This window comes from Maylandia zebra, linkage group LG16 (genome assembly GCF_041146795.1).
Source record: "Maylandia zebra isolate NMK-2024a linkage group LG16, Mzebra_GT3a, whole genome shotgun sequence".
Lineage (NCBI taxonomy): Eukaryota > Metazoa > Chordata > Actinopteri > Cichliformes > Cichlidae > Maylandia > Maylandia zebra.
In genome coordinates, this window is record NC_135182.1 from 31,961,925 (window position 1) to 32,095,210 (window position 133,286).

Genomic DNA, 133,286 nt, shown 5'->3' on the forward strand with positions numbered 1-133,286 from the left:
CATAAAGTTTTAGTGGATCAGTCAGTTATGGAACAATGACAATTTACTTTTTGCTTCCTGCTTTCTAAACACTAATGTAATTCAGTTGATCAACTGCAAAATTTACAACACATATTTGTCTAAAAGCCCAACTCTCTAGTCAAGCCTTTGGGTAGTATGAAGTGTTTATGGTTGTAGCATTCAAGTAAATGTCTCCTATGCACAGATTAGTCATTAACACCAGTTTCTCAGGCTTCAGTATTTTCACAAACCATTTCCTTGTTAACAGTTTCCTGAAAGAAAAGCCAGAGAAAGAGTCATGCTGAATCACCTGAGCTCTACATTTGTTCTTTCAGCGATTCAAACTCATTGGTCAGACTTCTGTTCTGATCAAAATCACACCAGTTGCCACCACATTTAAAATAACAGAGTATGTTTTGTCAGTGTTCATGTTTCATGGCATGTTTGAACCTGAATCACAATCATTTCCTGAACCTAATCTAAATAGTTTTACAGTGTAAACCTCACCTGAAAAACAACTGGTGCCTAAACATCCAACGAAAAGCAAGAGTAAGGGGGGGGGGAAATCAGTGAATCAAAAAGTCACAACAAAGCAAAATAAAAAAGCAAACATAAAACTCATAAACAGGACACAAAGTGTAATCTCCTGGCTGACAAATACACTCTGCTGTCACCTCTCTGTCAACCCTAATGTGGATTTTATCACCTCTTTAGAGAAGACCATTTCTCTGTAACCAGTATCGCCATGAGTGGTGCATTAAGACACCAATACCAAAGAACACCTTGTGCTTATCTATAATGGCCCTGAGGGTGTAAACTATAACAACAAAAAGGAAAAACATAATAGCATTCCAGAAAACACCAAGACATAAAAACACAACATTATTCACTTTACTTGAGAATTAGTTAAAAAAAATAAAAAATTCTTGTTTTTGGCTATTTCTGTTCCTGTGCTACTCTGAGCTATGCCCTGTGAAAGGATGGAAGAGTAAAGGGAATATTTTAACAAAAGACATTAAACAAACTAATGTCTGCAGAAAAAATATTTTTAAACCTGAAAAGAATATTCCATAGCTTAAAAGAAATGTTTCCAGTTTACAGCAGATGAGATGTGGTGTGCAGCAGAGTTCGACTCTCCTTTTGGCCCGAGCCTTTCTGTGTGGGGTTTGTGTGTTCTCCCTGTGTTTGTGTGGGTTCTCTCTGAGGACTCCGGCTTCCTCCCACAGTCCAAAGACATGCTAGACACATGTCAACGTGTTAACTGGTGATTTTAAATTGGGCATAAGTGTGAATGGTTGCCTGTCTCTCTGCGTTAGTTGTACAGTACAGTGCTGTACTGTCTCCCTATAGTAGCTGGGATACGCTCCAGCCCCCCTGCAACCCTGATAAGGATAAGCTGAAGAGAATGGATGGATCCTAAAACAACATAGCATCTTAAGTGTTCACAGCACGGGGCAAACACCTTTAATCTCTGACAGATAAAGAACATCTCCACCAAAGTGTTCTATGTGACAGTCAAAGCACTGATTTTTTATTGTTGTTGACCCCCCAACTGTGACTCAAATCCTCAGCCTTGGCAGCAGTGCAGCCACCTGCATTTAACAAAGTGTGCTTTGTACATAAATCCACTGGGGTATTTAATGCAGTGTAATGAATCCATCCAAGTTATGAACATTTGTGGGGAAAAGAGGCTTGCAGACTGTAATTTCAGGCTATATGATCCAACTCAAAGCTCAATTACAGCTTGTGTCACCAGAAGAGGCCTGGAGGCGCTGGAAAAAGAAGTGTTTCAGAATCTTTCCAAAGGCTCAGGTACACATTTTCTGCATGAAGCAGACAGCTGAGGCTCTGTAATGCACTTCAGATGAAAATTTCTCATCACAGGGAGATGAATATGTGTCGCATCTTTGCAGCCCTTGAGGAGCTGCAAAGATGCAACCGGCTTGATGCAAGTTCATGATTCCCGAGCGTGTGTGTGAGAGATGGATTTTCTCCCGCTGTAAAGTTTCTGGCCAACCCTCTTATTACTCTTGTTATGATTACATTTATGTAACATTATTTACTTGAAAAACATGATAAGAGACATAATCAAATATTCCCATCTTCATACAATCCATTTCAATTCTTTGTAAGTGTTATGAGTCAGAGTTTATTCCCTTCTATCGCTATATCCCAGGAAATTATTGGGAGTTTCAGTGACGTAGGCAGTGTCTACGGTCTCAGTGTTATCAAACGGAAGTACTCACCCTCCCATACACGTGCACAATCGTGAGCGCGCGCTACAGCACTTCAACTTGTTGAAGTTTCCCCCTGAACTTTACATTCCGCGCGGACCTGCCCCCCGTTCAGCAGCATGCCTCTCTCCAACAAGTGGTGGATTTTGTGCGCAGTTTTGCTCTCCTGCCTGGTCCGTTTTGGGTCTTGCAGAAAAGGTAAGACGAATAAGACAAAGTTTGTATGTGTATATGCATGCGGGTTCTTTTTTAAACTGGCTTTAGTTAGTTCGCAACTTGTTTTTGTTGCTATACGACCGTGCTTTAGGAGAAAGTTCTCCTCGCGAACCTCGTGCGTAAAATACGACTACGCTCAGGGTTTATACATATTCACTTTCTTATATTTATCACTTAAGTTTTATTCCTGTTGAAATACTGCATGGATGTGTTAGGCATTAATGCGTGTTATTGTGTACAGCAGTACAGTCCTGTCCTATATTCATATATTCGTAAAGATTGCAACAAAAAACATTTTAGAAATTACGCGTAAATGTTCAAATGTACTCAATAGAAACTATTGTCATTTTTTATTTATTTACTTTTTTGCTTAAGAAGTATTACGTGTAAAAATCCAGAAAATGTTGAGACGTGACCCCATACTTTAATCAATGTCTTTACTGAGGTCCTGGCAACAACGTTTGTTTTGCTGTGTGTGACCTTTTAAAGTCGAGATGTGGCGTCTGGAGAGGCCAAAGTCCAGAACAAATGCAGTTCTCATACTGGCCACGACCCACACCTGAACCGCTTGGCACCTCCTCTCGTTCTGTCACGTCGCAACAACAGCCTTGCGAGCTGTAATGAGACCGATGGGATTGGATGTCAGATACCCAACAAGCTGTGAAAGGTCTGAGTTGTGGCAGGTCTGGTCCAAAGTGGTGAAGAAAATGTAGCCTAATATTCTGCTTTCACTTCTCCTTTCCTGAAAGCAAATACCGGTTTGGGTGAACTGTAACATTCACTGTATATCTTTAATGTCAGTGTCTGCTTTCTTCCTATCTCTCAAAGACACACAGCTCCTTTTTGCATCATTTCCAAGCATGGAAGGGACATTTTAAAGCTACAGTTAGAATTTGTAAGCCAGACACTTTGTTATGTTGACAAACTTGATATTTCCCCTGATAAATACACGTGTACATTTAATATCCAAGCATTTTCCTGGCTTCTTGTAAGATTTACATTTTAGTGAAACCCATGGAACAGTTTGAAGATGAGGGACTGCCAGCAAAGTTGATAGACCTTAATTGCAAATAGACTACGATAAAATTTTTCTTTGTAAAGATTGAATAACAACAAACTTAAAAACTGCTCTTAATGGGTGGCAACTTTCTAGTCCTTTGTCCAGAGGTGATTCAAAGGACTAGAAAGTTGCCACTTAAAATGCACATACATGGAAGAATGCATTGTTCTATTCCGTAACCAGAAACTAAGTCCTATTCCTGCAATATAGTTTATTAACTTACACTCAATGTTGGTATTATAAAAAGCCCTGTACACTCTCAAGACTGTATTCATGAGATGTGCTGTAATCTGTGAAAAATACTTTGTTATTGAGGCTGATGAATATGTAGTGGGTCTGTAGCTCGACTACAAATAATTACAAAACAAACTGAGGAAGGAGAAAATTTGGACTGACTGGACTTTATTTAGTTGGAAATGTGTTAAAGCCCAGTAATTTATTTTGTCAGCCTTCAATTTTTTAGGTCTGTGGGATATAGAGTGGAACTCGGTTGCCACTCCCTGTGGGTTTGAATGAGAAATACAGTCATGTATCATCTGCATATAAATGGAAAACAACTTTAAATTACATTGCAGAGGGGCAGATTTAGACACGTTTTAAAACTCCAGAGTTGACAAAACACCAGAATCATAACCTCTGTAATGATATAATCAGAGCAAAACACCACTGATATGTTCCCGAGTGACCCAAAACATAATCTTTGCAATATAAGCTGCGAGAGAATACATTTCCCTCCAATGGTAATTGAGAAACTAATTTCACTTGTACAGAAGAATATTGTGGAAGCAAGACTTCTTATTTTTCAGATATACTTTTGACATTTTAGCGTTTACTGGACTGGATAGTAAAGAAAGTTTTCAGAAAAACGGGGAGAGAGTGTTTGGCATTGCCACAAAGGAAATGGTCTTGGGTTGGCTCAAACCAGTCACTCCAGTAGCTTTCAGCATATAGGTCACCTGCTTATCCAAGCGTCCTATATCAGTACCCATGACTTTTTTTTTTTAAGCATCTAAGAGACATTATTTTCCCTAAACCATCATTTTCTATTTATTGATGATTAACATTGTAAACATACAGGTCTTTTTAACCTTAAGGCAAAAACTTTAAAAATACTAAATGTTTTCTTAAAGCCATACAGATATTGTTATAGCAAACACGACCAGGGGCATTTTTATTTTTTAGCCACCCAGTAGTATGAGAAAGAAAATCTTCAGTAAATACAGAGAGACAATTTGTGTCTATTGCCCTATAGTGGCCTTCAATGTTTTGCTCACAGAAGAACGTTAGCTTTTACTATTTGCATATCATTTAGGTGCTCTTGAGAGGTAATGCAATAAGGGATTCACTGAGCCAGTTTGGGACTAAACATCGGTATCATTGGAGCACAGTTCTGGTCGTATCACTAATCGTCTCATGAAGGCGTAAACACTGTCTCATTAATTTGTGGAGGAATTTAATTAGAAGCTCGCTAGCTGTTTGAAGTGGCCCTTTTATTAGAGAGCCTCAGGCCATAGAAAGAAAACACTGTAGCATGTGCCATCTTAATTAGCGTCTGCAGTAAGGAGCAGACTTGAGAAAACTACGAGCCTTAGAATGTCACTAAAAACATTTTACCACAAGATCATTTCACCTATAACTGGAAAGTCTTCTCTGCACTGACTATTATTAGCTACAGACTAATGTTTCATGCTGGCAGTTTCTTTAATAAGGAATGTTAGTTTTGTCTCGACATGAAGCTCACCAAAAAGTGGCTCCACTGCAACATAACCAGCAGCCTTTCCTCAGGGTCATATAAGCATTAAAATGCAAGAGGCACGAAATCTCTCTCAGTGACGTAATTCATTGTTCTGCCTCTGTTCTCCATTTGTGGATGTACCAACTCCTAGTTTTTCAAACTTTATACTTTCGAGAGAGAATTTTTTGTTCTGTTTTTTTATGCCTAACTTTTATGTAATTTCACTTTGCCATGCAGACTTCGTTATTTCTTCTTCATAACTGACCCTTGTGGTCTTCAATGTCCCCACATACCAAATGCGTAATGGAAAAAGTAAACAAACTTACAAATTTTCTGCATCTGAACTTGCCGTGTACTGTATGTGCACACTGTATGTGTTGTATTTTTGCAGGAAATTTGGCCTCAAAAAACACACTGTGAAAAGAAAAAAGTGAAGTTGGCATCAAGACATGATTAGCTGGTCCTGTAAGAACGTGAGATTCTGGGTACATTCAGTTCTCATGAGAAAGCAGCAGCAGGAAGAATTTCATGGTTTGATCCATGTTGAAGCTGTATCACGACCACTTTTATACGTTTTCAGAATGTCAGTCAAGCAATTTGAGGTCTTGTTGGCAGATTTGGGAGCAGATCTTAGGAGGTAGAAAAATGATTTCAGAGAGCCAGTTGACCCGGAGCATGGTCTAGCTTTGTGTTTGAGGTAAAACATTATTGTTTTACTATTTCCAAATCACTGTATATTTAGTACTGGTGTGCGATTTGAGTTACGAATGTGCTTGATGCCAAATGTAGTGGTCTGATTGGTTAGATCTTTTTGTGCAGATCCAAAAAAATCAACCGTGTTTCTAAAAATTCTAAAATGCCGCAAATTCGTCCAGTGAAATTATGTGGTTGGTATGTGTGGCTGCATTAAGAAAGGTGAGTCTGAAAAATGTTTTTAATGCACAAATTATTCACACAGGTTTTAGATGTTTTTACAGATGTAACTGAAGCCAAAAAGTGAAAATCCTAAAGGGAACATTTCTTGTAGACCTGCAGGTAGTGAAGAAAGGCATTGCAAACTTTTGTTAACTTGGAAATTGCTGCAAGGCATGAATATTTAATAACATAAATGGGACTTTAAGAACATCTAAATTGCCTCCTAAAAACATGGAACTGCATCACCAACAGAAAAAAAAAAAGATAGAGCTTAAAAGTTCAGATTTGGAAAGCTTAGCACTCTGAGGATGCACTGTAAAAACTTTATGGAAGGACATTTATATAGCACTTTTCCAGGCTTACTGATAACCTAAAGGCACATTCTATAATAGAGCCAAGTCTCCGTAAAGATGTGGGCACAACAGACTCTGATTTCCTGTGTCTGGGTCTTATTTCATCCATTTTATTTTCCTGTGATGTTTCCTGTAGGCTGGGCAGAGGAACAGCTTTAGGTCCAAGCTGACTTAGCTTAATTCTTATCCCTTTCTTTCTGGGTTGATCACACTGCCTGCAGGGATTTTTGGACTGCATCCTCTGCCTGGCTGGTCAGATGATAAAGAGGTCAGCGATGGGCTCAAAGTCTCTTAATCCAGTCTCTGAGGAAAATTTTCAGGTATCTAGTGCATTGACTGTATCTACGTTTTGTTGAGTTCGTAACTTTAGTGATACCTACACAACACTACAAAAGACACCCAGTACTGCTGTTTTAAAGCCTTTTCATCATTGAGAGGGAGTATTAGGCTCTTAAACTGAAAAACATTCACGATTGTACTCTGTCCTGACCTGACATGGATTTACTTTCTATAACACAATTTGAACGTCATGTAAAAGACCTTTGGATGGAGTTGAACTAGTCTAAAGACCTGAAACTTTCTCTTGAACATGCTTTGAGATATGACTGCAGCCTGAGACTTCTTTCAGTTGCTCCTGTTAGGCATCACGGCGGCGGGTCATTTGCCTCCATCTCAGCTTATCCCGAGCATCCTCCTCTGTCACACCAACCCGTTACATGTCCTCCTTCACTACATCTGTTCAGTTCAAGTCAGTTTGATTGATATAGCGTCAAATACAAACAACAATCGCCTCAAGGTGGTTTTTACTATAAGGTAATAGTAGCCCTACAATACACAGAGTAACAATCATACAATCAGACAGCCCCCTATGAGCAAGAAGAGTTGGGAAGAGTTAATCTCTCCTTTAGTATTCTTAGCCCCTAGATTTAAAGTCCCCGCTCTCACTTCCATTGTCTTACTTTTCCCTCATTCTTGCTGCCTCTAAACATGCCTTCCTCTTTCTACTTCCTCTGGCTTTGCCCAACAACTTTAACCATCAAACTGATGGTCAACATCAGGAGGATGCATTCATCCAGATCATCAATTTTATGCAAAAGTTATGCACAACAATTTTACACCAAATGTCCTTTCTGATGGGAGCCTCTCCATTTATCCCATCTTGAGACCAGCAGTAGTGCATTGGTGTGTGACCCCCTGTGGCTGGGTTCTAAAAGACCTGCTACAAGGCTTGAAAATGAGCCAAAAGATTTAAATCAGCTACAACTTGAATTTCTTGAAGACAGGGTTGAGGCATGTTGTCTGCCATATTTCCATAACACATTAAATTGTTCCAGCACATCTGTTATTGTGGTAAAATATTTAAATAAATTTGCTTTTGTGGTGCTTTCTGTAGGGCGTGTGGTTTAAATAATAATGGTCATTAGTGGAATAAGCTGTGTGAGTCATAATAACTGGAAGTTGTGCTGTAACAAGATAATTTCGAGCCCATTATTCGCAGCCCTTGAGTGTCTTTCCGGTTTTGTTACTTCAGCTTTCTGAGCGTTGCTGCCCTGTGCGACACCAAAAACATAAATATGTGACAATGTTCTGAAGTGGAAGCATATTTAATTAAATACGATTGTTTTATGTGGCCTACATTTTCAGCTTTCGCCCACCACAGTATCACTTTAAGTTAGAGTGTTAAAATTCTGTTTGAGGTAATGCCTCTAGCTTTGCTGGTTGACTAATTAAAATGTGTGCCTCATCTTTTTCTGTGAATATACAGTGCATATCGCTAAGAAATATAGCATGTGTAATTGTAGCCTACACACCTGCTTGAGCGGGAACCATAAACTCATTGTGATACACAGTTACATAATTTAATTGGCTGGGAACAGCTTCTTATTTTATTTGACCTCATGAACTTTAGAAAGTCAGAAATTTCAGAGTTCAAAGGTCCTTGCTGATTCATCTGCTGCAGAATATAAAACACCTCAGCCTACATCAGAGCAGCAGGAACGCTAGTCGAGAGCCTATATAACACCCGCTTAATCTCTGAGCTTATTTTATATCTATGTGACAAACACCTTAATGAACACTTAAGGTTGGGTTACTTAGGCCTTGATCTATAAAAAATGAGGACACAATGAGACAACTCAGTCACTGAGGAAGATTTCATATATCCATGCAATTTATTATTTTTGAACAATCGTTTGAATTTTTGTATTGATGTACTTGTCTTGATTTCATCTGTGCAGGTGTTCCACACACTAACTCCTCTGACTGTAATGCTATGATATTTTACATTTGTACTTACTACTGGCTTGCTGAACATAAGGATTCCTCTCAGGTCATGAGTATTTGGTCTTATTTGGAACAAGTTCTGGATGTTGTGGGGCAAAGATTTATTCGCAGCCTTGTACATTGTTCGCGCAGTTCTGAGGTCAACCAAATCTTTAAATTTGAGAATATTTAATTTGATAAAAAGTGGTTTTGATGGTTCTCTTGAAGTAGCTTTATTTAAACACCGAACTCCAATAAATTTTCCGTACACTAAGAGTAAGTAACAGTAACACAACATTTCCACTTTTGATTTATGATGTGCAAAATACAGATACTTGGAAACCCAGAAACATTCCAGTGCAAAGTTGTTCTGGGCATCAGATCTTTGTGCCGCTATTACCCTATTTTCAGATAAAAAGCTGACTGCAGTGCGTTTGGTGAATATACGTGTCCTTTGAGAGAAAATACCTGTCCACTCCAGTTTGACAGAGCTGGGGGGAGATGATAAATGTACTCTAAGGAGCATCCAGCGCAGGTTAATCGGTGAGTCCTGTGCACTGTCACCTGTAGAAGCTGGCAAACTACACTACCTTGGCTCTGTATTTAGAGGGAAGATGCTGTCTCTATAATCATTTCTCAACTCACCTGACAATATTTTGCTAGTGTGTTCTTTCACAGCTACAGAGGCATAGCCAGAACATTTGGAAATGCATGTACCAATTGCTCAATAGGAGGAAAAAGTGGCTCACCAAGGGATAGAAACATTACTTTCAGTGTACTAGCTTCCCATTATAGGCGTCAGTGAACACATGGATGTACTTTTTATTTAAAACTGTGTTGTTAAGTAATTTTAGGGCCACCCAGAAAAGGTTTGTAAAGAGACTCAAAGTCAGAAGGTCTTTTTTCCATTACTGAATATTCACTACCTGAAAAAAGGAATTCGTAATGTCTTTATGGTAAACAACAAGCAAAAATTTAGGTCTTAAATTGACTCTGAAGACTGGGATAATATTCTCAACCTGGGTCAGATTCCTTAAAAAAAGACCTGTTGCTATTCATAATTTTCAGTGACTGGCACAGAGACATGAAGGGAAAAATGTGTGCAAAAGTACAGATATTTATCTGGAACATGGACTTGGTTATACTAATAATTTTGTAGTTTTGGGATGTGAAAGACAAAAAAAGGATATTAATATTTTAATAATATATTAATAATAATTTTAAAAAAAGAGCGTCCTAATTAGCTAACCTTACTTAGGGTCGCTGTACTCAGTAGGTTGATGACGTGAATTTGAATCAAAACAAATAATTTCAGTCGAAATGATCAAAACTGACTGTCTGCTATTATTTGTGAACAGACAGAGTAGCAAGTTGTTACTGGCCTGGATTTAACAACCATCTGGCAAACCTGATAAAAATAACTGGAACACGTTGGAGAAAAAGCTTTGTTTTGTCCTCCTGGCTGACGCTCCTATAATGACGTGACGTAACATCACAGCTCCGAATTCCACTGGTGTCACTCTGATGAATAAAGACCATCTGTAGTTACGTAGGTTGTTAAAAGAGGCCCATTTGTGCCTTTTTTTTTTTTTTTTAACAAGACATGTTTAATTTCTGCCTTTTGTGTTGTTGATGGTGTTGTGTCATTCCAGGTACAAAACCAAACAAAGCTGGCCTTTTGTTCAAAGCTTTTCGTCCCTTTATCTGTCCCTCTATCTTGAAGGAGTCTGCGGCTGATGGAGCTTCCTGCAAGCAGTAGCAACATTATTAACGTTGCTGTAGCTTGCAGGAAGCTTTAATCTCGCAAATGTTGAGTCATAATTGCCATTTTGCACAGGGGGTGAATGACACCGACATGGGAACTAATTAGGTCTGTAGCCTTATGCCTTCGTGAATGACTCACATTTGTTTGCTGAAAAAGATAGTGCTATCCTTTTTCCTTGACTCTGGAAAGTTTTTGTAGCCGAGCTCAACTGGCTGTCTGCAAGTGGATAAGGCTATGGTAGCATTTCCTGTTGGTGGAACTGACAATAAATGTAAGGTTTGTTTAAGGGGGAGTGTTTCAGGAAGTTATGCATCTCACAGGATGCTGAACTTGTGGGAGATAATGGAAGTGGAAATATGGCTTGAGATATGGGAATGGTGGTAAATAACTTGTGCTATTGCATTATGGTAAATGGCCTGTATTTATATAGCGCTTTACTAGTCCCTAAGGACCCCAAAGCGCTTTACATATCCAGTCATCCACCCATTCACACACAGGTGAGGGCAAGCTACATTGTAGCCACAGCCACCCTGGGGCGCACTGACAGAGGCAAGGCTGCCGGACACTGGCGCCACCGGGCCCTCTGACCACCATCAGTAGGCAATGGGTGAAGTGTCTTGCCCAAGGACACAACGACTGAGACTGTCCAAGCCGGGGCTCGAACCGGCAACCTTCCGATTACAAGGCGAACTCTTAACTCTTGAGCCATGATCGCTTGCATTATTTCGTTTTATATATAAATGCTGTATTTGTGTATGTTGGATTTATGTTGCTGGGGGAAAAAAGAAAAAAGAAGAAGAATCTCTTTTCTTAAGAAGGTGTGCTGACTTAACTGTGCTCTAGCATAGCAGCAAATATCAGCAGAGTGGACAAAAGGTTTGGGGAATAAAAGACAGAGGTGAACCAAGTCTGAACCTGTTGGAGGAGCAGTCAAGCAGAATGTCTGATGAAAGGCCAATCACTTCTTCTGGTTTGTACCAGTTCAGACAAGGCACATGTGGATGATGGGTTTCTTGTTTTTGACTGCTTGAGGTTGATAGTCACTGAAATTGAGCTTACGCCTCTTTCGCAGTCCCATGCTGCTCAGACTGATCTGATCTACTGAAACAACTCAAATGAAAGACCCGAATGAAATGTGAAAAACAACAGAGTGAGGTTGAGCTTATACCAACGTTTAAGGCAAACGAAGGCGTCAGCTGTCCGGGCTCCGGGCTGCAGTTGGGTCTGTTTTTGTTTACCTTCAGCCGTGCAACCTTTAACTTAAATATTGCACACATATCAACACGCAGAGCAGTGTCAGGTTCAGAGCAAGTCCGTCAAATGCAAGTCCATCACAAAAATGAAAACACAGCACACTCTGCACGAGTACACCGTCTTTAAATGCCACCTGCGATCTTGGCTTTGCCCCAGTGGTACTTTCAAATCAAGTGCAAAATCTTTACACAAAAACACAAGCAAACTGTAACAAATCTCGATACTGCTACTCGTTGATATTTCAAACATTGTTGAATGTATGAACTGGGAGAGTTAAAAACATGCAATAAAAGGCAATGTTTTATTATGAGAAATGTGGTATTTATAACTCCACACTGAGATTTGTGAATATGTGCTCAGATGAACAGCAGGATATTGGTATTTCTGGGCTTCTGAGCATATTGAAATATAACAAATAATAAATTATCAAGTTGTATCTGAACACACTGTTTCTTAAGCCTCCCACTGTGTCTTTCTGTCTGCCATTTCTCTAAAAAATGAGTTTTCCATTTTACGCATAGTGCAAAGTCAGACACAATCAGTTTTTCCTTTGTATTTGTAACACCTCTGACTTATTCCCTACAGCTTCTTTCTTTTCCATGCACTGTAATGTGAACAGATTGGTACTGCTCAATTTTGAGGAACAAAACATTGTTTATTTCTCTTGTTTGTGGTTTTGTTATCCGGTTTTAGTCATGGCAAAGCCATGACCGGGTCAGCCTGCTGGGCGCTCCGGACTGAAACATTTCATTGTCGTCTTGGTTGTTCCCACGATTGCATTATTTATTTATTTTTCCACCCGCAGTCTCACCATTGTTTTGAGTTTTGATTTTCTAGTTGATTTTGTGAGTAAATTATTTGCAAACAAAACTGAATTATTGTGGTTTAACAATGATGCAAATACATAAATAGTCATTTCAACTGATGAAAACTCCACTAGGTTTAGAAATCATTGAACAGTCACAGCTGACAAAGCATCATAGCCACAGATTAAACATGTAAAAGTGACTAGCATCACTGGCACTGCGCAGGGGTTCGAGGCAAAACAGCACCAGAAAATGTTCAGTGAGCTACATTTTCATTCAATTTGTGTCTTTGGTGGACTTTTTCATGTCTTGCATCATATTTATGGCGAATTCTTGCAGCTGTAATGATGTTTAGAGATAATAATACTTGAATAGGAAAAAAAATACTTTATACGTTAACTATGGTGACAACTATGAAAGTCCATTTCCACCACCAAAAGAAAAAAAAACAATTATCCATAACTCGAAATTTCGAGTTAGTGCTGCCAATCAGTTATCTATGTGAATGACATCATTTCCTTGTTACCCAGAAGTAGAAGTTACCCTCCGCTACAATTGCTACAGCTAACCAGTATTACAGCCAGTCATGAATGCACAAATTGCTGAGTATTTTCAGCATGGCTTCACAAATGACGAAATCCTTGTGTTATTAGCTGAATCGTTACTATCGTGGCGTTACTATCAGCAAATGTACTTTCAAAAGCGCCAAATTGTTGCCAACCCGGTTTTGAGTGCGCATTCCTCTGCGCCATATCCTTCCGGGTAACAAGAAAATGACGTCATTATCGTAGATTACTGATTAGCAGAGCTAACTTGAAATTTCGAGTTACTTTTCTCAAAATTTTGAGTTAATAGGTCGAAATTTCGAGAAAGATAATGAGTTATGGATTGTGGTGGTTTTTTTTTGTTTGTTTTTTTGTTTTTTTCCTTAGTGGCGTAAACAGACTTCCATGCAAAACAGTACCGTGCTAAGTAGCTTGCAATGCTGTATAATCTCAAGGTGTGTTCACATAGAAACTGAAGTTAAATTGAATTCGCTGTAATGTTTGTATTGTGTTGCCCTTGAAAGTCATAAAGCTGATTCATTGGAGCCTAACTGTCACAGGGTGAGAGGCTAGTTACACCCTGGACAGGTCATCAGCCTGTCACAGGGCGAACACGGAGACATGCAACCATTGCTCACATTCACACTCATTGTAATTATAGAATAACCAGTTATCCTAACCTTATGCACTCAGTTCGCTGTATTCAACATATTTGAATAAAAAAAGAAATTCTGTCACAGTTTTTTCTGTGGAGCTTTAAAAAGACATCATGTCATTTGTTAACCTCCAGGTCATTTCAGCCACCTGCTAACCAAGCATGTGTTAATTTTGATTACTGTTAGAGAGACTTAACCAAACCCAAATCATGTAATGCAGCAGTCCCCAACCCCCGGGCCTCGGACCGGTACCGGTCAATGAGTCGTTTGGTACCGGGCCGCGAGAGTTGAGGCTCAGGTGTGAAATGTGTGGTTTTCAGGGTTTTTATTGGTTTTCAGCGTTATTTTGTTATCGTTTTTATCGTTAACTCTGTTTTCCTGGGTCTTTTCCCGTGTGTTATGAATAAATCTTCTTTTTTTTCAGTACCGGTACTAGTTTTATTTTGTCCGCAACACCTTAAAGGCCGGTCCGTGAAAATCTTGTCGGGCATAAACCGGTCCGTGGCGCAAAAAAGGTTGGGGACCGCTGATGTAATGGAATAATAGTGTTTCACAAAGGGGACAGTTTGGATAGATGTGAACCTAAACATACAGGTCAATGGAGACCAGCTGGCTGTGAAGAGATTAAAAAATAAATTAGTAAATGATCTCATTTTTCAAGCTTAAAATGTCTCTTTGTACTGGTTATATTTTATTTTCTATAAAACTGGTCTGCCCATGCTGCCATCCATCTTGCTAATCTTTTCAGTTGATAACATAATGGCGGTGACCATGAAACCGTGGATTGAAATGGTTGCTGCTGATGTGAACAAAGTGGAAATAAAACAAAAGTGAACTTTCAGTGCCATTCGGCTGCGTTATCCTCAGGTGTCAGTGCAGGAGCAGCAGGCATAATCCTTCATATGAGAGCATGCTTTCAAACTTAACTTTTAGTCTCACTTTGGCTCTCCAATCAGCAATAGAAGAAGGACTTCCTTTTCTCTCATCTGTTTGTCTGAATTATAACCTGCACTGTAGAAAAAGGCTGCTGTATTGATCTCCTAATCTAATGAGTGTATCTACTGTACAATCGGTTGAGGATGGCATTTGCACAGATGGGGAATGAGCCACTTTCTCTCTGACCCATTGATTCAGCTGCACCATCACAACCACATCAAAGCCAAAAACATTAATGACCGTAGTCCTTAGAATCCTTCAGGTTCTTTTCAGTGCTTCATTGTACCTGGAATATTGATGCATCTGGAAAAAAACAAAACAAAAACTTTTAGCTAAGTTACTTAAAACAGCCAGTATAGCAAACTGTGAACCTGTGTCATGATTGTGATGTGCAGGCCAGCATTGTTTTTCTTCAGTCATTTACACCTTCAGCAGCTATGGGTTGTCCTTTCTAAATTATGAGCTGTTTTTATCTTTCTTTAGAACAATAAATCCTCATATTAAAAAATGTAAATATTTCACTTGTACCAAATATGACATTTATGAAATTTTACCTTCTTGAATGATGGATGTGAGCGTGATCAGGGCTTATAGCTATGAACCAACAAATCCTGTAGCGAAGCCTCTGTACCTCTTTTTCTCTTTAACCTATGTTAGAGTCATCTGATGTTGCCTCTGGTTCAGCTTTGATATTAGCAAAGACATCTGCATTTGGGGGCTCTTGATGCACTGACACTACCCTGTAAAATATGCCTGGCTTTCATTGTACGCACTCTGAGATAATCAGGTGTGTTTTTTTTTTTTTTTTTTTTTTTTTTTTTTTTTGTGTTACCCTGAAATAAATAAATGAACTGATTTATTCAGATATATAGTTCTAATTGGTTAAAGACAGCAGTTACAAGTTTTAATCCAATCCGAATGTGTTATATCAGCGTGCCTTGTAATGAAAGTTTTCCATTACTGGTCTCAACGCTGCCATTTCTGAGAATGATTTGGTTGTCATTGCCAGTGATGTGATGAATAATTGTGAGTCTTTTTGTAGCTGGGACTTCCTCACTATGGCAGATGGTGCTGTTGTATTTTCTCCCCCAGCGGCTTTTGCAACTTATGTCGAACTTATGCCTGCATCGTCTGCCATATGCTCCTTCTGGACTGAGAAGTCACAGTCTTCTCTCGAATTAAAGGGACCAGACTATAATTTTGCTCGTACCGATGTAAACTTAATTTCTTGCAGTGGCACACACAGGTGTGCAGATAACTGTCACTAACCTGCGGTTCAGCTAATCACACACATCCTATTAAAGTGGCATCCAGGAAACCTGGTTTGTCCGGTTGATTGGCTGAGGACCGGCTGAACCAGACTCTAATTGGCACTGAGTGGGATTTTTTTGGGGTCGGCAGTGTTTTGGCTTTGCAAATGTCACAGCACGGAATTGGAAGAATCACTGAAGCGAGAGGGATTTGTGGTTCCCACTATTGTTTTATTATCAAGACCAAGTGGGAAACAGGTAGAGGCTCAACTTAGATATTGCCAGGAATAGATAATGCCTTTGCAACGTGGAGTGATTTCCACCACTGAACTGAAATAGGAGAAAAAGTCTCTTCAGGTTTGCAAGATATATGAAAAAGAGTTAAAATCATAAAGAAAAGGCAGACAAAGTTTTTGGGTTTATCTCACCAGGCTCTCAGAGAAAGAGAAGAACAAGCTAACAAAGAAAAAGTGGCCCTGGGTTAAAAAAAAACAACAAAAAAACAAGGTAAGTGGAGATAAGTGTTAAATCTGGCTTGGCATGGACAAATGAGTCCACAAAAGCTATCGAGTTGTGGAGCAACAATTATCTTGCTCATTTCATCTCTCCTCCCTCCCCACCTGCCACGCCATTACAGAGGTTCTGATTAAAAATGCATGGATCCCACAAGCCTTTTGGATAATTAAGCAGGTTTTCTTGCAGCCTAAAGCAAAGCTCTGTTGCAATCTTTTTTAGCAACACCAGATAAAACATACTATACACCGAGATAAACAGAGCTCTGCATGATAACTTTGGTGTAAGTTTGGCGGTTTTGTAAGTTTTAACTTGGGTATCTCCAGCAGCAGTCAAGCCACCAGTTGTGGCAGGGTTTTGTCTATTCTCTGTGAACTGAGCGATACAGGGACCCAACCCATGGCTGCCCAAACATGAACTGGTTCACTACTCACTCTGGCTTCAGGGTAGCCCCCGGTTTGTTTCCCGACCACACAACCTGAACTTTCAAAGCTTTTATTGTTTGTAGAAATGGCAACACATTTGCCCTGGAGGCATGAACGTGTCAGTGTTTCAGGGGGATTCCTTTGATCTGCTGGCGAAAATACTTTAAAAGGTGCTTGAGGCCATCTTTGATCTCTCAGCATGAAGAGCCATTGGAGGAACTTCCTCCTGCTTCCACGATTGATGCAGGAATCAGGTCATCTTTCTGTGGCAAAGACCCAGGTCTGTTGCTTTAATGAGCTGAATGTGGAATGATGTGCAGGATGATTTTTCCTGTGCAACCCTCTTTTTTTTTTTTTTTTTTGCTGACCCACCCAGTATCCTGCCGTTTGTAGCCTCAACCACACTAAGCATTAATTGTGTACACTTGCTAAAGTGAGCTCTGCTCTGTTAATAGATTAACCGAAAACAATGGTTCAAACCTGTTTGTGAGAGTGTAATTCAAAATGACATCATCTGCAGAACCACCAAATCCACCAGTTTGAGTCTGCAAAAAAAGCAATGCGGGTGTGTGTCAACTAGATGTCCTTCCCTGATTTGTCCCTTTTTGCCAGAGCTGACAAAGACTGTTAAAGACCTTGTGTGTTAATGCAAAAGCATTCAGGGAGCAGAGATGTATCCTTCTGTGCTCTAAAAAGAGAACGAAACTCTCCTGAAACCAAGTTACAAAACAAATGCATGTTTGGAAGTGTGTATGTACGTGCGCACACACAGAGGCAGAAACGCATACGCAGTGAGGGTGGCCTTATTTGCTCTGAGGTCAGCTGTAAAATCTTGGGACACACTGTGACTCACTGACTCGCCCTCAGCCCTTTGTCCACTGGCCTCAGGGCAGGGCTCTGATAAACACACAGCATTTCTTAAGTCTCGGGCCTATCTACACTGGCACGCTGATGCATCCTTTTGATTTCTTCATAAATGTTTAAGCATATTGACCCAAGTGTTGCAATCCAATATCAGTTTTATTTATTGGAATTTGCACTTGTTAAATATTTACTGAGACGAGTTAGTAAAGAAATGAATTTTCCATAAGCAGCTTTTTCAAGCAATGTTCACCATTTTTTTCCTGTCTTAAATAAACTCACCAACTAAGTAATGATTATTTTATCTCATCAAGCCTTAAAGGAATGGACATAAAAAAAAAACCTCCTTTAAACTCGTGGATCATGTCACTGATTGCAGATTGGGTCCTCGGGCAGTGAACAGAGACATGAGTGAATCTGTAGTTTGTCAGGCTTTCTATGAAGACTGTCAGGGATGTTTCCTAAATCATTACTTCCACAGTTTGACGTACTGTTTTGAGTGCATAAGTAAGTAAACACATGGAGTACTCTATGAATACCTGAACTGTGTGCACACAGTTGTCAAATAGCTGAGCGTGGATTAGTGCAGACGTCTTGCACTCGTGCGTGAAATAAGATAAAGAACTTAAAACATATAGACTGAGCACGATGTTGGCTACATAGGAATATGAAAGCCTCTTCAGCCAGTAGAAGGCGGACTCTTTATCAGCACGCGCCATGATGTCAGTGCTACTTAGCTTGGCACTAATAAAATCAGACATTGTGTTGTTTAGTATATGTGCCTGATAAGTGTTGTTTTCAGTGCACTGGAGGCATTTCATATTGTGTTGATACTGTGGTCATTTATTCAGATTAGTGAGTAAATGTTCTCTTTCTGCTGTTTCTTTTCAAATCTCAACGCATGGGGAAATGTTAAAACCAGACTATTTCCCTTCCTGCAGCGAACATTCATACAGTTGATGCTATAGATGACAAATGCACTGGGAGCTGTCAAAACTGTGGCATTACTCTGCTCTTTATCTTTGTTTTCCATCTTTATTTGTCTCACTTTCCCAAGCTTGTCTTTTAGCACATCATGTTTAACTGTCATCCTGATGATGGTGCGTGCTCTTTCGTATTTTCTCTTCGACTCTTTCATGGGTTGCCTGTTCTTGTTTGCTGCTTTGTGGTAATTCAATCCTCTTTGCAAAGGGCCCTAGAAATGAAGACACGGGATAATCTTCTGTTACACCGAACAAGCTGGGACTGGGTTTCAATCAGACTCAACCTGCCCAGGGAATTACAGAGGTGCTCAGCACAGCGCACATGTTGAGCAACTCAGATCTTTATAAGATAAGATAGAACTTTATTAATCCCTCGGGTGGGTTCCTCTGGGAAATTCGACTTTATCCGTCCATATGTGTACGTACAAATCTTGGCCAAGCTGAACTTGTCAGCAGTATTCAGAAGAGTAGCCATCAATAGAAATCTGACGTGCCTGAAATCTGCTTCCTGATTCATTACGCTCCATATTTCATATTTCAAGAAGCATGCTAATAGGTCCAAGGATTTTTCTGATGCCTTTTGTGAACAATATTTACTTACCCTCTGTTCAACTCTGTAGAGGATTCCTGATGACAGATCCAGAGCTTTGGATGGATTTGTAGATTGCTCAGGGGTGTGTGTGTGTGTGTGTGTGTGTGTGTGTGTGTGTGTGTGTGTGTGTGTGTGTGTGAAAGTGTGTGTTTTTTTTTTTTTATTGAATTTTACCCCGGCATACTTTAAAGATTTAATTTTAGTTTGCAAATTGCATCATGTAAAATACAGCTTATGGCTTTTTACATACATTTATTAATTTTTTGATCATAATATATAATTTTCCACCAAGAAAAACAGCTTGGGATTGACAAAAATAAAAACAATATTATTGCTGTTCATTCAGAATTATTTAATGTTGAATCTCTTTGGCATTTAGCTGCAGTTCTATGATGCTGCTCAAGAAAACCTGAGCTGGAATGAGGGTGACTAGAAGATTGCTCATGTCACGCCAACCACTCAAAAACTCTCAGCATTTCTTTCTTTAATGCCATCTATGTAATTAATTTCAGCCTTTTCTTCTTTGCGGCGCTCCTGATTGTACTTGATTGCACTGATGGGTTTTCCATTAAAAGGGTGCATAAAAAAATAAAGGAGGACTTCTTACTTGTAAAATACTGGAGGCAGTGGCAAATTTCATTTATGCTAGCCTACCATTGTTCAGAGGAAAAGCTACTGGGAATACCTGACATGACTCATTATCTGCATCCATAAAAGGAATGCTTTGGAAATGATCTTTATTCTAACTTTATTCTGAACCTATCAAGAAAAAAATCTGATCGTTGCAGGTCTGGTCATTTTTTCCAATTTAAAAAAAACAAAACAAAAAAAAAACAACAAAACAAAACAAAACAAAACAAAAAAACAAAACAAAACCAAAACATTAAATGAAAATGCAGGATTGGGCAGGGGTCAGGCTTCAAATCAAAGGAACCGCTGTTGGCTGGCATCTCATGTAAGGTTTAATTATTAGATTTATTTATAACAGTCACCTCAAGGTATAAGGTAAAGATGCTGCAATAATAGAGAGAAAACCCCAACAATCAGATGACCCACTCTGAGCAAGCACTTGTCAACAGTGGGAAGGAAGGCTCAGGGAGGGGTGGCCATCTGCTGCGATCAGTTTAGGGTGAGGGGAGGGAGATAGAAAAAAGACATGCTGTGGAAGAGAGCCAGAGATAAATAATTACTGATGAATAAATAGAAAATGGTGTATGAACACACAGAAAGGGAAATGAGGCACGTGAGGAAGAAACACTCATCATGGGAAGTCCCCAGCAGCCTAGGACAGTGTAATTACTTGAAGGTTCAGGGTCACCTGAAGCCGTAACTATTTGCTTTATCAAAAAGGAAAGCTTTAAGCCTGAAATTAAAAACAGAAGGTGTCTGTCTCCTGAATCCAAACAAATTCTTTAAAGGAAGTTTTGAGTCACCACATGGAAGTGGCTGGAATTTTTTGGTTTCCCTGCAGAGAAAATGTCTTCAGTTGTGTTTCTTTTACACTGCCTCCCAATGCTTCTGTCTGAATAATGAACATGAGTGATAGAAGAAAAGAGTCCTTATTGCTTTGGTCTGGCTTAGACAGGAGGAGCAGAAATCAATAGGAGGAACCTGTTTCCTTTCCGTCTCCTTGGAAAGTCAAATTCTGGCTTATTGACCATTCCTATTTGCAAGACACTGTGTAACACAAAGCCCAGTCTGCACCATGTCTGCACTTTTATTTTTAAAGAATTTTTTGTGCTGTAACCATGGTAGCCTGAGGCATTCGATCTCAAAGAAGAGAGCAAACAATTGTGACTTGCCATCTTTCTCTTTAAAGTTTGTTCAGTGTGTTTCAGCACTAAGGTGCGTCCACATAGGCTGTGTGGGGTACCAGACAGACTCACTTCACCTATGTCAATGTGAAATTCCTCCCTGTCTGCTACTGCTTATCAGCCTCGGCAAGAGGAGCATGAACAAAAATACCACAAGACTCTTCAGGGAAACTCTGCTGGCCTCACCACATGCATTAGTAGTAACACAGGTCGGCTGGAAAGAAGGAGATTGGGAATATCTGATTGGTATCCCCAATGGCTGGTTGCAAGCTAGAATTGGACAGGTAAAGGAGGAGGACAGGCTGAAAGGATGAGCTGCTGCCCTCATTACCTTTCCTGGCAGAGTGACTGTTTGTTGACTGCTGTGCTGATAGGAGAGGGGTTAGGGTAGGTCCCATTAGAGGACCTGTTTTGATGAAACTCTGTAGCTTTCAGAAAACAAACCTTGTTTTTTCATCCCAGCTGCAAAAATCTAAAGTGGGTGATTTTTAAAACATCAATATATATATTACTAGATACATTATATAGCCTTGAAATCTTGTTAATTCAGTTCTGTTCCTTGTGTATGCTGGTACGGTAATGCAGGAGTTAACAGTGTCACTTTACTGGAAGAAGGTTCCTGGTTTAAGCCCTCCAGCCAGGAGAGGCCTTTCTATAATTCCACTCTGATTCCACCCCCCCACCCCCCCACCCCCCCATTTGCTTGTTAAGTTATCTGGTGAATTTGTAGTTGTCTGACTGTGTTCTTCCTGTGATGGACCGGTGATCTATCCTGCTTCTACCATGCCTCTTTGTCTGCAGCCCGCAGGAGATGGCCCTCAGTTTGATAAGCTGTAAAACAAATTGATCTGTCTTGTGCATTTTTGGTTGTTTTAACACTTGTCTTCACTTTACTTAGGATTTCCTTTTGTCTTATTTTAAGTAAGCCATTAATACAGTGGTTGCCTTAAGCATCTGAGTAAATGGAGGAAGACTGGGACTTTACCCCAGAAGCAGAGGCAGAAGTGAAAATGGCATAGGCACTGGAAATTTTGAGTGCTCACATGCAGCTCCAGCAGGAAATAGTTTTGGGTTGCATTGCATGTGTGAAAATGTCTCTAGAGAGCTCAGAACTTAACCAGTATTCTTGGAATTTTTGCCTCACAATGTGACTTGCTAATCAGATCTAGGACAAGTCCTGAGAGTGACAGTGAAAATAACAAAGAGTGACAAACGTGGCTATATTTACCTCAGACCTTCTCTGCAGAATAGGCAGCATAGGTGGAAATTGTCATGCATTCTTTAAGAATCAGAATCAGAATCAGAAAGGGGTTTATTGCCAAATGTTGAGCAGGTTTACAACATTAGGAAATTGCTGCGGTGCTTCAGTGCAAACATACTGTCATAAATAGCACTTAAATAGACATGAAAAAATAAAAGTAGGGATAAGAATTAAAAGTGCTACGTAGAAAGATATGTGCATGAGCTATACATGAGATATATACATGAGAATAAGAATTAAGAGTGCTACGTTGAAAGATATATACATGAGTGCAGGTGGTGGTCAGTGCCAATCATGGAATGATGCAGTGAACACAGCGTACAAAAACAAAACAAAAGTAACGCACTGAAGCACCAGGGCGACCATACGCGGCGCCATCTTGGTTGAAGACAGTTGAGCACCACCACTTAATGGGGATCCATAGCAAAAGCAATCAATTTTTGTGTCCGTGTGCATTTGTGTTATTATATTTTTTTCATTGTGCAGGATTGCGCGAGTATTGATTCACACTCCCAGGTTTCAAAAGTCACTCCTCTCTGTGCTCGTACGTGAAAAAAGCAGGGAAGGTAGGAAACACTGAGTGAGAGATTGCAACACATCGATTTATTTATTACATTAGCATGCGCAGAATCCATAAAGACATTTTTAAATGCTGTGGTTCAAGCTCTGTAAACCCCTTTTGGACAGATATCCAACAAACCAAAGAGATCTCAGTGGGTTTTGAAGTAACTGCACTGCTGCAGGCGAGCATAACAGAGACCTGACCTAAAAACAGCAGGGATGAGGACATAGAAAGCTATTTCCCAGCAGCACACAGAGACAGTGATTTAACATTCGCAACGGTGGTTAGTAGAGCTCAGAGGGTTTCGTGTCACCTTTTTTTTTCATGGATCTGACAAAGCCAGCTTTTATAAATATTAATGACATTAGAGAACGCTGTCTGTGCAAAGCTCCATTGTCCACTGATCTTAAAAGTTGTGACCTCAACCGCCTAGTGATCAAGAAAGTTCACCTCAACAGGCCCGGTTATTTAACACTCTAATGATCCGGTCTCGCAGTTTGTGCAATAAATAATTTGATGTGCTGCAGTCCAAGCCATCGCTGTGTGCAGCATGCTGGGAAATTTGTGCTGCCTTCACTCAGTCTTTTCCTTCCAGCTGCCACCTACCTGGATCTGATCTGCTTTTATGTCGCAGGGGAGTTTTGCTGGTTGCTGGTGCTTCCTTATTTTCAGTGCAAGTCCAAAAAAGAAGTATGCCAAAAGTAGAAGTTTTCTTTTAAGTTATTGCATAAAAATAAAATATGTGAGTAGCTTTTCTGACTAAATATTTGCATATTTCTAATTATTTTGTCAGGTCACACGGCGTGCTGTTCTTGTGTCTAAAGTGTAAACGGCTGAAAGCTGACTGTCAGCCGTTTACACGAAAGTCTTTTAAAAATTATACTGCCATGCAACTTTACCTTATCTCAAAGCCTGAGGTTAGAGTTTGATGCTGTGACCTAATTTCTTTCCTCACAAAAAAAAAAAATCCATTTTACTGGATGCCAAAAGAAGCTGAGCACTAAAAGTTGTGTTCTTGTCCCACCACAGCACATGGAGTGCCAGCTGAACCCGTCATCTTCAGTGAGTTATGTGCCCTGAAGGACGAGCCGGGGCCGTGCAGGGCCATAAAGGACAGATACTTCTTCAATGTCGACTCCGGACGCTGTGAACTCTTCGAATATGGAGGCTGTGGGGGAAACCAGAACAATTTTGAGACTTTGGAAGAATGCGAGGAAACATGCCTCGTCTCGGGTGAGTCTAACTTTTTTGGCTGACTAAATGATTTTTTTTTTTACGTTTTTTTGAAAACTCACTTGAGCAGTGAACACATCAATCAATCAATCAAGGCTTTATTCACCACGTGCAGGTTGCCCTGCAGTGAAATGGGACCCCCACCCCTCCCCCGACCTTACACACACAACACAGACATCACATGGGGATACAGGTCGGAGATTGGTAGCGTTACAGAAAAACACTGAAATATACACTACAATGGGAAAGTACAAGAGGAAAAAAGAGACCTCTACTCATGCTGGGCTCCTGGGAGGACAGCATGAGAACAGGAAACAAAAAAACTCCTCTGCACAAAAAAGCACATAAATGTCCAAAGCACAACATTATGGAACACGTGACAAGCCACAGGGTTGGGTGGGGGGTGAGGAGTAATCTGAAGCAAACACAGCAGCCATCCTGCCCAGCGCTACCATTCCAGCACGGGCTCAGACCCGCCGTGTTCCCAGGAGGGAACAAGCATCGAAGGCGTTCGGAAAGGGAGGGGTGATGCGTGATCAGGGGTGAGGGGTGATCAGTGTATATGTATGTGTGTGCGTGTCCAGAGTTCAGCTGAGACAATGTCCTTCGCCCTGCTAGGCTAAGTAAACAGTCTTCCAGCCAACCTAGGTGGCCTTGCATGGAATTGGAAGGAACAGACTAGCCCATCGTTATCAGGGAGTTTTTGTTCGGCTCCAGCCTTGCGACCGCAGCTGGCACCGAAAGGGTATCCGCATGAAGTGATGGTGCTTTTTACTTTAGTGCGAACAGCTCATATAAATTTCAAAGCTGTTCTAACAGTCCAACACTGGTCTCTCAATCTCCCGTTGGAGAGCCGTGAGCTTCTCCATGATGTTATCAAACTTGCGCTCCGTGATGTTGTCATTCTTGTGCTCAAAGAGCCGATTCTGAGAACTCACGACCACAGTGAGCTGCTCCAAGATGTGATACAGTTTGCACTCAGAGGTCTTATTCTGAGTATTCATGGCAGCCGTGCGTTCTCCAAGATCTTCTCTGTGCTGCGCTCAATGAGCCCATTTTGAGAAACTCATACCTCGTCCCATCGTTTCAATCCCAGCGGGCAGCCTTGTGGGGGTTTGAACAGCCAGTTCCGCTTCCTTAATTCTTCGATAAGTCAGGGCCAAGCCAGCTCCGATCAGCAAGAACCCCGTTATGTCTGTGAAGGTTCTCAGTCATCCAGGTCATCGTAGTCAAAGGAGCTTGCAAAGAAAAGCGTCTGGACTTCTTTAAGTTACTTGAAGACGTTTCACCTCTCATCCGAGAAGCTTCTTCAGTTCTAAGGTCAAATGGTGGAGAGTCCCAGATATAAACCTAGTGGGAGTATCCCCCCACAGAGGGACAAAAGGACCCCCTGATGATCCTCTAATCGCCTGAGCCAAGGTGTGAAACTGGGTGTGGGTCCCAATCAGCCAGAGTTTCGGGTGTGTTCATTGTGAAACCTGGCCCCACCTTATCATGCGAATTCCTGAGAACCCTGTTACCATGGTTCCGAATAGGTAGATATCTTCAGCACTCAGGCTCACCCAAGCCCAAACTTCTCATTGAGAAAAGGGTGTCAGTTGCATTTAGGGACCAGATGATCAAATCCATAATTCCTCTTTTAGGTTTTAGAGAACAGACTGTGAGAAAGTGTTCCAGGGAAAAGTAATATAAAAAACACGAGACTAGACAAGGACACAAGAGTCTAAGGAGGGAAGCTAAGGGAGAAGAGGAGGAGGAGAAAAGTGCGACCGCCTTCGTCAAGAGCAAGAGCAGAAAAAAAGGACACCTATGACACACAGATAATTTTTCATAGTGAGCACGCTCAGACCGAGGATCGTGGCACTGTTGTTGTTAGCAAAGGATCATTTTTGTTTTCAAGGACTGCTGTTCCTCATTAGGCTTTATTGCCTCCTCGGGCATAAAATCCTATTATAAAGTCATTCTGTTGTTATGTTGCTAACACGGAACATTGCCAGCACATTAATTCTGAACAGTTTTGCAGAAGCCATCTGCTTAATGTATAAAAGAAAACTTGGAAGTTTCTGGGTCATAATTATGTATAATTTGACCTTTTTTTAATGAAAACTACCCAGCTTGACCCTGAAAAGGTCACTTAAAAAATTCACAACTGTCACCTTTTTTACTAGAGGGTAAAGATCTTACAGATATTTGAGAGAAATCCCCAACAGTCAAATTACTATGGGTGACTGCTCGGGGATGGTGGGAAGGAAGAACTTCCTTTTAACAAGAAGAGACCTCCAGCAGAGCCAGGCTCAGGAAGGGCCTGAAGCCAGCTGGGAGGTCTTGGGAAAACATAAAATGTAATGACATTCAGAATTACTATATGAAGATACTGTTAATGCTGAAGTGTATAGAGGATGACCCAAATGCTGCACAAGCCTGCATACAAACTAGAAAAAATAAAACACAACAAAACAAGACTATTTGGGTGAATTTTAATAACAAACAATACCCAGCATAAACAAAGTATGGCTCAGTCCAAAAAACAAACAAAAAAACATTAAAAACATTTAGGAGGAGTAAAATAAGACCCGTAGACATGGCTGTTTATACACACTGGGGTTGATAAGGAAGGTGGAGACAGGTGGGGAATGAGGCATAACTAAGCGTAATCATGATCCAGGAACTAGTTATCCGAATAAATCAGAAAATCACCGACAACCATTATTGATAAAAACACTGTGACACACAGAGGTAGTGGAAAGATGTGATTTTAGTGGGTCATGGGAAGTCCAGCAAAGCAAAGTCTGTAGTAGCATAATCAAGGAGGGCTCAAAGTCACGTGGCCCAGCCCGAACTATAAGCTTTATCAAAAAGAACAGTTTTCAATTCAATTCAATTTTATTTATATAGCACCAAATCACAACAAAAGTCGCCTCAAGGCGCTTCATAGATACAGAGAAAAACCCAACAATCATATGACCCCCTATGAGCAAGCACTTTGGTGACAGTGGGAAGGAAAAACTCCCTTTTAACAGGAAGAAACCTCCGGCAGAACCAGACTCAGGGAGGGGCGGGGCCATCTGCTGCGACTGGTTGGGTTTTAAACCTAATCTTAAAAACAGGCGAGAGACTGAAGCCAAACAAGGAAACGGCTCCTTAGAAAATTTTAGCATGGTACACTGATATCCTCGTCAGATATGACATTTGAAATTGGTTGTAATTTTTAGGCAGGAGACAAAGCTACCTTGCAAGTAGCTTTTATCACTAAATGGTAATTACATTAATAACAGAAAATCAGGATTTTTTTTTTTTTTTTCCAAATTGAGAGAGCTGCAAAATATTAGTCAGTATGCATTTAATAACTCCAAATGTGCTATTATTCACATGCTGAAGCATGAATTTGCATCATTAGCCTGTCTATTGTGTGTAAAGGACATGAAAATGAAGGAGCAGCATTGTTCTTGGCTTTAGAAACTAAAAACTGTGCTTGTTTTTCCAAGGATTATAGCAAGAAACATGACTAGGATTAGCAAGGTATTTAGCTCCATGGGTGCTAAGGTATCGGTACTTGTGCCAGCCACAGAAATCTCTAAAGTATTCGTTATTATCAATGCTGAAATATATGTGCCATATTTCACTTTTGCATTCAGGATGTGATGCAAAAAATGTATTGAGGGAAAGCTAACAGAATATATAAGAATCTGTCTATCCTTCAAGCTCGGGTCCTCTACCCGAGGCCTGGGATCTTAAGGGTCCTGCGCAATATCTTAGCTGTTCCTAGGACTGCGCTCTTACCTTCACCCTCCACATCTTCTAAAGCTCTTCGCTGAGCCCTTGGTATTTCTCCAGCTTCTTGTGTTCCTTCTTCCTGATGTTGTTGCATATTGATTCTTTCAGTGCAAAATATTAGTGTTCAAAAACAACTCTCTGTCACACTAAACAGTTATTTCTATAAAAATAAATGCAGTGTATAATTTAACCTTAAGCTAGAAAGCAACATGGGAACACTCAAGTAAAGTACCTTTAAATTGTGCTCCTGAATAGTAAGTAAAAGTGTTTACTGACATTTCCTTATGAGACCACAAAAGGATCTTGTGGAATAAAATAGTGGCTTCCTGCTGTTGCAAGAAGCCACTTTTAGTTGTTTTAGTCTTGAATGGCCTGTGAGCCTGCAGGATAGCTGTTTGTCTTATGCTGGAGCTCGGGATTACCAGTTACCTGTAGACACAAAGCTAGTTAGTCCCCTATGCTGGTGTCACAAGTTTGCATTTCAACAGACAAACACCCATTTTTTTATCCTCTTTATATCCCTGCTGTCTGGAAATAATATTCCAGAGCCACACCTCTGAAATCTCTGGAGCACTTTAAAGCCTTACAGGCCTCGTGTACATAGTTAAGGTTTCTAAGCCCAAAAATAGTTTAATTCCCCAAACTGCCAAAGCTGTGTTCAACATCTAAAAGTGAAAGCAAACAGGAATCTGCTTACATCATGCAGTCACGCACCACAAACTGCCGGTAATAGGTTCGTCAGAGGCAATATAGTCATTTTAAATTGCATTTAGATTAGATAAAAACTATTACTGGGAAACGCATGCATCAACCATATACAGTGGGGCAAAAAAGTATTTAGTCAGCCACCGATTGTGCAAGTTCCCCCACTTAAAATAATGACAGAGGTCAGTAATTTGCACCAGAGGTACACTTCAACTGTGAGACACAGAATGTGAAAAAAAAAAATCCATGAATTCACATGGTAGGATTTGTAAAGAATTTATTCGTAAATTAGGGTGGAAAATAAGTATTTGGTCACCTCAAACATGGAAAATCTCTGGCTCTCACAGACCTGTAACATCTTCTGTAAGAAGCTTTTCTGTCCCCCACTCGTTACCTGTATGAATGGCACCTGTTTGAACTCATCATCTGTATAAAAGACACCTGTCCACAGCCTCAAACAGTCAGACTCCAAACTCCGCCATGGCCAAGACCAAAGAGCTTTCGAAGGACACCAGGAAAAGTATTGTAGACCTGCACCAGACTGGGAAGAGTGAATCTACAATAGGCAAGCAGCTTGGTGTGAATAAATCAACTGTGGGAGCAATCATCAGAAAATGGAAGACATACAAGACCACTGATAATCTCCCTCGATCTGGGGCTCCACGCAAGATCTCATCCCGTGGGGTCAAAATGATCATGAGAACGGTGAGCAAAGATCCCAGAACCACACGGGGGGACCTGGTGAATGACCTGCAGAGAGCTGGGACCAAAGTAACAAAGGTCACCATCAGTAACACACTACAACGGCAGGGAATCAAATCCCGCAGTGCCAGACGTGTTCCGCTGCTGAAGCCAGTGCATGTCCAGGCCCGTCTGAAGTTTGCCAGAGAGCACATGGATGATACAGCAGAGGATTGGGAGAATGTCATGTGGTCAGATGAAACCAAAGTAGAACTTTTTGGTATAAACTCAACTCGTCGTGTTTGGAGGAAGAAGAATACTGAGTTGCATCCCAAGAACACCATACCTACTGTGAAGCATGGGGGTGGAAACATCATGCTATGGGGCTGTTTTTCTGCCAAGGGGACAGGACGACTGATCCGTGTTAAGGACAGAATGAATGGGGCCATGTATCGTGAGATTTTGAGCCAAAACCTCCTTCCATCAGTGAGAACTTTGAAGATGAAACGAGGCTGGGTCTTCCAACATGACAATGATCCAAAACACACCGCCCGGGCAACAAAGGAGTGGCTCCGTAAGAAGCATTTGAAAGTCCTGGAGTGGCCTAGCCAGTCTCCAGACCTCAACCCCATAGAAAATCTGTGGCGGGAGTTGAAAGTCTGTGTTGCTCGGCGACAGCCCCAAAACATCACTGCTCTCGAGAAGATCTGCATGGAGGAATGGGCCAAAATACCAGCTACTGTGTGTGCAAACCTGGTAAAGACCTATAGTAAACGTTTGACCTCTGTTATTGCCAACAAAGGTTATGTTACAAAGTATTGAGTTGTATTTTTGTTATTGACCAAATACTTATTTTCCACCCTGATTTACGAATAAATTCTTTACAAATCCTACCATGTGGATTCATGGATTTTTTTTTTCACATTCTGTCTCTCACAGTTGAAGTGTACCTCTGGTGCAAATTACTGACCTCTGTCATCATTTTAGGTGGGGGAACTTGCACAATCGGTGGCTGACTAAATACTTTTTTGCCCCACTGTATACAGCAATCAAGATTGTACAGAAGGAAGAGGGCAAGAAGGAATGGCTTTTATAATTCAATTCAATTCAATTTTATTTATATAGCGCCAAATCACAACATAAGTCACCTCAAGGCAAGCAGTGTGCACATAGGCAGTGCTTGTTTATCTGTCTGAGTTGCTCGAATAATTTTAAGATGGGTACAGATTCACCTCCGTCTTGCCGTAAAAGATTTGGGATGACTTTTTCTGGCTCAATTAGAGTGAAATCAACAATCTAGCTAAAAATACTTTTTGTCCCACTGGGTTCTGACTAGGAGGGAAGATTTTCTCTATGGTAGCGTTCCCAGGTAAAATCAAAATGCAGATGTAAAATTGTGGATATTTATAACACTGCTGCGGCTATTTCTCTCTCACTCCTCCCTGAAACATTGTGTGAGATGCCTGCTGCATATAGAGAAGATTGCAGATACTTCTATAAATTCCCATTAGGCTGTTGATAGCATGCAATCAGTGTTGCCATAAAGCACACCTGCTATTGTGCGCCAACTGTCAGATTGCAAAACAGACAAGTCGAGATGAGTTGCTTTTTTTCAACTCCCTTTTTTCTTGATGAGATGGAAAATTTTATAATCTTCATTATTGCTAAACTTCGCTTAACCTCCACGCTGCAAGACGCAAGTTCAAACACGTTATGCGGTAGCTGTTTTTCTGTAGTGTGGCGTGACTGGGCTTAACGGATATACACACACGCACATACAAAAAAAGCTCAGAACTAAATCCTGAGTGTACTAAAAGTAAAGGTAGAAAGGCCACTCTGTGTGTGTGTGTGTGTGTGTGTGTGTGTGTGTGTGTGTGTGTGTGTGTGTGTGTGTGTGTGTGTGTGTGTGTGTGTGTGTGTGTGTGTGTGTGTGTGTGTGTGTGTGAGAAACTATGAGTAAAGATGGACTAAATAAAAGAAGTGACAGGACCCCTTCATTGATCCATGCTGTATCCTCCCAAATCAATTGGTGACGGTGAAAGCACCGTGACACCTGCTAAGTGCAGCCTTGACAGCACAGCAATACATCCTGCCACTCATTGCACTGCACTTAGCTTTTGTTAAGTGGGACGAGGGTAATATATCATAAAACTGTCGCACTTGAAAAGCAATCAAAGCCGCGATAATTGGACCCGTTCACAATTGGAAGTTCAATTTATCCACAGTCAGGTTGTGCCGCAGCGCCTCACTCCAGAAGCACTTCAGGTGAAATCTGAAGTATGTGTTGTGAAAAACACTTGAAGTCGACAAAAGCAAATTTGGGAATGGGTGAGGAGCAGTTTTGTCTCGGTTCTGGAGCTGCGTGCAGAATGTATAGCATATAAATAATACACTTTTAATACTGAAGCATGTCTGATCAACGTGGAATATGTTTCTCTCACAGTAAGAAACCTTTACTTTTAGCATGTTATGGGATGCTTAATGCAGTCAAACAAGAGGATCATGAATGGATTTGCATCCTCCAACTATTGTTACATACAGGAAATGCCTCCATTTGATCCACACTATTGCGTGAGGCCACAGGATAACTGGTCTGTGTCTAAAGTCTCACACAAGTTTGAAACTTGCAGCCTTTTGGTTATAAAGAAAATATCACTGCATTAAATGCAGCTATAAATGTAACTTATCTGTATGATGGCATTTAAAGGGCACTTCCAGGACGGCCTTTATTGGTTTTTGGTTGAACAAATAAAAACATGTTAGAGCGCACTACAAGCAAGGGACAGCGTGTAGTGGTGGCTTTTATCTAAATTGAATCGCACTTTCAGGAGTGTATCCTTTTTTCCAGCGCTGGGTGATGACTTTGGTTTAAACTCAAAGTCGAAACTACAATGAAAGGAAATGAGCCAACAAGTTCCTGTTTCATTTGTGTTGATTCACAGCAGGCTTTAAATGCTTACACACACAAATATAAAGGAATCTGGTGCGTGTATCATTCAAGAGCTTTAACTTGGTAACTATGTTAACTCAATACTTTTCACTTACGTATTTCTTTCACATACTGTATAGGTAAGATTGCTTTAAACAACTCAAGCCATTCATAACATAGTCAAAGGAGCTTGCAAAGAAAAGCGTCTGGACTTCTTTAAGTTGCTTGAAGACCTGAAAGACAAAACGCCAAAACACAAACTTAACAATGTGGTGTATGCTGTACAGTGCAGCGAGGAATGCCCAGACCTCTACATTGGAGAGACCAAACAGCCACTTCACAAGCGCATGGCACAACACAGAAGAGCCACCTCCACAGGACAAGACTCAGCAGTCCATCTGCATCTTAAGGATAAAGGACACTCTTTCGAGGATGCCAATGTTCACATTTTGGACAGAGAGGACAGATGGTTTGAAAGAGGAGTGAAAGAAGCCATCTATGTCCACTGTGAGCGACCATCTTTGAACAGAGGCGGGGGTTTACGACACAAACTCTCTGCCATCTATAATCCAGTTTTGAGATCCCTTCCCAGACGCCTTAACGCCCACTCACATCCTGGGCCATCTGACCTCAGGAATTCGCATGATAAGGTGGGGCCAGGTTTCACAATGAACACACCCGAAACTCTGGCTGATTGGGACCCACGCCCAGTTTTCCACCTTGGCTCAGACGATTAGAGGATCATCAGGGGGTCCTTTTGTCCCTCTGTGGGGGGTCACTCCCACTAGGTTTATATCTGGGACTCTCCACCATTTGACCTTAGAACTGAAGAAGCTTCTCGGATGAGAGGTGAAACGTCTTCAGGCAACTTAAAGAAGTCCAGACGCTTTTCTTTGCAAGCTCCTTTGACTACGATGACCTGGATGACTGAGAACCTTCACAGACATTCATAACATAATTAAGTTGCTTTCAGGTCCACATTAGTAAAACGAATATCACATTTGTGTTATTCAGTCTGATGGGTTTGTAAATTAATTTGAAATTAACCTAAATTAGCATCAAAATTTCATTAGCACTACCTGTTAGTGTGCTCTCCACTATCCAGTTGGCCTTTTACAGGATATGTTTGTTTGTATGATGGAACACATTAAATCCTTCACTCAGCGACTCTGTATGGTTTTGCCAACAGGAATACAAAGCTAGACTTTTTCACAATGAAACCTTGAAAATGTCATCACTAAATCTCAGGAATCAGATCTTTAAGATCCAATGTCTTCCTCTGTGTTTTGACTCATTCTGTGCAACAGGCCTGTCAAATCAGCAACTCTTTATTTCTCACAAACACTGCACACGGCAAAAAGTCTGCACACTCTGATTTGATTTATGCCACCTGTCCCTTCTAAACTTCGTTACACCAGATGACAAAGACATAGACAGCTTGTTGAGAATCTTCTTGTAAAGGTCAGAAACCGATGTGAGGAACATTGTGGCTTACCCCAAAAAATCACCAGGTCCAAAACTCTTCTTTTAGTTTGCTTTGCCTTTTATAGCTAAGCCCGCAGAGGTCAGGGAGACAAACAAGGGTTTCTCTGTCACTGATGTGCTTATTTGTACTTACCCCTTACATTCAGCGTGTGAGCACAGCTTTTTATACACCAAAGTGAAAAAAGAGATAGCAGCAAACCTGTAACTACACAAACGGTATTATATTGCTGGAGGTCTTTGAAATGTCAAATTTGTTAAGGGTGTGGAAAAGGCCTGTGTACTAAACAACATCATTATACAAGGGTAAGCTGTTTTTACATTGTTTTGCAGTGACTATTTGGGGACTGAATTATGTTTTGGAGGTGGTTAAGTAAACCAGTAAATAATCTTACCCCCGAAATCCATCATTTTTGTTGATTTGTTTATTCCTCATACTCCAGCGGTGTTTATGTATGAAATCTCAAAATCATAGAAATGTATTGTTTTTATTAATGTTTTACAAATATGTTGTGACATTATTATGCTAGATGAAAATTAGCAAAGGCAATGTTGTAATTTCCAGATTTGCCCTCTCACTGCTGCTGGACACAGTGGTACAGAGGTGTGTTATTTGGGCTGTGACATAATGATGTTTGACAGGTTAAAGGTTTAGTTCGTTTAGTAACAGCATTTTCTTAAAGGATTTTTATACCACCTCATCTGTACTGTACCTGAGGCTGTGGATAATTTGGAATTCAGTTATAGTTTATGTAATTTTGTGTCAGATGTTACATTTAAGAGCAGCAGAAAGCTATTTAGAGCACATATTAGGCAATATTTGCAATACTTTAAATCAGAATCAGGATACTTTATTGATCCCTGGGGGAAATTATTTTTTGTTACAGTGCTCCATTATAAACCAACATTAAGACAAGACAGACAATACGCTAACTAAGAATAGCACTATATATATATATATATATATATATATATATATATATATATATATATATATATATATATATATATATATATATATATATATATATATATATATATATATATATATATATATATATATATATATAAAAAAACACCCAGCACGCTCCTGCGGGCGGTTTATCCTTCAAGCTCGGGTCCTCTACCAGAGGCCTGGGAGCTTGAGGGTCCTGCGCAGTATCTTAGCTGTTCCCAGGACTGCGCTCTTCTGGACAGAGATCTCCGATGTTGTTCCCGGGATCTGCTGGAGCCACTCGCCTAGCTTGGGAGTCACCGCACCTAGTGCTCCGATTACCACGGGGACCACCTTTACCTTCACCCTCCACATCCTCTCGAGCTCTTCTCTGAGCCCTTGGTATTTCTCCAGCTTCTCGTGTTCCTTCTTCCTGATATTGCTGTCATTCGGAACCGCTACATCGATCACTACGGCCGTCTTCTTCTGTTTGTCTACCACCACTATGTCCGGTTGGTTAGCCACCACCATTTTGTCCGTCTGTATCTGGAAGTCCCACAGGATCTTAGCTCGGTCATTCTCCACCACCCTTGGGGGCATCTCCCATTTTGACCTCGGGACTTCCAGGTTATACTCGGCACAGATGTTCCTGTACACTATGCCGGCCACTTGGTTATGGCGTTCCATGTATGCCTTGCCTGCTAGCATCTTGCACCCTGCTGTTATGTGCTGGATTGTCTCTGGGGCATCTTTACACAGCCTGCACCTGGGGTCTTGCCTGGTGTGATAGACCCCAGCCTCTATGGATCTTGTACTCAGAGCTTGTTCTTGTGCTGCCATGATTAGTGTAGTGATTAGTATGTATGTATGTGTGTGTGTATGTATGTGTATATATATATATATGTATATGTATGTGTATATATATATATATATATATATATATATATATATATATATATATATATATATATATATATATATATATATATATATTTAAATGGCTGTAAAAGAAACATGTGTAGTTGTAGCAGTAAACAGTGTGTTAAGTGGATGCGTTGTACAGGGAGATGGCCACAGGCAGGAATGATTTCCTGTGTCGTTCAGTGGTGCTTTTCGGTAATCTCAGTCTCTCACTGAACGAGCTCCTGTGACTGACCAACATGTCATGGAGTGGGTGGGAGGTGTTATCCAACATTGTCTTTATCTTGGACAGCATCCGCCTCTCCGACACCACCTTGAGGGAGTCCAGCTCCATCCCCACAACATTGTTGGCCTTACGGATTAGTTTATTAAGAGTGTTGGCATCTGCGACCCTCAGCCTGCTCCCCCAGCATGCAACAGCATAGAGGATCGCACTGGCCACAACAGACTCATAGAAAATCCTCAGCATTTTCTGGCAGATGTTGAAGGACCTCAGTCGCCTCAAAAAATAGAGACGACTCTGGCCCTTCCTGTAAAGTGCTGTGGTGTTTTTAGCCCAGTCCAGTTTATTGTCAATGTGTACTCCAAGGTATTTATAGTCCCTCCACAATGTCAACACTGACCCCCTGGATTGAAACAGGGGTCGAGTGTTTCCTGGTCTTCCTGAAGTCCACGATCAGTTCCTTGGTTTTTGCCACGTTGAGCTGCAGATGATTCTGCTCACACCACGTGACAAAGGAGTCGACCACAGCCCGGTACTCTGTCTCATCATCCCTGCTGATGCATCCAACCACCGCAGAGTCATCAGAAAACTTCTGAAGATGACAGGTCTCTGTGCAGTGGCTGAAGTCTGTGGTGTAGAGGGTGAAGAGGAAGGGGGAGAGGACAGTCCCCTGTGGTGCCCCTGTGTTGCTGATCACCTTGTCAGACACACACTGTGGGAGACGTACATATTGTGGTCTTCCTGTCAGGTAATCAACAATCCAGGACACCAGAGAAGCATCCACCTGCATCGCTGCTAACTAATCACCCAGGAGGGTCGGCCTGATGGTATTGAAAGCACTAGAAAAGTCAAAAAACATGACCCTCACGGTGCTTGCCGGCTGGTCCAGATGGGTGTAGACACGATTGAGCAGGTAGATGATGGCGTCCTCAGTTCCGAGACGAGGCTGATAAGCGAACTGAAGGGGATCCAGGTGTGGTCTTACTATGGGTCGCAGCTGGTCCAGGATGAGCCTTTCCAGGGTCTTCATGATGTGGGAGGTCAGTGCCACGGGCCTGTAATCCTGGGGGCCACTGGGACGTGGCGTCTTTGGTACAGGGACGAGGCGTGATGTCTTCCACATCACTGGGACCCTCTGCAGACTCAGACTCAGCATAAACAGTTTATGAAAGACTCCACACAGCTGGGGGGCACAGGTCTTGAGGACGAGGGGACTCACTCCGTCTGGTCCAGCAGACTTGCCTGAGTGAAGTCTCCTCATTTGCATCTCAACCTGGTATTGAGTGAAGGTGATGGGTGGGGGAGGGGTGTCAGGAATCTCACAGGAGGCAACAGCGCCATGTGAAGAGAGAGGCTGGCACAGTGGTGTGGCTCTGGATTCCAGGCTGACTACAGGTGAGGTTGTGGGAGCATAAATGCAAAAGCACATCCAATTAGGTGGCCCAATAGATGTATGTAATATCAGTTTCATGTACTAGAGTTACATCAGCTGCCCTGATTCTGTACCTCTACAAGTAGTCTTTTGTTTTCCCTAATCTGAAGGGTTTCCAATGAACCAGTAACCACAACGATGAGCATGACTGTGATTAGTTCCCATCTAATTTGGGTTTCGTATGTTTCAATTAGAAGCTTCAATGTGGAGTTAAGGAAAATAAAACATATGCAGTAAGCAAAAATGCCAAACAATTTCTAGTTAGAGCTTCTTATTTAATTTCTTTATACCAGTGAATTAATATATTGAAGCAGCCCTACAGTTGGTGAGGGAAATTCCCCACTGAAATCCATCCATTTAGTCTTATGGGAAACTGTTATGAGCCTTTCCACTGTTCACTGAGTCGGTCGGCCTGAGTCACTGGCAGATGAATTGCTAATGAAAAGAAAATGTTTTCAATAATAATTAGTTGCATTCTTGCTTAACTAACAGGCATGTGCAATTTTAGAAAGTAATTCGGGCCTTCCAATTATTGAGTTTTTTGACATTCTTTTTTTCTGCTGAGATAAGACAGACACTCATATAATTTTCTTCTCCTCGCAGCTCAGCCTGCAAGTGCTGACCTTTATCAGTGCTTATAGGCTGGAAGCTGCATTTATTTATTACTTTTCAATCACAAAAATAGCATAATGACAATTTAATCAGAAGCATATCGCAATATATATTAAATGAAAAAGTTGCTGTTGAGATCTGTGTCTGTCATTATCAACTGGAATTCACAGGCTTCAATTATTTTTCCACCCTGAGTTTGTTTATTTTTCTTTATTTACTCTTCCATTACAGATCAGCTGTCTTTTCTTTCCACATGAGGCTTCACTGAGAATGTGTAAGCACAATAAAGACCTTTCAAAATACGGTGACGTGTACTGACAAAAAAAATATGAAGGAAGAAGCAGAAAGAAAGTAAATGAGCAAGCGAAGAGATAAAGAAGCGATGGGCTGATCTGAAAGGTAGTCTAAATATTCAGCTCGTCCCATCAAAAGAGTCATTGTACATTGTTCCAAAATCTCATCTGTCTCCTCGTTCTGCAGATAACATTTAGGCAAAATATGAAAACATACATGTTTTTCTTTTTTTCTCCACACGTAATCCAGCTCAGCCCTCAGAATCTTTCACGGCTATCTTAAATATTAAAGTGTGCTTTGCTGAATGATGGGATGCTCTGTATGATTCATACCCAGTATTTGAGAAAAAAAATAAAAATAAAAAGCTGACCGATAATTCTCAAAACACAAATCATCTCTGCCACCTTCACGGCTTTAATAGAGAATTGTGCATTTGAATTATTCATCGCCGCTTTGCTCTGGTGAGTACGCAAGCCTGGCCCTTTGGCACAACTCTTTGCCCAAGCTTTTAAGTCAAAGTCACCTCATGAAATGTATTTAGATGTTACAATGATAGCTTTTTAATCACAGTCAGCCTTCAGTGGAGAGTGATTATTCAAAGACTTAACAGATAAACCGAACAGACAGTGTGCGGCTTTAAGATATCACTTGGCAACCATATTAGTCCTCAGATGCTTGACCACAGTGACTTTAGACAGGTAGCAGCATTTATTTACGCACAGGTCAGAAGTCCCAGCAGAATTCTCATTTGGCTTCGAACAAGAGTGATTGATTTTGTGTTTTCTTGGCTTGTTAGCCAGTAAATCACACTCTCTGGGCGGCTAATTGTCGCAGTCTTGATGGAAACCAGTGATGGTTCAGTCTGTCCATTTAACTGTTGATGAGCTATTTCAAAGAGTGCTGAAGTTTTTAAGCTCAGACTGTGTGTTTTACTTTATCTGTGCAATTATGTTTCCACGCAGCTAAAATATCACTTGAAGTAAACATTTATAAGCATACAGCTGAATACTAATGGATCAGTAGTGTGCTGATGACATGGCGTGCTTCCACCGATATAACTGCTGATAACTTTATGGATTGGTCATCAGGGTGCTTGGTTAAGGTCAGGGAAAGACCAGAGGAGAAACAAACAATGCTCACGTTACTTGAGAAACAAAGTGTTATTTACTTTTGTTTAAAACCACAGTCCGTTCGTAACCTTAGCCAAAGTTGATTCTGTTCATCTGGACGTAGCGTGGGAAAAACGTTTCTCGTCTAAGAGACTTCTTCAGTCTCCAAAGTGTTTTCGTTGCCTAACCTGAACCATAGATTGGTATTGTGAGCTGAGTGACCACCATCCACTCAGACCACCTTGATGCAGTTCATCATTGCAACTTCATTATTAAAACAAACAAACATGTCTCTGCATACATGGATAAAATCTTGCCTGGTTATCTACTAGACTCACAGGAAGCAGGCAGGCTGATGGTTCCCAGATTGCACCAAACGTACTGGAAAAACAGTTTGATGTAAATTCTTAGAGATTGGATCGACTTGTTTTTGTAATTGAGGTTTACTAACTGAAACGAAAGTGCCACGATCAAATTTGTTTACAATCTTTTGCTGAAACATGTCATTTTTTTTGTCCATTCTTTAGACAGTGCAGTTACATTTCTGCTTTTGGATAAGCTTTGCACAGGGTTTTTTTAAAGTTAATAACAATATAATATAGTTTGCTTTTCACATATTCTAACCTATTAAAATCCTTCTCCAGGTTGTCGTGTTGTTATTCAAGTAACACGAACACAAAATCTGATCTGAACATCCTAGTGTGTGACTAAAGTACCATTCAAACAGTGTCTTCACCGGTCCATGTAATGAACACATTTGACTGTTTTGTGCATAATTTACTCAGAAAATTAGTCTGGCATATTAAGTATGTTTTTGGAGACTGTGAGATCTCCACTAGAATGTAAAACAATAATTTGTGGGTTTGATGACAGCAGATGTTTGCACTTATCAATCCACTGATGTGAGGCTTAAGATGTTTACTTAATTTCTTTCACTGCCTTAACAATCTTTGGAATAAATATTCATTGAATAAAATGCACCACAAGTGTCATTTTAGATGTGAGGATAAAGATAATGATTACACTTTGATGATTATGCTTTTGCACCACGACAGGCATTTAGAGGATCCCATTACAATTTGATGTAATTGCAGAAGTATTTTGATAAGTGAATCACACACACACACTGTGTGTCATGGACTGAATGACTGAGGGGGCTTAGAGGCACATGTTCTACTCTGTGAAGAGCCACGCTGATCAGTATATTGACAGCTTGTCGAGTTGCACCTGTATTAGTTGACAATGCCTGTCTAATGCAAGCAGTGCATTTCATAGTATAGCCATGATTGGATTTCAGACTGAAATCAAGCTTTAGTCTGTTGCTTGTAATGATTTGAAGTTTTGTGACGGCTCATTCAGTTAATCAGCAGGGTTCCCACATCCTCCCATCTCTGCAGTGGTCCATACTGCAGATGTTGGGAATTTCAGATTAAAGACATGGTGACTGCTGAGTGCATGCATAATCATCCTTAGCTGGATTACCGAGTAATAAGCTTTCAGTTAAAGGCATAAAGCATAAAACAAATCTGAGATACTGTGAGTAAAAAAAGACACACCGGAGCAGATTCAGAATTTAGATGAGCATCTAACTGTAGCTCAGAGGTGTAAGACCCTGGGCTCAGTACTCCGACACTCGAGGGTGATATTATACGCAACAAAAAGTGGAGAAGGGTAGAGCTGAAGTAAGAAGTAGAAAAGATATGATAGAAAAGAAAGCAGAGCCTTGGCAGGAGGAGGGAATGTGGGTCACCAGGGACAAGGGAACATAAGGAAGTTCTTGCTGGAAATGTTGACTCTTTGCCGTCTGTTGGATTGTATCTGAAACTTGACTGGAGAAGAAATGTCACTGTACCACTGGGGAGGCAAAAAGTGGGACAGACTGCCCGGTGATTGCAAAGTGCTTCATGGCATGCAGTCAATTTACTGCACCTTGTACCACGTACTGTTTTGAATAGGTTTATCTTCCCTCCCTGTGTCTTTGGTGTTGTGCCTGCTCCTTTTTTCTGTTTGGCAATTCTCATAAAGACATGTTTAATTGGATAGCACTGAACCTTTCTGCTCAAGGCATTGCTTCGTACGCATATAAGGAAAAAGCCATCACTGGCTTTATCGGATGGTATTGCATACTTTTGAAAATAATTTGCCACTCAGTTAAACTACATTCATAGCAAATGAAAACCCAACTGAAGCAGCAAAGTTAATTGTGTTTCTTTTTAGTTTCAGTTGGCTTTTTTTTTTTTTTTTTTTTTTTTTTTTTTTAAGGAAATCAATTTCAGAGTCATTGAAGCTTTATGTTCTGAATAAAAATGAAAGAAAGTGAAGTACCATTGATCCTACCAAACAAAGTGATGGTGGCTCTATATGTTGTGGAATACTGAACACAGTTTGGCTCTTCTTTGGGACTTTCTTTAATGAAGAATGAACGAATGAAGTTTCATTGTCATGCATTTTATATTTCAGATAGGAGTCAAATATGGAACAAAACTATGGACTTTCATGACTCAGAAAATGAACTGAAATGTCCAAAACCATTTTTAAGAGCTTGAAAAAAAAAGGTGTCTCACGTATTTAAACCCTAGTGGGGTTTGTCCGTCGAGAGGCGGTTGCTGACCTACTATTAATCATGTGTGCTGTCACATGATCCAAGGTGTGAAAAAAGGTGTATGTCGTTACACCAGAGGGTTTGGGTGAAACCTCTGTGACACCTTGCCTCACCCTATCATACGACATATTAAAGTCATATGCTATTATTATTACTATTTAGCAGCAAATTAATAATTACACGTTTCAAGAGAATTTATTGTAACTCTTCCCTCTTTTACTTTCTTAGATAAGAAGAACCCATGTCATTTACCCCAGGCTCCCGGTCCCTGTCGAGGGCTCGTGTCACGCTTCTTCTTTGACAGCTCGAGTCAGGAGTGCAAGCAGTTCTATTATGGAGGATGTTTTGGCAATGCCAACAATTTCAGGACCATGGCTGAGTGTCAGGCAAAGTGTCTAAATCCAGGTAGGGATGCACTTGCATTCACTAATGCAGTTCACTGACTGTTGTTTTGAAGCGTTCTCTGATTTCTTCCATAGTCATATCTGCTTTTGATGAAGTCCTACATGAGGACCCAAAGATCACAGCCTTTCATTACAGCTTAATGGTCTTTATCCTCTGTATACAGAGAGTTCTCTAATCTTTTCATAATGTTAGAATCTGTAAAATTGCATGTAAAGAAACATTATTTTTTCTCCCTCACAGAGTGGAGAATCCTTTATTTTCTTTGCTTACTTTATCAATCATTTTCTTTTGAAAGGTTCCGCTGGCATCAAATTGTATATCAGCATGTTATTTTAAGCATGTTATATGTTGTCTTTGTACTGATTTTGATTAAACACATGGTTTGAATAACTTGTAAATCATTTGGATTTTGTGTATATTTTACACACAATAGCTTTCTTTTATTGGAAACATGGCCAGTTGCTGTGCATCAACAGAAAACCCATTTCAGTGAGGTGACATAATCAAAATAATTCTACCTCTGAAAATTAACTTTGTGATGACTTTTAGCTGACCGTGAAATCACATTCCACCTTGATTTAGCATTTAAATGGTTTTAAAGTGACCAAAGCATACTCAATTATACCAGACTTTAGGCATAAGTCGTTTAAATATTGAAATTTTGAGGAAAATAACGAGCAAGTCGCTCGGCTGTGACCAGTTCTGCCAAAAGACCATGTTGTAGAGAGAATCGATTTTAATTCCACACAGACGAATGTTTAGTTTCATTTATAGACAAAATGTTTGCAAAACAACACCTTTTCCCAGCTGATGCTAATGTAATTAAACGTGCTTTAATTATGATTGATCAGGGGGATATACACTGAACAAAAATATAAACGCAACACTTTTGTTTTTGCTCCCATTCCCCATGGGATGGACGTAGAGACGTAAAATTCATTCCAGATACACAATATAACCATCCCTCCCAAACAGTGGTCACAAATCAGTCCAAATGTGTGGTAGTGGGCACATCTTCTATATTGAGATAATCCATCCCACCTCACAGGTGTGCCACATCAGGATGCTGATCTGACATCATGAGTAGTGCACAGGTGTACCTCAGACTGCCCACAACAAAAGGCCACCCTGGAATGTGCAGTTTTTTGCACTATTGGGGGTCTGGGGACCCAGAACCGGTCAGTATCTGGTGTGACCACCATTTGCCTCATGCAGTGCAACACATCGTCGCATGGAGTCTATCAGATTGTCAATTGTGGCCTGTGGAATGTTGGTCCACTCCACTTCAATGGCTGTGCGAGGTTGTTGGATATTCGTGGGAACTGGTACACGCTGTCGTATACGCCGGTCAAGCACATCCCGAACATGCTCAATGGGTGACATGTCCGGTGAGTATGCTGGCCATGCAAGAACTGGGACATTCTCAGCTGCCATCTGCCCTGAACAATGTGAACCATGATTCATCCGTGAAGCGCACACCTCTCCAACGTGCCAGACGCCATCGAATGTGAGCATTTGCCCACACAAGTCTGTTACGGCGACGAGCTGGAGTCAGGTCAAGACCCCGATGAGGACGACGGGCATGCAGTTGAGCGTCCCTGAGACGGTTTCTGACAGTTTGTGCAGAAATTGTTTGGTTGTGCAAACCAATTGTTCCAGCAGCTGTCTGGGTGGCTGGTCTCAGACGATCTTGGAGGTGAACCTGCTGGATGTGGAGGTCCTGGGCTGGTGTGGTTACACGAGGTCTGCGGTTGTGAGGCCGGTTGGATGTGCTGCCATATTTTCTGAAACGCCTGTGGAGACGGCTTATGGTTGAGAAATGAACATTCAATGCACGGGCGACAGATCTGGTTGACATTCCTGCTGTCAGCATGCCAATTGCACGCTCCCTCATTGCTTGTGGCATCTGTGGCATTTTGCTGTGAGACAAAACTGCACATTCCAGGGTGGCCTTTTGTTGTGGGCAGTCTGAGGTACACCTGTGCACTACTCATGATGTCAGATCAGCATCCTGATGTGACACACCTGTGAGGTGGGATGGATTATCTCAATATAGCAGATGTGCCCACTACCACACATTTGGACTGATTTGTGACCACTGTTTGGGAGGGATGGTTATATTGTGTATCTGGAATGAATTTTACGTCTCTACGTCCATCCCATGGGGAATGGGAGCAAAAACAAAAGTGTTGCGTTTATATTTTTGTTCAGTGTAATTAAATTTGTTCCAACTATAGTAGGTCTTGATGCTCAAACATCCAGGTAAAAAAAATCCCCAAAGGTTGATTCTGTTCATCTGGATGTAGCGTTTTCAGGAGGAGAAACATCATGTCCAGATGAACAGAATCAACTTTTCGAGATAAATACAGCAGGACTGATGTTCTGTGGATGGCAGTCGAGACACATGTTCTCAGATGTTGCTTTTCTCTTTTGTCCGTGTCAATATGGTGAACCCTACCACAGCACCAGAATCTCCTTCTCCAAGAAAAGACGATGTTCAGCCAATCATCGAGACTGGTAACGATGACTGTACACTGCACTCTGCCTATCTTCTTCTTCTTTCACCTGTTCCCTTTTAGTGTCATCACATCAGGTCATCTTCCTCCATCTCACCCTATCCCTAGCATCCTCCTCTGCCACACCAGCCTTCTGCATGTCCTCCTTTACCACATCCTTGAATCCTCTTTGTGGTCTTCCTCTTCTCCTCCTGCCTGGCAACTTCAGTATATCCACTATCTCCCACCTGCGCATATATTCAAACCATCTCAACATTGCCTTTCTCTGTAATATTCTGTGTCTTAAGTAACTGATAAATATAATTATTACTGATGGCATCATTCCCCTTGCAACTGGGATTAAAAAAAAAAGAAAAAGAAAACAGTAAAAACCAGAATGAGATGGGCGATTGATGGAGGCATTCAGCCTATGTTGGCATGACTGGAAGCAGAAGGAAACAACATGTCCAAAAATCAGTAAATACTGCACAGATGGACAAATTGCTATTTAGTAATAAGTAGTTACATATGCATGTCATTAGTTAATTAAAGCTTTAGAGTACCAATTTTTTAATTTCATAAAGACTAATTCCAGTCTTTATGTAATCACTTTCCTGTCGCAATTCTCTGTTTTATGCACAGGTGCAAAATTTGCATTAATGATCACAACTGAGTCTGACAAAGGAAGCAAATTTATTCACTGACTGATTGATGGCTTCCCATATTGTTGCATTTCAGGGGAACAAATTGCAGGGGAACAAATTGCAAATGCACCGTTGGTGCAAGGGAATGACACAAATCCAGAGACAAACGGTAAGAAAATTCCACATTTTCAAGGAGAACTCAATGAGAAATCTTGGATGTAGCATTTAGAATTAAGGCTAATTTGATTTTATTCATGCAAATTGGTTGTTAGGTTACTACTCTTCATAACTCCATAAACACAGAGGCTACATTTCTGAGAACAGCCAGGATTTCACTCAATGTTAGTCTCATAAAGCCAAGTAACACGAGTCAAGAATGTGATATCAATAAAATCAGCCGGCTGTGTAGCTGATTGATGAAGTAAACTTGATCAGTGAGAAAACTGTGAAAAGCTCTGCGACTAAGATACAGTCAGACAATGAAGCACAAAGCTAGAAGCAGTACACGTAGTTTTCATTTATTACACAGAGTATTAGACATGTGGGATAGATTAATGGTCACAAGGCATGATTAAATCACTCATCTTGTCCTCAGTCATTGTTAAATTCTGAAATATGCTCAGACCTGAAAGTAAGCAATTCCAAGCCATTTATTAACTAGAGCAGTTTGTGCTGCCAAAAACTTTTTTGTTATAAAAAGAAGAAAAGAAATTGTCAAGGTGCAGTGATGCATAGATGGTAGACAGCTTGCAGAATTGCTTTTGTTGTGAAAAGCAAAGGGCAGAAACGGAGTGCATCAGTGTCCTCTTCCCACAACTCGTTTGTTACTTTCCCACTCACTAATTTTCGGTGTATTCGCAGTGTGGGAGCATAAATCACAGCTGTCCTGTTGCAAGGCTGTTTTGTACAGCTTGCAGGAAAGAACTGGGAGACCCTGGCTCGTCTCCCATCGCCCTCAACTCATTCAAAGAGTTATAATTCTAAGAATTCAATTTCACTGTTGTCAAAAATATTGAGTAGAAGAGATTCAGGATAAGTTAGCCTCTGTAGTTCCACCATGGAATCAATCTTTTTCTTTTTGAGGGTAATTCTTTGATTAAAAAAAACAAAACAAAAAACCCAAAGAACTCGTTGATGTAATAAAGTGTCTCTGAGAAGTAAAGTTGGTATGAATGTTGATTTCAATTCATTAATCAGGTCTTTAAAAGACAGATTTAGAAAATAGGTTTTGGTGATATTTGATGTCACAGTTCACTACTATGATGAACCGAGTTTGACTCTCAAAGTTACAAAAGCCAGAAATGAGCATGAGAGAACGTGGTGTGCATGCTGACGTCTGTCTGCCAAGCAGATGTTGCCATGTTGAAATCAAAGAAATCAAATCAAAGACTGACATCTTGTGGCTGCTCAGTGAAGCACACACTTTGGCTCTGTGGATCTCAGACTTTTTCAGGCATGAAACAGTTCTGGGCAGCTCCTCCGCCCAGAAAGTCATTAAAATCATCTCATCAATAACAATAATAAAAAAGGGAATATAAACTTGAAATTTAGCTAAATAAAATAAAACACAATAGCATCATGAAAACCCTTTATATATTTGCCAGGTTGCCTGCACCCAGTTATGTGCTGTGACTAGTTATAGTTTCTCTGTTTTTGTAACACGGGACATGACAAGTAACAGAAGACCACAGTTTTTCCAGCAAAGCATGTTTATAAAAAGCAGCTGTAGAACTCACTGAATTATCTAATTAATTATTTTTATCAAAGAGAATTTGCAATGCAAACAGTGGCATGACTGGCATGAAACAACACTTTGGGCACCTCACAGCTGTGTATGAGAACTCAAAAGTCGGTCTGATGGGAGCTTAAATGAGCTTTAATCTGCCAGCTCCAGAATACAAAGTCTGTGTGATGTGTGTTTGTGCCCATCTGGACATATTGTTGCAGATAACGGATTCATAGGCAGTGCGGGGGTGTCATTTGTGCTGTGTTTTGCACACTCCCAGGAGCATCTTTTGTGTCCTACATGTGAGAAAGGACAATATGAACAATGCCCTGACCTGGTTCTACCAACATGATCTATTTATGTGTGAGAACTTGTCATACTATATTATGTTTGGAAGTTTAACACAGTGGTGGAATAATTCTTATATATTAACTGTTTGCCTAAAAGACTGAGGCTTTGTGGTGATTTAGGGGTTTGAATTCCTAGCCAGTATATCTGAGTTTGGGTTTCAGACCCAGTGTCAGAAGTTCTTATTGTTAGGCTGATTTCTTTATCAAATGAGTCATTTTTGAGTATTAGCTCTGATTATTATTATTTATTGTATAGAATTATTGCTTTTTCGTGTGTTTAATTCTCTCGGTGTAAGCAATTCCAGGCCATTCTTATCCTCTATCTTGTCTTTCTGTTTATTCCTTTGTCCTGTAGTGTTCTCCTATATCCATCTTCATGCATAATGTGAGTCTCATCTCTGTGTTTAGGATAGGTCTTTGAGGTTTAAAGGTTATTATTGTACGCTGAGATCATTTTAATTTTTGTCTTACCTGACCCTGGATTCTCACCTGTGTTAACTGTGTCACCTATGCCTTGTTCCCCACCTGTGTGTGTATAAATAGTCCTGCCCCTGTGTATATATTGTCCTATCGTCTTTTGTCATTGTTTCCTGCAAGCCCTCCTGTGCTCTCTTGTGCTTCTGCGGTTTAATTTCAGATTTTGGGCTTTGTTCATTTGCGATGTAGTTTCACCCTGAACAAAATCACTTTTTGTTGTTGATCCTGGATTTCTCTGCAGTGTGACATTATTTTTGGTGACCTTAGCTGAGCCTAGCAAGTTAAATACTGAGATAAATGCTGAACTGTTAAGGTCACTGTTTGTCAGTGAAAATAAGTGTGCATCAGTAGTGAAAAAGAGTCATTGCTCATGGGTCTCCAGTCAGAATATGGAATATGGCCCTACTCTCACCCAGCAGAAAACTACAGAAAAAAACAAAGAGGATGGCTTACACAGCAACTTCCACTCTCAGAATCTGTTACTCCAAGACTCAGCCTGAATATGCCGGTCAAAATCAGTTTCAGGTGGATGAAGCCTAATGCAACAGTACACAAACGGGAATCATTCATCTTCCTCACCTTCAGGCTTGTGGTATCTTCAGCTTATGTCTTAGCTCTCTAATAAAACTAACATAGATCTAATTTAATCAAAGAATTATGTAACATTTTAAGGATGAAATGAAATAAAGTTGGCTGTTTGCTGTTTCTTGTGATTAACAGACTTCACTCTTTCAGAGCTGTGCTTCAGACCTGTGGACAAGGGGACATGTAGTGGTTCAGAGAGCAGATATGCATACATTCCAGAAAAAAAGCGATGCCAGTCATTTTCCTACAGCGGCTGTGGAGGGAATGAAAACAACTTCATAACCCGGAGACACTGCTTCCACAAATGCATCAGAAAGGGTAGGATTATTTTAAGAGATTCACTTTAATCCAATTCTGTTCAGTTTAGTTGATTTATATACTGCCAAATCACAACAGCAGTCACCTGAAGGTACTTATGTTGGTAAAAAACCTACAATAATACAAAGAAAACCCCCAACAATCAAACATCCTCCTATGAGCAAGTACTTGGTGACAGTGGGAAGGAAAACCTCCCCTTTAACAGGAAGAAACCTCAAGCAGAACCAGGTTAAGACCCAGGATGACCCAAGGAAGACAGGACAATCTGGAACTGATCAGTTCCAAAGTTTGGCGTACCATGGCATGCTCATTCAGTTAATTTCTTTTTCATTTGTTGTCTTTAATTATTCCATTTTAAAAATCTAATATGAAGACATTTTGTGGTTTATGTTGCAGGTCATGGGAAGAGGATGATGATCCGAGTAAGGAGGAAAAACTTACACAACATTCTTAATTACTCAAGAAGAACACTCGACTCTGCGTGAGATTCTACTCTGCTGTCAGCTGTATTTATGCCAATATATGTTTTGTTTGGGCTTTTTTTTTTTTAGCTTTATGCATGTTTTTTTTTCTGCTCTGCAGCCAAGTCTGCCACAACCCCTTGACATCATTGCTCTGCCTCTGTGTTTATAGCAATATGATTTTCTTGACTTGTTGAAACATGTTTATTCATCTCAGGAATAATTTGAGCTTTATGTCATTTAAAAACTCTGTTAATTTTATTTTTGGTCAGACACATAAAAGTAATGCTGTGCTGCACTGTGCAGTTTGGAGTCATTGTTTAGAATCTGCATCTAAATGATGTTCATTAACTGAGATCGTTAGAAGAAAAGACTGCGGGATCCCCCTGTGGTCTAGATACTGGTGGCGGTAGAGGAGAATAAGCAGATGATGATGACGCTGATAGAGAATTTGGATCAAGCTCAAGGACAACCCACACTGGTGGACATGGGGAGGAGCAGGAGTAGATTACAATATGTTGTAATGGAACTAGAGGAGAAGCTGGAGATGGAGAAGCAAGGATATCAACAAGAGGAATGTCACAGATTGGCTCTTTCTTACTGAAATGAAACACATTTTGAAATAAGGGGGGGGGGTCACTTTTTGAAGGAAAAAGTGTGACAAATGAAGCTAAAAGTGACACCAAAGAGGGATGACGTCCTTTCGTCCTAGATGAAGGTGAAGAATAATGATTGGACCCTGAAAAGAAACAAATGAGGGCAGACATTTCAGAGGATTTATTTTTTGAAAAGAAAAAAGCTTCATAAAAACAAACAGAGTTAGCCACTGAGAAATATCATAAAGAGCCTTGTCCTGTTTGCTTGTCTGTGTGCGTCCCTTTGCCGCTCAGACTGCTGCTGCCATGACCTTTAATAAAGAGCTGCCATACATGAATGAAACATATACTGAACAGCTATAGCGTATACATGATGATCATGTCTTTATGTCTTTTCAATAATAACTTGCTCAGAAAAGGGCAAGCATAGTATCAAAGAATAATATTTCTGCCTTTCATTACAAAACATTAAAATTTATGACCTTAGCAACAGCCTGAGTGACATACAGAGACAGATGAGCTTTGATATCGCAGCAGGATAGTCGTGTTTTCGATTTACATCAGAATTTATGGAAAAAAATATAACATCGTACAAGCAGACTTTGAAATAATTGCTACACCGTGCTGCTGAGGACGGTGCTCTCTGTTGGTGTCGTTGTACGTCAGGCAGCATCTCATATTCTTCTGTAGCACACTTGGCTTGGGATAACAGATCTTGTGTAAAAATGATTTTTTAATTACATAAATTAGATTTTTAATGAATTAAACTTGTTATTCGCATTGTTTCTATCGCTTATTGACAAAAAACATTTGTTTGGCTGATGTTTATGCTCTGGGCACTAATGCTTTGCACTGCAGTTATTATATGTATACATATTTTATGTCTTTCTATTTTTACGATCAGATATTATCGTTTCGATATAAACTTCTCACTATAGCCTTAATGGGAATACATCTAATGCATATTTACTGTGTATGTACAGCAGCTGATGCTATTCTACTGTGGTATTGGCATAGTTTCTCTTCAGTGTGAACGGCAGCATTAAAGTTGTGCACAATTCTTCGTCCAGAATTGAATTTTTTTTAAGCAACTCCACAATCAAGAAACCATCACAGCTGTAAATCATTGTGAACAGGATAATGACTGTATTGTTGTTTGTTGTTGATTTTTTTTATGACTTTAAATCAATGTTTTCAAGCTTTGGAATGTTGTTGGTAAGAAAAGCCAGAAGGGGGCAGTGTTGTGTAAAGAAAGACGTTTGTGAGCAGCAGACGAACAGTGCTGTTTACTGTACATGGCTGTAATGGATGGGACTGAAAGTTTATATAATACATTTCAACAATCCTATTGTGTTTCGTGTTTATTTACTCTCTTTCCATCTCTTTTAGTTTGAGTGACAAGTCCAGAGTTTTACACTGGAAAACAAAGAATAGCAAAATGGCCTTCAGAACTCTAAATAAGACAACAGAAATCGTTTAGAGTTGCAAGAATTGTCAACTGAACTATCAGCTTTATAACAACATAAAGCTGACAATTTACACCCTGCACAACAGTCCGTTATTGTTGTGCAGGGTGGGGGTGAATTTTTTTAAGCATCCTTCTAGGTTACCTCTGTTGTAGGCTAGTGCAGAATCCACAGCCTGCATATTTTCAGTGGAATCTGGGTAATTTTCAAGACTTGAGCTCGGTTTTGTTATTGATTACTTTATTACGCTATTTTTATTCAAGTCTGTAGAAAATGCTTTCATAAAGCTGCACAAGACAATAATTTCAGAATGTCAAATCAATGCATCTCATGTGAAAGACATTCTCTATACTGACAAACCCACTGAGACGTATCACCTGATATAGTTCTAGTTTTATAGGATGGAACTTTCTCCTGTTTTGAGTGAAGAAACACTCTTGAACCCATACACAATCATCGTTTAATAGTTAGCTGGTAAGCTGCTGGAATATATCGCTCTCATCTACAATAGAAATATAAGAGTGGTGCAAGAACTTTGTAAGTCTTTTTCCTCTAAAATGAAAAGTGGATCCAAATCATGCTAGCTAAGTGAGTCCAACAGCATAACAGAGACACAACATCCCATCAGTGCAGGATCAAGGGTTCAGATATTTCCTTCAGTCTGTTACGCCTCTGTTTGTGTGCTTTACCAGCTGGCGGTAACCCTCGTTGTGGCTGAAATCACTCAATATCAACTGAATTCTGAGTGTGTAAATCCACTTTGACACCGTGTTCAAATCATAATCTCACAGAGCAATTCCTTATAGTTTACAGAAAATGCAGCCTCCTACAGAAACACATCTATAAGTAAATGCTAATGAGATTATGTTTTTACCTGTATTTCTAGCTTATAATACAATAAATCCTCATCATATGTCAGATCCCACAGTGGAATAATGTTTGTCTGTATCTTACTTTACTAGAAAGTGTCGATGTATATATGTGGCCTGTCAAGAAAACACATTCCCCTGGCAGTAGACTCATTTTATCGGTGCATATATGTTTATGGCTTTAGAAAGCATCCAGTACTTTCATAGCAGCAGTTTGGTTTGAAACTGCAGCTGGTTTGAAACAGAGAAGGTCAGAGAAGCAAAAGGGATTCAAAAACTACAAAAAGTGCTTTTACCTGTGTGTGATCAGTAATGACCCATCCACCAAATAACGAAGAATCAATTTATAAGAAATGTATGAATGCACAATTATAGATCACGGGTAGAAGTAAAATAAAATATAAGCCGATGTCTTAACCCAGCCATAAAGGAAGAAAATTAACAAAAATGGAGGCTTAGACGTATGCTTTAAATGTCCCCGTGTTTAAAATGATCCATTTCATTGTTTCTGCAGGCTTGGAACGAAAAGATCACTCAGAATGCACAAAACAGTTTCCCCGGTGAAGTGCCCGTGAGCAAAAACACTCTTTGATAACACAAACTGTGGATACACGCCTGCATTAGCGTGTAGGAGTGAAAGTAGCACATCATCCTGCACTGTGCCGAGCTCGCCACAGATCGCAGGTCCTCAGCTGTAGCCTACAGTGTGATGTAACAGGAAGTAGTGGGTTGCCTTCCAACGTCAACCTGACAGCCGTCTGAGCTGCGCTCATTGAGCGCCGGAGGTCCACCGTGTCCAGTTCTCTGCGCTGAAGCCGAGGAGGAAAAGACGCTTTGGGGGACTGCTCTGAGAGTTTATTGCGGTTCCTGCCTCTGCGCTCCGGGTGGATTTTACTCTGTGGTAGGACGTGCTACAGTGAAGTGTGAATTGCGGTCTACGCGCTGTGTCTCTTCCATGTTTTGTAGGCAATTTGAGCCGCAGTCACGTCGAATCCAATTAGCGCAGAGTTGACAGGGCATTCTGTTGCTTTATCCAGGGCATTTCAACTGTATGTGCACTGAGGGAGCCGGGGAACATGCACTTATAGAATGGCTGAGCCCACTCTGAACGATGAGCATCCGCTTGAGCCGCATTGTCCCTCTGTCAGGAGCTGAATGCAAGAAATGTCGAGGTGTAGGAAGAAAATAAAGAAACGGCTTTGTTTGTGCGCTTTGGACACCGTTAGACCAACAAAGCGCGTTGTGCGTGATTATTTTTTATCAAATTTATATATTAGTTCCGTCTAATGAGACATTCGCACTCACCCCTGTCCCGTTTTCAGGTGGTTTTAGGATCTTTTCACACGCGCAGAAACGATAACACTGTTGGTAAATGAATTCAGAGGTTACATTTTAAGATGCATGCATGGTCAATTTAGATTTTACATGTAATCTATACACCTACTAATGACTGATACCTCATAGGAAGGGATGAGACGCAGTCAGGCGTTTGTTTAGATTTTTTACATTAATTAAACGGAATAAGAAAAAGAATCAGCTCCATTCAGCACCGAGGCTTTGATGTAAGCGACGGCCACTGGTTGCTAAATCATCTGCATGGTTACATAAGGGGCAGATTTGGACATGTTGGAAGTTTGTGGGCTGGACAGTGAAAGGGATCATGATGAATGATGGTTGTGATGATGGTGGTGTGTAGGAGGAGGATGTGATGACGATGGCCACAATTGGCGGACTATATTCTGCTGAGGAAAGATGCATTCGAGTCATTACAAGGGAGGTGACAGAGCAGAGGTAACTCCCAATCTGAAGCTGACTGGGTTTTTAACAGATGAGTTTCTAGATATGTTTGAACTCCGTGGGTTTTGCAATGTCGAGGTGGAGTATTCTCAGATGACTTCTTGTGTTTATTAAATGTTGTTTAGCCTAATTTAGCACTTTTGTTATGGTGATTGGGAAATATCAGCAGTTGAATTCATTCAAAAGGTTGAGCCAAAAGATTTTATGTGCCGCTTTTATTTGCTGCTCTGCTTTTAAACGTGCAATTTCAACTCATGCCTTAAGTATTTGAACTCTCCACGACCAATGAAAGAGGATGTTTGGAAAACTAAAAGAATTCAGTTAAATATTAAGTAAGTTGCTTTGGTCACTTCAGATCATTTAAAATGTGATAAGTTTAAGATGCAGAAAAATTCGTTTCAAAGCACATGTTTGGCCCAAAGTTAACTTCTTCTTCTTGGAATAAACACATTTTTAGATCTCATTTCAAGATGAACACTGATTAATATTTCATAAAAGGGCTAACATAAACAACAGAAACAGACATTTCTAATTAAAAATGACTAAAAAGTGCTTTAACTTTGGATTATTTTGTACAAAACCAGCAACTTTGAAGGAGCTTCTTTTACTAGTTGCATGTCAGAAATCACTTTAACGAAAGTATATTAACATTATTTAACAGTTTTCAAGAAAAATCAGAGAAATATTAAGCAGAAATATAGCAGCACTAGTTAATTTCTGCTTTGCTGTCTCTGTGATGATCTCACAGATGTTCAGATTTGTCACGCACACCTCAAAAACAAAAACAGCCCATTACTGCAGTGCTCCACCCTGAATGTCACACCTAGTTAAATGTTAAATGTTCAAGTTTACATTATATGAACATGTTTATTCTTAAGTATGGGAAAGGTAAAATAACGTTGAGAAATGCCAGAAAGTAAGCCTAGTAAAACAGTGGATCTGCTTTCCTGCCCATGCATGTCGGCCGTCAAGACACTTTGGACAGTGAACGTATCGAAGCTGCCAGTTGGCAGGGCTGTCTGATGAGTCTTTGAGGCCATTTCGCTCTGACATCTTCCAGCGGCTCAGGCCTACACCAAATTCATGAGCCGATTGTGCAATGGGAGTGTCGTGCAGCTCATCACATTTAACCCATGCTGAGTGTTTACTGCCCACGTCTAGAAAGCAACTATTAAATGTGGGTGAGACAAAGATCTTGGCAGCAAAGCTCCCCAAACCTTTGCAGTCTTCATGATATAGCAGAGCTTCTCCTACAGCCATGGCATTTAGAAAGCTGTGCTAGTGGCAGCTCATTTGCAGTGTAGCCGATTCATATGGAGAACCGTGAAAAATAAATTTCTTCAGGCCTTAGAAGAAGCTCTCGTGTGGCTTTTTTGTAGTGATAATACGTGTGTTGAAACTGGAGCTTTTTGTGAAGAATTTATCCTGTAAACTCCAGGTGACCTTCTCTGGTGAGTGCAAAGGCCATCCGATTCACAGTCACAAGCGTAATGATGTTTCTCGTAAAGCGTCACCCCTCATAAATCACCAGGACGCAGCTCCTGATCGATTCCTCTGTTTACTTCCTCATCCTGTTGGGGACACTGCAGACCTCTCAGACCTCTATAAAAACCTTCATGACCACAGGTTTCTTGCAGCACCTTTCACTGTCTGTCAGATGTATTTAAATTGATTTCCTATCATGTTTCAAACTGAGTCTCCACCTCTTTTATATATTATATATTTTCTTCCCTGCTCACTCAAGACTGAAGCTATCGTATTACACAAAAGCACAGTGATGTACATATGCAGCACTCCCCTCAGCTTCTGGATTCAGTTTCAGGGATATGAAACCTTTTGAGGTAATTTTTCCACTCATACATTATGATGGGTAAATGTATTTCTCATCTCCAGTTTAAATTGAGGTGCCTGATGGGACGTGTCGCAGCCTAATGTCGTCGGGAGCAGCTTCAGGACGGCTTTGTTGCTGTGTAGTGATTGGCATTTTGAACTGCAGCGCTCTGCGAAGGATAGAAGGAAAAGGCTGCATGGTTTCTAAGGGTCTTCCATGTTTGTGTGAGCTAAACAAACTGAGTGATACAAGCTTCTTGATTTAGTGTGTGGGAGGGGGCTTCTGGCATACACAATAGAGGAAATGGTCCCTGGGAAGAGCTGCATGTTTGTCTTCCAAAGGTGAACCTGGAGTACTAGCAGATGAGTATAGAGCAATTTTGTTTGTTTTTTTCGCCATATAAACTCATAATAAATTCTTGGGGCTTTGATGGAAGATCATTAATAAATAATCTGGTACATTAAGTGCAGAGATTTCTTGTTTGAGAGAGCTTGTTTCCAACCACTTAACACTGCTTCACATTCCTCTTCCACCCTGCGTTTTCTGCAGCTCTGAGCAAATGTCTGCAGCAGCCATTTCTGTTGGATTTCCAATTAGCTAACTTACTCTAGCGTGAAAATATGACTATTATTACTTTCAAGCCCAGGCTGCCGTAAGCTGTGCCAAAAATCTCTCCATTTTATTGTAGTTAATTGGTTTTCAAGGTTAATAAAAGTCTCAAATTGCTTGTTTCCCCATTGAAAAACACAATATGTTATTGTCTGTAGTCTGTGTAATGGTCAATATCATAACGTTGCTTTGGTTAAACATATAGGGAACTATAGCCACTGGGAAAAAGCTCTGTTTGCTGTAAGGGATTATTTGTGCATTGCAATACCATGAGTGGCCACTAGGAAAGATTAGCAGGAAGGATGACTAGAAGCAACTAAGGGTAATATTTAAAATTCATTACATTACAAGATTACGGATGTTAAAATGGTCTGCAAGACAATTCTCTACAAAAGTCTTGAGCCACCTCTCATTTTTAAATATTTTGTTTCCAAAGAGTCAGACTGTTGTATTTTTTTAAGTGATCTGGAGCAGTGGTTGGCTCAAGACCTTTGCAGCCTATGGTCTAAATATACTGACTAGCCAATCTCAAAGCTAGATTTGGAGGTGTAGTACTGACATGACTCTCCTCCTTGTTATGGAGCTAGGATTCAAAATGTATTATAGAGCCTCTTAGCAGCTCACATGCAATTATTAACACCCCAGGACAGGAAAATACCTTATAAAAGCCTTAGCATGTGCACTGACAACCATAAAACTGCCCCAAATATTGCAAATGTGTCTGAGCTTTCTTTTTTGTGGCAATGAAAGGAAGTGCTGTAACATTTTAACTGTATATTTTTGTCATTAACATTAGAACAAAAAGGTAATCTGAGAACTCTTAACATTTTATTTTGTAAAAAGTTACACCCAATACTACTAGTGACACAGTATCCATGTAACCATCAGACATGCATGAGACTGATGCTCTGCGTAGCGTTGAAGCCAGACAGAGCTACAGACCGTATAATGCACTAGATTTCCTGCTAATGCTGCTTTACTGTCCAGCTTACAGACAGGATCTTGTCTTGCTCTGGATCCTTATCTTGCTGACCTCTCTAGTGACTAAGCAGACATCTACTGGGGAGGTTTGCATGCTAGTTACTCCTCAGCCTTACCAAACAAACACTGTCTGCCTTCAACCTCTTGTAGCATGCAATAATTCTTTTACTTGTTAATTTTTTGTGGTTTGAATAGTTTGTCTTATTTTCTCCGATTAACACTTAATTTTCTCAATCTTTTTACAGGTAAAAGTTTTTTTTTTTTTTTTACTGATAACAAGCGGTCCGTTATAAATTTAAAATAACTTTGCACCCTTTGTGACAGCAATAAGGGACAATGTCATGTAAAACTAACTGTAAATGACCGTTATTCAGATATTCTCCACAAAAACAAATATATTTATTGAAGCTCTCATGTGTGGGCTAAGCTGTTAAAATGTTTTCGTTACACAAACACAAGGCACGCAGAGAAACTTGAACCGCTTAGTAGTGACGTGAATAGCACTTTCAGAGGTCAAGTCTAGGGCCCACAGCAAGCATACAGAGGATATTCCTTGGCTTCCTTTGGGCTGTTAATTTTGAGCTCCAGTGTTATTTTTGTCGTGGCACTACCCACAGGGAACCACTCATACAGGTCCCTGAGCAGCCTGTGCTCACTGTTGACTGTTGTTAAATGCTAAAAGAGGTTTTCAGCCAGAGATTAAATAATGCATCACAGAACAACCCTACTGCTTTTCTGCATTCAGTGTGTGTGTGTGTGTGTGTGTGTGTGTGTGTGTGGGGGGGGGGGGGGGGGGGTGTTATGTGCTCCCTCTGGAATTCAAGAATTCATTTTCTTAATGGAGAATAAGAGTGTGATATGAAGCTTTGGAAATGGTTGGATCTATGTAAATGAAATCGAACACAGGGGGGATTAAAGAATGGTGCTTGACTCGCTTGGAGAGAGATCCCAAAGGACATTTTTCTGGGTTTATAATATTTCAACAGTACAAAGAAAAACAGCCAATAAGTGAGTGGAGGCTTCATTGATAAAATCCACAGAAATGAAGAAAGAAAGAAAGAAAGAAACTGGGAGAACACATAAACACTGATTCAAAGGCAGTGTTTGGCCTGAAAATCCTCTGCTGGTTGCCATTTTAATGACCAAGAATCCCCTAAACAAACAGTTATGGAAATAAATTTGGTGAAAAGCAGCAGCTTGTTAGGATGTAGAAATGTCACCCAGAAATGCGGGAACAATTCTGCTGAGGAAGTTTAAGCTATTGTATAAATCTGTCAAGCTGTCAGTGCATTTAAAGCACTTTACAAAGAAAGTCGAGTGACCTGTAAAAATGTGGCTCTATGCAGTGGAGAAAACGGGTGAAATTAACCACACATTCCCACCAGCCTGTGCTGTATGCACCAGGTTACACACTGGGCATGCTCAGGAGGTTATCCATGTGGTTGTATAGCTACTTCAAAACATTTACATCGCAACTGCAAGAGCAGCTATATGGATGCAGTGCAAGACGGAGCCTGATTTATTTTTAACCAGAGTATTTTTATCTAGGTATTTGTACTATTTTTTCCTTTGCGCAGACCAGTGGCCTCTGGAACAGGATCCTTTACCTATGCTAAGACCTTTAGTATGCAAAGGTAACTGAAGACAGCCTTGGTGTTTGTTATTTTTTGTTGTTGTCAAGATTAATGAGGACACGCTAATGAAATGAATTCAGTTTCACATTTTGAGTAAAATCCAGTATTATCTCTTCAGCAATTCAACGCTTGTCTGTTGGCATGCTGCATCGTGTTCATCATTTCTTTTTTAAATCTCAGAGTTTTGGAAAGAAATGTGATTGTTTTTGTATGCAGAACTGGATTAGAAGGATTAGTAGAACTGTAAGAAATATATGTAGATGGTTAGATTAGCTTAGTGAAGACAGGGGACAGGTTAAAACCGCTACAATGTAACATGGCTAAAAGATACTGCTATTTGAGCAAATAAAGAAAACTGTGTTGCCAGAATAGATTGGGCAGTCCTTGGATTTGAGTCTTTAGGTTTCTGGAACTCTGTTGAAGTGATGGGACATCATTTTTTTCAGAAAGAAACATTTCATTTGATGTATTAATACTGCTGATTCTATGGATGGGGCAAACGTCATCCTCAATGAGACCACATATGTCATCTAAAGATGATACACAGTGATGCTCACCTCAAAAGGACAAGCAGATCCAAACCACACTAGCAAAAGGTCCTCCAGAGCAAGACGGTCACCATTTTTTTCCCCCCTTTTCTTTCATCACCTATCAGTAACCTCCCTAGAGCGTAACTCCAAAGATCACTAACGGGTTAGGCCATGTCTCATCTGTGTTTTAAAAAAAAAAAAAAAAATCTAGTATTTTATGTTGTCCACACAGAAAACATTTAATAGTTCTAAGTAGTAGTTGTAGTACAGTACTCAGCTGTATTTTTAAAGGGTTCAAAGAAGGCTACTGTGTGAAAGTATTGCTGTGCTGTCTACATGAGTTGCGACCCGGCTCAAAACCCACAACATGATGTGGAGACTGATATCAGAGTTTTAAGAAACATTCCTTTTTGTTTCAAATTACTTGATAGGCTTGGCTAAAACACTTACAGCCCAGTGAGCATAAAGCCTCAGCCCTCCATACACCACACTTCATCAGGAGTAGCCAATCAGCAATTAAACCCAGGCAACACCTGAGAGGGTCACACAGGGGTCACAGTGGTGTGCTGTGACATTAACCTGGTTCTTGAATGCTTTGGTTTAATATTTTAGGTCTGTAACTAATGATAAAATGTCCTTGAGGTGGCAGTTGCTGTGAATTGAATTGAATCCTCTGTGTTGACTCCTGCTTTCTCAGTTGTTAAGTCACTTTGTGATTTAAAAGGTTTGAAAATACAATGAATCAATTTTCAGAAAACCTTCACCTGTGTTTGAAATATTCAATTCATACTGAATCACTGGCACATAAGCAGCATTTTACTGATGTAATTGGCCCACTCATAAGTTTTTTTTTTTTTAAGTCATTTATACAGTTTGATAGTTTATTAGCATAGTTACAACAATAAATTTGGGGTGACAGGAGCTGATTACAGGGTAGGAACAAAGGGGAAAAGCTCAGCTGCTGCACACAGGCACTGAATACTTGGCATAATTAGAACTATGCCTCAAAACTCTGCTTGCAGGACTCTTTTAAAGCCAACACATACTTGACATTCAGAACAAAAAATGTCACACGTAACCTTTTACTTTTCTTTTCGTTTAAGTGCGTTTTTGTGATGTTTGTGTGTATTCTTTGTGTGACTATTAATATTTCTAACATAAACTTTATCATCACCACTAAAGGTTATGTCACATGCCAAGAATGTATTTTCAACTAGTTTCACCTCCCTTAGCAGACAAAGAAACACCAACACTAAACAATACTTCATAAAGATTCACCTATGCTCATCCGAAAAACTGCAAACATCCAAGTCTGACAGAAAAATCCTGTAATCCTCTGAACGTAGCCAAGAGTAAAATGGCAAATGGCCCGTATTATTAAAGCGCTTTACTAGTCCTTAAAGACCCCAAAGCGCTTTACATATCCAGTCATCCACCCATTCACACACTGGTGATGGTAGCTACATTGTAGCCACAGCAACCCTGGGGCGCACTGACAGAGGCAAGGCTGCCGGACACTGGTGCCACCGGGCCCTCTGACCACCACCAGTAGGCAACGGGTGAAGTGTCTTGCCCAAGGACACAATGACCAAGACTGTCCAAGCCGGGGCTCGAACCGGCAACCTTCCGATTACAAGGCGAACTCCCAACTCTTCAGCCACGATCGCCCTACTGCTTTGCAAAACTGCAGAAGTACTAGGTGTATCTATATGTGGCAATAACAGAATGGTTGGGATGCATAACACATGGGCCCAGATGCACTGAGCAGCAAGTTCATGGTTTAATCCCTGACCTCAGACCATTTGCTATATGACATTCCCGTAAATGCTTTCCTACAGTTCCCGGCTCAGCTGTTGCTGTCAAAAACATAACAATGCCATAGTCTCCCCCAAAGTGATAGTGGTATAACAGAAGGACACATACTTTCAAATTCCTTGAACAGTCATAATTCCCCAAGATGTTTAGTTGCACATGCATTTCCCTATGCAGGCTCGGAGTCTTCACACTTCCCTAATTGCTGTACAACATCTGGCATCATCCAACCATAAGCCTGTCCTTCCTTAGTTGTGGAGATGAGTTTTAGAATTCACTCTTTTCAACACCGCCGTCATAAATAGATCCACGTGCTTGCCTTAAGGACACTGGCATGCTTGTGAGGGTGTGAATGAAATGACATGAATGTTTTGGTATCTGAGTTGCTGTCTATTTCAAAACCACAAGAACACAGCCCCCCTCCTGCCCTGTTAATGCAAAGAATATTGCATTGCTTTAGTCGGGGTGGGTGGAAGGAGATTTGCAGCAGTCTTTTCATGCAACAAAGAGGACTCCTCCTTCACATTAGTGTGGGAATACTGTTGTTTTTCCAGACATCTGGTGATGCCCCTGGCAACTGGGAAGTCTGCTCTCATGTCCCAGGCTTGGTAAGATCAGTTGCTGTAAGGCTGAACTCCTATTCAGGCATGTTCACTCACATGGATAAAAGCTACACGTACAGCTGATCCTGTGGAAAACATCCAACAGCTAAATTTGGCCCTGTTAATCAGAAGGGAAGCTCTCAGAGGAACCGTGTTCTCACATCCTCGTGTTTTTTGGGTTTGTCACTCTTGTTTCCCGTATATTCGTGGTCAGCATCATTTAAAGGCATGCAGATTTTTCCTTTCTTAGCATTTCCTCTTTCACAGACCCTCCTCTGTCCTCTAAAATAATAATCAGCCTGCGATAATGCAGTAAAACGGTGTAAAACCAAGCAGGTAGGATCGCTTCCATTACTCCTTGAACACATTAAGTCTTCCTTGTCAGAACGGCTCTGTTTAAATAATCCATTTTGTGTCGGAGGAAATGAAGATTGTGGCTGCAAAGTGTGCACAAACATGATAAAAGAAGGGTTATAAGTAATTGTCAGTCATAATGAGTAATTCTTATTGTATGTAATTGTATGCTAGTTGTTCGTTTGGAATGATGTACTGCACTTGAAGTACTCATTTTCTCAACAAATGTGTACGCTGGCTTATGAAGGCACAGACCAAGGACATGTGCTGCTGTAATACAGACTATGATAATGAGTGTCTAGAGAGAGAGTGGTTTGCTCTCACCAAAAGAATCATTTTTATTTCTGTACTTGCTACAACCTGTTTTCAGGTCTTAAATAGAGAGTCCTTCATGTTTTTAAACAAAAGCCGTGCACTGAATTTCAAATTCAAAAAACACACGGGAAAAGACCCAGGGAAACCGAGTTAATGATAAAAACGCTAAAAAAAATGATGATAGAAACCCTGCAAACCATACATTTCACACCCGAGCTTGTGGCATGGTACCAAACGACCAGGCCGTTTGGTACTATAGGCTATTGACTACTGAATCTGTGCTTGAAACGTGTGTCCACACACCAAATCTTCCCTGACTCTGTGTGTACTGACATGGTAAATGATGGCATGACTGATATGGAATTAGTTCCAGAAGGCACAACTCTGCTGTTTATCTTGTCTCATCTCTTGTTTACAGAGCAAGCATAGGACACTCAAGACCTCTATACCCCAGTGACCAGATTTGTGCGAAGCTCTCAAAGGCCGATAACAGTGTTTTGCAAACATTGCAGTGTAACAGCACAGCATCATTATCATCATTTATCTTTTCATTTTGCACTTCTTTGCTTATCTTTCAGCAGAGAGTAAAACTGATCACTTTACATAATATTTTTGTGATGGATTATTCTTTTCTCTGATTCACTTACTATTGTTTAAAATATGGTCAGCTACTAGTGCAAATATTGTTTGAAGAAGAATTGTTTCATAATTGCGTCTTTTTTTTAAATCAAATTTGCCGTAGACAGAACAGGAATAAATCTTGGTGCCATCTTTTGCAAGCAGAGGTTTAATTGGCTCCCAGTACCTGCTTCCCGCTCCGTTTAATCCCATATCCATGCTATAGATTGAGACGGTAATGCAGTTACTGGCCTTTACCAGCCTAAAGGTTCTCCGAATGCCACTGAGCCGAACTTGATGGAACTTGGTGTGCAGGGCGCCAAACATCCTGTGAGTACAAAAGGATGTTTACAGTGCAGCATAACATCTCTGCAGGGACAGTGGGAGTTGATAAGTGCAGGCTGGGCTCTGGCACTGGGTGAGAAGACGGCAGATGTTATACATAGGCTGTTTTTTCTGGGTAACTTTCTGCTTGCAGATATAGTAGGTGATGTCATCTCTTGTGTAAAGTGTACATGACTAACCACTTCAGTGAAACACTCTGAGGTACTACAGATAATAGTGGACCACCTACAGTTTGCACTGGTCTGCTGTTGGATAAAGTTGACCCAAACAGATCAATAATCAAGTGCTGTGCCTCTGTGGAGGCTGCTCTCCTGGTTTTGAGCTGCAATTAGCCGAAACATGTTTATGAAGTTTGCGAAATAGTTGCAAATCAAATGTCCAAAATTTTCCATTTTGTTTGTATCTACACGAATATGGAAAACAAAAAAAGTATTCAGTCTTAGGATGAAGTAAAAGCGAGAAGTTTTCATTTTCTTAAGAACTCTAAAAACAATTCTTTCTTTAAAAAGACTTGTGGGAAGTCTGAGTGCTGTCCTGGACTGTGTCACGATAACGCCAGCCCGCTGCTACAGCTGTTGAGCTCTCATTACCTCCATAATAGCAGCATTAATAGGACATAGAGACATAGTAAAAGTTAAGTACATGAATGTAAACACAGACAAACCACAAGGATTATGTAACAGAGAGTCATCAAGAGGATTATGTGACAGACGTGGCAGATAATCAGAGGGATCCTTTTTTTCTCTGTAGCTAACAGCAGGGACACTACTGGTATTATTATACTAGTAGTATAATAACAGTTTTAGCTGCAAGGCTCTGTAGTTAAGTACACAGTTAAATGGATCGGGTTGTTTAATTAACCAAGAGCTTATTTTGTGTCTGTGTAAAACTGTGTGTGTATAAGCACAGAATTAGGGATGGGAATTAATAAGAAATAGTGGTTCCAATTCCATTATCAATATCACTTCATGGATTCCATTCAATTCCTGGCTTTTTTTTTGGCTCTTCTTTAAGAATCACCACCGTTGCTAAACAGCATATCAAAGACATCACGTTCACTCTAATTAATTGCATGCTGTGTGCATAATGTATTACATATTTTACACAGAACACTGTGTAACACACACAAAGTTGTGTTAGCAGCATAATGCACTTGTTTTTGTCCTAGTCATGAATTTATTAATTTTATTTGGAAATGCAATAATAAAAATTTCCGCTGTCCAAAGTTGCTCCAGAAACCCCCACACAGGATTGAACCAGCTGAAGGTGAAATGATGTCCACAAAGCAGGCTGTGATGGGAGCACAGTGAGAGCTGCACGTAGGCTTACACAGAACAGCTGTTCTGATCACACAGTATGTGGCACTGCTGGTGGATCATGCTCTGTTTTCTGTTTACTGCAGAAGTTCAGTAGCATTGTTGCATATTTCTCACAATTGCTTATTTATTAGTTGTGTTGGAGCACACATAATTAACATTTTCTCTCTCAGAATCATTTCAACAAGTAAGCATAATTTCTGACATCACTGAGATTTCTATGAAGTCTTGTCATAGCTTGTTTAAGACTACTTTTGATAAAAAGGTATTTGTTATGTGTTATGGCTTGAGAGTGAATATTAAATGTGAAATTTCCACCGTGACATGCGGGAAAGTCACCACATGTACTGTTAGTTAAATGGTACAATATTATCAGTTTAAAACAATAACGTACATGCACGCACACATGCGTGCACACACACACTCACACACACACGCACAGGTTGTCTGAAATGATGCATCCTCTGTATCACTGTATTTATATTAAAAAAAACTTGCCAAGAAACAGCTGGGGTTCTTGACAGAGTAGGGCTGTGTGTCTGTGTGTGTTTGTGCATTTCTGTGTGTTTGACTGTGTGCGAGCGTGACAGAGCAGCTGATCTTTTCCTGGCTGTTTCTAATTTGCACATCACCATAATGTTTTACAATCCCACTTTCAGTAAGTCCCTCCTCTGTCTCAGCTTAATGCTGTTTTAACTCTGAGCAGACTTGAGGAGCACTGAGCCAGCCAGTCCCTTTGGTGACTGAGCAGTGTGGGGACCTGTGTGGGAATAAAAGCTACTTTCACCTGCTCCTTATTCAGAAGGGTATCGCCACTGCGGGCTTGCCTGCATGTTTGATTTGGCAGTGTTTTTGCACTGGGATGCCCTTTCTGAGCCAACCCCAAAGGGATTTGTGTCTACCTCCAGCATTGAAGTAAGGCTCTTTTGCTTGTTAGGCAAATGTGAAAACCACTATGAGAATAAACAGGGTCAGTTTTCTCTCTGGAATACTGATTGATGGGTGTAGTGTACTGGCCAGTGAAATATCAATATGAAAGCAGGGGGATCCCAGGGGGACTATTCTATTCACACATCATCACAGCTGAGAATTTGTATCTTTTTTATTGTATTGATAAGCCATTGTATCGTATGGATCTTAATGATCTTCTAGAACCATATCACCCCATTACAGCTCTTTGCTCTCGCTCTGCAGGCTTACTTGTTGTTGTTCCTAGAGTATTTAAAAGTAGAATGGGAGGCAGAGCCTTCGGTTTTCAGGCCCTACTTCTGTGGAACCAGTTTCTAGTTTGGATTCAGGAGACCGACACTATCTCTACTTTTAAGATTAGGCTTAAAACTTTCTTTTTGGTAAAGCATATGGTTAAGGCTGGATCAGGTGACCACGAGTCCTCCCTTAGTTACGCTGCAATAGGTGTAGGCTGCTGGGGAATTCCCATGATGCATTAAGTATTTCTGCTTCAGTCACCTCCCTGAGCCTGGTTCTGCTAGAGGTTTCCTCCTGTTAAAATGGAGTTTTTCCTTCCCACTGTCGCCAAAGCACTTACTCATATGGAGTTGTCTGATTGTTGGGGTTTTCTCTGTATTATTGTAGGGTCTTTACCTTACAATGCAAAGTGCCTTGAAGCCACTGTTGTTGTGATTTCATGCTATGTAAAGAAAACTGAATTGAAACTAGTTTGGCATTCTTCTAAAGACTCAGTAACACAGGCCCAGAGACTGATTAGCAACCACCTGGTACCATAATTACCAGTTACAAGAGAAAAATAAATATTACTTGACCAAAAGTTGTTGCTGGCAGTCGCCGTGGAATCAATTGCTAAAGCCTTATTCACACAGGTCTAAAGACCCGTCAAAGACCCTGGAAACTGCTGCCCACTAGTGACTATTCCACAACTGGTTGGTGAGAGGTTGCTGGAGGTTGGACTGTCACTCGAGTGAAATTGGTTGCAAAGAGTTAAACACTTTCAGTAAACCCCTCTTCTGCCTCCTTTTAAATGTGAGCAGACTTGAGGAGACGCTGCATCAGCATCTTCTGTGACTGAGCTGCAGATAGAGCTGTGAGAATGAAATGGGTCAAATCTCTCTCTAATGTACTGACTGATGTCTGTGCTGCTCCCCCCACTTTTCTTCTTCTTCTTCTTTCTGTGACTGTAAGGTTCAAGTAACTAAGCAGTGAATATTTCAGCTCTTCATCCAGATGCGATGCTCACAGGAAAGGCAGCTGATTATATTGCTGAGTGTATAATTGGTAATTAAAATGTTTCCAAAAGAGAAACTTATAAATGGAATTAGTCTACAACTCATTATAGGTGTGTCCCACAAACGGAATGTGAGTCTGTGGGAAACACTGCTCTGGTTCACATAAAGCGACCCTGCACACCTGTTTCTGATACTTTTGAGAATGTAAAGTGCAGACAAGCAACTTTGGAGGGAGAATGGGGTAGGCGGGGTATGATTATGTCATGTGCTACAATAAAAGTTTAAACATAGGCCTGACTGTTCTGCATGCGATTGATCACAGAAAGTTAAAAACATTCATCTGTAATATATGCAGTGATGGTTGAGATGGTCTTCTAACTACATCACTAGATGCAAATAGCAACATCGTCCCAGTTATCTGGAGCTGAGCTTTACTGCTTGGGATATTGTGGATTTGTTTGCTGGTTAAAGAGAAGAGCACCGGTTGGTCTGCAGCTTCATAACATTTCAGCAAACTTAATCAGACTTCAGATGTTGCAAATAAAAGTGACCTACAGGTGACCTAGTTCCTTTAGGGTATGAAGGATGTTATTAAATTTCACTAACCTATTCCTGCATGCCATATCATTATCCTGGGGATCAGGTTCTCTCTCTGTCTCCCATTCTCAAGCTTGTTACCCACCGAAAGCCTCACTGCCACAAGAACCTATTGATTTGAATTGTTAGCAATGGTAACAACTTATCTCAGGTTATCTTGGTGCCAGTACAGCATTTCTTCCTCATGCTGTGATATATTTGTACATTTGCATCACAGGTTTTAGACGTTTAACTCCAAGTCAAACATAAGCCGCTTAAACTATCTAAAGCTACCCGAGCATTAGTAAACCCACTGTTTTGCAAAGCAAATCTGTAGAACCTGAGGGATATGCTTCTATTTGAATTTTCTCTCATCTGCTATTCCACAGCCTTGTCATGAAATCCCAGTGGCCAGCAGCTTTGCTGCAAACAACCTTATGGGATTCTGCTTTGATGAGGTGCAACTTGCACCCACTAACAGATTTATAAGTGCTGTCAGAATTTATGATGGACTGCAAACCAAAAGAAGTTTGGCTTACAAAACACACACGGAAGTAGGAACAGGAGATTTTAAGCCTGTACTGTGCTTACAAGACTTTTACCACTTCCTTTGATTGATACGGCTTTGTTGGGTTGATTACAGCTGCTTATTTTTTCAGCTGTGCGTTCCCTTGAATACTATGCCAAAAAGCTACATCACAGGAGCCTGTAATTCCAAGCTGACCTAACATGGAGAGTGAGGGCACGTTATATTGCTGTTTATTGGGAGAACATACTGTACAGTGCTTTGCTGTAGTTAATCCTCGGTATTAAAACAAACTGATTCGGCCAAGTTCTTGTTACAAAGTTTCTTTTGGTCACAGAATAAATTTGTTGTATTTAATGATTCAGTAAATTTTCTAACTCAGCTGATGTCCTGAACTGGAAAAACAGAAACTTAATGAACATTTAGCAAAGGTCAACTCACTCTTATCCACTTAGACTATTCAGTGTCATTCCAGTGTCATCTTATATATAAGAAGGGCCTTTTTTATGAGGACATTTTATTACATTTTAATGATTATCTAATGTTAATGTTTAATTATTTGCTTTCCATTGCAGGTCTGCAGTTTGTAAATCATCGTCCAGCTCTGAAATGGCTGACAGGAAGTTGGATGGCTTTGGACAGATTTGGATGGTAGCGCTTATACTGCTGTGTAATCCAGCAGCGGTAGGTCAGCCAAAATGCACACAAGACACAGTTTAGTTCTTACTGATCTAAATTTCATAAATACAGCAACCACCTTTAATTCTACCTCAGAGAGTTATGTACTGCTAGGCTGTTTATGTTTGATGTTATCCTTTAAAGGACAAAAAATGCAGCTTCAGGTTGGTGTTTGGACACATCTGTGCACCAATACTAAGGCATAGATGTCATAGTTTCCATGCAGCGCAACTGACTTTAATGAATCACTAAGTATGACTCCCTTTTCCTGCATTTGGTAGTATGTGTTGACTGTTTTAGACTAATGCATCACCAGAGGGTTCACAAGTACATAACCAAAGATGGCTCAGAGACATCTTTACTCATTTTAAACATAACCAACAGTACTTTTTGTACCCTCTCACTGAGCGAGAATTTATACACTTGTTTCTTTTACTTGGTTTCTGTTGCACTGTACCATAACATATCTCTCATTCTACTTTGTAAAGCTTAAAAAAATGAGTGGATTTCTATTTTTTCTCACCTGTCTTGTAGTTTATGGTGAAGGCAAGTCTGGCGATCAATGAAACCCAGCAGCAGGCTTCAACCAGTGTCTACAATGACATTACGGTCACCAGGAACAAGATAGTCACAGCCCAGTTTGAGTGCTATCAAAAGTTAATGAAAGAAAATACCCACAGCAGACAAGGTAAAGCTGTCTTGATTGAAATTGGTTAAGAGAACCCTAATCTATTCCTTAATTCTTAGTTTGGAATGTTCCAAAGTGAAGAGCAAAAAAGCTCTTAAAATGATGTCTGTGTTTTTAGAACCTGTGTGCAATCGCACGTGGGATGGCTGGCTTTGCTGGGATGACACCAAAGCAGGAGTTACATCCGAGCAGCACTGCCCGGACTACTTCCAGGATTTTGATCCATCAGGTGAGATCTGCAGCTTCTAGCAGCCAATTTTCTTCATCCACCTGCAGATTTACAGATGACAACTTACTCTGATGATTATTCCTTGTTGTGGCTTTCAGGTCCTCATTCATAACTTTGAAGGCCTTTAGTAAAAAAACAAAAGCCCAAACCAAGATAACACTTATTATATCACCAAGGTTAAAGCTCTCCAGAACCACAAAAGGTATTATGTAACAGATTTCGCAGGCTGAGGGGAGCTCTTCATGATTAATGACTGTTCTTCATGTATAAATTTGCTTCACCTTTTAGCTTGAATCTTTCTAAGTGAAAAAAGCAAAGACTATACCTCACACTATGCTCACACACTGAATGTAAATACCAATTACAGCAAATGGCCATGAAGCAGAAAAGCTCTGTTCTCAGTATTAACACAGGATTTGTAATTTTTAGTGTATTAAATGTGTATTAAATCACTGACTTCAGCTCCTTCTGTTAATGAGGCAGGGTTTTTGTGTGTGTGATTATTAACTTATGCGTGTATGGAGTGGTGTAAATACATCACTGTTTATTACAGTAAATTTGATTTAAGCGTCCGGGGACTTCTTAACCACATTCAGTCAACCGCAACCGTCAACAGGATGTGCAGGCTTATAATTAGATTTCATTCTTCTAATTGACGTTTTCATTAGCTCCATCCATAATGGTGTTTTTCTTTTTCATCTGCCTCTACCTTCTACTGGAAAAATCAGAATAATACATTTAAATTATTTACCACTTTTTGTTCTGCAGAGATGGTCACAAAGATTTGCACTGACAGTGGTCAATGGTTTCTGCATCCGGAGAGCAACAGGACATGGACCAACTACACCCGCTGCAATGAGCACACTGTAGAAGGCAGAATGGTAGGTTGAAAATGGCAGTAGGTAGGACTGAGTTTAAATGTTAGATAATCAACAATAGGAAAAGTATGGCTTTGATGGCCATGTGATGTGGTTGTGAGGGGCTCTGCACGCTCTGAACACCACAGCATGTCTGCTTGGTGACCAAATACAGGCTGGAATTTGTTCTGCTTTGGCCCAATTTCCCCCCCCCCCCCCCCCCCCTTTTTTTTTTTTGGACACAAGGAGAAACTATATTATAATTGCACTGTACTATAATTTCCTGTAACTGGTTCATAAAAAAACCCATCAGCTTGAAATTATAAATATTAAAAGACAAATGGAACATTTTCAAGAGCCTTTCAGTGCAAATGCTGAGATGTATGTTGATGCTTAGTCAAGTAGCCATTTGGAGAAAGATAATGAGATTACAGCCTGATAACCTAATTTCCATCTGTTGTTTCTTTTCAGACTGCAATGAACCTTTTCTACCTTGCCCTCATAGGACATGGGCTGTCTCTGACTTCCCTCCTCATCTCCCTAGCAATTTTTTTCCATTTCAAGTGAGTCAACTTCTGTTATATGCGCGACTTCCATAGACGGATGCTTCTCAGTCTGTGCATAACATAAAAGCGTTGTGGCATAACTTCAGTTTTCTGTTTTTCCAGGAGTTTGAGCTGTCAAAGGATCACCCTTCATAAGAACCTCTTCTTCTCTTTTGTTCTGAACTCTGTGATCACCATCATTTTGCTGACTGCAGTGGCCAACAACCAGGAGCTCGTGCAGAGGAATCCAGTCAGTTTCTTATTATTTGTATTGATTCACTTGACTGTAGCCTCACAAATGTCTCTATTAGTTTAATGTGCACCATTACACCGGTCATTCTAGTTTAATATTAAACATAAATCAATTGCTATAAATCCACATTTATTATGTCTTTTCCTTCCTCAGACAAGCTGTAAAGTGTCCCAGTTTATTCACCTGTACCTGTTTGGCTGTAATTACTTCTGGATGCTGTGTGAGGGGATATATTTGCACACTCTCATCGTGGTGGCAGTGTTTGCTGAGAAGCAGCATCTGATGTGGTACTATCTCCTAGGATGGGGTAAGAAGAGGATATCAGTCAGCTAATCACTACATTTTTCTAACTGAAGGGTCTTTCTTTACCTAACTTGCTCACTTTGTTTTGCAGGCTTTCCTCTTATCCCAGCCACCATACATGCCGTCGCTCGGAGCTACTACTACAACGACAAGTGAGTTAACGCCAATGCTTGTGCAAGAAGTTCTCCTGTATAATATTTTTTTAAGGAAACCCACAGATTGCTGTGATAGATTTGCTGTTATGTGATGCAACGTTACTGTTGTGTAAACCTTTTTTGTACTGCTCTCCTCTGCAGCTGCTGGATTAGCTCAAAAACATCACTGCTCTACATCATCCACGGCCCCATCTGTGCTGCTCTTTTGGTAAGAATACTACTTCTTTTCTTTCCTAACTCCAATCAGTTTCAACAAGTAATTCACTATATATCTATTTACTAGAATAAACCAGCTGATTTGTTTCATGTTTCTCTTGCCACACTGTTTGTTGCGCAAAGAGTACAATAAGCTGCTTTTGTCCTCCTCTGAGTGGACTCTGTGGGGGGTCCTGTGAGCAGGACAGTCTCAGAACATGCATAAGTGTGTTTGTCTTGTGAAATCAATGCATCTTCCCCTTTGAGAATCCACCCACTGGTCCCCAAGCTTATGTTGTTTTCTAGGAATTCACCTAATCAGCACATTGGAGCATGCTTCAGAGAACGCTGGTCCCTTAGGACAGTCTGTACTAAATGTTCAGCCTCCAACACCCTTTAAAATGTTATGTGTAGGTTTCCTAACTTTACCGTGTATCAGAAGTAGACTCGGTGTCTTATAATACTGCAGTAACGGAACTGAAGACTTTCTCGGCTTATTAGAAAAAGCAAACATTCCTCTTTGATTTTTTTGTTAACACTTGTCTTGTTAGGATTGACGTGTTTAAAGAAATGATGCCTAAAAGAAGCTTTGTAGTCTCTTAATAATTCAAATACAGTACTGTGCAAAAGTTTTGATTTCTTTATCATTTGCTTCCAATGAACTAGAAGTACTTGTAATATTTTAGAAGTGGTCTTAAGCAATAGTTCTCCGGGCTGAACGTCTTTCAACATTTTCAGTCCAGTCCTTGTACCAGACTATTTTCAGAGGAATCGGCATGATGTGCATTGTGCCCTTAAAAAAATCTGAGGAAACTCCTCAAGAGGAGGACAAAAAAGTATAACCTACAGCAAGTAAACAGTGTCTAACAAGCATGTCACCAATAAAGATTTTCACCTCTTATAAGAAATTGCCATACTGCTCTTTATGCTCTTATACTTGAGGCATTGCTTGTTTTCACATCCTATCAAAATACTAGACTGTAATGCTGATTTATATATGACTTCCCCCTTTAGGTTAATTTGTTCTTTCTACTCAACATCGTGCGAGTTCTCATCACCAAACTGAAGGTGACCCATCAAGCAGAATCAAGTCTGTACATGAAAGCCGTGAGAGCCACGCTCATCCTGGTCCCTCTGCTTGGAATTCAGTACGTCCTGCTTCCCTACAAGCCAGAGGGACGGGTCTCTTCGGAAATATATGACTACATCATGCACATACTCATGCATTACCAGGTGAGACAGCGGTTATTAATCAGTGTGAAGGTTTGAGGGGATTCTCGTCATTTCTACACATTCATATAAAGCATAGAAAGCCGACTGCCTGTGGCATCTACGGCAGTCTTTAACTGTTCTGTTTGTGTAGTTCTGTTGTCATTCTATCATGCATATTTATTTTATTATGAAAATTGATTGCTTTGTCTCCTTCGGTGCTTGAGACATGTATTTTAATAAAATCATTTGTTAAATGGACATTAACCTCATTGTTTTCTAGCTTTTAACAAGAGTCAAACATTCTCATTAGCCAGAGAAAAGACTTTGTTTGTCTAGCCCAGGCAAGAACAGCAGGAAGTAAGGCACAAATTATTTGAGTTGAAAGAGACTGAAATCCGTTGGATGTTGATGAAGCGTTATCTGATCATCTTGAGCTGTCCCAGTGTGCGCAGTGCAGGGAAAATGTCTTGAGTAACAGCCTGAATCAGCTTTCAAAATGTATTCACTTTGACCTCTTAAGTTTCCCTGCTTCACAGCACTTTAGACCCTAAGATGTTGTCTACAAATGACTTTCCTGAGACCAATTAGTAAGCTGTATGTCATCTCTCTTTTAATGTGTTTTTTTTTTTTTCATTCCAGGGTCTGCTTGTGGCCACCATCTTCTGCTTTTTCAATGGAGAAGTAAGACAGGGTTATGCCCTTTTATTATTCTTTTTTTTTTTTTTTTTAGATATTTCAACACGTGTACACACCCTATCCCACACTTGTGCTGACCTCATGGTTGAGAAGGGTCATGCGTTGACAGGGTCATTGCCCTGGTGCTACTCTTCCAATGCTGGGGAAACTAATATGTAGTCATAACATTTCAGGCTACCAGCTTGATTACACTGAATGAAATTACAGCAAAGATACCCTAGAGAATAATCTAGCATGTTAAATTAAAAACTCTTGGAATGGGCTGTCCAAAGTACACCTTTGTTCAAAGGTCTTACTTTTTTGTCAGACCAAAAAAAAAGAAAATGCTGGTGATGCAAAAGTTTAGGAATGTTACCTTTCATTTTCTACAACCCAAGAAACTTCAGTCCAGGTCAGCGAATTACTAAAGTAGCTGACATCATCTTTGGGCATTTAGTAATAAATGGTAAAAATAAATCAACACCTATGATTCTGGATCCTTGCAAATGCATTGTTTCTACTTGCTTTCCCTGTGGTTATACCTAAAAAATGGAGCTTACAGTAGATTAAAGGAAGGTCAATTACAGCAGAGAAGCAATTTTTCAATAAACATTTTAAAATAAAATCAGCTTGTGCTTACAGCTGTTAGGTAAAGACAAAAGTCGGACTACTTCTCCAGCATTGCTCTCCACAGACTGAAAATTATGCTGCTAGCAAGCAGCCATGAGCTACATGCTGATTACTGTCAATTTTGCAGGCAATTGGTCTGCAGAGAACTTGACTTGAAGTGAATGGTTTACAAGATCCACTAAGTAACTTCCCTTTGATATTTATCTTGTGATTTTACTGTCATAGTGTGTCCTAACCCTGTGCTCATTATACGCTCAAAGAAAAAGTGGCATTGTTATTTCTGTACTCAGAAACACTGACTCAGTAAGGCACAATAGAACGACACTTTAATCAAAACACGTTTTTCTCAAAGAGAGCTTCAGAGAGAATTTACAGTGAAAGATAAACAATGCTATGTGAAGAAATGGATCATGCATGTTCCAGGTTTTGCTTTCAGGAGTGCCTCAACTATTCATGAAATAGATACACCAGTGTGCTGGAACCATCACACAGCTGCTGCAGACTTGTTGCTGCACATCCATGATGTGACATGTCCTGCCACATCCGAGAGGTGCTCTGTTAGACATAGATTTGGTCAATGTGGAGGCCATTTCAGTACAGTGAACTCATGTTTACTTTGCTAGAAGCAGGCATTAGGAGGCGGTACACTGTGGCAATAGAGGGATGGGGATAATCAGCAACAACAGTCTGGCTGTGAAATTAGCACCAAGGGGCCCAAAATGTGACAAGAAAGTATATCTCACTCCATATCTCAGACCACCACCACCAGCCTGAATTGTTTGCATGCTTTCATGTTGTTTACACCAATTTCTGACCTTACCATCCGAATGCTGCAGCAGAAATTGATGCTATTCAATCTTTTTCAATCTTCCATTGTCTGATTTTTGTGAGCCTGTGTGAAACATAGTCAGTTTCCTGTTCTTAGCTACCAAAACTGGTCGTGTGCTGCTGCACTCCATCTGCCTCAAGTTTCGGAGTATTTGCGTTTAGAGATACTGTACTGCATCCCTTAGCTGTAATGAATGGCTATTTGAGTGACTGTTGCCATCAGCTGAAAGCAGTCTGGTCATTGTCCTCTGACATCTGAAGTCAACAAGGCCTTTTCTCCAAGAGAACACCTGCTCAGTCAATATTTTCTCTTTTTGGACCATTCTCTGTAAACTCTAGAGATGGTTGTGTAGGTTGCAGCCCGTCTGGCACCAACAATCATGACCCTTCAGCAGATTGTCAGTCTGAATGCCTACATGCTGTTGCTGCCATATGTTTGACTAATAAGGCATTTTTACAAAATAACAGTTGAATTGATGTCCCTAATAAAGTGTCTCTGTGTCACAAGAATCTAATGAAGAACTAGAAAACAGAAGCACCCCTCCCCTGGTTCTCTGTGTATATATGTGCCCTACTAACCCACAAGCTGTTTGTTCTCCTTTTCGTACCCTCTCTTCCTCCCTCTTTTTCAATTCTTTCACCTCTCATTAGTGCATTGAGATCTGCCTGGCCCAAGTCCCTAAGGCCTTGGCCAAACCCCAACCTCAGTACATGCTTACTGCATCTGCCATTGTCTACTAGAAACGTTGTCCAAATAGTCTCAAGTAGTGAATTACCATCCAAAAAATGAAGACATCAATATTATGCTGTGGTTAGCATAACAGCACACTATTTTAGAGTTAGGTAGACTCTCAAATTGCCCTCAAATTTATTACAGTTGTGCAAAAAAATTTCCATGATGCCCTGCCGTTGTTCGTCCAGCAAAAACTAAAGCATCTAAAGCCCTTGTGTTACTTGGTACTTCTAGCTTTAAGCTAGGCTAGCCATGTCTCTGCTGTTTCTTGGTTGCTTACCAACAATGCTCCTGAGACTATCACATCCCAAAGGATGAAGTCATTTTAAGATCACATTTAAAATGTGGGAAATAAACAGATGTGCTTTCTCTCATAGATTAAGGTGATAAGAGGCATATCCCACTGCGCAAAGTGACGTCTTTTAGAAGTCATTTTTGGACGTATAATTTTGGTCCGCTGAAGGGGTTGTTTTGTAACAACAAGCGACGTCTTTTGTCTACATCCATTATACTTGTGTTGATGTCCGTATGACTTCCATGTATGGATTATTTATAGTACAAACAAATAAGTTAATTAAAATTAAAATAATCAATTAATTAAAATAAATAAAACAGTTAAAGCAAAACTGGAACTTTAAAAATAACAAGCAAAACAAAAAAAAAGAGAGACAATAAATCATGTAATCAAGTAATCCATATATTTATATGTATCATGTTGATAACAACAATTTTGATATTTGTAAATAAAAAAAATAATAAATTTATTAATCATGTAAATTTCCTGCACCTATCATAGACATCCACATGACCTCCAAAAATATTACCCAGTCTAAAGTTCAAATGTTGAACATCATATTAACGTCCAGGCTGGGTCATGGTTAGATGCCAAAACTGTGGACCTTGTTTGGACATCCAGAATAGATGTCCAGAATCGGTCATGGACCAATGGACCCAATATAGACATTATCTGAACGTCTATCCAACGTCCATTGTTTAGTGGTGTTATCATGTCTATGAGTCATTTTAAAGGTTTCATATCAGCACAGATAAAAGAAGAAATGCAGTCCTTCGCAGGGGAATATTTTCCTATTTTCTTTCCCGAGTATCAGAAAATGTGAAAATGCTTACCAATTTTTATTTCTACCACTGCTTCAACTTTTCAAGTTTCGGATAATATACAATCATCATCTTCATATTTAAGAAATTCATCAATGAATTTCTTATACCGCTTTATCAATTAATTGTCTTTGAGTAAACCATTTCACTGACTATGTGATAATCAGTTGTTTCATGCTTACACAATTGGAGCTAGAAAGCTTTTAGCCTATATAAACATTAAGACAAAAACTTCACCTTAACTTTGGCTCTGTCTAAAGCACAGCTGTCGAATGCCAGTCCTCGAGGTCCGGTGTCCTGACATCTTTACACGTGTCCGTGCTGCAACACACCTGAATAAAATTTAGTAGTTCCTTACCTCTATAGAACTTGACTATAGGCTGATGTGGCAATTCAGCCATCTGATTTGTGTTACAGCAGCTTAAGAGTGAATGAACACTGTGCAATAAAAGTAGTTTTAGAATTATTATTTTTTTAAACTTACACTTTTATTAAAATATACTTGCGTAGGGTTGGGGGTTGCCACCTTGGCAAACAGTCAAGTCTTGCTAATGACCTACAAATTTTATTCAGGTGTGTTGCAGCAGGGACACTGCTGTAAATGTTTCAGGATACCGGCCCTTGAAGGGTAAAAGAATTCTGTTAACTGTTGTTTACCAATGTTGTGCTAAGATTTTACAAAAGTGTAATTGTCAGAAAGTCACCCTAGACTTTTCACAGATGTGCATGGAGAAGCTGGTGCCAAAAAATAAACCAAAAACCGAAGCAAAAAACCCCAAAAACATCTAAATATTTATTTTTGTATTTTGTTCTGCCATCTTATGCAAAATTACTTTGGGCTTATCACTTGAACTCTCAGGCTTTATATCACCTTTGAAAGCTTTCCTGTCAGCTAATATCTGATATATGATCCCTCTGGTCAGGTCCAAGCTGTTCTGAGGCGGCACTGGAATCAGTATCATATCCAGTTTGGCAGCAGCATAGGAAACCACTCGGATGCCCTGCGCTCAGCTTCCTACACAGCTTCCTCCATCACTGAGGTACAGGGCTGCTACAGCATCGACGGTCACTCGGAACACATGAACGGCAAAGGCTGCCACGACTCAGATGCCTCCATACTCAAGTCAGACAGCCCCTTCGCCTGACACAAACAGTGCTCTCAGACTCTGTCCATCCCACCATCACCCTTAAAATCTGCCACATGCTTGGAGCTCGCCATCCAGGAAAACTGGCCACTTCCCATAGATACATAGAGGAAAACGAGTGAGGGGGAAAAAGGATTGTCCATCCGGGCTGTCATGCATCTGAAGGAAATTATGACTTCTTATCCACACCAACACAGGTCCTTTAACTGTACTGTACGGTGAGCTTGATACAGCTACTCCTGCGCTGTGCTTTGTCTACAATTTGCATCTGAACTGCTTTACTTGGACTACGATGCTTTCAGATCTTTCAGCCTGACTAAATCATTTTTAAATCAATAATTACTGACTGCTTGATTATCCTCCCGGGTTCATGTTGTGCACAAAAGGCCTTTGGTTACACTGTAAATTCTTTTGACACAGTTAGTGCCAAACCAAGAAATCTTGCCTGCCTCATTTATTTTTTTCATTATCAATAATGAATCAGATAGGACGTCTAACATGTGCATATTGAAGTATTAAACATATCTGTATCTTTCACATGTTAAACTTAATTTATCAACATATTCTTGTTTATTAAATGAAAATGGATTAAATATCATACAGTATTTATGAAAGGTTTATATGTTACATGTTTGTTTTTTTATTTTCAAAATTAAATACTGATATAACTTGCCAGCAGCACAGAAAACTTTTCTTTGTTTCAGTGTTTGTTCCTGTGTGTGCAGTTCATGCAGGCGATTTTGGTTCGCACCACTAGCTCACGCTCTTCATTTCTAGCACCTGCTCAAGTGATCCTTACTAACGTGTGCATCAGTTAGGCCACATGGTTGCAATGTTTACAGAATATTATCAAAGAGAAGCCACATTTGAATGTTGACAGCCAATGGTGTGTTTCATTTGAACTTGGAATTTTCCCAAACAAAAGTTTGTTTTTTGTTTTTTAACTGGAACACCCCCCTCAAATCTGACTTCCAATTCGGAAGGTTGGAGAATTCCCACCAACAACGATTTTACAATCCAGTATAGCAGTGCATGTAATCTGTAAAGCTTATATTGCTGAATAAGCCATATTCAGAGCATTGACCACGTTTTGTGTGTGAACATGCAGCAGTGGTGTTTTCCAGCTTATAAAATAAGCAAAGCGCTATATTGCTAGTCATGCGTGAATGGCTCTACCTTGCGAAGGAGCAGAACGCCGCTAGGACGCACCCGGCTCAGGAGTGACATCACACCCCACTCTGATGTGCAACTTCCAAGGCAAATGAAATGCAGCATTTATTTAAAGACTTGGCTCCTTTAAGCACACATCACATTTACTTTTACTGCTGTCTTTATCCTTACCCCTCATAAAGCATTTAAAAATAATTAAGATGTCAACAGTACTCAGTTTTCAGACAGAATACAGGAAGTTAATTGGATGACGTGCTGCTTTTTCCAGTACCGTAGTAGGAAGAAAATTAAATCAAATTGAAGAAGACCACAATTATTAATGTTCGCATGAAAGAGGAGAAAGATTTAATTCCTCTTGTGTAATGAACAAAGCCATGTTTCTGTTTCTTTATAGTTCAACCGTTAGAAATTACGGTAGATTCACTTCCATCTTCTTTGAAGCCAGTACACATTATTCTTTTCTACCTAAACTGAATCTGTATCTTAATGTTAGCAAGTGTACTATCTGTACTAAAAAGCTTACCGATTTGTAAGAAACTTCAGGCCGCTAAATCCTGATATAGGTGGGATTACTTTTGCATTTTGTCCCCGTCTTTTTACAGGATAGTCATGCTACGAAACAATATCTTAAGGCCAGTATGAATGTTTGAGTTTAGTGATCTTATAATCAGTTTGCACATAAAAAATGGAAAGTGCAATAGAAGCAGGCAAAATCGTGATGCAAAATGAAGCAAGCAACATTAATGTCCACTAACCTGTCCTGCTACACTGAAGACACTAAAAATGGCAAAAGAGGAGAAGCATTAGATCTGTGTGAAGTGTCAAGGAATAGCGTTCCTTATTTTCATGCATGAGCAAATTATACAAATCTCCAAAACTTCCACTGCCTGTTTGTTTTAGGTCTGACTGGTGCTTTCTCAGTTACTTTGATATGAATCCTACCTGGGGCAAAACCCTTCTTACCTCAGTGAACCAAATCTTTATAGTGATTAGTGGATAAAAATGCATGCATTAATTTAGCCTACTCTTATTCCCAGGGATGAAATACTGATGTTTTGTCAAAGCCTCTGGAGTCTCCAATCCTTACAAGCTTGTGGTACTACAACACACCTAGTTTAAGGGGTCTCTTGTCCCCAAATCATCACATATTGACACTTGTAGAGGAGCTCTTGGTGTTGTATTTAACCACACTGGTTTAGAGCATTTTTTATACATGCAGGGTTATGAATTTAAAACTTGGTCCCTTCCTATGCCTGGTAGTTTTACTATTTACTACTATTATTTCTGTATGGGACGCCAGTGACATCTGATAGAATGTCAATATTTTGTGACCAGGGATGAAAACGCACAATTTACTCTTCTTTTTGGAATTTATTTAAAGGCTAAAAGTATTTTATTCCCCGAGAGTGAGGTATAAAGAAGACATTAAGGGTTAAGGTATATGATTTTATTTTTTGGAAAGAGCCCTCTGCTTTAGCACAGTGCTAATGCTAGTCTGCACACAGCCTTATTAAGAAGTGTACATGATAAACTTGTCACATTTTACACCACAAAACACTAAAAATTGTAAAAATGTGTACTGATAAAACAGTTTGAAAGCATTTACTGAGAAATGTGTGTTCTCATTCACATCACAGAACCTTCTTTGAACTTTTGTTTCTTTTTTTTATTTGTCTTTTTTCTCTTCACTGTAAATCATTTTAACACATTTTCCATAATGCTGGGAACACACGTCACTATCAGTCAATGTAAATATTTTATAAATCTAACATTTCTGCAAAGGGGACAAGTGTGAGTGTGCGTATGCATGATTTATATATACAGTATAAATGAGTACAGTATACTCATGAAAGCATTCAACCACTGTCTGTGTTTTATTTTTTTTAATGGTAGTAACTCTTTCATAAGATTCATTTGTGAAAAATCTCATGGATATCTGAAATAACCACCAATGAAAAGGTCAATACATTTACATTGCTGGCTATTCATTTATGTATGATAACTGTTGTATGTTTCCATTGTCAGTCTTTAATACAGCTGTGACTTAAAGCACTTATTTCTACACTAAACAATGAATTGGCATATTTTTAAGAAACATTATTAGTAAGTGGTTAATGTTTGAGGCAAAACCAATCAGTTTGCGTCATATGTTCTCAGTTTTCATTCTGTATTAATTCTATGTGAGATCAGGCTTTAATATCCAACATACAGTTTGTAGTTTTATCATATCATATCTGCAGGACAGTTTCTTCATTTAAACATAAACAATACAATCTGCATGTATGGTTGACGCTGTACTGCTTTGCAGCACGTGATTCATGTACAATGGGAAAGCTATAAAGTATCCATAAATAGTCATTTATTGTGTAGTAATGCCTCATAATCATTGATGAAAGTAATTTCAGATTTGTGGAAACACCATAGGCTTTTGGTAAATGTAGTAAATCTTGTGTATCATTTAAGTTGTGTATTTATGTGTGAAATGTTTTCATATGACTCTCCAAAGGATTTGTGATGTCCCCGATGACACTTGGTAAAATGTTGTAAAGTATGACAAAAGTATTGAGGACTATGTCTGTAGGTTTTGTTTATACTGTACTGTATCTAACTTTGGTAGTCTTGACACATTGACTTCACACTGCTGTTTGAATGTAAATGGTTTTGTTTTATTCTCTGGATGTGAAGAACGTATATACACATATATTTACGTACAATGTCTCTTTTTTTATTATTTCACTGAATTAGACAATGTCGCTATCTTGTGTGTATCTACATACTAATACAGTATGTAGATACACAATATACTATATTAGTATACAATGCAATGTCTTTGCAATAGTTAAATTGCTGTCCTGCAGCAACTGCATCAGAATTTGTGGAGGAATTTCTGAACTTCGTTGAGGTTCTGGCTGGACTCTGAATGTAAACAGTGAATTTCTGTGAGATGGCAACAGATATGACAAACTAAGCAGACTGACTTTATGCACTGAGGTTGCTTCAAAGATAGCAACTGACTGCAAGTGGTTGTAGACTAGTCACTGTCTCTCAAAGGCAACAGTAACAATAATTATGGTTGTGCCACAGTCTCTAACCACCAGTTTCCTTAATTTGACTGTATGATTAGCAAAAGATACCCAAGCTAAAGACCTGCATCAAACTGCAGTACAATGTCCATAAAAAGTCCTGTTCAGGTTGCAAACTCTCGCCTGCATCATTCTACAGCCATTCAAGCAAATCTATTCAATTTAATACTTCGGTGTAACATTTCATATCATTCTCACTTGTCCCATCTACTATATACTTGATTTATGAGTTTTGTGTTGAAGTGAAACATCCCAAAAGAACACAGTGTAACTGAATTGTGTAGTTGATTTGACACGTCTGGGACTCTGTAGTGGGGGCTGTTGTAATGAGAAACATCTGCTATGTTGCCAAAGAGTCCCCACTGAAACCGTCAAAGCGAACAAACAAGCTTCATTTTTTTTTATGTTGTTCCGTTCCCGAATCCCTTAAGCGTTGGGTAATTTCTGAAGAGTCTATTAAAAAAATCATGTGATAATGGGAGATTATGACTAACACCATATTAATACAAATTACTTAATTTAACCTAGTTTATGAGCAACATATTAACAGGTGACTAAGTGCACAAAACTTGAAAGTGTTGCAAAGTACAGAAAGACCATGAGGTGCAATAATATATTTTTTTTATTAACATTGCACAGACAAGTTGAATTTTATAGAGTGAAAAATGATTCATGGTCCCGCACTTTGATAGTTTGATACGTTTTTCACAAATCTATAACCTGTCATGTCTTATGCATTTAGAACTGTCTTAATTCTTCATGGCACCGACTGAACTAAGCGTAGGTTTCCTCACAGATTTTGGTCCATGGCTGCTGGCTGATGGTCAATCCAGCTGGAAGCTGCGGTACCATCAGTATAATGACAGTAGCATGGGTTGCTCTGATCTGTTTAAACACTGACTAGGAAAACTGAGCAATACATACTTTAAAATATGAAAATATGAGTTTTTTAACAGATATTTACCTTGATTATGTATTACAAACATCAGCCATCCATAACCTTAGCATGTTTTTATGTGTATAAGCTCCATTGACAAACCACGTCTCAGTGAATTTACTCTTTAATTTGGAATTAATGTTCATGCAAATCGAGACAATGTAGGGTTTAACACTGAATACAACCCTAATGCTACTAATGCTGTTCTTGGTATAATGTTCATAAATATTTCAAATAAGCAAGGTCTTAATGGAATATTTAGCGGTATAATATTATTTATGAGACTATGAGAGATTATATTGATGCTACTGAGAGTGTGCACTTTAGCAGCACACTATACTTTTAAGCATTAAATTCTGCTAAACAAAGTTGTCTACTCAAATGAGTACAAAACTGTAAAACACTATAAAGGTAAAGAAAATCCAGCCTTCTACAGTATGCATCCTGCTTTGTCCAATTAAGACTCCCGGCACCACACATTTACTGCCCCACTGCTTACAACAGCCCAAGCTGACATATGGAATTTTTTATGACCCTTATCTGGCTCAGCATGTGGCAAGACAGGTTCGCTCAAAGCCACAACATGCCAACTGGGCAAAAGTTTTAAAAATATAATTTTCCCTCAGTGGTGAAGAATTGTTAAGAAACACAATTCCTGTAGTTATATGTCAGCAGACATTGCATGTCTTTTTCTTTGCTGCTTCTGGCTTGTATCCCTCTTACGTGACCTGAATAAGTAACTATGTACACTACTGGCTGAAAAAAGGGGGAGAGACTGCTTTAGGTTCCTGTCACCTGCACTTAGCCTCAAAAGCTGTGGTACAGCTGTACACTCCACACAGTGCACAACAGGGAGTTGTGTTTTTTTTTATTTTCTTTTTGACATTGTGTACTTTCTTCTGCACCTTCGCCCAAATGAGCTATATTTCATATAAATGGCTCAAAGCATAAATAACAAAAATAAAATTAGGGAACAAGTCTGTTAAACTTCAGGGGATGTCAAGCTGTCCAGTTAGGCAGCACTAGTCATTGTGAATCAATTTGACATCCTTTGGTGCAAAAGAAACAGGTACCAACATGTCTGTCCACTGGAGAGGAAACGACAAGATCAAAAGAAATGGTTTTGCAGTTGGTAGCCTGCTCACTCCTTATCCTGACTAATTGTTTCCTATTTTTACTTTCTACTAATGTATGAGACAAATACTAGCATGAGATGGTACCTGCAGCCCATTGAGATAGCACTGGTACTCCAGTTCCTCTAAAATGATACATCTATACATGCTGTAGAGGAGATAAACCAGGGCCACGGATGAGCATCAACCCGGCAAACAGGACTTGCATCTGTTCCTTTGTGTTTCAGAACAAACTGTCAGAATCAGCCTCCATCAGGGTGACATGAGGTCCTTCCTTGGGACCTGTGTTCAAAGCTCAGCACAGTGCAGCGTGATTTGCTTTTCCCAGAGAACATTAAAACTGGCAGGTCCACTGCTGGCACCTCATTTACTTCACAGATGAGAGAAGGTTCCCACTGAGCACACGTAACAGATGTCAAGAAGTTTGTAGGTACAAACTTGTTATTGCACTGTCATGGTCCTGGGTCGAGTGACCCAGTGTTTGGGTTTTATGTATCTTTTGTATTAATTTGTGCCCTAGTTTAGCTCATCTAGTTTATTTTGAGATTGCTGTTTAGTCCTTTGTTCCTTAGTTGTTTATGTCATCTCCCCCTGTACTAAGTCTCCCTGGTTCATGCGTCATGTCTGCGTGGTTGTGTTTAGTTCATGTCATGTCTAATCTCCATGTTTCCTGTTTTACTTTGAAAGTCTGTATTCAATGTCATTTTATTCAGTTTCACTTCTCCCGTCCTGTCGTTAGGTTCATGTGTGTCAGCTGTGCTCCCATGTGTGGCCACTTCCCCTGATCATCCCTCATGTGTATTTAGTCTCTGTGTTTCATACGGTCTGTGTCATGTCGTCTGTGTTCCTACCCTCCATGTCCTCACGGCCAGTCTGTACAATCATCGTCATGGTTTTCTGAGTCTCCTTAGTTTATCAGTATCTGTTTCCCAGTTTAGTTTAGGTTCAGTTTAGTCACGGTGTTTCTGCTTTGTGTTGAGACCTGTCATCAGCCACAATAAAGGCTCGCTTTCAGTTTAAGTTTACTGAATGAAATGAATGGCTGTTAAATGGAGTAAATTCTGAAATCAGTGGATGAATGTAAATAGTCCAGATTCAGTCTGTAACAAGCTCAATAGGATATAGCTGAACAACAAATGATGTTGTTAGCAAAGGGTTGTTTTTAAATTAGATGTGCTCTTACGGCTCCTTTACATTAAAAAACTAGACATTATTGGTGTTCTTGGCAACTTTTGCCGGTTGCTGTTCCAATAACCTTTCTTTTCACAAGACAGCTTTTGCTAGCTGAAAGATCCACCATATGCTACCTACTCAGCACCAACATCATACATAACTGTCACCGCTGCACCAAAATGACACTGTCACGCTTTTGGTTTAAACTGAACTGAAACCATAAAATGAGTGAGAATTTCATTTTGAAACAGCCGTTGCCTCATTACACCAAAATGTACTTCGGCTTTGCATAGCAAGAATGGCAACAACATGAGCTTCCCATTAAGGAAAACCAGTTACCCTCTTCATTCATTTCACCACAACAATACAGTCCACACCCCGAAACTGCACATCACTGACAAAACTGCAAAGGATGTGGAGGGGCGCCGATGTGTGCGCTCGTCACTATCTAATCGCCCCCCAACATGCACCCCTTCATGACAGCAGAGGAAATGGGAACAACAGGAGGTCTTTGGCTTAATGGAAACATTTACCCTGACTGATACTGATAGCTGCTGTATATACACACAGCAGAAGAGACACTGGAAAGAGGCCAAAGAAGTTTGTTTACGTTAGGGGGAACTCACAATTTAATATTTGCAGGTCACACAGGCGAGATTTTAAAGAATGTAGGCTGAGTGTAGGGTGAGTCTGTGTCATAGAAGCACGGATAACTCCCACACCTACCATATATCAACACGATCTGCATTGTTCCTCAAATATTTATACGGAGATGCAGGGAGATTCATCAATGTCAAAGAAAGGACAATTTTTTAATAAGAACACTTTCGTTTGATTTACTCTTTTAGGAATGCAGATAAAAATAAAGAAGAGAAATAAAGACAAACTGTATTAGTTTTGTTTTGTGGCTTCACCTTTAATCCATCCATCGCTTTTGTAATTTTCCATGCATCCGTATATTCATGCATTCCTCTATAGGAGGAGTCATTTGACTCACTTATCCTGGGAAGGAGGATCAGAGACACAGCCTAAACATCCTTTTCTTCAGCTTCCCTCTGGGGCTTTCACAGGGATCCCATATAGCCAAATCTGAACGTTTTATGTCTGACATGGGGTTAGATAATACACATTGAAACAGATGATGTGACCATATATTTTTAGCAATCATGGGAAACTCGTGCCTTTAGATATATGATGGAATAAATGCATGGAGTTTTTAACCCCAAGAGACCGTTTCCTATATAAAGACTGAAATGTTCATCAGTACAGTAGCAGCATTTAAAACAGTTACTCGGTTTGTCAATCTTTGACCTTCATTTCATCAGTGTAGCAATTAATATGCCTCAAGGATGGTCTGAGTGAGGCAATTAAAGGCTTAGCTGCACTTCGGACTCCTGGATTGAGCAGTTCAGTAACATGCCAACATGCTAATTTTAGCTGCTTTACATTCTTGCTAATTCATTCTAAACCATTTCTTTTAGCCATGTTAGTCGTGTGGGTGATTGGTCACTTTGTTGAAGACTAAAATGTGAATAGATTTGCATTAAACAGGGTTCAGGTAGACTTGTTTCCTATTAGACACTTGTGCAAAACTGAGATGGTAGGCAGGGTGAGTATTGTGTTTGACAGCATTTTAGCATTCTAGCATTTTATTATGATGGCATGGGCATGCTACATTAGCTTAAAGCTATTGTGATCAAATATTCTGTCTAGTGCTTCAAACGATAAGTCAGTCTGCGGTTCATTTTAAGTTCACGTTGGGAAATATTCATCCTACTGTATTTAATAAATGAGTTTATCCTCCTGTGGCTAGTCAAATTGGTTTTAATAGGACACTATCTGGGAAATCTGACTTATTACTTTAGCACTATAATATACCAGGAAATTGAGCCTGACTCTGTCTGACCCCCCACCCCCTTCCTTCATGCACTCCTCCCTTGTGCTGTGATTATCTCCCCAGGCTTCTCTTTATATCCTGCAGCGTACATGTTGGGGCTACTTTGCTTCACGGTATAGACAGGTGCAGATATCTGAGAATCTTGGGGTCGCTTCTCTCTCTGGCCATGTGACATGAGGGGTTCATCAAGCCTCCACATTCCTTGGGAAACACTCAAAGGGGGTACTTTGGTGTGCAAGGACACCGTGACATTGTGACGGTATAAGGGGAGGAAATGTTTGAGAGACATAATTAATGTCAGTGAGTTAGAGTTTGTGAGAGGAGTTAAATATCAACTGAGAAATAACTATATTGTATAATAGTTGGTGCCACCACACATCTATTGGTTTATCTTTAGAGTCAGCTATTTCAGGTTTCAACATTCAAAAAATTGTTGCTGTTTCATTCATATTAAATTCAAATTAAGTTGAGGTGAAAACTGGCAATGAACTTGCACAAATTAAAGTATCAGAAGCACAAGAAACAAACAAAGAAATACTATAGTACTACAGTACAGTGATGGGATGAAACAGCAGAGCTAGAGCTTAACAAATAATATACTAAAAAAATTAATATAAAGTACCAGCAGAGCATACTGTATTATTGTATTGTATGCATGCGGTTTTATTCAAACTTGTACCGTTGCAGACAAAATATTGTGTTGCAACTACATAGAAATGTCAGAGGCTAATTTGACCCAAAAACAGAAAGTATCTCGATTATTTGTGGATAAGCGTGTTCAACTCAGCGTACACACTTTTTGTTTAAGAGAAGTTTCTGTCAGCAGCTTTCAGCCATATTAGCTGATGCTCTGTCTGTGAGTCTAAATCCAGCGTGTAGAGCTTCCAGGAAGTCCTAATGCACATCAGCCAGAAAGACGCTTGGCAGCTGACGATGGGAAGCGTAATGACAGGTGTATCATAACAGTGGCATGGACACTGCAGAAAGTGAGAATGGAAGGATAAGCTGTGACAGAGTTTTTGCATGTGGGAAATTAGAGCCGTGTGTCTTTCTATGTGAGCATTGTTGGCGTGTGTTACAGAATATTTTCGTCATGAACGAATGCAGTTCTGTATGCATATGTTACCAAACATCCATACTCAAAAGTACTGTAATTCTGTCTTCAATTCAGTCCTGAAAAAATGCACGCTTTGCAGATTTGCAGTTCATGCCAGTTTTGCATTTGTGCCCATAGCAACAAAAATACACTCAGAGTGTACTGTAATGATCACACTTCCTCTGCCCTTGGATTTGACACCCGAGGTTTATGGATTTAACTCCTTGCTAAATCTGTCGCATGGAACCCAGAACAGATCAGCAGTCCAGCTGACACTAACACCATTGGGACTTGTTCCAGTTGGTCCTCCGGTGGAAGATCTTCTGCAGATCTCTTTTGTTTGTTTGATGCAAAAACAAGATCACATTTACAAACTGAAATAATTCAAGATCTTAAACTGGTGATATGCAAATTATTGTTAAAGGTTAGAAGTTGTGTTAAATACGAATAAATACTGTTAAACACAGCCACACTTGTTGGTTAGGTGGCCTATTGCATTCAAATGTGATGTATCAATAAGATGGATTTTCTTTAAATCTTCCGACTTATCATAGTCCCACCAGCTCATTCTCATTTCCAGAGTGTCATTCTGTTAAAGCTGCTCAAGGTGTACTGAAGGTGTCTCTCTGCCCCGATGAGTTGGAACTCCTAAGTCTTCATTTGCTTTGGAAGAGAGCTAAAGTATAGGGGTTTAACCTAACCCAAGATCTTTTCCTAAACCTAATGAAGTCAGTAAAAGGTATCCAGCAAGTGAGAGCGAAATCCAAAATGCAAAAAGCACCAGTGACATGTGAACCATGGTCTCGTGCTGCACAAAGCTGCAATTTAGCAAGCGCACAATTCTAAATTATAGGAATGTGTAAGCACAAAGACTTTTTTCTCCCTCTTTCTCCATTGTTTCCACCTCCCTGTTTCAGTTCCTTGGCTGGCACACTTGATCTCAATAAAACACTCGACAAGCTGCAGTATATATTACCCAGTCCTGCAACTCACTCCACTCTGCATTGCTCTGTTGAACTTTCTGTTAGCGATGTCAAGGCCATCTTCTCTTACTGATTAATGATTTCTAGTTTTAACTTTGCTCTCCTTCTATGCTCAGCAGACCTTGTTTTTTCCCTGTTGTCAGCTTCCCCACATCATGCCAAATCTGCACCCCCCGTTTTATATTGTGTCAAATGTCTTTTCATCAAAAATACCAGCCAAATACCTGAAATGTAGAAATTAGCAGACGTTAATGTGGTAATGCACAAAAATTAAATACAGTGGGGCAAAAAAGTATTTAGTCAGCCACCGATTGTGCAAGTTCCCCCACTTAAAATGATGACAGAGGTCAGTAATTTGCACCAGAGGTACACTTCAACTGTGAGAGACAGAATGTGAAAAAAAAATCCATGAATCCACATGGTAGGATTTGTAAAGAATTTATTCGTAAATTAGGGTGGAAAATAAGTATTTGGTCACCTCAAACAAGGAAAATCTCTGGCTCTCACAGACCTGTAACGTCTTCTGTAAGAAGCTTTTCTGTCCCCCACTCGTTACCTGTATGAATGGCACCTGTTTGAACTCATCATCTGTATAAAAGACACCTGTCCACAGCCTCAAACAGTCAGACTCCAAACGCCGCCATGGCCAAGACCAAAGAGCTTTCGAAGGACACCAGGAAAAGTATTGTAGACCTGCACCAGACTGGGAAGAGTGAATCTACAATAGGCAAGCAGCTTGGTGTGAAAAAATCAACTGTGGAAGCAATCATCAGAAAATGGAAGACATACAAGACCGCTGATAATCTCCCTCGATCTGGGGCTCCACGCAAGATCTCATCCCGTGGGGTCAAAATGATCATGAGAACGGTGAGCAAAGATCCCAGAACCACACGGGGGGACCTGGTGAATGACCTGCAGAGAGCTGGGACCAAAGTAACAAAGGTCACCATCAGTAACACACTACAACGGCAGGGAATCAAATCCCGCAGTGCCAGACGTGTTCCGCTGCTGAAGCCAGTGCATGTCCAGGCCCGTCTGAAGTTTGCCAGAGAGCACATGGATGATACAGCAGAGGATTGGGAGAATGTCATGTGGTCAGATGAAACCAAAGTAGAACTTTTTGGTATAAACTCAACTCGTCGTGTTTGGAGGAAGAAGAATACTGAGTTGCATCCCAAGAACACCATACCTACTGTGAAGCATGGGGGTGGAAACATCATGCTATGGGGCTGTTTTTCTGCCAAGGGGACAGGACGACTGATCCGTGTTAAGGACAGAATGAATGGGGCCATGTATCGTGAGATTTTGAGCCAAAACCTCCTTCCATCAGTGAGAACTTTGAAGATGAAACGAGGCTGGGTCTTCCAACATGACAATGATCCAAAACACACCGCCCGGGCAACAAAGGAGTGGCTCCGTAAGAAGCATTTGAAAGTCCTGGAGTGGCCTAGCCAGTCTCCAGACCTCAACCCCATAGAAAATCTTTCACATTCTGTCTCTCACAGTTGAAGTGTACCTCTGGTGCAAATTACTGACCTCTGTCATCATTTTAGGTGGGGGAACTTGCACAATCGGTGGCTGACTAAATACTTTTTTGCCCCACTGTATCTGTGATAATGGTATTTACTTAACAATCAGGTAGTTTGTTGCTCTTGTGTGAAGACAAAACAAAGTTTTGTCAAGGCAAAGTCATTTACCAAGCCATGCTGGAATGTTCAACAATTTACACAGTTCCTCTCAGTTAAGCTGAGAAAAGGGGAAGAGGTGGCTTGTTTGTGGAGCCGATTGTTCGGGAAATCTGCTAACAAGACAGACTGCAGAATGGTAGCTCTTCTATCACACGAGGAAATGTCTGTACAGGCTGGTCACTACAGAGAGCCCACAAGTCTTCCGACAATTGTGCAGGAGAAAAAAAAACATTGCCTTTTAGGACATATATTTTCTTATCTTGTAGACATGAAGATAATTACGTTTCTCCAACAAACTTATGTTGAGTGATGTTTGGTGGGGAGAAAACACACCAAGGAAACCAAACCATAATCACACTTATCTTAACCTCAAGTTCATTTCCTGCTAAATTCATTTTCTTGCTTATGTTAAGCAGGTCTTCTGCACTGTATGGGTTGTAAAATGGCCTTTTTATAATTATAACCATTTTAATATATGTTTAAAATGTTTTAATATAATTTTCTTTTTGTAATTAATTACTGTAACCATGGCTTACTGCTTTTGTAGATGATACATACTTTGAGTTCATTAATAATTACCAAACAAATATAAGACTATGTAAGACTTTGGCAATCATAACAGATTTAAAACTGAAACATATGATAAATGTTGACGGGATAAATTACATCAAATTAAACATACCCAAAACTTCAGATCTATTTTATATGAAATTGTAGAAATCTATACAAAAAATCTTCAGTAAATTACAATAAATCATTAAAAAATTCAATATTAATTAGACTTTATATACATCAAGATATTTTTAAACAATACAGGAACAAAATGCTTCTAAATGTGTGTCCATCAACAGCACTGCGCAGTGTCAGAGTTAGCAAGACCTCATTCAGCAATTAAATTGTTGTTGTTGTGGTGATTTGACACGTTGGTACTAAACTGCTGTGTGTGCACTTTAGTAAGGGAGACGGGTTGTGTTCAATTATGAACAATCAATAAATGCAAGATCAGATTGTTGTTGTGCTCCAGTCTTCATGGAGGCAGCAGAATGCATTGAGCATTTACTTGATCTCTAAGGGCTGGCTAATGGGACCTGGAGAAATTGTTTTATGCATCTCACATTCTCTTATTGCCTTATTCTAAATGTAATTTACTGTAACCATAAATATGGGGGTAACAGGATTATTTTACTCAAATTTCTTCTGTAATACAAAAATCCAAATGAAAGGAAATTCAGTGATAAGCTACATTTTATTAGTGTGTAATTTTCTTTTGTTAAATTAAAGCACGGAGGCTTCAGGATTTTTATATCCTGTCTACAAAGTGTCCGATAATAATTTGCACATGTGCCAGAAATAATCAAAGATTACAGAGAATTCAAGGGGATTTTCAATTTCACAGGAGCCGACAGTGGATTTAACTAGAGAGGGGATTTCACTGCCTGCAGAGGTTCTTTATCTGGCTCCCGGCAAGAGCACAAGAAAACAACCAGCACTGGTGGCATACTGCAAAGAAGAATTCCAAACAGCACTGGCATGGCATTAGAGATCACCTTACCCAGCAGCAGACTGTGCAGTTGGTTATGCATGACCCAGTTTAAGGACAGGTCATCTAAATACACTAGGTTAGGGTGATGAACTGCTGTTGGAATGGCAAGCTGTATTTCACATGGAGACATTCATAGTGTCGCTCTTTTGCAGAGGTATTATTGCCTTAGTGATAAAATAAAAATCATTAAAAAAAAATGCATTCTTTCTTTTTGCGAGCTGTTCAGGGTTCATCCACACATGCATTTCTTTTTAAATTTAGATTTATTTGTTTACTTCTTTATCCCATACATCTACACTACTACATTTTAATACTCCTGTCGGTCTCCCAATTTTGCTGCGAGTATTCGAGGATTGTGTTGTAATCTGGATGGAGAGGAAACAGAGACTTTAAAATTTGTCATGCAGTCATGATGTTCTTCGTGTCATTAGGTCTCGTCAGTCCCCAAACGACACCAAAACATTAAGGCTAGGCTCATATCCCTACTGAGATTTTATCTATCCTGTCGGGTGCTCTCTTCTTATTGCTGGCTTCCCCTGGCGCTGGATAATTTCCCCAGTAATATGTATTTGCTTTCTGTCTACTCCCAGTCTGTTTTCTAACACCATTTCCTCCTAACATTGCCGTAACCACTCCAAGCAGGCAAATCTCTGGTTTCCCTCTTGTTATTGCTTTTCTTCTTCTGTATTTTCTACAAGAATCCAGCACTCTGCTGCAGGTACGCCTGAATTGTCATGCATGTGAGGTGTATATAAATGCTTATTAATAAAGACGGGAATTATTTCTGGAATAGTGCGTAAATACTCTTCTGAACACAGACTGTTTTTTTTTTTAAAAATCACCAAATTAGATAAAAAGCCCTCGTTTGAATGAAGTGTGTCAGACCTCTCTGCAGCTCCTACTAGACTTCTAGTGGCAGCGCAAGAGTCTCCAGTGGTGCAATTGTCCACACTTGACAAGGTGCAGATAAAGGCATGTCTAGGTTCATTGGGAGGGCGACCACATCTTATTAGACTTCATCGAGCTCTCTTGGCAGCTGTTGCTGGCATTTTATCAGGCAGGATAAAAGCCCGTTACAGTTGTGAGAGGTTTTTATTTAAGTAAACATGAGGCTGAGGTGATTTTATGTTACTAAAACTAAGCGTAGTTTGAGGTTTTAAAAAGCAAACTGCAGAAATTATTTCATATTCTGACCAAATTTAATGTATCATAGGTCAGTAAGTAAACAGCGTCTTGTCTGTTTGTTCCACGCAGCATTTATAGCTTGAGTTGCTATAGCTGTGATAGATAGATAGATGGATTTAAAGATTGGATTCCAGATTTCTCTGTTGATGAAAATTCAAGATGGGTAACGATGACTAAGAGGACCACACTGAATAAAATTAATCACTTCTCCCTTCCTGTTTTTAAGAGTCCAAACTGACATACATTTATATGCCGTGGTTCACTAGATTAAAATGGAAGTTTCTTATCTCAGAATTTAAAGTTAGACTCAAGTCCTTGTTTTCGGGTAAAAGACCCTGGAGAAGAAAAGGAAATGTAAACCCCCCCTTCCTACTTAATGTTCTTTCCAGCCCCTTTAACCTTTCATGGGAATCCGCTAGTGCCGTGCCTGAGAACTACTGGTGGAAATACAAAATCCACAAATCCCAAATGTAGCTGGTGCCTTGTGGATAATAATTAGTTTTATGGTTAAATTATTGTTGCTCCCTGAAAATGGAAGTGAAATAGTGACAAAAGCATTTTGATAACATGGTTTGATTGTTTTAGAATTAGAATGTCATATTTACACTTATAATCTCGGAAAGGCATCGAGTTCTGGTGATTTGTCTGTTTGCTTGTGCTTAAAAAAAATGCTCCAGATTTCCTTCTGATTAATCTCCTGCACATCCACAGATAAGACTTTCCTATAAACACAGGATGGATTGTTTACCAAATGTCTTGTCATTCCCGTACCCTTTGCCCATAACAGGATGTAATTAAAGAAATTCTATTTAATGTTGACGCCATTATATAACTGCTGCCGGGATTTTGCATCAGATGCCTGCCAATAATGAAATAAATGAACAAAAACCTCATAAATAACAGAGGTTAACGAGGCGTATTTGTGGACATTTGCACTAGTCACAAGCACAGAATAAGAATGAATTGTACGCGCTGAATCCAGTTGATTGATCAGATTATCGAGGTTGAAGCGCGCGTGTGCAGCTGGTCAAATAAAATGAACACTCAGCAATGTTGAGCTCTTATTGCTGCAGTCTGATTTAAACAAGCAGATTAAATCTTGTCTCTTTTGTTTCAGAGTCCATGACTTGGATGTTACGTGGATGTTTGATCTTCACTGTGCACAATGATATTTGTGCTTGAAAAGAAAGGTCTGTTTCTACATCACTCAACTGTTCCTCATAATCCTTGTGATGCATTTACAGTGTTGTAATGCTCTCTAAACTACAGACAAGAAAAGCAGGAAGAAGCAACAATATGCAGGTCTCGCATTGCTGAAAACGAACCACAAACAGTGGAGCCATACCAAGTGGTAAATTAAAACAAATCAATCATAACCAATGTCAAAGGTAACGAGGTGTCTCTGCGGCTGCTTCAGATTAGGGAGGATGGGTCATTGCTGGAAATCTTTCACTTTCTGACCTGCTATATAAAATTATATTTTAAAAAGAATACAGTGTGTGCTCGCCCTTGGATTCAGCTAAATATTTGAATTTGTGCTAGTACACTTTGTCTGTAAGATTTAACAGAGAATTGGCTGCACTCTGAAGAAATAATGTATATTTACAAAGGAAAGTTTTCTTAAAGCTCGAATTTATGGAAAAATATTAGACTCAAACTGTTATTTAAAAAAGTGTCCTTCTAGGTCCTAAAACATGTCATCGAGGGATATTTTAACAAACTTAAAGTATAGCACAAATAAATCTAACACATTATAAGCTTGTATGGAGAGTTATTTATTTCGAGATTACTTTCTTACAAGTCACTGCCAGAATAGCTTTTATCCCCGAGTGATCTTTCTTCTCTGGGACATCAGTTTATATCAGGACGAAGCTTCATTATATAACACATTTATCAAGATCTGTGACTGAAAGAAATAAATACATCTACAGCTGATTATTTAGTAGAAGACTGTTCTGTTTTAAAAATCGAGTTATTGCTTCCTTTTTATGTTTGCCTAGATAAGAAAAGATGCATTCTAAAAGAAAATTCTGCATCTAAAAGGTATATTATAATAGAATCAACCCAAAGTAAAGTCCACTTTGTTGTTTCAGGGCTGCTGAATGTTAGGTAAGGATGTAATGATGTAATGATGGCATTAAAAAAGAAAAAAAAAAACTGTAGCATTCATAGACAAAAACTCTGTATCTGAGTATCTGACGCAGTGTTCTCGTCTCGTCCAGATAGTTCCAGCACTGCTGCATGAATGACTCATCATAACAATGACTAACATGACCTGCGAGCACACTTCAAGTGACAGTCAACTCAGGGATAAAATATAATTTGCTCTCGAAATGATGCATTTTTTAAAAAAGAGAGAGAGAGAGAGCGAGAGAGATACAATTCTGCCCACCCACGATTTCAAGTACTTACACACAGGTTTTAATGGGTTTCTAGAATAGTCCAGCCACCCCTACTCACTGCTCATACACACCAAATGCCTATGTGCAGAAAGAGAGTCTGACCACTTCATTTTGCTTTTTGATTGAGTAATCCAAGAGCTGTAGCTGCTAAATAAAAAATCAAGTCCGGATTGATTTTTGAATTTTTGAACAGGAGGACGTGCATTTTTCATGCACGACTGCCACAGGGGACTGGGACAACGACCCCTGAGCGTATGAAAAGAGGATAATTTGCTACTCCTCAAAATGTTATCAACACAATCTCAAGCTCTGGATCTTAGATGATGTTTGTTACTGATCTGTAATTACACCCAGTCAGAATGAAGCAGCTTTGATCTAAGCATAACTACTGGCATACTAAGAAAAAGACTAATGAAGAAGATATAGCACACATATACGCATTTATGCATGTATGCAAATAACTTCCGGTAAACAGACAGAGGCAAAGTCAAAAGAGGCAGATGGCAAGTGGTTTGATAAGATGCATGTGGGAGGGTGTGGTTTATTGTCACAAAGCAGTACTAAGTAGGTGAACAACAGGATGCTGTGTTGCTCCTACAACATGTTGTTGAAGCAAAAGAGGGAGCGTTTAGCCACTACAAGCAACATAATCAGAATCAGAGCATGGAGTGCATGTATGTGATATGGTGCAGGACATGTATGAGGACAGTGATACATTCAAAGTGGGGGTCTGGTTACATCATGCATCAGCTCTGAGCCCCTTCTTGTTTGCAGTGGTGATGGACATGCTGGACTCTCCGTGCAGTGTGATCTTTGCAGATGACATTGTGGTCTGTACTGAGAGAAGGGAGCTGGTAGAAGAGAGTCTGGTAACATGGAGGTATGCTCTGGAGATGAGTGGACTGAAAGTCAGCAGAAGGAAGATTGAATACGTGTGTGTGTGTCAAGGAGGCAGATGGAATAGAGAAGATGCAAGACAGGTGAGGAGTGGTACGAGTGCAGGCAGGGTGAGGTGGAGAGATTAGATGAGTGTCGGGGGGATTTTTGATAGGATTGCAGCAACATGGAAAAGGAAGGTTTACAAAATGGTAGTGATGTACTGTATCATCACTGGAGACAGTGGCTCTGACAAAAAGACAGGAGGAAAAGCTGGAGGTGGCAGAGCTGAAGCTTGGGTCGAGCAGTTTGAAGACAGCGCTAGAGAGGCAAGGCTGAGATGGTTTGAACATGTTTAAAGGAGGGATAGTGGATATATTGGACAATGTCTGGCAGAAGTAGGGCCAGTCACCTACTAATCAGAACATTGGTGGTTTGATCCGTGTTTGTGCCAGCGTGCATGCCACATATCCTTTCACAAAATACCAACTCAAGTTACTCTCTGATGAGTCCATCAGATGTTAGAAAGCACTTGCAGAGGAAAAGCATAGAAAAAAGTGATTTATGAATGTGAATGAGGTGAACGAGGCAAGTACAAAAAGCTCAGTTAGATTAGAGAAGCACTACACAAGAATCATGCTGAAGACCGAGCTGTCAGGCATGTAGGTGTGACAGAAGTAGATGGAAGCGATAGGGGAAGATGGAGGTGAATTGTGGCAACCCCTGAATCCACCAGCTGAAAGAAAATTCAACAAAGTAAAATATAATCAATCAAATCACCAAAACATAGGGTTAGCCACTAAGGGTTAAAGCTCTGAAACACTGATTTGATTATGGCTCTTCAAACTGAGCCTTAGTTTATCAGCAGAAAACACATGTGATGTGCTTGTAGTTAACTGATGAGAAAGACTAAAATCTGAGGTGGACTAATACTCCTTTCCCAGGCCGAGTATTTTCTTTTAAAAGGTAGAGTCCTGGGAAGTTTGTGAATCACTCATTGTGGCTGCAACTTGTTACCAGATGTTGCAGCCACAATGACATACATCCCATAGCTGTGATTAACGTACTGCATTGAACCATAAATTGTCTAGATGTGCATACGTTTCAGAATAACAGCTGTCCAAATATTGTGCATCATGTTCACTACCCTAAAAGAAACGAGATAAAGGTCTGGTTCAAGCTGTAATCTCTCTGGATCTCCTTTATCACTGCAGAGTTGCTTAGATAAGTAAAGGTTAGCAGCTAAAGGAAAGTCACAGCAGCATTTTAGACTTAAGAATGCTCTTAAATTCAAACTCTAAAACTCAAGAACATAACTTATTTTTTGATTCATTTATGTAATCACGCCATATTAAAGCAAAGTTAAATTAGGCTAAAAGAGCTTAATTTAAACAGAGATATGCGCGCCACCTGGCTAATTATTCCAGTAAATCCAAATAACTGGCCTCCTTTCAAGGCCTCCTTCTGAAATAAATTACTAGAATTTTTATGTATCCCCTTGTTTAATTATAATCATTACCTTACCAATATTCTCTTTGTTTTGCAAAGTATAATACGATGTAATAAAATTAATCAGGACAACAGGATAAAGGCAAATCAAAATTGTAGAAGTATGTCAAGAAAAAACAAAGTATCAATCTGAAACTTAGGAAGTAAAAGATATCAGATCATTCAGCCCGAGGTCCTCATGCATGCTGTTTGAAACTGACTAGGTTTAAAGGCAAAGGCCAAAGAATTCGTCTTTAATCTCCAGCCAAAAAAATGCTAACCGAAAAACAACTGCTGGTCAACCTGAGGCTACAGTCAGGCTCATCTAGAGATTAAACAGCTGCCTCTTTGGATTACACTGCTGATTTATTTGAAACGTGTAAAGGGAGCGCTGCTATTCATATCAGGCCGAGGACTTCAGGGAGCTGAACGGCTGCTCTGCACCACATAGCCACCAGGGAACCCTTGAACAGGCTTCACACATTGTCATAGTGCTCAGTGCCACCGGCTCCTGTTCTTACAACTTTAACATCTGCTAAACAAGAAAAAATGCTGCTTGTAATTTAATTTGTTTCAATAGAACGGGAAATTTTAATCTTTAATCCATTTGGCTTCACTATATCACAAAATCATTAAGTATAACTTAAAATGTTTCCATTCCATGACAGTCCATGTTTTAATACTGCGTCTGTAAGCAACACTGATTAGATTGACTTTTAGTGAAGTGAAAGTCTGGACAGATGCTAAAGTGCTCCTTAAAGTGAGAGATAATGGAAGAATGGCTGATAATTGTATGAGGGTTCAAAAACACCAGCAACCTTTTTATGTTTCAGGCTGATATCCAGCAAACAAACAAAAAAGTGACAGATAAATTGGTCAAATTGTAAATCTATTTTTTGACGTGTAAACTGGAGAAGCTGCTAAGGACCATCTGCTTTTTCTCCAGACCTATGGGCAGTCCAAGGAATGGCTGAAACTGTAGGAAGGAAATAATAATGAGGTGACGGGAACATAAATCAGATAAACAAAATAAACACAGGCTCTATATTTATATTTTTATACTTTTTGTTTGTTTTATGGGTTCTTTTAGGGCCAGAAGTTTAAGGGCATTGAACTCTAAAAATTTGCAGCATCTTAATTTTTTTCATGACAGATAAAATATGGTAGGGAATGAAAATGAACTCATACTTCTGTACAGTTTCTTAGTTGAATACATCTGTTCGTCATGTATATTTGTCCTAATGTTAAGATTTGTGGTTAAATGGGTTGGTTTAGGGGGTACTAACTTTGTGCATGTGTGTAAGAACATAATGGCTTTGCCGATTTTCCTTGAATGGCTCAAGTTTTCAGTTTGCCTTATCTTCTCATCTCGTCCTAAGGACATCAGCTGCCCTTGGCAGCACAGATGGGGCATTCATCTAAACTGTTACACTAAGATTTACAGTGAGTTTCATTTTATTTGTCGGAGTTTGTTTCCTGCTTGTGTGATTTGCTGATATTGTGACAACTTGATGTGTAAGCCACGTTTCATGTGAGGAATGCTGTGGGATTTTCAGAGTATGGTGTAATAATTGTTTGACCGCTGAAGTTTTCTACCATTTTATTATATTTTTACATGAGTCATATATTACTTATAATCCAGTGACTCCCCTTTCTAGCGTGTGTTTTGGATGTTCTGTTCTGTTCAGCAAATCATTTTAAGAACTCTTTTCTATGCTATGTATTGAATGTTTCTCTGTCTTCAAAGTCACAGCTGGAATGTTTCAACTTTTAGTTGCACCATAAATCTTTTATATTCTGAGATTCAATCAGCAGCAGATGTAAAAGCAAGTGAATAAAAGGCATCAAGGGCAACAATTGCTGGAATAGTGTTCCATTAGGACCACAGATATAATAGCAGATTGCATTCTCAGATTTCCTTTAGAATTGCTTTTGCTCTCTCACAGCACTGAGTGATTTTAAGCCTCCAAGGTCAACAAGTGGAGGAAGTCAAAGTGCTATGAACGTCATCACATCTGAATAATGATATGGGTGAGTCCGAAATAGAAAATAAAGAGGCAATTAAATTAAATACCAATACACTGTGGCTGTGAAACAAGGGTATGGTAAGTGAAAATAAGAACATTTGTGTGTTCTCAAGGTGTTTGAAAGGTCAAGGTGGAGCTAAGATAAACAAATACACACACAAAGACGTGTAATTCTTACAAGTGTAAAGTCTGTGTTTAAAAAATAAATACCATTATGGTGGGGTCATTGTAAATACAGGCCCTGAATTCCATCCATGCAATTTCAATAGATGTTTTCTGTGCGTACTATAGTATCACACGCAGCTGACGGAGTGACGGTTCTATGTCTGTCATTTCGTAGAAGACAGGTGCAGCGGATACAGATATGCTCATGAGCACTGTGCCAACTGTGTGATATTATTGTTTCTAGCTCTTACAATATGTACAGACTTAAAACTCTCATTTTTAAATAGCATTTGTTTATTACATGCCACTTGGTCATATTGACATCAGGGTGGTTTATCTTTTTTTTGTACTTGAGTGGCAAAAAAAAAAAAAAAAGTGAAGTCTGAATGTTTGCAGTTTTAAGTTTTATTTTTCCGTTAAAAGGAAAAATAAAACCGTATGTGTCTTGTTTGGAAATGTTGCCTGTAATATATTTTATGTTAAAGCTTTTGAAAATAATAAGGCAAAATGTTGCTGGAGCTTTAAATTCTTTATACTTAAATGTCCAAATCAAATAAGCTTTGAAACAATGTTTTAAATAATAATACAGCATCTGGGATAAAAGGTAGAATTTTTATGACAAAAAAATATATCTCTTACAATATATAAATATAATAAACCATCAAGCTGTCAATAAATTTGTAAATTGCTCTGATTGTTCCTTGAAGTGCTTGATTCTCCAGGACTCTGTAAGCCTTATGTGGTAAACATGACCATTGGACTTCTGTCTGTTTGAATGGTGCTCTCTGTTTTTGTATTAGCCATCCACCACAGGACGCTATACAAAGTATCATTGAAGTGTTCTTTGGCTGTTTAGGAGCACTTTTGCATTTTCTAAAAATATATGCCAGAACAGACGAGATGTCCATGCAGATCAGCACTCACATTCAACAAAATGTCATACCTTCCATTCAACCCCTCTCAGGGGCTTTGCACATCATCTACTCCAGAGATTAACTGCATCCCAAAGTGCTCTTTGAGTGGCAGTGGAGTGTCATGTGAAACAAGATACATTGAACTAAGCCAACCCAGTATTGTAATGGGGATGCACTATGTGGAAACTTCCGGCATGTGTTGAAAAGCAAGTTCCTGTGCTCTTGTTTTAGACCTGGAGCGATGTGGAACGTCTGCTTCACCCTTTGGTAGAAGCATAGCTTTCATGAACTTATTTGGGGGGGTTCCTAGCATTGCCATAATGTTAATGCCTTTTTCCTGCAAAATCAGTCATGTTTATGTGTGTGAATGTGTGTGTGAATGGGTGGATGATTGGATGTGTAAAGCGCTTTGGGGTCCTTAGGTACTAGTAAAGCGCTATACAAATACAGGTCATTTACCATGTTTATGTGATGGTTGATGTCTATAATTACTGTGGGTAAAGCAAATGGGATTTGGTAGTGCAACTCAGGGTTGAGAGGTCTGCGGTTTTCCCACAAAATTGAGCTGCTGTTGAAGGGTAGCCAAAGAGTAAGTTAACTGGTAGATCGGAAGAAACCTCTAGTCAAAACTTATTTTTTTAAAGTTAAACTCAGGATTTCAAAAGAAAATTATTTATTTATACTAAAATCTTACCAGAAGCAAAAAAAATTTGTGTTTGGTAAATTTTAGTAACAGGTACTGTAAGCCAGTGTGAGTGTGCATTACTCACTCTGGTAGCACAAAGTAATGAACATTAGGGAGTTAGTCGTCACTTAGCCTGTACTCATATATGCTGAACGCAATTCTTCAACAAGAAATAAGCTAGATTAATCAAAACAAGTAAACTCGACTCTACACCCAGTAACTGAAATTTCAAGTTGAGGACAAAAAAAAAGTGGATTAAAGAAGCCTAAAGTTCATCAGTTTATCAACTGTTTAATGATGCCTCTTCAGAATTCACACTCAGTGGAAGGATTGCTGTCAATAAGCCAAGGAAGGGGAACAAGGAGAAGAGGCACATTACACAAGAACTGCACTAAAACGTGGTGGTCACAGATCTTATGAAGGTCATCCAAATTTGAAAATTCTTGTCTTGGTTCAAATCATCGTCAGTATGCAGGATATCAGGAGAGAGGTATAACAGTGAGTTATGAATGGAGGAATGTATGGATTGACCATCCAAAATCATTGGATTATTGGTGGCTTCATTTTTCAGCACAACAATGATCCCAAACACACTCCATCTGAATAGAAAAACGCACAGGGGAATGATATCATTCATGGACTGGCCTCCCCAGCATTACTTCTTGGTAGAATAGGAACAAAAGACAGAAGAGCTTTGATTGTCCTTCAAGAAACACGGAGAACTATTCCAGAACACAAAGAAATTAGAATAAAGCTGCTCAGAGAGTTCAGGCTGTGCTGAACTCACTGTAGTAACTGTAGCTGTATGAAATGAAACTCACTGTAGCTCAGGTGGTAGATCAGGTCATCTACTGATCTGAAGGTTTGTGGTTTGATTCCTGGCTTCCCCTAGTCTGCATGCCAAATATCCTTGGGCAAGATACTAACCCCAAATTGCTCTCCGATGCATCCATCGGAGTATGAATGTGTGTGAATGTCAGTTAGAAAGCACCTAGGAAAAATGTGCTTGTGCAAATGCACAAGTTGTATAAAGTGCTTTGAGTGCTCAGAAGAGTAGAAAAGCGCTATATAAGAACCAGTCCATTTACCATGTAGCAAATGCCAATTACTGAACCTTTGTAGAATTATACAAACTCTGTCTTTGACTTATGTGCTGTATTTTTATGTATGCTTGCAGATATTTTCATTTCCCTAACCAAATCTAAAGAAATAAACAGTGACCCAAGACCTTTCATTTGCATAAAACTGCAAAATGCTCATTGTATGATTTTCACTTATATTGTAGCACTCTACAGTCAGGTATTTCTATTATTGCCTAGCATTCTAAACAGTCTTAATACTCCCTTTAGCCCATCACTCAGGCACTTTACCCCGTCGACTTTCACAGAATTAATTGCAAGTCGGTTGTCACTGGCTGTGAAAGCAAATGAAAATCAGTCACGAGTCTGTCTGAACCAAGATAAAGGCTGACTTGATTATCTTCTTTACAAATGCCTGTAGTTGATTTTGTTTATTCATTGTTATTCAGATGGAAATCTGAAAGGAGGGTTCTTATAATTATCTTGTTAATCATACAATGCACCAGTCTGGAAATGTCATTGTATTGTAGGAAAAAGATGAAGAAAAAACCCAGTAGATTTGACAGCACTTTATTGAACTGTTTAGTATTTGTGCATGTGTTGAATCTCTATTTGTGTAAATACATCTGCAATAACAGCTTTCCGTTTATGTTGTTACAACTTTGTGAGAATTGAAAAGGATAGCTACACTTTTAAAATTTACTCTGCAATTTTAAGAAAGCAATTATGTAGCAGAGGACTGAGCTAAAGAACTGAATGAAACAGTACTTGATATAGGGGGCTTAAACATATACATTTGCTTGTTTATTTACTATATATTCTACTATATGTGTTACTTATATTTATTTTACTATATTAGTTTTATAGTAGCCTCCCATGCCTGTACAGAAATGCACAGAAAAGAGTTCAACCCCCCCCCCCCCCCCCAAAAAAAAACCAAAAACCATCTGCATTCTCTATGGGCCACTTTTGCTTTTTTGCTTCTTCTTAAGAAAAACAAAACAAACAAAAACACCATTCTGCACATAGTTATCAATAAGTCATGTTTTTTAAACATTTAATCTGGAACTTCATTCAACGCAGCTCAAGGTTCTGCACTCTGTTCATGTAATTGTGACACACTGTAATGTGTGGTCACATTATGTGATTTAATTTTTGTACATTGTATAAGCTTTTAGGTGTAGTTTTGTTAAGGAAGGGCCTTAATCTTGTGATTTTTGTTGGAGATCCAACATGTGGTGTGATCCCTAGTTACGCCACAAGGGGGCACTTCCGCCCCAGTGAGATGGTTTAGTGTGACGCTACTGCTCGTCTTCAGATCTGGCAGAAGCGAGAGAGGAAACACACTACCTGTCGTCCATCTCATAATTTATCTGTTTTTTTCAGGTTAGTAAGTAATAAGGCCACACATGTGGTCCACATAATTTACATGCCAAATAAGGGTAAAACCTGACCAGCAGTTTGTTTTGCTGGGATCTGTATTCGTCTGTTTTGCTCATTGAAATGTGTTACGATCGAGAGTAGGAGCTAGCTTAGCTCGCCACATCCTAGAGTAGCTGTTAGCTTTGTTGTTTTCTAAACTTAAGGCACCCTCTTGTAACAAAAGTACACCACGGCTCCTGTATATTTGAGTTAATGTGTTCGCAGAGACAGTTTGATATGTTGTCACTGTTATTGTCTAAAGTTAGTGTAATAACCTATAATAATTCTGATCGCTCTGCAATGTTGATGTGGAGATTTCCACTACACAGATACGCCATTAGTATATGGTACAATACTGGAATGTTTGCTTTATCAAACGATGTGTGAAAAAAAGTGTGATTTATAGCTCTTAGTAACAAACAACAGAGATGACTGTTTAGATTTTTGTTTATACTATTATTATACTATTTTAGTTTATTCTGATTTTGGGCTTTGGGAATGTGAGACAGAGATGTTAAGAAGTTTTTGCAACCTGTTGTGAACACATGAATGTGTTTAAATAAAGATCTGGCAGAAGCGAGAGAGGAAACACACTACCTGTCGTCCATCTCATAATTTATCTGTTTTTTTCAGAACCAGACATAATCTGTCAGCCGCCCTCTTGCTTGGGGTGTGTTACAGATTCTTGGGGGCTCGTCCGGGATTGGCTCTCCACATTGCCATGAGCTAATCCCACAACCTACAACACCTCGTGCTGGTAAAGCTGACAGCGTGATGCCGGCTGCCCCAAAGTGAGCTGTCTGTGTGAGACAAGCTGAGACCAAGTGAGGAAGAGGGCTGGACCCAAAAGCAACCTACTGCGAGAGACTGGGGAAGACGTCGTCATGGCAGACCAGGAGAGGAAAAGCCTGGTATGGGACATCAGGAAAAGCCTACTGTCGCTGTCATCAAACGAACTTTTCCAGATTGCTTCTACAGTCAGCCCTGCTCCAGGCAAAGATGCTGCAGAGCTTTCCAGCGGAGACGCAGAGGGATGTTTCGAGTACATCCACGCCTTTATGTACAGTAAGAACTTATTAGATGCTGAGGATAGGGGCATGGGAGAACTACTAGCCCTAAAAGATGTTGTCGATGAGGTTGTTCAGTCTCAAAGTAGTGTAATTTTACCTGCTGGGTCAAGTGTAAATACAAAGCCAATGTCCCCACTTATCACTGTCCCACCTACTGCATCAGCCCAACCAGCTAACACTGATGTACTATTTTCTGATGTAACAAATGTAACCACTCCTGTAACAGCAAACGCCAAGCTAATCACTGAGACAACTAATGAACTCAGTTGTGACGTTTCACCAGAGAATGTCCAAAAGATGCTGTTAGACTATGAGGATTTGAGCCGAAAGCTTGGTAGGCTGATGCACATTCCCACACCTCAAGCTACAGCACAACCTACACTCTCAGTCCCACATCACTCTGAGACACAGATGGACGTTTCCAGACACAGAGGACCCGAACAAGTAGTATCATTGAAGGATCTGTCCTACATCCATCGCCGTGAATTCAAAGTTCAAGGAGGCCAAATTGGAGATCACTCATCCGATATAAGCTTTAACAGTGTTTGCAGACAGATAGAGGAGGGGATAAAGGACAATCTCACTGAGTCTGAGATCGTGAGAGGTGTGCTAAGGATAATAAAGCCAGGAGATTTCAAGGACATGCTGGTCAATAAAGAAGACATGACTGTGGCTGAGCTCAAGGGGTTCCTCCAGTCGCACTTAGGTGAGAGGAATAGCACAGAACTATTCCAAGAACTAATGTGTGCCAAACAAAATGAGCATGAAACCCCTCAGCAGTTCCTCTACCGTGTTATTGGACTGAAGCAAAGAATATTGTTTGGGTCAAAACAGCCAGGGACTGATATCAGGTATAGCCCAGATACAGTACAAGATGTCTTCCTACACACAGTGTATCAGGGAATAGGACACAAGTACAACGATATTCGCAGGGAGCTTAAACCTTTACTTTCAGACAACACAGTTACAGATGAGACGATCCTAAAGCATGTCATGAGGGTAACAAGTGATGAAAGTGAACGACAAAGGCGTTTGGGGTCAACACAACGCTCAAGACAAGCTGCTGCACATAGTCTACAGGTTGAGGGAGAACAGGTTAAGCAGGCAAATATAAAGAAAGACATGACAGAGCATAGAGCTAAATCAGATGAAGTACAGAAGCTTGCAGAGAAAATAGATGTGCTCACCAAATTAGTAGACACCCTAGCAGAGAAAGTGGAGAGGAGCCAGTCATACAGCTGTCTACCCCCCAAGCCACAAGCAACCAGAAGAGGAAGCCGTTATGGTTGTCCAAAATGTGTGCAGGAGGGGTTACAAGATTGTAAACACTGCTTCTCTTGTGGCGAACAGGGACACAGAGCTGTGGGTTGCCTAAAAAACCCTAAGCAGCAGGGAAACGTGAACCGGTTGCTGTGGGGGGACAAACAGTAACCGGAGTCCTTCCCAAGTCCCAATTCACAGACAGGGGAGCTGAAACAGACACCACCCACAAGGTGACGGGGAACAGTAGTTTCAAAACAACTATTGAAACAGCTGCTGTTAACAAAAAGCATAGCCGTGAGAGAACTGCTGCTGACCCCCTAAAAGACACGATGCCTACCAATGAACCTGTTGCCAAATTAATAGGTAGGAAAGCTTTGACTAAGTGTATTCTCAATGGCCTCGCAGTCAATGCTCTCTTGGACACTGGGGCCCAAGTCAGCATAATAGACCGCCATTGGAGAGACAAGTACTTACCTGATCTTGACGTTCGCCCCCTGACTGAGCTAATTGAGCTCATGGAGGATAAAAAGACACTGGAAGTGTATGCGGTCAATGGAGGGCTAATCCCCTTTGATGGCTGGGTGATCATAACCCTGAACTTACCAGGAAATGAGGACCCAGATTTATCAGTCAGTGTACCCTTCCTGGTGAGCTCGTTGCCCTTAGAAATGCCACTTTTGGGATTCAATGTGGTTGAAGTAGTGATTCAGGGAAAACCAGAAAGGCTAGCTTCCACTTTAAGTCGCCTCCTAGGTGGGGCAATGTCCATCCCAGATGACACAGCAAAGACTATTGTCCATTTTGTGCAGACAAAAAAACCTGTTTCTGCTCAGGGGCGCCTGAGAACAGGTCCGAAAGACAAAGTCATCCCAGCTGGTAGCGTAACCTGGGTAAAATGTAAAGTACCACCACAGTTTGACTCTGGCGACCCACTAGTGCTGTTCGAACCTGAGGAAAATTGCCCACAGTTACAACAGCTAGATGTGGGTGAGGGCCTCTTAGAAGTTCAGATGGGCAGAACTCCACATGTAAATTTGCCTTTAGGAAACCAGACAAAACACGACATTATTCTACCTCGAAAAGCTTTGATTGGCAGTATCCAGCCTATCAAGAAAATTGTTGAGACTGACTCACTCCCAAACAGAGACCTGGAGATTCAGAGTCCTACCACTGCACCACCTACTGCAAGTTGTTCCACTCTATTGTGGCATCCACCCGTTGATGTACATCACCTCACAGAGGAGCAGCAGGGAGTTGTAAAGAAAATGCTGTTTGAGGAGTCAGCTGCTTTTGCAAAGGATGCTAATGATATAGGCTGTATTACAAGCCTAGAGCTGTCACTAAATCTTAAAGATGTCATCCCTGTGCAAAAAGCCTACAGCTCAGTTCCAAAGCCATTATTCAACGAAGTAAAGGAGTATATCCAGGACCTTCTAGCAAAGGGCTGGATAATCAAATCAAAATCTCCTTATGCTGCCCCTGTTGTATGTGTCCGCAAAAAGGATGGCACATTACGCCTGTGCATCGACTACCGGTTACTAAACCAGAAAACCATACCTGATAGGCACCCACTGCCCCGTATCCAAGATCTGATCGATACGCTGGGGGGCCACTGCTGGTTCAGTATTCTTGACCAAGGAAAGGCGTACCACCAGGGATTTATGGCAGAGGGCTCAAGGCATCTCACAGCCTTTGTAACTCCCTGGGGGTTGTATGAGTGGGTCAGAATACCCTTCGGCCTCTCCAATGCGCCTGCAGCCTTTCAGAGGAGTATGGAGGAGATGCTGGATGCATTTAGGGATGAATGTTGCATTCCCTACCTAGATGACATCCTCTGCTATGCCAAAACCTTTGAGGAGCATGTTGAGGGCGTCCGCAAAGTTTTGAAAGCACTTCAGCATCACGGTGTGAAGCTAAGGCCTGAAAAGTGTGAACTCTTTTGCAGACAAGTAAGATATTTGGGTCGCCTTGTATCAGCAGAGGGTGTGCAAATTGACCCAAAGGATCTAGAGGCTGTGCAGTCACTCAGGGCCAAAACACCGCAGACTGTTGGCGATGTGAGGCGGCTCCTGGGCTTCCTCAGCTACTACCGTAGCTATATTCAGGACTTCTCACGTATCGCAAAGCCTGTGTATGAGCTTCTCCAAGCCAAGTCTGACATGTCACGAGCACCACCTCACCAGAGGAAAACCAAAGGCAGTCAGCTGTCTTCCAATACTCCTGTGGTGTGGACTGGTGAACACCAGGGGGCACTGGAGCAACTCATTGACATGCTCACCCACCCTCCAGTCCTGGCCTACCCAGACTTCCACTTACCTTTCTTGCTACACACAGATGCCTCAGAGCAAGGCCTTGGCGCTGTACTCTATCAGCAGCAAGATGGTAAGCTAAGGGTTATTGGGTATGGCTCCAGAACGCTGTCTCTAGCCGAGAAAAACTATTGCCTGCACAGTGGGAAATTAGAATTTCTGGCGCTTAAATGGGCGGTGTGTGAAAAGTTTAGAGACTACCTCTATTATGCCCCACACTTCACCATCTATACTGACAACAACCCTCTGACTTACATAATGAGCACTGCTAAGCTTAATGCTGTTGGGCATCGCTGGGTTGGGGAGTTGTCAGATTTCCGGTTTGAGATAAAATACAGACCAGGAAAGGTAAATATAGATGCTGACACGTTGTCCCGCATGCCCCTTGACATTGAGAAGTACGTGACAGCATGTACTGAGGGGCTCTCTCATGAAGTTGTGCAAACCACATGGGGTGGGGCCAAAGCAGCCCAGGAACAGGATGTAGCTTGGGTCGCCATCCTGGCTCTTACTGCTAACACGAACCAAGACCCCCCAACTTCACTTCCAACCATAAGCAGTGAGGAGTTGGTGAAGGCTCAAAGGGAAGACCCAGCAGTGGGAGAAATCATTCGGCTAAAAGAGACAAATGCTGTAATGACAAACGAGATACGACAAACAGTAGGTAAAGCTGCAAGGAGATTGCTTCATGAATGGAGCAAACTGTGCCTTGACAATGGACTTTTGTATCGACGTACTACTGAAAGACAGCAACTTGTTCTCCCAGCAGTTTACAAGGCCAAGGTACTAAAATACCTCCATGACGACATGGGACACATTGGTACTGACCGAGTACTGGCCCTAGCTAGAGAGAGGTTCTACTGGCCATTTATGAAACAGGAAGTTGAAAACTATGTCACAAGGAAGTGTCCCTGCATAAAACAAAAAAAACCGGTTGGACATGTCCGTGCCCCAATGGGCACAATCACTTCAAACTCACCTTTGGATCTTGTATGCATAGATTACCTGCACCTAGAGCCCAGCCGAGGTGGATATGAATATATCCTGGTCGTAGTAGATCATTTTACAAGGTTTGCTCAAGCATACCCGACCAAAAATAAGTCAGGCAAGACAGCAGCTGAGCGCATCTTTGGTGATTTCATCCAGCGTTTTGGATATCCCGGCAGGCTGCATCACGATCAGGGTCGTGAGTTTGAAAACGAGCTCTTTCGGACTTTAAGAGAGAAAGCTGGAATTGGACACTCAAGGACCACACCGTATCACCCCCAATGTAATCCCGCCGAGAGATTTAATCGGACTCTCTTGCAGATGCTTAGGACACTCGGCGACAAAGAAAAGCAATGCTGGAAAGATCACCTTCAGCAAACAGTGCACGCTTACAATTGTACGCGGCATGAGTCAACAGGGTATTCCCCTTACTTTCTGTTGTATGGGCATCACCCCCGTCTCCCAATAGACTTGTTGTTTGGCCTGGTTGGGGAGAAAAAAACTGTCTCACAAACATTATGCTGAAAAGTGGGCAGAAAAGATGACTGAGGCGTACAAGATAGCCAGTGACAATAGTAAACTGTCCAGCGCACGAGGCAAATCCTACTATGACAAAAAACTCAGGGGTGTCGTCTTGCATCCTGGGGACAGGGTCCTCGTTAGAAATCTTGGTGAAAGAGGTGGGCCTGGAAAATTCAAGTCATACTGGGAAAAGAGTATCTACGTAGTCAAAGCACAAGTAGCTGACAACCCCGTGTATGTCGTCTACCGAGAAGCAGGAGATAAGGATAAGACTAGAGTGCTTCACCGTAACTTGTTACTACTTGTGAATGACTTACCAGTTGAGGCCCCACAGCACATTCCTGAACCTACACCAAAGAGACAAACAAAATCAAACAACCTGCCAGGGGACAGAGGCAGGAGGAGGCAACAGACTGAAACAAGTGACTCAGACTCTGAAGAGAGTACTGGAAAATTCTGGTTGAGGCTTCCTGTAAAAGAAAGAGAGCCCATCAAAGGAAAGACTTACCATAGGATATCTACTGCAGAACAGCCCCACCCAGCCTCCGGTGAAGAAAACAGTCATGCGAAGGTACCCATCAGGGAAGAAAGCTGTATTGGCCGGCCAGTCAGCCAAGATCAAGTCAGTCTAGGAGACAACTTTCCAGAGGCGCTTTCACTACATGACCCAGTTCCATCAGAAAGTGCAGATGATGAACTGTCAATTCCAAATGAGGACGAACTGTCTGCACGCACCCCTCCACGATGTTCTACTAGTGACATGAGAAGGTCGACTAGGGAGAGGAAACCAAGGCAGATGCTGACATACCAAACACTGGGTGAACCATCGTACCAGCCTCATCCTACAGTTGCAACGCTCTCCTCACCCTACATGCCACCATGGACAGTTCCTTATCATATTCCAACACCCACATGCTTTACACCTCACCTTTCATATGCTTACACACCTTACATATACACAACTTTGTTATATTGAATAAGTGTATGTGTCAATGTTTTTGAGAAAAATTGAGGTTTGAATGCCAGGAGCCATTCTTATTTTGTCAGGGAGCGTGTGACACACTGTAATGTGTGGTCACATTATGTGATTTAAGCTTTTAGGTGTAGTTTTGTTAAGGAAGGGCCTTAATCTTGTGATTTTTGTTGGAGATCCAACATGTGGTGTGATCCCTAGTTACGCCACAAGGGGGCACTTCCGCCCCAGTGAGATGGTTTAGTGTGACGCTACTGCTCGTCTTCAGATCTGGCAGAAGCGAGAGAGGAAACACACTACCTGTCGTCCATCTCATAATTTATCTGTTTTTTTCAGGTTAGTAAGTAATAAGGCCACACATGTGGTCCACATAATTTACATGCCAAATAAGGGTAAAACCTGACCAGCAGTTTGTTTTGCTGGGATCTGTATTCGTCTGTTTTGCTCATTGAAATGTGTTACGATCGAGAGTAGGAGCTAGCTTAGCTCGCCACATCCTAGAGTAGCTGTTAGCTTTGTTGTTTTCTAAACTTAAGGCACCCTCTTGTAACAAAAGTACACCACGGCTCCTGTATATTTGAGTTAATGTGTTCGCAGAGACAGTTTGATATGTTGTCACTGTTATTGTCTAAAGTTAGTGTAATAACCTATAATAATTCTGATCGCTCTGCAATGTTGATGTGGAGATTTCCACTACACAGATACGCCATTAGTATATGGTACAATACTGGAATGTTTGCTTTATCAAACGATGTGTGAAAAAAAGTGTGATTTATAGCTCTTAGTAACAAACAACAGAGATGACTGTTTAGATTTTTGTTTATACTATTATTATACTATTTTAGTTTATTCTGATTTTGGGCTTTGGGAATGTGAGACAGAGATGTTAAGAAGTTTTTGCAACCTGTTGTGAACACATGAATGTGTTTAAATAAAGATCTGGCAGAAGCGAGAGAGGAAACACACTACCTGTCGTCCATCTCATAATTTATCTGTTTTTTTCAGAACCAGACATAATCTGTCAGCCGCCCTCTTGCTTGGGGTGTGTTACATAATATAACAAGAGACCGTTCTCATTCAAAGCAACAAATGCTTTGTTGACTGAAAATCAAAGAAAGATTTTATCCACTCAAGACAGAATTTTTCTTTATTGTTTCATTTCGGGGAAAGCGGCTTGTTTTTCATTCAGTTAAAGAGGTCGGTGCAAGTTACACTGCACAGATGTGGGAAATTAATTTTGCCACAGCTCTTAAATGTTCAGGCAACTTATGTGTTCATGTGGAAAAAAACAAGAGAAGATGCAGAAAACCATTCTGACAGGAAAAGGAATTGCATATCTTGTGCAGTGGTGATTTTTCTTGTTTAGGAATTACCACTTCACAGGACAGGAAGGAACGTCCCTTGAGAATAGCATTGCATAACTAGTTAGCAGTATTTCCAGACAGACTTTAAGATGAGTGCTTTTTCTGGGCATATGGAGCCACTTTATACATCTTTCTATTGCTCCGAATGGCATAAGCTTATTGGTGAGCAGTTAAACACCACAGACTGTTTATTATATTTTATGATTTAGAGTGGCACATTTTTTATCATAGCAAAGGATTCAGGTTGAAGCACAGATGTTTTTAAAAGCATTTTCTTAGTCTTTGGATAAAAGCAGACAGTCACACAAACACAGGGACATGTACATCAATTTAATGTGGCTTATGCTCTTGTGGTTCACAGGGGGAAAAATCAAATGGTTTTGGGATCAACCCTGATCAAAAACATGAAAATGGTTAAAATACAGTATGACTCATACCCATCCTACCCCTTTGCTTCTTTAGCTGTCTGTCAGGGGACTTTGTTTTGATTGTTTTGATAATTAGAATTTGGATTCCCCTCAGCTGTTAATGCAACCTTTCTGTTGGAGCCATCAGTGCTTGTTTAGTGGTAATAGTGGCTGAATTAAAAGCTGATGCCTGCAGCATAAGTGTTTGTCTCCTGAGTAATAAAGACTGTCTGGCAATAGTTATGCAACATATGGTATTTTCTGCCATTAAGATGTATTCCCTTGTGCATCTCAACTTTGCAGCTTGTACACTTTAGGTCTGTACATAACTAGAAAGTGCATGATGATTATACAGCAGTATAGAAATTGCTGCCTTTTATTATGGCATTCAAAAGTTACATAACAATTTGATGGCACTGTTTAATGACAATTTTATCTCCACATGAAGCAAAAAGAGAAAACATTTGCAGAACTTTCCAAAATAATAATAATAATCATCATCTGCAAATAAACAAACAGAAGAACATGGCAACAGAAAGATTGCTTAAAGGCTTCTGACTGGTATAAATGTTTAGACACATTATCTTTTTCTTTTCTCTTCTTTTTCTTTTCTTTTCTTTTCTGTTTGAGAGCAGTTGCCCTTAATATAATCATTTTTGGTGGAGATCAAGTAAATTTTAATTATTAATGCATTTTCAGGTTCACACCACAAAACGTATATTTATATATAAAAACAGGTCTCCAGTGAAAAGAGACAAGCACTAGGAAAAATGAGCTAATGATAACATGGCACGATCAGCACCACCAATCAGAATAAGCAAATCAGATCATGTGATATCCAAACAGCTCTAGTTCCATGTATCAGGGTCCTTTTAGAAAGATGTCTTAATGTTGTTTGCTAACTTCATGCACTGCTTTTTATTGTGACTAATTTGACATGACAGTTGTTCTTTCTTTGCAGCTATTTACTTTTGCTAGTTGTGGAATAGCCTGTGTTTATTCAATGAAGTGTTTTGTCATTGTTGTTGCTTCTGCTGTGTATTTATCGCTGATCATCTTGTTCTTTGTTTTGTTTTGTTTCCATTTTCTGATTTCATCAGTTTCTGTTTGCATCTTCAGACATTTTGCAACTGTTTTCTGTCGTCCAAAAGAAATTGTTAAAAACCAGTTGCCTGACTTATTTTTGAAAACATTCAGTGAGCATTGAATGTCCCATTTCACTGTAATTGAAGTGAAGTCTGAACAAAGACATTAAAAAAGTCAAATCTTGTTGAAACATTTTTTTTTTACAATGCTAAAGTAACAATTGCCAGTTTTGTGGAATTGAGGATCATTTACAGCATAATTCACAGAATCCTGTGTTCAACTGATTTAAAGATGCAAGCTTTGTGGACTGCTTTGTACTTTTGTATTTTATTGTATTTCAATGGTTTTATGTCCTTCGTACACTCTGTGCAGAAAGCCACACTTCCACTGTGCTGAGCTGTGCCGAACTGACTGCCACCTCTGACCTCAGAGCCGAGAATCCCCCAGCTGTTTGTACTTGGCTAATCTCCGCTCTTGCAGTGACCCCTCGCTGCCCTGAAAGTGTAATTTATGATGCTTGTCAATATTGTATTATGAAGAGTTCCAGCTATTCTTCCAGCTGTTACCGAGCTGCTGAAACAGTGATGGATTATTTTAGTCAAGAGATCTCCTTGCTGCACAGTTTACACAGTCGTAACACTGTGTAAACTGTGCAGAAAATTAGGGAATATTAGGAGATTGCAATGCTATTTATCTTGTAAGCTATGATATTATTATATTTAGATGGCATGAGTCGTCAAAAATAGAGGACAGTTTTCCGAGAAGAGCAGAGTTCAGAGTTTTAGGAAATATCTTACGGGAAATGTCTTTCTCGTGCACTGTAATTATATCAGTGTTCTGCTGTAAAGAACTGCAAGCCAGTATGTGTAGAAACAAGCTGGAGACCAACAGGTGCATCCACTCGGTCTCAAAACACACATATAAATGGAAATATTTTGGAACAACAAAAGGAAGTTCTAAAATATAACTTTTCAGTCCCGGCGGGAAAAATTAGGCAGATGGATGCTTGGCCGGGTTTGTCCTAATTTAGGAAACGTGTTTTCTTTCTGCTACATGTGCTTAAACCTTAAAACTAAGTTTTCTTAATAATTTTATGATGAATACTTATTCTGCATCAAAGAAAATGCTGATTGGGCACAAAAATGTGAAAATTTGTCGTTCCACCACATTACAATTTTGAAATATTTTTGATAGTGAATCTTTGAATTGCTAAGACACACCAGAAAGTGTTCATGACTTTACTGAATAGGTGGTTTTAAAAGCCTGTTGCTAAAGAACCATCTGGCAGTCTACCAGAACTGCTGCTGAGACTGCTAAAACATTACTTATGTTTTATTATCAATATTGAAACAGGATTTCCAACTTTCAAACATTTTCCGTGAGGCCCTCAGATCAAGCCTCTATGGCATGCTCTAAATCCGAACAAACAAATCTAATGCCAAGATATCATAAATCCATTCCTTGTTGGCCATATATTTGTCACTTTCCTTAAACATCATCAAAGTCATTATTGTGATATCAGAGTGCAATTTATGATGGCTGCCTGAAGCCACTATTTTTGCTTTTTATAAGAGTCGCTGGTGAAAACTGACTACACCAATCACCAGAATATGGAATATACATGATTTTCTGAGAGTTTTTCTCAGTTCATTTAGCACTAATTCATCACATAATTCACTTGAAGCTGCTTAATACTGTAAGGTAAAGGCACTACAGTAATAGAAAGAAACCCCAGCAATCACATATCCCTCTATGAGCAAGTCTTTGGTGAGAGTAATGACAGCAAAACACTCACTAGCTAGTACAGTCAATCCTTCTATATAATGGTTTTGCATGAAAATCAGATAACAAAGTCATTTTTTAAAGTTAACCATATTAGAATGACATGTATGGTTACTGCAAGCTTATCCCAGCATAGTACTGTATGTGTGCAGACTGAAAACCTGTGGTTGATTTTGTTCAGAATAAAACAAACAAACAAAAAAAACTTCATTAATGGATTTTTAAATAAATGTGTTGTACTTTTAAGGGCACTTGTTATATTATGAAGTGGATTGATCTTTACCCTTATTCTAGCATATCTACCTTTTAGTATTTGCAGGTAAACAGAATTAATTTCAGATAAAATACATTGAATTCCAATTTAATTACTGCATTTTTAGTTGCAGGCTGCATTATAAAGTTTACCAAATAAGGAAATATGTGTTTATTTGAGACCTGATTTCATTATTTTTCGGTCTAGATGTGGGTTATTTTCTGGATGTATTTTTGATTCTGATGGGATTCATAGTTGTCTCATTACTTTTGAATCGTGTCCTTGTTCCTGATGAAAGTTGGAGTTGTTTTTATTTCTTAATCATTTTCAGGTGTTTTTGATATGATCTGGTTTGTTGTTGGTAGTTCACTTTTTGTACTCTTATTAAGCCATATAGTTCTACATATAAAGTTCATTATTTGTGGTTTCCTTTAATGGTATAGTTACTAATAGTATAGTTAATTCCTGTGGTTTGTGCTTAGTTTTGCTTCCTCCCCCACTTTGATCATTGCCTTGATTGCCCACACCTGTGTCTAGTTTTCCCCAGCTGTCTCCACTTTCCTTATAATCCCCATCTTTATAAATAACCCTGCACTCCCCTCAGCGTTTGTTAGTCTTCTGTTAAGCGCCACCATGTGTTATTCCCCTGCGCTTGCCTGAGCTAAATTTGTTTGAATTGTAGTGGGCGGAGCTTCTGTGTTTAAAGGCAGAACTGTGCACCTGAAATGACAATCTCAAATTTATCTTAAGATTGTCACAGAGAGATCACTGTATATTTAGAGTTCTTTGAAGCCTAAGCTTTTGTCTCACTGGGATTGCTATTACCTTATAATCTCTGGTCACTATTTAAAACTGACACCCGTTATTGTAAAAAAAAAAATATATATATATATATATATATATATATATATATATATATATATATATATATATATATATATATATATATATATATATATATATAACACAAGATAAAGCATAATAGGTCAACTTTAAGGTGATGCTACTGCTGGAATTTTAAAAAAAAATGCTTCAGGCATTCACTGCATTAATTCTTTACTAAGCAAACTTTAAAATTTAACATTCTGCTGTTTCAGGCGGAAACGTCTGCGAGTGCTCATGGTGAGACTCGCATTATAAATAAGTAGGCTTGCCCGAAAGTAACCAAGAGAGAAAACAAGACAGAACAATAGAAATAGAAAGTGTGAAAGTTCAAGTTCCTGTTCTTGTTGTCCCTCTCCTTGAGTTAGAGTGTGTGAAAGAGACACTTAGGGTGTGTCATAAAGTAGGAAATGGGATTGGGGGATGTTGAAGCCTCAATCTGCACATTGCAGGAAACCGAGCCAGAAAAGGAGGAAATGGTGACACATTTTTGTGGGAATGCTAGCAAGACTGTGTCAGCTCACCAGAGTCAGCTTTAGCATGTTTTTACTTTGAAGATGTCTAAACAAAATTCCACTGTTAATGCATGTGGCAGATAACATCAGTAAAGAGACTAAAGAAAGGGAAGGAACTGATCGCGGAAGGAAGTCCCAATGGTGCCGACTGTCTGCTGACTAGCTTGCAAAGTAAGAGTCAGAAAGGGTGGAGAAGAAGTGGTCACCACAGAATAATTCTTGGCTAGGATCAGCAACTTTGAGGAAACTGCAAAATATGACAATCCTTTAATCTTTTCCACCAGTAGTTATTACACTTAAACACCACACATCACAAATAAATGTCTGAAGGAGATGTCCAAGGCATTTGTTTCCCTGTGTGTAACCTTCCAGTCTCATCTAAGCCAAATTAAGCTGGTTGTAGCGCCATATTTAAGAGTGCTATTTATCTTATGTAAGTCTGCTTTAAGCACTAAAAAAGACTTGCAATATTGCGATCAGTGCATCTGAAATGTTTGAGGATATTCCATGTGTGATATTCAAGAGGTTGGTGGTAATACAAATGACCACACTCTGCATGTACGTTAATACAAAACCAATACTTGGTCACAAGCCAGAAAAAGAATTCCTGTCTCTCACTATAGGAATCACTCATATTTAAAAAAAAAAAAAAGAAAAGTGCAGCAGGCACTGTCTTCCTGCATTAAATGAAATCCAGATGTTAAACCAGAAAATTCTCACAGAATGAGAAAAGATGTATGTGCGTGCATCCGACAAGTGAAAACATAACCATACCCTACATACCACAGGCCTACCATAAATAACAAATATCATTATGAAACCCTCTAGTGTGTAGTGAAGCTTTTTCTCAAAAGAGAGATATATCAGCCTTTCATTTGCTCATTTACTGGCTCTCATGCCACATTTCTTTAGAACAATGATAAGCCGACTGGTCCAAACAGGGGTGTTTAGTATTTAAAGATGACAGATTTTACACATGCAATTACACTCATCTAAAAAGGAAAGCAAATGATATGAGAATTAAAGCTAGCACCTGTAGCCCTGATAGCCCAAAAGCACATGTGTTGTGCCTCAGAGCAAAGTTACCAGGACAACTGATGACCTGCTTGCATGTGTTTGCTGAACCCTGGTTATGGTTCTTCCTTTGAGATTTAGGCTAGGAAGGAAATGTGTTACACACTGCAACCTCTGTTTGGCCTGCAGAGTATCAGAAATAAAATAGACACTCGGAGTGCCATCAAACCATCATTGAAGCAAATCAGGAAATTATACCTATCTTTTTGGTTTGGTCTGGGGGTTTTTTTGTTTTTGTTTTTAAATGCATTTTGACAGTACTGATGATTCTAATTCTTTAAAATTCTTTTAAAACAGCAAAACAAAATGATACATGCAGTGCCATGCTTTCAGAGCATGTCTGCTGCAGTTACAAGAAAGAGAACTTGCAGGGCAAATGTTCTTTACTTTGAGCACTGGGACTTCCCTGTGTAAACATTCACATCTTCAGATCTACGGATCATTGCTGTCATTAGGACAAGCAGGAAAACAAGCTACTTGGTAGGTGCAGCTGCAAAATCAGTCCTGTAGGATCAAACGGAGTAAGATCAATAAACATAATAGCCTTTGGCTTCAGGCACAATCAGGAATACATCAAGCCTGCCCAGACATCAATGCTTACATCTTTTTTCGCTGCTGTAAGTTAGAAGACCGCTACTTCAAAGGTGCTCTCTGTTCACCAGGCATCAATTTGAGCAGAAAGTTCTCCTGTGACTTGCACGCTCACTTCAGCACGCAGATTGGTGGTGTTTAAACATCACCGGGAATGTGATAAAATGTGCTTCCCAACTTGAGTCGGCTTAAAAAAGATTTTATATCACTGTGCCAGGTAAAACTATCACTAGTCAACTAATTTGAATGATGCGCTAACTAGTTTAATTTAGAGAAAGTCTGCATTGTTGGGAGTGACCGCTTACACACAATTATTAACTTAATATAATGTATAAATGCAGCTGACCATTTGCAAAAAAAATTACTGAAATTTGCCTTAGCCAAATAACTATTCACACTTTTTTTTAAGATAATACAGATGGCTGTAGGATATTGCAATCTTAAAATGTATCTATAGTAACATCTTTGAGCTGGTTCCACACCTGGGTAAATGGTAGGGGTGTGTCTGGTGTAAAATCTGTGCCCAATCAACATGCAGACCCTTTGGAAAATAAGGGGTCTGCTGAAAGAACCTAATCACTTTGTTTTAGTTCATTACTTTGTGCTGATCAGGTGACCTTACACAGTGGCACGGCTTGCAGGTTAATTAGCAGCAGTCTTTAAAGGGCTGCCAGTAAACATCAGAGACTGTTGAAACACAAACCACTGGTAAACAGTGTTTTTAGTCTGTTTTCTTATCTTTTGTGTTGCATCCTCCTTGATTCCAGCTGATACTGACCATTTAATAGCACGTGGCAACTTGGTTCACTTTGTCAGTTTTCTATGAGATGCTGTACTCCTGTACTGTTCGAAGTGGGGCCTTTCAGAAGAGTTTGTGAATATTGGAGATGGTTTGTTGGCGTCATTTGACAGCATCCTAAAAATAACATTCCCATACAGCTAATGTGAATTATCAATTTTATTTGGAAGAAAATGGGAAAAGCATGCGTTAGGAGGCAGTGAGGGTGGTAGAACCAGAATCCCCAAGGTTTTCATCAGGCTTTTATTTCATTCATAATGCAGTTTTGTTGTACAGGAATGTCATTTTTAGGAGACCGGGCTCACTAAATGTCTGCTATTGTAGCCCATTTGTGACCAAGCTGAATGTCTTTTCCTCATGCTGATTGCCCAAATCCACAGGGCTCCTGCTAGACAGTTGTGGCTATCCCAAAAGAAAATTGGCTTTGGCATGGAAACAAAAGGGGCCAAAGGGCAGTGAAAATGCTCAAATAGTTTTGCTCAAGCTCAAATTTTATCTATTTTCCCTTCTTCTTTCTGTTTTTTCCCTTCATAAGTAACCCCCTGCTGTCTAGAGATAACATTAGTACAGTTCAGTGTGTGATGGTAATGTCACGCAGGAGGAGGGTGAAAGACACTGACAAGTGACTACAATCTAGAGTTGCAAAATTTTCAGTCAGCATATCAGTTGCCATTTTCCTGCGACTCACTACACTTTTTCAGGCAGTATATCCCACTGCCAGTGCTACCTTGATTCTCTCAGACATGCAAGCAAGCCTTCGGCATTTGTGCTACTTTATTAAGAAGTGCAGCCAATTTTTGCACATCCTCCTCAGTAAGACAGGGGTTTGTGCTAATATATGACATCATGCAGCGTTTAATGTTAAATATTAACTTGCAGTTACATGACAATGCATCTCAATCTGATGTTGCAGAGTAACACCAAAATAATAATATGCTCGTCACTGGTTTCAGTACTGGGCAGTGTCTTAGGCCGTATACGTTCTTGATTAAGGGAATGGCAGATCAGCACTGAGATCATCATTGGGTGGCTAATGTGCTTTATGAACATAAACCATTGGCTAACATATGAGTTACATAAGACCAACCATTTCTACACAAAGTGTTTCAGAGATGATACCAGACAGGAGAAAGGAGTCAGATTGTGAAATGAGTAGTGCAGCCATGCCAACAACTAACATCACCTCTCATCTTTGGGGAAATAAGAGTTTGGGAGGGGAAGTATGACAAATAAAGTGCATGCTTTTAACTTTAGTCCACTACATTCAGCATCCCAAAGGGATCATGTCAAAAATGGTTATTGTGTCATTTCTTGCACCTAGACTGCATTTTTTTTTAAATTCTCAGTGCCCATGACTGTGTTTAAATATAAGGCGCTGGTTTCCATTTAAGATAGCTGTAGCTTATAGTTTCACCAGAAATCATGTTGAAAGCTACAGAATGTGTTTGTATCTGTGTTGTGTACATGTAGTGTATTTGTGCCATTTGTGAGGACAAAATTGAGTTTAAGGCCTTTGGAGTAAGATATTTTTTTGGAAAGGTGTGAGAATGTATCAGCCCTCTGCCGCCACATTCTTCACAAAGCTGTTTAAGGGGTTAAGACTTTGGGTTAGGATAAGGGCTGGGCTACAGCTTTTAATTGATTGCTGGGTTTTATTCAGGGCTGGAGAATGCATGATGTCAGTGAGAATGCTTTTACTCACTGACATTTAAAGTAGAATGGGAGGCAGAGCCTTCAGCTTTCAAACCTGAATTCTGTGGAACCAGCTTCCAATTTGGATTCAAGAGACATACACCCTTAAAACGTTCCTTTTTGATTAAGCATATATAGTTAGGGCTGGGTTCTTAGTTACACACTCCCTTAGTTCCCCTTTTTTCACTCATTATGTGTAATATTGTAGTCTTTATCTGACAATAAAAAGTCCTTCAGGCCAACAGTTGTTGTGATTTGGAGCTATGTAAATACAATTTAATTCAATTAAACTTTAAATCATATACAGTGGGGCAAAAAAGTATTTAGTCAGCCACCGATTGTGCAAGTTCCCCCACTTAAAATGATGACAGAGGTCAGTAATTTGCACCAGAGGTACACTTCAACTGTGAGAGACAGAATGTGAAAAAAAAATCCATAAATTCACATGGTAGGATTTGTAAAGAATTTATTCGTAAATTAGGGTGGAAAATAAGTATTTGGTCACCTCAAACAAGGAAAATCTCTGGCTCTCACAGACCTGTAACGTCTTCTGTAAGAAGCTTTTCTGTCCCCCACTCGTTACCTGTATGAATGGCACCTGTTTGAACTCATCATCTGTATAAAAGACACCTGTCCACAGCCTCAAACAGTCAGACTCCAAACTCCGCCATGGCCAAGACCAAAGAGCTTTCGAAGGACACCAGGAAAAGTACTGTAGACCTGCACCAGACTGGGAAGAGTGAATCTACAATAGGCAAGCAGCTTGGTGTGAAAAAATCAACTGTGGGAGCAATCATCAGAAAATGGAAGACATACAAGACCACTGATAATCTCCCTCGATCTGGGGCTCCACGCAAGATCTCGTCCCGTGGGGTCAAAATGATCATGAGAACGGTGAGCAAAGATCCCAGAACCACACGGGGGGACCTGGTGAATGACCTGCAGAGAGCTGGGACCAAAGTAACAAAGGTCACCATCAGTAACACACTACAACGGCAGGGAATCAAATCCCGCAGTGCCAGACGTGTTCCGCTGCTGAAGCCAGTGCATGTCCAGGCCCGTCTGAAGTTTGCCAGAGAGCACATGGATGATACAGCAGAGGATTGGGAGAATGTCATGTGGTCAGATGAAACCAAAGTAGAACTTTTTGGTATAAACTCAACTCGTCGTGTTTGGAGGAAGAAGAATACTGAGTTGCATCCCAAGAACACCATACCTACTGTGAAGCATGGGGGTGGAAACATCATGCTATGGGGCTGTTTTTCTGCCAAGGGGACAGGACGACTGATCCGTGTTAAGGACAGAATGAATGGGGCCATGTATCGTGAGATTTTGAGCCAAAACCTCCTTCCATCAGTGAGAACTTTGAAGATGAAACGAGGCTGGGTCTTCCAACATGACAATGATCCAAAACACACCGCCCAGGCAACAAAGGAGTGGCTCCGTAAGAAGCATTTGAAAGTCCTGGAGTGGCCTAGCCAGTCTCCAGACCTCAACCCCATAGAAAATCTGTGGCGGGAGTTGAAAGTCCGTGTTGCTCGGCGACAGCCCCAAAACATCACTGCTCTCGAGAAGATCTGCATGGAGAAATGGGCCAAAATACCAGCTACTGTGTGTGCAAACCTGGTAAAGACCTATAGTAAACGTTTGACCTCTGTTATTGCCAACAAAGGTTATGTTACAAAGTATTGAGTTGTATTTTTGTTATTGACCAAATACTTATTTTCCACCCTGATTTACGAATAAATTCTTTACAAATCCTACCATGTGGATTCATGGATTTTTTTTTCACATTCTGTCTCTCACAGTTGAAGTGTACCTCTGGTGCAAATTACTGACCTCTGTCATCATTTTAAGTGGGGGAACTTGCACAATCGGTGGCTGACTAAATACTTTTTTGCCCCACTGTAGTTGAATAAGGACAAATGGGCCCCCTGAGATGATGGCTTGGCTGGAACTCTGAGTGACCAGGGTGAGTCAGAGAGGTCGCATGAATGAGAATCTGAGAGACAGGATATGATTTATAGCAAACAGAATGGAGGCTGATTTGTTTGCAGAAGGTTGGCAAAAAGATGACTGGTCTATGATGTCAGCATTGAATTTAGTGGCGTGGGAAAGTGGAAGTGATGCAGAGACCAACGTAGCAGCCAAACACTGTGAAGAGCAGGTAGATGAGTCTTATTCTCATCCTTATCTTTACAGCTTTACTGAGCTTATGTTGAAGCTTCACTTTGTTGGTGATTATACATTTGATATTTTTCCTCATTGGCTGTCGGAAACTCAGAATTGCCATCAATGTAAAGCCTGTACTTGAGGGGCCCTGCTCTAGGCCTCTGGTGGGATAGGCTGCCCATTCGTCTGGTTCTCTGGAGCCCTCGCCCTTTAGCTCTGAGGGCGCCACCTTTGCCTGCTGTGGTGGACATGTTGTTCTCAGGATGTGTGGCCTCAGGAATTTAGTACTCTTGAGGGAGGCCCAGGTCTCCTGGGTCTTTCTGTCTCACACAACAAGATTTTTTTTTTCTTTTTCTTAAAGTTGAGAAGTTGCCCACCCATTTTGTTTTTCTACTTGTGATCTGACCTATTTTTTCCCCTAATTTCTCGCGCTTTTTCTTTTATCTCTTTTTTTTTTTCAGTTGTGTCTACAAAATGACCATATATAAGGTTTTGTCACTCTAATTGGCCGCCATCTAAGACACTGAAGCAATGTCAAGCCTGAGCCTTTGTCTCTTAGGGATTCAGTTTATGTCCCCTTTGATATTTAAACACTTGCCAAAGATTTCTAGGGGCATAGAGGTCAGGAAATAAAAACTGCAACATAATATGACTGCAATATTTTTTTTTATAATTCAAGTATTTATTAGATTTTGCATTTTATAACAGCAAATACAGAGATGCAACAACCAAAAGCAAGAAGCAAACAAACAAAAACAAACAAACAAAATAAATAACTAAAATAAAAAAATAAAAAAACACAACGAAACAAAACAAAACAAGTGAGGTTTTAACATATGTTGTATTAAACTCAAATGTCCAAGTCAGGTAGACATGTAGGTGCAAAAATTGTCCCACTGTTCCAGCGCAGCTTCTGTCACATGATGTATTTTTCCCAGCATCTTTTCGCATGCAACATTCCCAATCATTCTGTCTTTCCACATTTTAAGCGTTGGAATATGAGAGTCCTTCCAGTGTTCCAAAATGACACGGGCACATGTTACCAATGCAGTACTTAACACGCTAAAACTGGTGTTTACTTAATTGCGGCACCTCTCCAATATTGCAATATTGACCAAAAACCTATAGACTTTATCCAAGACCCAGTAAGAGAAACGGATAATTGATACAAGCCATACACCTAATTCACAAACTAAATTTAGAGCTTTTTTTTTTTTTTTTTTTTTTTAAAGCCAATGTGGCATTTAAAAGGTCATAAGGAGGTCAGTGGTCAACAATACAAAAAGGGTAACATGAGGTTATCTAAGGATTTACTCTTATCATATCTTCCAAATGGTCGTTCTGCTATAGATAGCCTCAGTCTCATCTCCCTGGGATGTGAGTGGACTCTTCAACAACATTATTTGGCTCAATTAAACTGCCATTTGAAACTTTGCCCCAATCTCATATTATCTCATTTGGAGCCATGGCTGCACATACACACAATCATCTGTGTGCAGCCACCAATTTGCAATTTAGCCCCATCTCCAGAGCTAGGAGGAAGGATTTATTTCCATTATTTTCAAAGCTGAATGCTGCGTGTCTGCTTATTGTTTTGCAGATAAAACAGAGCTGGCTGGCCCTCAGAAGACTATTCAGTGTTCAAGCAATTTTATTAAAGCTTTAATCATTGGTGCAATATCTTTTCCATCTATCGTTAAAATGAGCAGATGTGTTCAGAGCTCACATCCAGAACCCGAAAGGCTTTTACAGAGTGATCAAACCGTCAGTTTGCCTGTTTTGACCCTTATCTGACTCGATGCAGGTGTCAGACCACAAACATGGTACCTCAAACACATTATCCCAGCATGGACTGCCTGCTTCCTTTTATTTGTACAGCTGAAGGCCTGTTCGCCTTGGTTGAAAGGCACTGATGATGCACTTGCATTGCCAAATAGATGGGGATGTGCAGCCACATGACCATGAGAAACTCGAGAAAAACAAACATGTGTGTCCTTGGCTTCGCTTAGTATGCTTTCCCTCATTCACTGCTGTTGTATCTTTTTACAATGTGCTTTGGGCTGTTTGATTTCCACATTCATCACACAGTGCCCACACATGCAGCAACTTTTCCCATGACTCATAAATCACCTTACCCATATAGAAACTGCAAAGAGCTGCATTTTTTGGTCATCCTACTTTTGAATTCTCACAATTTATCAACTCCTACTATTTACTGTTTGCACAGCAGTATACACAGGCCACATACTGTAAGAGCTAGAGCTTTATGCTTTTTATAGAACTCCTCTCACACTTTGATTCTAGTCTATTGTACTTAGTGTTACGCTTATATAGTGGTTGTATATACAGCTCACTCCGGTCTCTGAACATTTTCAGGAAAGACTCATGAACCTGCTCTACTAATATGATTCTCATGCTACCTTCTGTACAGATGCTTTGTCACATTTTCTTCTTGCCGAATTTGGATGTTTGTAACAGATATAATACCTAATCATTTTAAAGTGGCTGTCAGTGTGGCTGTTTCACCTTGCAGCATATGGTAAAAAAATATATATTAATATCTCTATAATTGTCAACTTAAAGTCTGTAAAGATATCAAGTTATGCATCATAAACATTTGAAATCCTGTTCTTTGCTACCCAACGCCCAGTATTCTTTTCTTTTCTCACTTAGGGCCTCCTTAATTTCAAGAAATATGTCTGACATGTATGTATGCATCTACACTTCGATCTCAGACTGCAGGCTTTCTTGTGTGTCCTCCAGTTTTTGATAGTAAAATGGGACACGGATCCCTCAGCAATCAGCTCGCAGTTTGGCTTTATCAGATAGACAGCCTTATTACTTTTTTTTTTTTTTTTTTTTGCCTGTCCCATTTGGCTCTTTTGCCATCAGAATTATTGTCTAAAGGCGAAGAAAGATGCCCAACGTCCCAGCCTTGCCGTAATGGTCTATTTGATTCACCTTTTATTGTTTACTTTATTTTATTTTCACTTGCTAAATATGGGACAGACTTGACTGGGGGAAAGAAAGGGGAGAAAGAAAGAGGGAAAGAGAAACAGCGGAGAAGAGGGACGGGGGCAAAAACCAACAAAATAAGCAGACAAAAAATACATATATCAATCACCTGGATTACCTGTTTAGAAAGAAAAAAAAAGTGTGTACACCTGTGAGCATGAACGCGCTTGTATTTAAAAGGTTCCTTTATGTAATGATCTGCTAGAGGGTGTGGGGAGCCACAGCCCCGTCCTCCAGGGCATGAAGCAGGTATGGAGGAGATCAAGACTCCAGACATCCAGAGGCCCCCAGAACACAAGAGACCAAGGAAGACCAACAGAGGGGCAGTCACGCCACTGTCCCAGAAAGAGCTGAGGAGAGCCCCAGATGAGGACTCACTCAGCAGCCGCGGAGCAGAAGCCAGGGGGGTTGCAGTGATGTGCCCGTGAGCTATAACTCTTGAGCTATAAGCCTTATTACTTTTAAGATTAGACTTCAACCTTTAGTTTTTATAGGAAGGTCAGGTGACCTCAAACATCCCCAGTCACAAGGGTCACTAGTCACTTGGGGAAAAAACTATTTTATTATATTGGTGGCTGTGTGTAAAATCGATTGCCAAATTCCTTGTGAACTAGCAAAGGTTATCAATGCCTGTGTGACTGCAGCCTCATGCTGCTACAGGGTCAGAGTGTTTGGGATGCATGCAGCAGCTCTACTCAGCTCCGCTTTTTCAGCACCCGTCATTTATATGCCACTTTTAGATATAATTATCTTTATTCCTAGCATTCATTCACTCTCATCTCTCTCTTTCACATCACCCTCCATAGTACAACCTCCTGCTGTAATTGGTTGAAGGGAGATTAATAGGTTGGTGAGCTGTACTGAAATGAAAGGCAGAGTTTTCAATGTCACGAAAGTGGGTCTCTTACCTGACCAACTTTTGCTGAACACATAACCTGTTCCTGACCATGACAGCTTATGTTCAGAGTTTAGATTCAAAATCAGCTCTAAATGTTTTCATTGATGCTGTTATTTAAAATGCGGTTAAAGTGAGATTTGTATGTGCACGTTGTTACAGCGTACCTTACTAGCATCACAAATTAAGACCAGCTGTAAAGTTACAGCAGTTTAAACTGTGCATCACTTGGTCATTTGGATGTTCATGTATGCACTTGATGATTGTGATGCAGATAATGTATAGATGGTTTTAATGCTTAAATGTTTTAATAGTTGTTAGTCTCTTTAACTTGAAATTACTAGAACACAGGAAACAGACCAAGAAAAGTTAATGTTATTTAAATGTTAGTATCCCATAGTAACATTTGTCCTTCCCATTGTCACTAGAGTGCTTGTTCATAGGGGTTCATCTGTTTTTCATAGGGGTTCATTTTTTTTTTTTTTTGAGTGTGTCACCAGCTATTACCCAGAGTAAGGTGCACTGAAACAGTCAAGACTGGAGGATATAAAAGGATGAGTGACCTTTTCTAAATCAGCAGGGGGAAAGAAATGACCTGATTCTAGATGGATATCTCACTCGGGCAAAACACAATGTACCACTTTATTCACCCAAGCATCAAAGGGCAAATCAAAATCTAAAATAACACGAAGGTTCTGGGCAGACAACCTGAACCTGAAAACAATCCTACAGGAGCAGTGAGAGTGAAAATTGTGGAATTAGCTACAAATCCACAGTAAAGAGAACAGCATAGATGCATCGTTCACATCGTTCACAGCACATTTTAACCTAGTGTACCTGATTTAACAGTAACATTTAATTTTAAGAACAACTCTAAATGTGCTGCCTTTTTTTTCCAGTCTTTAAAGTACCTGAAAATGCGCGCGCACACACCCAAGGTTTCATTAATCATCCATCTGTTTAACTGAAATTAAGCATAACATGATAAACAGGTCACTGTCAACAAACATCCTTATCGAAACTAAAATCATAAAACTGAATGTCTGTGAAATTTTTAACCAGAACAGGCTGCAGACAGGGTCAAATCCAGGCTCTTTACCGAGCAGTTCTTGTGACATACATCAGTTCCAGACCTGTGTGAGAAACAGCTGCTCTGCATTTGCAACCGAGCCAAATAAATACCGAAAGAGGTTCCAGAAAAACTTTATAAGGAAATCTGGTGTTCTGTCTGTGCAAGAGGGTATGTTTGCATGCATTCAGTTCGCTGTGAAAGGCTCAAATTGCACGTCCACTATTGTAAATCAATTGGCCGTTTTCTTAAGGCTTGAAGAGCGATCAGCAACCATCTTTGATCCACCCTGTCTGCAAAGCACATGTACCATTTTCTATTGTTCACAGACAATCACAATCCTTTGGTCTTTTGAAATAAATAAGCATTAACACAATCTGGGATTGTGCAGTCATATAATTACGTAATGAGAGTAGATGTGCTGCCATGTTTACAAGTTTGTAGGCATGCTAGCTGTGTGGAGTAATGTGGGCAGCTCTGTCAATCCACACTGAAATACCTCTAAAACTCTCAATACTGATTATTTTTTCTTCCCAATGTAAGATTAAATTGTTTTTGAGATTACATGAAAACTATCAATAGGTATTAGTTAGGTCGGAGATCTCAGTTGGCCAATGAAATACCTCCACAAACTTAAAGCAACATAAACTTTTCTTCACACCCTCCAACAGCAAGTATTAAATTCACTTTGGTGAAGAGTCATAAAATGATAACTTACCCTAACATCAAATATATGCATTTTTGTCTCTTTCATGTTGTTGATTCATTGAGAATCTGTGTTGGTCAAAGGAAGGTGTCTCTCTTCTCTTGAATACAATGGAAGTATTCAGCATCTGGTGCTGTGAGAAGTACAATATCAGTCTTAACAACTCAACAGCAGTGTCATGACATGGTTGCCAAAAACAAAAATCCACAGGGCCTGCTGTGAGCAGAATCAAGTAGGAATTATTTGCTGTATAAAGCTCTACACCCACCAGTGAAAGCAAACATGCAGCTAACATTACTATTCAGCCTCGGCGGATGCCATTGATTTTTACATCCTGTCAAGCTTCCTCGTTCACAGTGATGTAGTTGGAGTAGTTCAGTAGAAAGTTTCTAGAAAGAGACACTGCTGCTGAGTTTTTCATATCTATTCCTGAGCAGAACAAAGCCAGTAACATTTAGTTTCATAACAAGAAAAGGCAGACTGCTAATATCTCCAAATCAATATAGATGGATGAATCGCATGATAGGCCAGAGAGAACTTAATTTTAATAGGTCCAAAATTTCAATTTCAGCAATATTTTAGGTTGAGTGAGGCTGCCTCCTACCATCATTTGAACTAAGGGAAAAAACTAGTAGTCAGCAGCTTATTTGTGTTTTGTCAGCATTTTTCTCTTTGTTTCTGTTCCGGGCTATGCTAACTGTAGGAGGATCTACTGTCACCTGTCATGACCCCTGTCGTTTTACAGCTTAGAAGACTGAACCTTGAAATGATTTGAGGGGCCAGTTCTGGATGAGACTGTGATGTGTCAAAGTTTGATAATTGATCTTAAGGTTTTAACAAATATATTTAGTTTTAAAATACTAGGAATAGTTTGTTTGTTTTTTAATTGAGTTAATCAGACTTTCACTTTCCATAGGACTTATCAAGTTTATTTATTCTTCTGGGTTTTTTTTAAGCATTTTTAAATACCAAGACATGGGTGTTGCATATGAATCACTAAGTTATGCGGTTACCTTTTCGACTTTGCTCTTTTTGTCAATAAAAATGTTTTTTAATCATAGTTTCTGTTTGTTTATTTAACTCCGTGTCCAGGGATACAGTTTTCAATGTAAAAGTCTGCATGTACAGAAAAAAATTAATTGTTTTTACATAAATAACACAGAGGCTAATTAAGCTTTGAGCAACACTTTGTAGGTTCCTCTTCCCTTTATTATGCAAGGGTTAGCTAGAGGGTTTACGGTAATTGCAAACCTAGGTGAAGCCAATAGATGGCAAAAACAAAAACCTCTATGCCTTCATGGCTACATATCAATATGTGACAGACAAAAACTGTTGGAAGTGAAGTGACACTTCAGACCCAGCAGTCTGCCAGGGTATCCATGTCTACCCCTTCTCAGCCGCAGGCTAAATCTGAACTCATTTATGCCAAGCAGCTCTATTTTGGGTCAACATGGTGACTGGTGTGCACGCAGAGGAAGGCGGACTGTGTCACGATAACTCCAAGAAACATTAGTCAAGAGCTCCAGATGGAGATGCGCTGCAGGCAGGGAAACCTGTCAATTCGACTTATTGTTTCCAAACCCAACCACGCTGCACAAACCTCTTTAAATAACAAACTGTCAGCTACAGCTGAGATCTGTTAGAAGACAAATAATTACTCTAAGCATGTGGCTGATGTATGCTTTTAAAATGTTCAACATTGAGAAAACACACTGACATTGTAAAATATAATTTCTCTAACGTATATTTAATACAGGTGTTGTCCATTTGGTAGCTGGGCTTTAAAATATCTTCTGCTTCAGCGACTCAGTATCTTACATGAGGAAAACGGGATTCAAAGGCAGTAGGAAGGCGTAATAGTATTGTATTTTAATGTGGTAATTATACTACTGACAAGGAGTATAACAGGCATTCCTTAAAAGCAAAACGTGGGATAAATTATTAATAACAGCAAGGTTTAATTTATGAGAAGCACATAATGTTTTTTGGCTGCAGACGCTCATGAACATTTTTGAAAATTTGGGCCATCTGTTGGGTGGTGGTTTTGTTTTGGGGTTTTTCAGGGGTAGCACTAGACATTGACATGTTAATACATTGTCAAACCACGTGAATGCTTAGTAAACAGTTGCTTACCTCTTCAATGGAGAAGAAACTGAGCAAACCAGAGTGTAGATCATGTTTCTGATCATCGTGGGAACACAAGTCCAATATTTACTCTGTTTTACCTCTGCTGAGGGAGGCTGCAGAGTCAGGCAAAAACTCTCTGCAATTTTCAGCAATTCATTGTGAAATTCTTTGGTAAAA

General features: G+C 40.0%; 2 protein-coding genes across 3 annotated transcripts; both read left to right on the forward strand.

Moving 5' to 3' along the window:
• The first annotated feature begins 2,269 nt into the window (after positions 1-2,269).
• Positions 2,270-51,334, forward strand: tfpia (tissue factor pathway inhibitor a). 2 transcript variants are annotated; one of them, XM_004559168.3, is made up of 7 exons: positions 2,270-2,432; positions 24,028-24,231; positions 42,158-42,334; positions 44,798-44,851; positions 45,568-45,642; positions 48,762-48,929; positions 49,326-51,334. In XM_004559168.3, the coding sequence occupies exons 1-7, from the start codon at positions 2,354-2,356 to the stop codon at positions 49,412-49,414; spliced, it is 846 nt and encodes a 281-aa protein (XP_004559225.1). In that variant the 5' UTR covers positions 2,270-2,353; the 3' UTR covers positions 49,415-51,334. The 2 variants fall into 2 exon arrangements, with proteins under 2 accessions (XP_004559225.1, XP_076731404.1); XM_076875289.1 differs by lacking the exon at positions 45,568-45,642.
• Positions 51,335-52,987: 1,653 nt separating this feature from the next.
• Positions 52,988-82,483, forward strand: calcrla (calcitonin receptor-like a). Its single transcript, XM_004559169.4, has 13 exons — positions 52,988-53,222; positions 68,944-69,052; positions 69,581-69,734; positions 69,853-69,963; positions 70,732-70,844; positions 71,292-71,383; positions 71,489-71,615; positions 71,772-71,925; positions 72,013-72,073; positions 72,218-72,284; positions 73,286-73,504; positions 74,123-74,164; positions 78,389-82,483. Exons 2-13 carry the CDS (start codon positions 68,978-68,980, stop codon positions 78,608-78,610), a joined length of 1,437 nt encoding a protein of 478 aa, XP_004559226.1. The 5' UTR covers positions 52,988-53,222; positions 68,944-68,977; the 3' UTR covers positions 78,611-82,483.
• Positions 82,484-133,286: the final 50,803 nt, after the last annotated feature.

Bases quoted from the DNA above. Each gene is read 5' to 3' on its own strand.
- tfpia (XM_004559168.3), top strand. From the start codon at position 2,354: ATGCCTCTCTCCAACAAGTGGTGGATTTTGTGCGCAGTTTTGCTCTCC. The intron at 2,433-24,027 runs GTAAGACGAATA...GTCCCACCACAG, and splicing joins TTTTGGGTCTTGCAGAAAAG to CACATGGAGTGCCAGCTGAA. The intron at 44,852-45,567 runs GTAACGATGACT...GTTGCATTTCAG, and splicing joins TCAGCCAATCATCGAGACTG to GGGAACAAATTGCAGGGGAA.
- calcrla (XM_004559169.4), top strand. From the start codon at position 68,978: ATGGCTGACAGGAAGTTGGATGGCTTTGGACAGATTTGGATGGTAGCG. The intron at 69,964-70,731 runs GTGAGATCTGCA...TTTGTTCTGCAG, and splicing joins CCAGGATTTTGATCCATCAG to AGATGGTCACAAAGATTTGC. The intron at 73,505-74,122 runs GTGAGACAGCGG...TTTTCATTCCAG, and splicing joins ACATACTCATGCATTACCAG to GGTCTGCTTGTGGCCACCAT.